General features: G+C 44.1%; 2 protein-coding genes across 2 annotated transcripts; both read right to left on the reverse strand.

The window, feature by feature from the left end:
- Nucleotides 1-6,597: 6,597 nt before the first annotated feature.
- On the reverse strand, nucleotides 6,598-10,388 carry LOC125458490 (chemotaxis regulatory protein ChePep-like). Its single transcript, XM_048543782.1, has 2 exons — nucleotides 10,301-10,388; nucleotides 6,598-7,575 (listed from the first exon to the last, which is right to left on the reverse strand). The coding sequence occupies exon 2, from the start codon at nucleotides 7,564-7,566 to the stop codon at nucleotides 6,628-6,630; it is 939 nt and encodes a 312-aa protein (XP_048399739.1). The 5' UTR covers nucleotides 7,567-7,575; nucleotides 10,301-10,388; the 3' UTR covers nucleotides 6,598-6,627.
- Nucleotides 10,389-20,370: 9,982 nt separating this feature from the next.
- Nucleotides 20,371-58,304, reverse strand: ltc4s (leukotriene C4 synthase). The gene is made up of 5 exons (XM_048543783.2): nucleotides 58,067-58,304; nucleotides 40,726-40,825; nucleotides 37,522-37,592; nucleotides 35,977-36,058; nucleotides 20,371-24,261 (listed from the first exon to the last, which is right to left on the reverse strand). Exons 1-5 carry the CDS (start codon nucleotides 58,122-58,124, stop codon nucleotides 24,123-24,125), a joined length of 450 nt encoding a protein of 149 aa, XP_048399740.1. The 5' UTR covers nucleotides 58,125-58,304; the 3' UTR covers nucleotides 20,371-24,122.
- Nucleotides 58,305-144,179: the final 85,875 nt, after the last annotated feature.

The following is a 144,179-nucleotide window of genomic DNA, read 5'->3' on the forward strand; positions in this document are numbered from 1 at the left end:
GAGGATATGCACTTTGGTAGGAAGCTTAGAGCCAAAGAAGATTTTCTAAATGAGAAAGGCTTCAGAAATCTCAAATAAAAAAGGGGCTTGGGAATCCTGGTTCAGGATTCTCTTAAGGTTAAGATGCAGATTCTGTTGGCAGTTAGGACAGCAAATACAATGTTGGCATTCATTTTGAGAGGGCTAGAGTACAAAATCAGGCATGTACTGCTGAGGTGGAACAAGGTTCTGGGCAGACTGCCTTTGGAATATTGTGAACAGTTTTGGGCCCCATATCTAAGGAAAGAGGTGCTAGTCTTGGAGGCAGCCTTGGAGAATGATTCTGGAGATGAAGGGTTTGTCATATGAGGAGCATTTGAGGACTCTGGTCTGCACTCAATGATGTTTAGAAGGATGAGGGGAATCTCATTGGAATCTACACAGTACTGAGGGTCCTGGAGAGAGTGGATGTGGAGAAGATGTTTCAACTAATAGGAGAGACTAGTACTCAAGGGCAGACCCTCAGAGTAAAGGGATGACCATTTAGAACTGAGATGAGGAGGAATTTCCTCAGACAGAGGGTGAAGAATTTATGGAACTCATTGCCACATAAGGCTGTGGAGTCCAAGTCATTGAGTGTAATTAAGACAGAGAGATATAGTTTTTGATTAGTAAGGGAATCAAGGGTTATAGGGATGAGGTAGGAGAATGGGGTTGAGAAACAAATCAGCCATAATCAAATGGCAGAGCAGACTCGATGGACCGAATGGCTTAATTCTGCTCATAGATCTTATGGTCTTATGTTTTATAGGGCAAGGACAGTGGCTCTAGGTGAATTGCTCTTTAAGCTCATGAGTAAAGACACAATGGGCAAATTGGCCTCCTTCTGTTCTGTAACTGTTAAATGGCTCTATTTCAATATAATTATTAAACCTTTGAGTTCAGAGGAAGGTCATTGAGATGTTTGTGCCTGTAAAGGATCTTTGAAAGAACAATCCAATTAGTCCCATTTGTCGTTGTCTTTCCCCAAAGCCCTGCAATTTTTTCCCTTTTTGAACATTTATCCCATTCCCCATTTAAAAGCTACCATTGAATCTGAATTCATCACCCTTTCCAAAAGCATATTCCAAATTGCAACAACCTACTGCGAGAAAAGAATTGTCCTCATTTGCTTGCTGTTTTTTTGTTTTGAATAATTATTTCCAATCTGTTTCCCCAGTATACTCCCACCCCACTCAATGCAAATGATTTCTCATTATCTATGCTATCTGAAAATTGATGGAAGTGATGAAAGGATAATTCAAAACCTGTATTGGAAACAAGAAGCAGTGATCAGATTTGTCAGAGATAGCAGGAACTGTAGATGCTGGAGAATCTGTGATATCAAGGTGTAGAGCTGGATGAACACAGCAGGCCAAGCAGCATCAGAGGAGCAGGAAAGCTGATGTTTCAGGCCTAGACCTTTCTTCATTTTTCTGAAGAAGGGTCTAGGCCTGAAACATCAGCCTTCCTGCTCCTCTGATGCTGCTTGGCCTGCTGTGTTCACCCAGCTCTACACCTTGTTGATCAGATTTGTCAGACAGGTTCCCAAACAAAAGAGAAGTCGTTTGGAAATGTGCTATGTCCGCAAAACTATATTACCATTATACTGGAGCTATCTTCAAAGATTTAGAAGATCTTCCAGCTGCAACATTCAGAGATTCACAAATGATGCTATAGTCATTGCACAGCCAGAGGAGGCATTACAAGAAATTGTAAACAAAATAAAACTAAGGAGTGATTCTAGCTGATGTTCTTACTGTTCAGATCCCAGTCTGAATCTGGGCTTAATAGAGTTCCTAGACTCTTCTGAGGGGTCATGAGGCCCAAAACGTTAATTCTGACATTTTCTTCACAGATGCTGCCAGTCCTGATAAGCTTATCTAGCAACTTTGTTTTTGTTCGTGTATTAATCGGTCACTGTTTTGCTTTGGTTTTAATGAGATAATCTCTTACTGAGACAGGAGCACACAGAGATGCAGATATTGCTTTAACAATAAAACAGAAATTCATTAAGTAAAATCAAACCAAGAAAAAGTAGAATAAACTAATCTATTTGCTTAAAACCAAATTCAAAAAGATTTAACTACACAGTAAACGTATAAATCACATTAACAGCAAAACTCCTATTCAAGTTTCAAAATACCTAACATCGCTTGCACAGTATCCAATAGCAACCCCAATACAGCATTCATACCAAAATCCCTTTCTCTAATACCTTAATGGGTTTAACGTAACTGTGACTTTAACTCCTAGACTGGAAATATTGATCGCCTCTTCCTGGATCTGTCATTTACTTGAGCTTAAATGCTCTAGCTTCAAGGCACTTCTTCAGGGTTTTATCCCAATATTTCGGGATTGAGACTATGACTAACTTCATAGTACAAGGTAATCTAGTCTGCCTATATTCTCCCCCTCTCAGGAGCGCTGCTCTGTACATGTATCTCCCAGCAAGGACTTGTCCTATTCAAAGTGTCAAAATCTCTCTGTGTGCCCTGGGTGTTTCTGTTAAGCTTAAAAAAGTCCTTAAATCCAGAAATTACTAACAGAAACCCTGAAGCACAGCGGCTCACTCAGCTAAGTTAGAAAATCCTAAGATAGACAGAACTCCATCAGGCTGTGAAGGTAGCCACAAAAGTTGTTTGAAAAGAAATTACCTGGCTACAGAAATACTCAGATGTTAATTATTAACTTCAGATGTACTGAAAAATCCAAATGCTACTAATTCAAAGTTCAAATCACAAACTTAAAAGAAATGATATTAAATAAGCATTGAGTATAGGAGTTGGGGGGTCATGTTGCAGCTGTATAGGACTTCAGTTAGGCCCCTTTTGGAAAACTGCACTAATTGCTGGCCTCCCTGCTATAGGAAAGATGTTGTGAAACTTGAAAGGCTCCAGAAGAGATTTACAAGGACATTGCCAGGGTTGGAGGCTTTGAGCTGCAGAGAGAGGCTGAGTAGCCTGGGGCTATTTTCTCTGGAGCGTCGGAAGTTGAGGAGCGACGTTATAGAGGTTTATAATGTCGTGAGGGGCATGAATAGGGTGAATAACTAAGGTCTTTTTCCAAGGGTGGGGTAGTCCAAAACTAGACGGCATAGGTTTTAAGATGAGAGGGAAAAGACGTAAAAGGGAACTAAGGGGCAGCTTTTTCACCCAGACGTTAGTGCATGCATGGAATGACCTGCTAGAAGAAGTGGTGGAGGCTGGTACAATAACAACATTTTAAAGACATCTGGATGGGTACATGAATAGGAAGGGTGTAGAAGGGTATGGGCTAGATTAATTTAGGATATCTGGTCGGCATGGACGAGTTGGACTAAAGGGTCTGTTTCCATGCTGTATATCTCTATGACTCTATGACTCTACATGTATAAAGCAGGCAATTTATATCACAATTAATTAAGAAGTAATGTGAAAAATACCAGGGAATTGAGATAAGCAGAAACATTCAAGTGAAAACGGAAGGAAATGGACAAACCCTAAAATAACCAAAAAGGTTGATGTTCATTCAACAGTTTATCTCAGAAGATATTAAATGTCTTTGAGATCTCGGGATAGCCAAAATCGTATGTGTCAGTGTGAAGGATCTGTTAATGTCAAAGAATGTGAACCAGAATCTATGTTACGTGCCTCAGAGGTATGGACAACATTCAAAGAGTCTATTGCTAAGGTGAATGCGCTCAAGAAGTGAATATGTACAAGTATCATGAAACTGTAGCTTTAAGAGATGTATTTTGTCCTTTTTTTTATACAAAGAGGTTGAGACAGAGGTAACAAGTAGTCTGTTCCACGCCAATAAAGTGAACAGCTTGTGAGGCCTTGGGTGCTTTTTTAAAAGTTGAAACAATAGAAGAAACAAGAAAGGGTGGGGTCAAGAACCAGGATTTGTTTTAGCTTTCAGCAGTTGCTGGTGTCTTGAAGCGGGAAGTGGGAGCTGTTATCCCTCTCTCTGTTATAGCTAAAAGCTGGACTTCCTTCAGCTGTGAGAATTGCATGTGAGACAAACTATTTTACTGAATTTGCCTTTACCAAGGGTAAGTTGATGGTATGTTTCTACATTGTAACAGTTGCTTTTTAGTGGTTAAATAATCTATTATTCTGTTAAGCTTTCCAACAGAGTTAAGTTAGTCCAATTCTTCCTTTTTCTTCGCTTGCATTTTAACTACTGTGTAAGAATATAGTGCGTTTTGCTTCAAGCCTTGTAGCTGACCAATCATATTGAATCCAGAGCACTTTGCCCCACACGTGCCTTTTAAAATAAGAAAAGTTGAGGTCTAAGCTATCTTCTTAACATATTTTAAGGAGGTTTAGTCTGGTCCATAACACAAGTATGTTTCACATGTTACTTAGGCAGAAAGACTGAGAAAGCAGTCAAGTTGTCTGCAGAAAAGAAGAAATTATTGCAGTCGCATAATTCAGTTGCATCATTCGAGTATATGGTAGTCAGAAACAGCTACAGGGATGGGAAGAGAATCGATGAAAAATGTAGCAGGGAAACAGGATGGCGGATATATTTAAATTCCCCATGCAGATGGTCTAAAGGCCCTCCACTTCTTCCTGTCCTGCAGGCCCGACCAGTCCCCCTCCACGGACATCCTGATGCGCCTAGCCGAACTCGTCCTCACCCTCGACAACTTTTCTTTCGATTCCTCCCACTTCCTACAGACAAAGTGGGTGGCCATGGGTACCCGCATGGGCCCAAGCTATGCCTGCCTCTTTGTAGGTTACGTGGAACAGTCCCTCTTCTATACCTACACTGGCCCTAAACCCCACCTCTTCCTCCGTAACATTGATGACTGCAACGACGCTGCATCATGCTCCCACGAGGAGCTCAAACAGTTCATCCTCTTCACCAACACCTTCCACTCCAACCTCAAGTTCACCTGGACTATCTCTAACATTTCCCTCACCTTCCTGGACCTCTCAGTCTTCATCTCAGGTAACTGCCTAGGAAGCAATATCCATTTCAAGACCACCGACTCCCATAGCTACGTGGAATACACCTCCTCCCACACAACTTCCTGCAAAAATGCCATCCCCTATTCCCAATTCCTTTGCGTTCGCCGCATCTGCTCCCAGGATGAGGCATTCCACTTACACACTTCTCAAGTGTCCTCGCTTTTCAAGGACCACAACTTTCCCCCCGCAGTGGTCGAGAACGCCCTCGACCGTGTCTCCCGCATTTCCTGCAACTCATCACTCACACCCCATCTCCATAATAACCACCAAAAGAGAATCCCCCTCGTCCTCACGTACCGACCCCCCAACCTCCGAATCCAACGCATCATCCTCCAACACTTCCATCATCTGCAATCCGACCCCACCACCAATGACATTTTTCCCTCCCCACCCTTGTCCGCTTTCTGGAGGGACCACTCTCTCCATGACTCCCTTGTCCACTCCACACTCTCCTCCAGCCCCACCACACCTGTCACTTTCCCCTGTAACCACAGGAAGTGCTACACCTGCCCCCCACACCTCCTCCCTCACCCCCATCCCAGGCCCCAAGAAGACTTTACACATCAAGCAGATGTTCACCTGCACATGTGCCAATGTGGTATACTGTATCCGCTGTACCCGTTGTGGTCTCCTCTACATTGGGGAAACCAAGCGGAGGCTTGGAGACCGCTTTGCAGAACACCTCTGTTCGGTTCGCAATAAACAACTGCACCTCCCAGTCGCAAACCATTTCCACTCCCCCTCCCATTCATTAGATGACATGTCCATCCTGGGCCTCCTGCAGTGCCACAATGATGCCACCCGAAGGTTGCAGGAACAGCAACTTATATTCTGCTTGGGAACCCTGCAGCCCAATGGTATCAGTGTGGAGTTCACAAGCTTCAACATCTCCCCTCCCCCTACTGCATCCCAAAACCAGTCCAGTTTGTCCCCGCCTCCCTAACCTGTTTTTCCTCTCACCTATCCCTTCCTCCCACCTCAAACTGCACCCCCATTTCTTGCCTACTAACCTCATCCTGCCCCCTTGGCTTGCCCATTCTCCCCGGACTGACCTATCCCCTCCCTACCTCCCTACCTCCACTCACCTCTACTGGCTCCATCCCCATCTCTTTAACGTGTCTGTCTCCTCTCCACATATCTTCTCCTCTATCATCTTTGATCCGCTTCCCCCTCTCTCCCTATGTATTTCAGAACCCTCTTCCCCTCCCCCATTTCTGAAGAAGGGTCTAGGCCCGAAACGTCAGCTTTTGTGCTCCTAAGATGCTGCCTGGCCTGCTGTGTTCATCCAGCTCTACACTTTGTTATCTCGGATTCTCCAGCATCTGCAGTTCCTATTATCTCTGCTGGATATATTTGACTAGTTGCATTTAACTGATGGGAAATGTTTGAGAGCAGCACAGGAAACTGATAGAGATCCATGTCATGTCAAATCTCTGGGAAGAGGATGACACCATTGAACAAACAAACCTGATCTGTTCAGCTTTGTGATTTTGACATCCTCCAAAAATTGGCCTGCCTAGGGTAAAACCAGAAACAAAAATTCAGTTTTGTCACATTTTTATTCTGTCACCAGCAATTCATCAACATTTAGGGAAGTGCCATCAGCAGATGCTCCACACTGATCATTCATTGCGAAAGGGAGAGATGCTCAGATTTTTGACCCTTTCTTCATGGGGCAAACTCCATCTGTTTGCTTCATGGATTTGGCTTTAGGTTTAGGTTTGCGTCTCGGATAAATCTTGGGTTCTGGTTCCAGTTCCAGCTCCAGTTTGCAAACCTTCGAAGAGGACCTGGTTTTGGGTCCTAACAAGCTCCTGGTTCCTAAATTCTGGTGCATGCTTGCACGTCCTCTCTCTTTTGCTCGAGCTGCACGCTTCATCGGGCATACCTTGGGTTTGTCTTGAGGCCTCCTGGTGTAAATCGCTTCCTCTGAATATTCGCTTTCATCATCAAATGAAAGAGCAGGCAAGGAGTATTTGTTCCTCCATTGAGGTGTCAGCAGCTCTTCACCATATTCATAGTCACTTGACTCCAACTCATAAGCACTCATTGGTTTTGGAAGTTTCTTTGGACACGTTTTCTTCTCCACTTCCTCAAACTCTTCTTCCAACTCCACCTCCTCTTCCTCCTCCTTCTTCTCCTCTTTTTCCTTTTCCTCCATTTCTTCATCCTCCTCTTCGATAAGTAGAAGGCTAGCGGTAGTTTCAGTCAACATGTCCATTACCAATTCCAACTTCAGCTGAAGGATGTTGTTCTGGCCTTGGAGCATTCGGTTCTTTTCCCTGACGTTCCTCAGCAGGTCAGGTTGGCTGGAGGTAAAGAGACCATTACAGGACTGAGCTGTCCATCTTCCTCTCTTAAATGTCAATTTCTGCCCAATGATTTGGAAAGCAGGAGGATCATGTTCCAAACCCATCTCAGCAATCCTCCGGTCATAATCCAATAAGTAAAATGAAGTAACAGGTGCGTGGCGGCGTGGCCGAGATTTCCTGGGCCTAAATTTCGATCTACAAGGTAGCGGATGTTGATCAATGAAGGTCTGAATACTATTAAAGCACTGCTTAATGTTGATGGCTCGCAGTTCCATTCAGTAGCACTAGAAACAATTGTCAAAATGAAACATTTACTCATAAACAGGCAAAATTTTCATAAAAGGCTACAGTTTCTAATCACTGCAAAATTTGCAGACGACACTAAGGTCGGTGGAGTTGTGGATAGTGACGAAGGATGCTGTAGGTTGCAGAGAGACATAGATAAGCTGCAGAGCTGCGCTGAGAGGTGGCAAATGGAGTTTAATGCAGACAAGTGTGAGGTGATGCACTTTGGTAGGAGTAACCGGAAGGCAAAGTACTGGGCTAATGGTAAGGTTCTTGGTAATGTAGATGAGCAGAGAGATCTCGGTGTCCATGTACACAGATCCTTGAAAGTTGCCACCCAGGTTGACAGGGCTGTTAAGAAGTCATACAGCGTTTTAGCTTTTATTAATAGAGGGATCGAGTTCCGGAACCAAGAGGTTATGGTGAAGCTGTACAAAACTCTGGTGCGGCCGCACTTGGAGTATTGCGTACAGTTCTGGTCACCGCATTATAAGAAGGATGTGGAAGCTTTGGAAAGGGTGCAGAGGAGATTTACTAGGATGTTGCCTGGTATGGAGGGAAGGTCTTACGCGGAAAGGCTGAGGGACTTGAGGCTGTTTTCATTAGAGAAAAGAAGGTTGACAGGTGACTTAATTGAAACATATAAAATAATCAGCGGGTTAGATAGGGTGGATAGGGAGAGCCTTTTTCCTAGGATGGTGACGGCGAGCACGAGGAGTCATAGCTTTAAATTGAGGGGTGAAAGATATAGGACAGATGTCAGAGGTAGTTTCTTTACTCAGAGAGTAGTAAGGGAATGGAACGCTTTGCCTGCAACGGTAGTAGATTCGCCAACTTTAGGTACATTTAAGTCATCATTGGACAAGCATATGGACGCACATGGAATAGTGTAGGTTAGATGGGCTTGAGATCGGTATGACAGGTCGGCACAACATCGAGGGCCGAAGGGCCTGTACTGTGCCCTAATGTTCTATGTTCTATGTTCTATACCAATATACACAGGATCACATGGCCAGCCATTTCAGTGCGACCGTTCCACTATAACGTGTACTTCAGCAGGACCAATTTTGTCTTCATTCACACACACATACACAGATGCATACACACTCACTGACACACACGTTTACAAATACACATATATACACTCACAGATATACACACGTGCACAGGTACACACTCAAAAGTTCAACAAACAGCTAGAAAAACACATGGTCACAGATACACACATACCGATATACACTGTCACAGATACATACTTACACACTCACAGATATGCAATATGTATTTGCATGGCCACATTTACACATGCTCTCACACATACACACACACACACACACACACACACGCACGCGCATGCGCTGGGAAAATGGTATTTTCAACAACTAGCTTCCAATGAAAAGCTGACAATTTCACCAGTGAACTATTTGCATTAATTTACATCTATTTGTGTATATTTGCACACCTTAGTATCTAATCTCACCTCATTTGCATGCTCTTTCTCATCCTCCTACCCACCTGATAGAGACTGGACAGTGATAATTCCCGAGGTGAAAGTCTGAGTTGGTGTGTAGTGACCACAGCTCACCACTTGCTCCACTGAGTCCCTACATTCACCCTACATCTCAGGGCCTTGATCACCTACACCCCCTGTCCCTACAGGCTAGTATTGATATTCCTAAGCTCATACAAGAGAACATAGGAACTAGCTCATGAACCTGCTCTATCATTTATTACAATTATGGCTGAGCCCATCTCTGCATCAACTCCACTTTCCTGCCCATTCTCCACAACCCTTCAGCCCATTACTAATTAAAAATCTGTCAATTTCCTTCTTTCATTTACTTGATAACCTGGCATCCACTGCACCCTGGGTATTAAATCCCACAGATTCACTTTGAAAAAAGTGAATTTCTCCTCATGTCAGTTTTAAATCCGCTTCCCCTTATCCTAAAACTATGACCTCTTGTTGTAGGTTGAGGAATGAGGAAAAGTCTGCTGTTTTTCGATTTTCTCGATCCCCTTTAGTATTTTATTGACCTCAATTAGATCTCCTCTCATCCTTCTGAACTCCAGAATATAGACATAAACTGCTCTCACGGCACATCTCTGACCCATTCGTAGTATAAGTTCCCAATTTTCAATGCTGCACTTTGCAGTGCATTGACAATTCCCCTGGTTGCACTGTAGCAAGTACACTCTGGAACCACCATGGCTTCAATGAGGAAACGGAGCTCTCCTATATCTGGTATGACAATGAAGTATGTATTGGGCACAGGCATAAATTGGAGAAATGAAGAGTTAAGTAAATTTACACCCATATACAAACTCACTGATACAAATATCCATACCCACACATACACACACAACTCCCTCTCTCTCACCTAGTCATGTGCACACATTTATTCACATCTTCACTCACACAAACTCACACACATTGATATATATGCATGTACTCACACTCAATATACACATTCAGTCATTCACAAATGCACAACCACACAGACAGGTTCACTCATACACACTTTCATAGATACACCAACACTCGAACAGCCATGTACCTGCAAGCATACAACTGCATAAGCTCAAGCAGTCACTCTCACTCAATTTCTCGTATTCACTTACACATAAACACACACATTTACTTACACACTCACTCACTTGTACATTCACTCACGCAAACACACATATCCACACATTCACACAGAATGGCAATAATCTATCTACCTGGCCTTCTTTTCTGGAACATATGAACAGCTTGTCCCAGTGAGATAAGCGTCTGATGATAGAACATGTCGCACAGGCAACAAAAAGCATAAAGAAATGGTGAAAAGCAAAGTGGAAATTTAAATACAAATTGCATTGCTTCAGATATATTTTACATCATCTTGTGATGTCACAGCTGCCCTGGTATTACAAAGCTGCTTCATGACTACTTCAGCGATGGTGGGGGGAGGGGGTGCAAGAGAGATAGAAAAAGAAAAAGATGAAAGAGAGAATGTGACTGACTGAATCAGAGGGAGTACAAAGTAGGAGAGAAAAATCAAGATAGTCATTTTAAGCAAGAACTTGGAAGGGAGACAGTGTGAACGAAGACTCAAGGGAAAAGTCTTGAGAGACAGAGTTCATGAGAGGTGCGACATAAGAATGAGAATACTGTGAACTCTTCAGCTCTCAGTCCAGAGGAAGAGTCAGAGAGAATATGACTGTGTGTGAGAGAAGAAATGTAAGGGAGAACATTAATAAAGGAAAAAGAGAGAAGATATAAGAATCACGATAACAGAGGGAACACGAGGAGCGATTAAAAGAGCACTGAAAGAAAGGAAAGTGAAGGGAGATGACAGAAAGATGAGTCACACCAAGAGAACTGAGCAGGTGCATTTAACAGAAGCCATGAGAAGTATTCTAAAAATGCCCTCAAAATGGGGATTGAGAAATCAAGCACAACTCCCACCATAGAACAGAACACCAAGTTAAAACTGTTACAGAGATAGTAGCAACTGTGATGCTGGAGAATCTGAGATAACAAAGTGTGAAGCTGGATGAACACAGCAGGCCAAGCAACATCTTAGGAGAACAAAAGGTGACGTTTCGGGTCGGGACCCTTCTTCAGAAAAGGGCCCCGAAGCGAAACATCAAGCTTTCCTGCCCCCCTGATGCTGCTTGGCCTGCTGTGTTCATCCAGCTTCACACTGTGTTACCAAGTTAAAACTGTTACACCCAAACAAGTGAGTGCCTCTCCCTAGAGGGAGCCATCTTCCAGATCAAATGTTAAACCGAGAGTACCCGCCCTTTTTGTGTGAATGTAAACTATTTCATCGCAGTATCTGAAGAAAAGCAGGGATGCTCTCACTGCTTACATGGAGCAATATTCATCCCTGAATTCTTTATCACAGACAGCTGTCAAGTTAGTGTTATTAAGTACATTCAAGGCTGTAATATGAAGATTTTGAATCAGTAAGAGAATCAAGACCCACAGGAAAATGGGAGGAAAATGGAATTGAAGGTTATCGGATAAACAATGACCTCATTGAATGGTGGACCAGGCTCAATGGGCTGAATGACTTTTTTCCACTCCTGCATCTTAGTGTCTTATGAACCAATATCATGAAAATGAAATTACCTGGCCCTTTATCAACATTGCTATTTTTGGGAACTTGCTGTGTTCTAACTGGCTATTATTTCTCCCACATTTCAGTTGTGACTACACTTCAAACTGCATGTCATCAGCTGAAAAGCACTTTGGCACATCCTGAGGCAATGAAAGGCACAACAGAAATGCAAGTCTTTCTTCCAGCCCCATGGGATCAGCAAAGCAAAACACTGGATGAAAAGTAATTGTCAGGAATTTGTTGGGTCAGTGAGTTCATGGTTACAACTCAGAGATTATAAGGCAGGAAACTAAGGCCACATCCCTTTTAATTGGAATTACTAAAGATCTTTTTGTTACTAATGGTGTGGATGTTCTGAAAATAACTGCAACACTCTGCCTGAGCTTTACTTCACGATCTACCCAAGATCATCATAATTAATAACATGAAGTTGTTTAATCTGAAAAGGTGAACTTTTGTAACATCTGTGTCTCTTTTGGTCAGTTAATGATAAAATTAAGGACATATTTTTACAATTCAGGCTGTGCAAGCCACATACTTTCTTAACTTGGAATGATATCACCGTTCCATCACCATTACCGGGCCAAAGTCCTGGAATTCCCCCCGTAACAGCACTCTCTCTTTGTACCACATAACCTGTAACAGTTAAACAGGCAGCTCACCACCACATTTGCTTATTCACTGAAGGGATATGGGTGTTGCTGGCCAAGCCTGCTTTTATTGCCAGCCCTAGTTGCCCAGAGGACAAAATCAACCACATCACTGTGGTCTGGGGTCACATGGAGACCAGATCAGGTAAGGACAGCAGTTTGCTTCCCTAAAAGACATTAGTCCAACCCCATGCCGACCATAATCCTAAACTAAACGAGTGCCACCTGTCTTTGCTTGGCCCATATCCCTCTAAACACTTCTTATTCATGTACCCATCCAAATGTCATTTAAACACTGTAAATGCACCCACATCCATCATTTCCTCAGGAAGGTTAATCCACACATGAACCAGTCCTTGTGTAAAAAAAAAATGCCTAATTGTCTTTTTAAAATCTTTCTCCTCTCATCTAAAAATATGACCCCACCATAAGGTAAAGACACGCACCATTCACTGTTTCTATCAAATGCGTTTATCTTCCCATTGGACAATTGGCAATGGCTGTAACTAAACTAAAAAAAATCTTGGAGACAAAAAGCACTGCAGATGCTGGAAGCCTGGGCCTATAGGTGTGAGGCTGGAAAAGCACAGCAGGTCAGGCAGCATCTGAGGAGTAAGTAAGTCAACGTTTTGGCCTGAAATCCCCATTAGACTCTTAACTCCAGATTATTTGAATTGATTTAAAATTCCATCATCTATCATGGGGGGATCTGAACTAGGGTTCAGGCCCCTGGGCCTCTGGTTGAACAGTCTGGTGATAATACCAAGAGGCCATCACCTCCCCACTTCACAAGGTCTGATCAACTGAATTTAGTAAATCACCTCTGCACTTTCTTCCAAACCTTGTCAGCCTTCCTAACCTACACTGTTAAAAGTAGGTGTTCCTGAAATTGGTCATTTGGGGTAATGGATAGTGTCCAGCCTTTGGGTCAGATGCTCTGAGTTTTAGTTCCACTTCTGGCCATGGACGTTGTCTCATGCTGTGGTAATTGTCCATCTGCAAATCTTTCCTACAGCAGACAGTAAGGGCAGGAGGTCAGTCTGAACAGTGAGATAGTTCCAGTGCAACAGAAAAGATTCAGTGTGCACATTTTGCAGTGAACAAGTGTTATGCTCATTCTGAGGGCCTGCTAAATAGACAAAAGAAACAAGTTGTTTCAGAGATGGAAGGAAATGCGGATGCTGGAGAATCTGAGAAAACAAAGTGTAGAACACAGCAGGCCAAGCAGCATCAGAGGAGCAGGAAAGTTGACGTTTCAGGCCTAGACTTTTGAAGAAGGGTTTCAGCCCAAAACGTCAGCCTTCCTGCTCCTCTGATGCTGCTTGGCCTGCTGCGTTCATCCAGCTCTACACCTTGTTATATCAAAAGAGACAAGTTAACTGGCCATTATCGTAATGCCGCATTGTGGGAGCTTGCTTTGTACAAATCGGTCGTCAAGTTCCCTGCATTATAAAAGTGGCAATAGCCCGAAAAACGCTTTCTGGGGTTCTTGAAAAGTAATTAGAGTGAATCATTATTCACCAAGGATTCTCCTTGACTTGTTGAATACTTCGGGCATTCTCTACTTTCATTTTAGAAAAGTACTTTGTTTGGTTGAAAAGTCCTTTGGGGAATCTGCAAGGCTGGATAAGGTGCTACATAAAGGCAAGATTTTTTATGTAGGCGTGAGACTGGAAAAACACAGCATCCAAGGAGCGGGTAAATGAGTATTTCGGGCCAAAACTTTGACTTGCTTACTCCTCAGATGCTGCCTGACCTGCTGTGCTTTTCCAGCCTCACACCTATAGGCTCAGGCTTCCAGCATCTGCAGCCCTTATTGCCTCCCAGATTTTTTTTAGTTTAGTTTCAGAGTAATTTCCTGAATTAGGTGCAATACTCCATCTCAGGCATGGCTGGCAATTTGACTAAGGCTTATCATAATTTCAGATCTTTTGTCTTTCTTAACTCACCTTTCCACAACTTTCCCTTCAAACAAATGAAAATGCAATAGCAGTCATAGAATAGCTCTCTCAGCATTTGTTGTCATTTATTACTCAGTTATCAATCTTTATTACTCAGAGACGGGAGAGACAAATCTATGATCTGGTAATAGAATTCTTCATTGTCAACAACACCAACAAAGTATATTTATATAGAAACTGAAAGAATTGTGAGTGCTGGAAATCAGAAATAAAAATAGAAATTGCTGGTGTGGCAGCATCTGTGGAGAGAAATCCGAGTTAACTTTTTGGGTCCATTCTGAGGGTCACTGGGTTTCAGATGCATTGCATTGATGAAAATAAACGAAGTCATTCAGTTGCAAAAACAAAAGTTGCTGGAAGCTCAGCAGGTCTGGCAGCATCTGTGAGGAAAAAATCAGAGTTAACGTTTTGGTTACGGTGACCCTTCCTCAGAACTGGTCATTCATGATTTATCATTTATTTGCTCTCTACGCTCAAATGCTTTTTCTTTCTTTATACAAAGACAGCTGTGAGGGTTCTTGTGTGAGGTGCATATTCCCGCAAATAAATGCTAACCATTTCCGTGGCAACAAGTGTGACCTGTTCTGGTGCAAGATGGATCATTTTAATGGATTTCAGTGGAACATCACAGAGAAATTCTTGCTCCAGGAGTAGCTGTGTGAGTTAAATGTTGTCTGTGAAGACAAACATAAGAACACAAGAACTAGGAGCATGAGTAGGCCATCCGGCCCCTCGAGCCTGCCCAGCAATTTGATAAGATTATGGCTGATCTTTTTGAGGCTCAGCTCCACTTACCCACCCACTCACAATAACCCTTAATTCCTTTACAGTTCAAAAATTTATCTAGCCTTGCCTTAAAAACATTCAGCGAGATAGCTTCAACCACTTCACTGGGCAGGGAATTCCGCAAAAGAAGTGAACTGAGTGACTTAATGGCAGAAACATTTCTGGATTTGTTGATTCGTTGGATTCCATTCAAGACTGAGTTCAGCTGTCGTGAGGTCAGTAACCACAGCAATCTGTGCTTTCGCTGGGAAAGTTAGTTTTCCTCCCTGTCAATGCAGCTAAAATTAATGCCTGCCTCAATTTCTTTTTCTTTTCTTGCATCCAGAAATGTTTTTAATCACAGCTGAGCTTTGTTTCTCCCTCAGCATATCACCCGTCATATTTTTCACTTCCACCTCTAAATCACCTGTGCCTGCCTCAACACAACTCTGCTAATGTAGGGAAATAGGAACAGGTTATTTCACCCTTTCCAAGTCTATCCCACCACTCAGTTATATTGTGATGGGGATGCATTTCCATGCTCCTTAATACCATTACCCAAGAAATTTTCAGTCTTAAAAATCTCAGTTGGCCCCTAGCTTTCTTGGGGGTGATTGTTGTAGGTTCCCAACTTTGGTGCTTCCTGAATTAGAGCCAAGGCATTTAGGAAACACAAAAGTCGAAGACTTGCAACAATTATTCCAAGAAAGCCAGGGGTCAGCTAAGCTTTTTAAGATTGAAAATTTGTTGGGTAATGGTATTCAGGAGTATGGAACCATAATACAAATGAATGGCGGAACACGCTTGGAAGTGGTTGTGCTGTGTTATTGTCTGATATGGTCTGAAGGAATGTCCAAGAGGTACTGGAACAAGGAAACAAGTGGTGAATATACCAGTTCCGGTTTAATTGTGTGGACGTTCATTCTGATTCAATCCCATCCCTCTGTCCACACCTTTTCCAGACTTTTGATGCAATTGCACAGCCCATAATGGGCTTTGCATGTTAATTGGTAAGTTAGTTGGAAAACACAGGTGATTTAGTGGTGTAAGTGAAAAATATGATGGGTGATATGTTGAGGGAGAAACAAAGCTCAGCTCTGATTAAAAACATTTCTGGATGCAAGAAAGGAAAAGAAAATTGGTGAAAATTAGTTGTATAAAAATGTGGAATTAGTAATCATTGGGGTGTAAACTTACATACAGCAAAGAAACAGACCCTGCATTCCACCTTGTCCATGCTGACCAGGTTTAACAATGGGTGGACTTTGTTTAAGAAGAGCTGTCATTGTAGAATCCCTACAGTGTGTAAAGAGACTATTTGGCTCATTGGCTCCACACTGATGCAAAAAAGAACATCACACCCAGACTCTCATTTTCCATGGCCAATCCACCTAACCCACACATCCTTAGGTAATGGGAGGAAACAAGGCACCTGGAGTATACCTACACAGACACAGAAAGAACATGCAACTCCTCACAAACAGTTGCTCATGGTGGAAGTGAACCCAGATCCCTGAGTTGGGAGGCAGCAGCGCTAACCACTGAACCATCCTCTAGTGTATAACATTGGTGGTAGAGAATGGTTGAATCAAAATGTAAAGCATTGGGGTATGATTACCCAGCCCTGTTTTCTGAAAATGAGCCTCCTAACCAGTAGAAGACTGAAGTTATGATGTGACACTTTGTTAGCAAAGAGGAAATGTATGAAATTAACACAAAAACTGATATTGCTGGAGACCCTCACCTGTTCTAACATTATTAACCCTGTACTACTTTGAACATCGCAACTGGATCATCTCTCAATCTTCTAAATTAAGAGAATACAAACCAAATGCATGTAATCTATCCTCTTAAGCCTGTAATCTCTGTATTAAATAAATGTGAACTCAGTTAATAAATGGCATCTGTGAGGTGCTGTCTGCCATCAACAGCAGCAGAGATGTACTCCAGCACAATAAACATCTGATGGCGACTGTACCCTCCGCTCAAACCATCAAGCCAGGGGATCAACCCTGATTCAATGAAGCCTGCAGGAGGGCTCCATACATACCTAAAAATAAATTGTTAAAGTTGATGAAGTTACAAAGCACGATTACGTGTAAGACAAGCAGCCCAAGCAGAAAATGCCAGCATGGACATGCTTAGTTTCTGCACTCTCTCTACAGTGTTTAAGAAAGGGTTAATTCAGTTGGCTGGATGGCTGGTTTGCAAAGAATGGAGACGTCAATAGTGTGAGTTCAATTCCTGCATGCCTGAGGTTCCCACGAAGGACTCCCCTCTTGCCTGAGACATGGTGACCCTCAGGTTAAAGCACCACCAGCTAGCTCTGTTCAATGAGTTAGCAGCCTTTTGGTTTGGGAAGACTGTGGTGACTGTACTTTTTATATTGTAAAATCAAATGATTTGAACAAATAGGAACATGAGCAAGCCATTCATCCCTTTGCGCTTGTTACTCCAGTGAGATCATGGCTGTTCTTTGGCCTACCACCATAAAGCTGTCTTTTCCTGATATTCCTTAACACCTTTGCTTAACAAAAATATCTACCTCAATTTAAAATTAACAATTGTTCAAGCATTAACTGTCATTTATGGAAGAAAGTTTCAAACCTATGCCACCTTTTGTGCATTAAAGGGCTTCCTAACAGTTCTCCTGAACCCAATCCTGCCTTTGGTTATGTTGAAGACCTGAATCACTGAGTTCCAATATTACAGAAACCAGTCAGGCCAACTGAGACTTTTCTGACACTTGCCTTTGTTACAGGGACCATATGAACAATTTGAAAAATCCTGGCACCTGAATAGATTTCCATGGAAGTGTTTATCTGGGTTTGCTTTTAATCAGCCTTGCTGTACAATAGTCTTCTAACAAAGAAAACTTGTTAACTTTGGCAACTTTAACTATTTGGAAGTAATTTACTTTCTGCAAAACTATTCTCAGGAGACCACCCCCTGTAATTCGCTCAGCAGATACATCCTGCAAACATTAACATTCTCCACAGAGAGTCCCTGTAAATTCCACAGCAGTGTCAAGGCACCAGAAACAGCAATAGCATTCACAGCCCTGTTAACTCCTTACTAACGTAGGGGGCTTGTGTCAAAATTGAGAGAAATATCCCACAGAAGCAACAGGCTAACATGCTCATACTCACAAAACCAAACTTTACAATGCCCCAGACATCAACAGCGCCATACCTGGGTATATTCTGTCTCGCCAACATAACTGGCCCACCAGAGGTGGATGCACAGTGATACAGACATTGTGCAAGCTGTCTTGGGAATCATCAGCATTGCCCTTATGTATTCTCATGACTTGAGGTCAAACATAGGCAAGGAAATGGATGATAGTATAAGGTAGGGGTGGAGGTTAGATAGACTTAGGTTTGGGGTAAAAGTTCGGCACAACATCGTGGACTGGAGGACCTGTACTGTGCTGTATTGTTCTATGTTCTCTGTTCTATGAAACCTCCTGATGACCAGCTACCATCCTCCTCAGCCAATGACTCAGTTCTGTTCTATGTTCGATGTCACTCTGGAGGATGTACTTAGAGTGCCAAGGATGCAGAATACACTTTGGAAGGGTGACATCAAACACAGTAACCCAGTTTGGAACTGAGCAAGTAAAGGATGTAGCGGCTAGACTGGGCCTGCGGGAGTTAATGATGCGAATGAGAAGAGGGAAAAACATACTTGACACATCCGTGGAAATCTATCTGCTGCAGATGGATCTGTCCATGATAGGATGGTGGGGTATACAAGAATCCCATCTTCTCATGAGAGTGGGCTGTGAATTACAAGAAATTCCCAGTATATGTTCTCGAGGCGAACAGCATGTAGTTGGGAATTCAGCAGGAACTGAGAAGTGATCCTTAGGGAACACCACAGGTAAATGTGTAGGAACAGGAAGAGAACTCATGGCTGAGATTTCCTGGATATGATTAAAATGACAAGGATAAAAACCAACTGGAGAATTCCCCTCCGGTTGGGCAATGATGGAGAGTCAGTGGAGGAGGATGGTGTGGTCAATTATGTTAAAGGCTGCAGACTAGCCAAGAAGGTTGAAGCAAGACTGTTACATCTTTGTGATAATCCTATTAGACAAACTAATGGGACTAAAGGCAGATACAATCCATGGCTCTGATAGCTTGCATCTGAAGATCCCAAAGGGACTAGCTATAGAGGTACCAGGTGCATTGACTCTAATTATCCAAAAATCTGAAGACAAACCTGACAGTTGGATAACTGGAGAAAAGCTGCCATACTAAGGCTGAAATAGATAGATTCTAGATCAGTAGGGAATCAAGAAATATTGGGAATGGACGGGATAGCAGATGCCAGGAGTGTCGGATCAGTCATGATCCTTTTGAATGGCAGAGCAGGATCGAGGAGCTGAATAGCCTACTCCTGATCCAATTTCTTATGGTTTTACACAGGATGCCATTCGTGACTTTGTTAAGAATTGTATCAACATTTTGGCAAGGAAAGCTAGCTGGTATGATTGTTGCTTTCTGAGTTATGGTAATGAGTCAGAGATGACATTGCCATTAACTGCCATGGAGTGCTAATAATGGTCATTCCATGGCTTCTGTGTGCCATAACTTGCCAATCATTGGCTCAAGGTTAGCATCTTATGTTCTGCTGCTTGTCACTGCACTATAGGAAGATGTGATTACACTGGAGGGGTTGCAGACAAGATTGGAGCACTTTAGCAATGAAGAGAGGCTGATAAACTGGGGTTATTTACTTTGGAGCAGCTAAGGTTGGCAGAACAGGGGGTAACCTTACTGAGGTGTATAAGATTATGAAGGATATAGACAGGGTGGGTAGAAAGCAGCCGTTCCCCTTAGTTGGGGAGTCAATGACAAGGGACATTATTTTACAGTGAAAGACAGGAGATTTAAGAGAGGATTTGAGGAATAACTTTTTCACCTAGAGGGTGTTGGGAGTGTGGCTCGTATTGCCTGGAAGGGTATTTGAGGCAGGTAACCTCACAACATTTAAAAAGTGGTTAGATTTGCACTTGAAGAGTCATGACAATCAAGCTATGAGACAAGTCCTGAAAAGTGGCACCAGTGTAGATTTAGGTATAGCTTTGGTGGTGCAGAATTGATGGGCTGAAGGGTTTCTGCACTGTATGATGCTATGTTAAACATGATGTTAAGCTTGCTGTTCTCTGTTACCATGATTTACTCAGGTAACACAATGGAAATCAAGTTGTGCCATTCCCAGAGTCTGCAAAAGTTCAAGGTTTTAAAGGCTCACAAAGATTCTTAAATTGACCTATCTTTGAGACAAAGAAAGCACAGACCAGATTTCTGTACATTTAAAAAAATTACATTTATTACAAGTAATTAAACTCAAACTACAGGTGAACATTATGAATCATCAGTATACAACTCTACTAAGTTGATCTAATCACCTTTATAAACTTCCCCTTACACACACACACACAGGGAAAAATTAACATGGGTTAAGGATGGACAGAGAAACTGGATAAAGAATTCACAAGGTCCTGTTCACAAGGGCTGCTGATATGGTTTGTATGATTCTTGGGCAAGTCAGAATGCTACTTCTCTGTCATCCTTCTCCAAATGCTTACACTGGTTCGTAAAAGGCACTTCTAAAACATCTCTGGCTTATTCATTAAGACCCAGATTACTACAACTGTTGAAGGAAAGATAAACGGGGTTATTTCAAGCTTTTCCTATATAAAACAGAGAAAGCTCCTAAGCTGGGGAAAGCCGAAAGGCTTCCCTATGGCTTTGCATTTTGTACACAGCCCCAAGCTGTTCAGCTACCTGAAAACCAATCACCATTGTCAGCAGGCAGAAGGCCTCTGTCATCGGTAGCTGGTCACCAGTCCACAAACCAATTTCTGTACTTGTTGCCAAGCAAGGCTCCATTTATACAGAACTGCTTGGTTCCATTCAGTCAGTGACAACGGTTGTAGCCTATAACTGTGCACATGGTGTTCACCATGAATATCAAGTTACTGACTTTCAAATCATGTAGCAATCCTGACAAGCTGTTTCGCATTTTAGTTTACAATTAAAAATACAGAAAAATGAAAAGACATGGTATTTATACTGTCCTTGGCTCTGACATGGATTTGTTTTGTAATGGTTATTGGGAATGGAACTGGGGTGGATATTCTCCACTCCCATTACTCACTAATTTAAATTTAGATTCAAGATGGTGCCAGAGAGTGGTGACATTTTGCAAGCTGTCTACAGTAGATCTTATTCTTACATATCAAACTCAAACTTCATTTCTTTTTCTCTCTTAATGCCAAGACTATGACATAACTTGAAGCTCAGTTCGGGCAGAGGGCAATCTGTTGAATTGAGCTGTCGGCTGTACCTCAGTAGGCAATATATTTGCCTCTGAATTAGAAGATTATATGCTCAAGAACCATGCCCGAGATTTGAGCACAAAATCTAGGTAGTCACTGCCAATGCAGACATGATGGAGTGCTACTGTGCCAAATGTGTCATCTCTCAGATAAATCATCAAAGTGAGGTCCTGTCAGCTCTCTCAAGTGAACGGAAAAAATCCCACAGTCATGTTCTCAAAGCAACAGAAAAATCAAACTTCTCCCCTACATTGACTCTTGAACCATTTTTATGTTCCAAATAATCTCACCAAAACATTTCCTCTTCATTCTCACTTTATTGTCTGTTGGACTGGCTGCCCTGTTCCCTATTTTAAACTGCATTTTACATCTAAAGTATCTTGTTGGCTATAAAGCAAATTTGGAAACCTTGAGGACGCGAAAGGTTCTATAGTAATGCAAGTTCTTTCACAGGGATAACGTAATCATGATCTCTTAGTGTAGTGGAAGAGAGAGACCCCTCAGCTGATTTCCCACTATGTCAAGTGAAAATGATTGTTTTGTTCAAATTTACAAACTGGAATCTTTGTGCAACATGTTCCACCTTTATTTATATTTTAATATAACTCATGTTTTAAAAAAGCTAATGCATATACAGGCAGCATTTATCAATTAGAGATAATGAATAGAATCACATTTGAGTGAGTCAATGTTCATCTTCCAGCAACATTCCTCACAGAGAGCTAGAGTCAGATACTAGGAATATTGGTTGCGTCAAAAGAACACAAACAATTTGAAATTAGGAATCTGAAGCTTATTTGCAAAATTTGTGAATTACAGAAAGTTGAAAGAGAAATGATTACACAGAGTAAAAGTACAAGAAAATATTAAATGTGAATCACCAGACTTTGGTCAGAACATTGTTTGGTCAGAACAGTTTAACAGCTGTATGAATGTACAAACCAGTAAAGCAATGCAAATTAAAAAGGCAATCAAAATGCAAACACAATGCTCATGTTCATTTCTGAAGGGACAGAATTGAAAAATGTTAGAACGATGGGCTGACGCATTTGAGTTCCACTGTATAAAATGGATAGAGAAATATTAGAGAAGATTCAAAATAAAACTAACAAAAATAACACGGAAATAAAAGGGTTACAACCATTAGGAAAATTGAACAGGCTGCAGCTCTTTTCTCCACCCTCTCTAAACTTGAGTTCATCCAAAACTCTGCTACCCTCTTCCTGACTCACTTCAAGTCTTATTCTTGCATCAGCTCAATGCTCACTGGCCTATACCAGAATAGCAGCACTCCAACTCTAAAATTGTCTTCCTTGTTTTTGAATCACTCCATAGCCACATGTCTCCCTATTTCTGTCAGTTCCTCCAACCCACAACTGCCAAAATATCTACACTTCTCCAACTCTTGTTCCCCCAATTTAGCTCTCCCATTACCGATGGCTGTACGTTCAACTGCCCAGGCCCCAGGTTTTGGTAAGTGAACACTAAATCACACCATTGTCCTGCCTCTCACTCCTAAGATACTGTTTAAATTAAAATCTCTCTCTTTCTCAAGCCTTTAACAACGTGTCCTATGATCACCAAATGTAACTCAACGTTGAGTTTTGCTTCCCCTGTAAATATTCTACTATATTGCAGTTTCTATACAAATGCAAGTTCTTGTATAGAAAAGAAAAGGCCAAAGGGTGACCTGGTAGAGGTCTTTAGAATTAATTAGGATTTAGTATGTTAAATATGTTTTACTTGTGAGAGAGACCAAAGCTGGTTGCTATTCATACAAGTTAGCTGCCAAAAAGTTAAGAACAATGTATTAAAACAAAAGTTAAGAAGATATCGAATAAAAAGGTCAACAACAGAATCACAGAACTATTATGGTGCAGAAGGCAGCCATTTGACCCATTATGTCTGAACTTACCATCGAAGCAACACCTTAGCATATCAGTACTGACTTGCCAACCAATCAACTCTCTTTATTCTTGGAGTCTAAATTATTGTAATCATCTGAAATGGCATTCTTACACTTGCCTTGATGAGTACAGATGAAAACTGTCCGCATTTGTCTCTCTTTTCAGCAACATGCAAGCAAGCTCTGTACCACCAAGCAGCTGTATATGAGACAGTTGTTAATAAATCCAAATGAGAATGCAGGAGAAATGCCTTTACCTAGAGAGTGCTGAGTGTGTATCTCACTAGCACAGGGAGTAGCCAACATGAATGATATATTTGCAGTGAAAAATACAGAAATACACAGGAGTGAGGAAGAAATACGATATATTGGTCAGGTGAAATGTAACAGGAAAGGAGAAGGCATGTGGAACAAAAAGACCAACATGAGCAGTTGAGTTGCTTCTCTGCTGCAAAGATTTTGCAATTAGAGCCTGTGATTTCAATTGTACAGATTTTAATAGGGATGGTGCACTTCTGAGGAAATTAGCAACTGTATCAGAGTCACAGTTACTTCAATCATCAAAGCACCCTTTGAAGACAAGGCTCCCAGAGATCAGTGACCAAAGGCATTGTTAAAATGCTGCCAAATAGTTAGTCATTAAGACTTAGAGAGACTAACTTCATGACCTCAGCCTCAAAAGTTCAACTGGGACCAAAATAAGATATAAAAAATAAATAAAATATTGTTAGTTTTGCCATCAAATTATGGTTATCATATTTTCTGACTGGCAATGCTCAAGATAGAAGCTGTCGAACAGAAATCTTTCACAATTCGATGTGGCTCCTTGCGGCAGTTATGGGATTATAACCAAGATATTGAGAAGACAACTGATTGAGGACTCCGATTGAAGCCAAGCCTAGCAGAATCCAGAGCATAGTCGCACTGAAGTATAATGGACGCAACCTAGCAGGAAGGAAAGAGGAATTCGTCAGTTAGGCAAAGAAAACAAATAGGAAGTTACTGAAATATAACGTGAAAATAGAATAGAAATGATATTATTTTCATCACTGAAGGCGGCCATTTCGTCCATCATACCTTTACTAGCTCTTTGAAGGAGTTAGTCAATTAGTCTCACTCCTTAAGCACTTTCCTCACAGACTTGTAATTTTTGTCCTTTCAAGTAATTTGTTCCATGCTTTCCTGAAAGATATGATTGATTCCGCCAGCACTACTCTATCAAGTAATGCAATCTAGCCATAACAAAAATGGAAATTGCTGAGAAAACCCAGCAGATCCGGCAGCATCTATGAAGACAAGGCAGAGTTAATGTTTTGGGTCCAGTGACTCTTCAAAACAGATCAGTGGATGCTGATTTCAAGCATCTGCAGTTCTTCATTTCTTTTTCAGTTCACAGGAAAATTAAAATTAAGCCACATTGCTCTGAGTCGGGAATTGAATATAAAGTTTGGGAGTGGTTGGGAGATTCTACCTCTGAAGAATATGAATGAACTGGAAAAGACTTGTACAGCAACATAATAGTTGATATTAAGTTTTTAACTCCAGATTACATTTAAATGATACATAAATCATTATAACCTAAATGATAAGATGATCAATGAGTTTGTGGATGAAAATGGGGGGCTAAGGTGAGAAAGAAGGTGTTAGATTGCAGGAGGATCAATAGCAGATAGAATTTAACCCTGATAAGTGTGAAGTGATGCATTTTGGACGAAGGAAAAAGACAAGGGAATACTCATGAATAGAAGGACACTAGGCAGCTCAAAGGAATTGAGGGATCTTGAGGTGCTTGTCCAGAGATTCCTGAAGGCAGGGCAGGTTAATAGGATAGGTATGAAGGCAAACTTGTTTTTATCAGTTATGGCATAGACTATAAGAGCAGAGAGATCACGTTGGTGCTATACAGAACTTTGGTTAGACCCTGATGGTTGGCTCTGATGAAGGGTCTAGGCCCGAAACGTCAGCTTTTGTGCTCCTGAGATGCTGCTTGGCCTGCTGTGTTCATCCAGCCTCACATTTTATTATCTTGGAATTCTGCTCTGATGAAGGGTCTAGGCCCGAAACGTCAGCTTTTGTACTCCTGAGATGCTGCTTGGCCTGCTGTGTTCATCCAGCCTCACATTTTATTATCTTGGAATTCTCCAGCATCTGCAGTTCCCATTATCTCTGATACTATTTTAACCTCACTGCGAAGCCTCTTCCAGGGATGCCTAACCTGAAGAAGTTACCCTCCTCCCTCCGGACCAACCTCAGGGAATCTCTCCCCTCTGATGAAGGGTCTAGGCCCGAAACGTCAGCTTTTGTGCTCCTGAGATGCTGCTTGGCCTGCTGTGTTCATCCAGCCTCACATTTTATTATCTTGGAATTCTGCTCTGATGAAGGGTCTAGGCCCGAAACGTCAGCTTTTGTGCTCCTGAGATGCTGCTTGGCCTGCTGTGTTCATCCAGCCTCACATTTTATTATCTTGGAATTCTCCAGCATCTGCAGTTCCCATTATCTCTGATACTATTTTAACCTCACTGCGAAGCCTCTTCCAGGGATGCCTAACCTGAAGAAGTTACCCTCCTCCCTCCGGACCAACCTCAGGGAATCTCTCCCCTCTGATGAAGGGTCTAGGCCCGAAACGTCAGCTTTTGTGCTCCTGAGATGCTGCTTGGCCTGCTGTGTTCATCCAGCCTCACATTTTATTATTTTGGTTAGACGACAGCTGGGGCATCCTGCGCAGTTCCGGTCACCACACCACAGAAAGGATGTGGCTGTGCTGGAGGGGGTTCAAAGGAAATCCACTAAGTTGTTGCGCACTTTAGCTGTGAAGAGGGCTGGATAGGCTCAGGTTGCTTCCTTTAAAGCTGAGGAGGTTAGGAGGGGACCTGATGGAGGTGGAAAGATTATGAGGGGCATGGACAAGGTAAATGGAAAGCAGCTGCTCCCATGGGTCAAAAACAAGAGGCATACTTTTACGGTGAAAGGCGGGAGATTTAGAGGGAACTTGACGGAAATCTTTTTCAGCCAGAAATTGGTGGGAATTTGGAATGCACTTGCTGGGAAGGTAATTGAAGCAGGAACCTTGCAGCCTTTCAAAAAGTGGATGAGCACTTGTTATGTCACAGCATTCCAAAGCTACAGGCCTAATACTGGGAAGTGGACTAGTGCAGATTTTTGAATTGAATTTTTGATGGTACAGATTTGATGGGATGATTCTATGAAATTCTTTACAGTCCCACTTAATCTTAAATTCCCTGCTTGCCGCAACATGGTCTTGATTCACAACTCTGGATTACTAAATCTATAGCACAGCCAATAAACTATGGGCTCAATGATGTTCCAGTACCTGAAAAATATGAACATTAGTGAGGAGGTGAGCACATTATTTAGCTATGCAGTGCTGACAAGTTACTCTTGAGTCTTTTCAGAGACAATGATAAAATGAAGTTGGATGAAAAGGAATAAAATATTGGAGTAGAGCAAGTTTATAGCACAGAAAGGGCTACTTGGCCTGATCCCATTTTCCAGGATTTGGTCCACAGCTGAACAGGACTTGAAGTACTGTCTTCACCAGATAAAACCTGGAAGAACTGCAGATGCTGTAAATCAGAGACAGAAATAGAAGGAAGGCCTGAAGGGACTAGGCCCGAGGCATCAGCCTTCCTGCTCCTCTGATGCTGATTGGCCTGCTGTGTTCATCCAGCTCTACACTTGGTTGTCTCAGGTTCTTCAGCATCTGCAGCTCCTGCTATCACAGAAGCAGAAGAATCAATCAACCTGAAACGTTAACCCTGATTTCTCTCCACAGATGCTGCCAGACCTGCTGAGCTTTGCCAGCAATTTCTATTTTTGTACTGCCTTCACTACCTTTTCAGATAGTGAGATCTAGTCCCCTGCAACTCTCTGCGTCAAAATATTTCTTCTCATCTCCAGTCTAATATATTTTCCCAATTATGTTAAACCCATGCCCCCAGTCACTGATCTCTACGCCAAAGTAAAAAGGCCATTCCCATCTACTCTATCCTAGCTCCTTACAATTTCATACAACTCACTTCAAATTTCCCCTCAACCTCCTCTGTTTCTTGTTTGACCCAACAATGAATCTGCACAGCTGCTGCCTTTGCTGTTTAGTTTCAAGTATCTCCGGACATAGGAGTTAGTTCTAAGAAAAATAAACAACCAGTGAATTTCGCAGCTGTGGAAATATCTGTTTGCAGAGATTACAGAAAGGGAGCTTTTAACTGGCTAGTTTTAAAGTGTATTCTTACTTGCTTTTGTAAGTCTGCAATAGTGCAGGGTGGTTTCTTTTTTGTTTATATGTTTTTATTGAGATCTGCTTCTTGATTTTACTTTAAAAATTCAAAACGTGGGAACTAAGCTATCTTGAAGCAGTGTTTTAGTGCAGTAAGGCTGTGCTAGTTTCTGGTTCTGTGGATTGTTAAGGTGCATAGATGGCCTTTAGTAGAGTGATGTGCTCTTCTTATCCAATGTGGGAGATTGGGGAGAGATTCCGTGTTCCTGATGACTCTGTTTGTGGGAAGTGTGCTTGGTTGCGAATCCTATCGGATTGCATGGATCAGTTGGAGTGGCAGTTAGAGGCAATGAGGAATTTACAGGAGCTAGGGGGTGTGATGAATAGCAGCTGTAGGAAGGGAGAAAAACTGCAGATGCAGTCAGGTAGATGATTTACTGCCAGGAAAGGTGGGAGAGGGAGGTAGGTAGTGTAGGAGTCTCCTGTGGCTGTCCCCATCTCAAACGAATGTGCTGTTTTAGAAAATGTAGTGGATGATGGACTCTCGGGAGAATGTAGCACTGATAGCCAGGTTTCTGATATCGAGACTGGCTGCAATCTAATGAGGGGTACATCAGGTTCCAAGCTGTTGATTGTGATAGGGGACTGTCTTGTCAGAGGCACGGACAGATGTTTCTGAGGTCAACAGCAAGACATGAGAATGCTGTAGTGCCTCCCTGGAACCAGAATATCTTGGAAAGTGTGCAGACTATTCTCCAAGGGGAGAGGGACCAGGAGGAGGTTGTGCACTCATTGGAACTACTGACATAGGAAGAGAAAAGGATGAGATTCTGAGGGGAGAATATAGGAAGTTCAACAGGAATTTATAAAGTAGGCCCTCAAGCATAGTAATATCTGGATTACTCTTGATACCACAAGCTAGTGAGGATAGGAATGGGAGGAATAGAGCAGATGAATGCAAGGCTGAGGAGCTGGTGCAGGGGAGAAGGATTCACATTTTTGGATCATTGGAATCACTTCTGGGGTGGAAGTGACCTGTATAAGGAGGACGGTCTGCACCTGAATTGGAAGGGGACTAAGATACTGGCAGGGAGATTTGTTAGAGCTGCTCAGGAGGATTTAAACTAGTAATGGGGGTGGAGTTGGTGGGACCCAGGGAGTTAGTGGGGAAAGAGATCAGTCTGAGACTGGTACAGCTGGGAAAAGGAGTAAGTCAAACAGTCAGGGCAGGCAGGAACAAAGCAGAGAACAAGACAGGACTGATAAATAAACTGCAGTTATTTCAATGCAAGAGGTCTAACAGGTAAGGCAGATTAACTGGTGGGAACATGGAACTGGGATATCATAGAAATTGCAGAGACGTGGCTCAAGGATGGACAGGACTGACAGCTTAACGTTCCAGAGGAATGATAGAGACGGGGACACTAGAGAAAGGGGAGTGGTGTTTTTGATTAGGGATAATATTACAGCCATACTTGGGGAGGGTATTCCTGGGAACATGCCCAGGGAAGTTATTTGGATGGAGCTGAGAAATAAGAAAGTGATTATCATCTGATTGAGATCATATTATAAAAGCACCACCACCAACACCTCCCACCCCCCACCCCAAATTTGTATGAAGATCTCAGTTATGTGTAAGAATAATAGGGTGGTTATGGTAGAGGGTCTTAACTTTCCAAACATAGACTGGGACTGCCAGTGTTAAGGGCTTGAATGGATTTGGTAAGTGTGTGTGAGAAAATTTTCTGATTCAGTTTGTGTATATACCTACTAGAAAAGGTGCAATACGTGACCTACTCTTGGGAAATAAGGCAGGGCAGGTAACAGAAATGTCAGTGGAGGAGCACTTTAGGGCCAGTGACCATAATTGTTTTAGTTTGAAGCTCTAAACTGGAGAAAGGCCAATTTTGATAGTATTAGGCAACAACTTTCAAAAGTTGATTGGGGGAAGATGTTTGCAGATAAAAGGATGGCTGGAAAACGGGAAGCCTTCAAAAATGAGATTATGAACGCCCAGAAACAATGTGTTCCTGTTAGGGTGAAGGGCAAGGCTGGTAAGTGCAAGGAATGATGGATGGTTGAAGAAATTGAGGTTTTGGTTAAGAATAAGAAGGAAGCACATGTCAGGTATAGCCAGCAGAAATCAACTGAATCCCTAGATGAGTATAAAGGCAGTAGGAGTAAACCTAAGACGGAAATCAGGAGGGCAAAAGGGGGGCATGAGGCAGCTTTAACAAATGGGGTTAAAGAGAACCCAACGAGATTCTACAAATTCAAAAGGACAAAAGGGTAATTAGGGAGAGAATGGGGCCTCTTAAAGATCAGCAATGCCACCAAATGTTCACAATAAACAACTGCACCTCCCAGTCGCAAACCATTTCCACTCCCCCTCCCATTCTTCAGATGACATGTCCATCATGGGCCTCCTGCAGTGCCACAATGATGCCACCCGAAGATTGTAGGAACAGCAACTCATATTCCGCTTGGGAACCCTGCAGCCCAATGGTATCAATGTGGACTTCACCAGCTTCAAAATCTCCCCTTCCCTCACCGCATCCCAAAACCAGCCCAGCTCTTCCCCTCCACCCACTGCATCCCAAAACCATTCCAGCCTGTCTCTGCCTCCCTAACCTGTTCTTCCTCTCACCCATCCCTTCCTCCCACCCCAAGCCGCACCTCCATCTCCTACCTACTAACCTCGTCCCACCTCCTTGACCTGTCTGTCTTCCCTGGACTGATCTATCCCCTCCCTACCTCCCCACCTATACTCTCCTCTCCACCTATCTTCTTTTCTCTCCATCTTCGGTCTGCCTCCCCCTCTCTCCCTATTTATTCCAGAACTCTCACCCCATCCCCCTCTCTGATGAAGGGTCCAGGCCCGAAACATCAGCTTTTGTGCTCCTGAGATGCTGCTGGGCCTGCTGTGTTCATCCAGCCTCACATTTTATTATCTAGGACTTATACCTTAATGGTAAGGTCCTGGGGAGTGTTGCTGAACATTGAGACCTTGGAATGCAGGTTCATAGTTCCTTGAAAGTGGAGTCGCAGGTAGATGGGATGGTGAAGGCGGCGTTTGGTATGCTGGCCATTATCGGTCACCACTTCAAGTTTATGAGTTGGGAGGTCATGTTTCATCTGCACAGGACATTACTTCAACCACTATTGGAATGCTGTGTGCAATTCTGGTCTCCCTGCTATCAGAAGGATGTTGTGAAACTTGAAATGGTTCAGAAAAGACTTAAATTTACAAAGGATGTTGCCAGGGCTGGACGGTTTGAGTTATAGAGAGAGGCTGAATAGACTGGGACTATTTTCCCTGGAGTGTCAGAGGCTGAGGGGTGGCCTTATAGAGGCTTATAAAATCATGGGGAGCATGGATTAGGTAAATAGACAAGAACTTTTATCTGGGGTGGCGGGAGTCCAAAACTAGAGGGCATAGGTTTAAGGTGAGAGGGGAAAGATTTAAAAGGGTCCTAAATGGCAACTGATTCACACAGAATATGTGTATGGAATGAGGTGCCAGAGGAAGTGGTGGAGGCTGGTAAAATTACACCATTTAAAAAAATATCTGGGTGGGTATATAAATAGGAAGCACTTAGAGAGATGTGGGCCATTTGCCAGCAAATGGGACTAAATTTGTTTAACATATCTGGTCAGCATGGGGTGAGTTAGACCAAAGGGTCTGTTTCCATGCTGTATATCTGTATGACTCTATTACTAAATTTTAAAACTGACCCTTCCTGATATTAATGCCAATACCTGTCTTTGAGCAATGGGACATCTGTCAAATTAGAGAGCAGCCATTCACAAGAGGGTTCCATGGAGATGTTATATTGGCCTGGGTTTTATACTGGCCAGACAGTCACTATTCCAGTGTAGATAGGAGCTGCACATGGGACTCTGTAGAATTCCCATTGTAGCACACCCCAGAGGGAATTGCCTGGGAAATTGAAGATTCTGCTAAGCTTAGAATACTCCAGCAATGGTTAGCACTACCGCCTCACTGCGCCAGGGAGCCAGATTTGATTCCACCCTCAGTTCACTGCCTGTGTAGAGGTTGTACATTCTCCCCTTGTCTTCATGTTTCCCCTCTGGATGCTCCAGTTTCTTTGCACAGTCCAAAGATGTGCACGCTAGGTGGATTGGCCGTGCTAAATTGCCCGTAGTGTTCAGGGGTGTGTAGATTAAGTGTGTTAGCAATGGGAAATGTAGGGTTACAGGGAAAGGATATGGGGATGGGTCTGGGTGGGATGCTCTTTGGAGCGTCAATGTGGACTTGTTGGGCCTAGTGGCCTGTTCCCACACCGTAGGAATTCTAAGGAAGTATCCAGTTAAATTGGATACTTTGTAGGGTTTTGATGAAAGTAAGCAAATAGTCACTCAGATAAAGTTTGTCTGTTACATTGTCTTACTCCTGACTGATCCCATACTTAGCAGGGACATCTCTACCTATAGCTGTCCCAGATTCCTTAGACTCATGGACACCTTTGTTCTGCTCAACATGTGGCACCTCATCCTCTGCTCCAATTCAGCCCCATCCTTCAGCCGTTCTGGACTCAACATCCCTGGGAGTCAAGCCCCCTTCCACCATTTTCAGACATGCTCCTCCTTCCTCCACTCTGGTACCTAACTTGTCTCCACATGTACCCTAACCCTTCCCAGAAACTGACACCCCAACCTTCCCTGCCACTGGGCCCAAACCCCACCACCAGCACGACGTCCACCCTTCTGGGGCTAGGCCCAAAACATCAGCTTTCCTGCTTGGCCTAGACACCTTGTTATCTCAGATTCTCCAGCATCTGCAGTTCCTACTATGTCCACCCACCCTTCTCCACTGCCACCATACCCAATTCCTTCACCCATCCCAAACCACCCTCAACACTGTGTCGCTAACCAGGTCCCCCTTGTCACCTTGCATCCTGGCACCCTATGCATTGTATGTCTTTCACAATCTACCCCCTTACCCATATTGCACCCTACCTCCTACCTACACCCAATGCATCCTACTCTACTTATCTGGCAACCTGCAGCCAGCATCCTATTTATCTGGCAATCATCCCCCTACTCATTTTAGCACACAACTCTCCAACCATCTCTCCACCTCACAGTAATCTTATGGAGTCACCATTTGATAACTGCAGTGAAAGTGGCTGTGAATCTGGGCATTTACATTCCAGAATATGGCAGATGATTGCTATGATTAAGGGCTGTGGTTTGCCTTGCTATGACACTTCTGTGCAACGAGAGAACTTCAAAATGGAAGTACAGCTCTGTATTTCTGAAAGAGACCTAATTGGAATCTCCTGTCAGAAATGCAAAAGCTCTTTCTTTTCATACAAAAGGGACTGAGTAGCAATCTGCGTAAGACTATCATTAACTGAGCTTCTTTTTCTGCAGATGCTGTAAGAGTCATTCAGTCTTTCAAGTACCTTTAGCTATAATTCAAGAGAGGCATTAGGCAAGATTTCATCATGCTATGCGTAACAGAGGTGAGGAGCTCTCCCACAAAACAGTAGGTGTTAGCTCAATAAATCAGAGATTGGTGAAATTTTGCTGACCAAAGCTAAACAGGTCACAGATCCAGGGCAAGTAACTGGAATTACATGTAGATTAGCCATAATCTTGAGGAGCTGAATGATCTCTTCATGTTTCTGGGTCCCAAACATAGGATGAACTTGAACAACTAGAACTGATCTGGTTGGGGATTGTGGTGTTGTGGAAATGTGAGGTCATCCAAAGCAAGTTATGTCAGGGGTGCAAGGAAGACTTCTCACAGCCTAGCTCCTAAGTCATTACAGTTGGCAATTCTACAGCAAGTAGCTCACCTCCTACGTCTTGTGTCTATCCAACCATCTACAAGACACAAGTTAGGGGTGTGATGGAATACTTGCCACTTGACTAGATCAGCATGGCTCCAAAAACACTCAAAAAGCTTGATACCATCCAGGACAAAGCAACCCATTTGTTTTGGTATCCCATCCACACCATCAACATTGATTCCCTCCACCAATGCACAGTGGTAGCAGTGTGGGCCACCTACAAGATGCACTGTAACAATTCACTACAGAAGCTCCCTCAACAGCATCTTCTAGACTCAACCCATACCATCTAGAAGGACAAGAGTAGCAGACACATGGGAAGATCACCACCATCAAGTTCCCGACCAAGCCACTTACCATCGTAACTTGGAATTACATCATCACACCTTCAATATTGCTGGGTCAAAATCCTGGAACACACTCTCTCTCAGGACTGTCGGTGTACTTACATCCTCAGAATTGCAGTGGCTTAAGAGGGCAGTTCACCTTCTTCACTAGGACTAAATTTATTTAGGATACCGGGCCTGCATGGATGAGTTAAACCAAAAGGTCTGTTTCCACGCTGTAAATCTCTATGACTCTATGATTACCTTCTCAAGGGCAATTAGGAATGGACAACAAATGCTTGTCTAAATATCAATGCCCATGTGCAATTAATGAATGAAAACATTTAGCAACAACCCAGGCTGAGTAGATTTATAAGAGGTTACCAAACACACTTAATTAATCTGAAACAAAAACAAATATTGCGAGAGCAACTCAGCAGGTCTGGCAGCATGTGTGAGAAGTAAACAAAGTTTAATGTTTTGTGCCTGGTGCCTCTTCACCAGAACAGTCACTGGACTCAAAACGTTAAGTCTGCTTTCTTCCCATAGATGCTGCCAGACCTGCTGTGTCTCCAACAATTTCCTTAAAAGGAGGTCCTTACATGGGCCAATGTCCAAGGTTGGCGAAAGAACTGAAAGGAAGGAAGGTTGAACAAACACAGAGAATGCTGTAGAAACTCAGCAGGTCCGACAGCATCTGTAGGGAGGAGAACAGAGTTAACACTGAGTCCCCTAAGGGGACTCTTCCTTTAGAACTGGTTATGGTAGGTTGATAATTATACTATCACAGTGAGTTTGCCCTTTGAGCATCAGGGACATACTGCCAAGATCAAGATACCTTTGGGTCTCACCACCTGGCATCCAAAATACACCATCTCACCCGGTTCCCCACCTTAATTGCTCCCCACCCAAAATGTCTAGGACACACCTGGGTCCAGTTGCCAAAAGGCTTCTTCTGAAAGACAATAAAATGTGAGGCTGGATGAACACAGCAGGCCCAGCAGCATCTCAGGAGCACAAAAGCTGACGTTTCAGGCCTAGACCCTTCATCAGAGAGGGGGGTGGGGTGAGGGTTCTGAAATAAATAGGGAGAGAGGGGGAGGCGGACCGAAGATGGAGAGAAAGGAAGATAGGTGGAGAGGAGAGTATGGGTGGGGAGGTAGGGAGGGGATAGGTCTGTCCAGGGAAGACGGACAGGTCAAGGAGGTGGGATGAGGTTAGTAGGTAGGAGATAGAGGTGCGGCTTGGGGTGGGAGGAAGGGATGAGTGAGAGGAAGAACAGGTTAGGGAGGCAGAGACAGGTTGGACTGGTTTTGGGATGCAGTGGGTGGAGGGGAAGAGCTGGGCTGGTTGTGTGGTGCAGTGGGGGGAGGGGACGAACTGGGCTGGTTTTGGGATGTGGTGGGGGAAGGGGAGATTTGTTTGCTGTCTCAACAGCGCCTCCTCCTGACATCGGGCACTGTTGGGGCTGTGTGAGCTGTCAGCCAATCAAAATGTTCAGCAGTTTTGATTGGCCAGCAGCTCTGATTGGTCAGCAGGTCTGGAGGGCAGTATTCCCACCCGCAACTCATTATGGTCACCAAGAGTACAATATTGGGGCGGGGAGCAGAGATCAATCATGATCCTAGTAAAAGCCAGCAACATGTCTGAGTCAGTGGGAAAATGGTAACGTAATCAGCTTGCTCTTTAAATTTTTAAATCATATAAACTTTCATCACAGAAGTAGGTTATTCAGCCCTTTGAGGCTGACTCTTTGAAACAACAGTTGTAGTTAACCCCTTCATTGTCCTGTCTGCATCCTCAAGTATCTGACTAACACTGTTTTCAGTATAGTTAAAGAGTCAGCTCCCAACATCTTTTCAGATGAATGTCCCAGATCCAAAAATCGTCGAGTGAAAGGACAACTTCTCATCACAGCTAGGGATCTTTTGTCAGTATTTTTAAATCCATTAAATCTGGTCATTAGCCTACTCATCAGAGGGAGAAGTCTCCCTCAATCAAATATTCACATCAACCTGAAATTCTCTGTTTAGGTCACCTCCTAATACTTTACATTCCAAGGAATCCTAACTTTTCAACTTATGTTCATAGCTGCTAACATCAAGCCACCTCCGTCCTCTTGCTCAGGCATCAATGTCTTTCATGAATTATACTGCACAGAATTCATTAATTTCTCACAAAATAGAGTGACATGTTGGTTTCCAGTTGATTTATTGGGCCATTGCCATAGCAAACGCGAACGTAAGTTGCTGTCTGAGTAAGGACAGCTCAGTCTCACCTTTTTAGGGCTGATTCAGAGTATCCTTTGAAGTACTTGTACCTGCTGCATAAATAGAGAACTCCAATGAAAAATGCCAGGGCTGTGTAGAAAGAAACCAAGACGATAGTTACCACACGTACCCACAATTCAAACCATCGCATTTAATGCAGGCACCCACCTTGTATTTGCTAACTAAACCAGGTGAGGTATCCAGGATGATGTGGGCTTTAACATGATTAAATCAACACTTTTGGAAGGATCATCACCTTCCAAACCAACAACTACCATCTGAAAAGGACAATGGCAGCAGATGCACAGGAACACCACTACCTGCAAGTTTCAACACCAAGCTACTCATTATCCTGATTTAGGAAGATATCACTGTTCCTTTGATGTCACTGGGTCAAAACCCTGGAATTCTTGCATGTAGATACAAGTTCAAGGCAGCAGCTCACCAGCACCATCTTCTTAAGGGCATCTAGGGGCAGGCAATAATTCTGTGCTAATCAGTGGTGGCCACATCCCATTAATTAATTTTTAAAAAACTTGGACATAGATTTAAGATAACAAGGAAAAGGCAGTAAAAGAGAATACTTCTACACAGCAAGTTGTTATAATCTGGAATGCACTGTCTGAAAGACTAGTTTAAGAAGATCATTCTAGAGCATAACGTTCAAACAACAGTCAACAATTTGATGTATACTGGAAGAAAACTTAGCAGGGCTCTGAAAATAAAACTAGTGCATGATCAGATTGATTGAAATCCTGATGGAAGAGCCAAAAATCTAGAACTCTCTCCCTAAAAAAGTCATGGATACTGGGGGGATTTTGAAGTTTTCAAGACTGGAATCAATAGACTTTTGTATGTTAAATGGGTCAAGTGATAAAAAAGAAAGACATGCATTTGTATAGAGATAACAAAAGTGTGAAGCTGGATGAACACAGCAGGCCAAGCAGCATCTCAGGAGCACAAAAGCTGACATTTTGGGCTCTGAAGAAGGGTCCAGGCCCAAAATGTCAGCTTTTGTGCTCCTGAGATGCTGCTTGGCCTGCTGTGTTCATCCAGCTTCACACTTTGTTATCTTGGATTCTCCAGCATCTGCAGTTCACATTATCTCTGATCACATTCATTTGTACAGTGCCTTTCAGGATCTCAGGACACGCCAACGCACTTTACAGCCAATGGAGGACTTTCCAAGTGTGGTCACTGTATTAGAGGAAAAGTGCCATCAATTTAGCGAACGTTGAGAAAAGGGAATACAGATCAAACATGATCGTACATGATGCAACAGTCTCAAGGGGCCGAATGGTGTGTTCCTCTGTTGCTAAATAAGTGCAAGATTCATTTGGTGTAACCCTTTCAAATTATCTGCTAAAAATTATTCTTTAGCACTATGCTCTCATTCTGCAATGTTAATTAACTTGTCTGATTTGAATTACTGATCGTTATACATTATGAAAAAGATTGCCTTTGATTTGCCAGATGTGGAGGGAGTAAAATTTTATAAGGAAAGCGGAAGGGGGTAAAAACTAAACCAGATAAGCAAAAGAAGTTTATCTTACTCTGGTTGAAGAACACGCCAGCAATCCACAGTACACTCAGGAACATTGGAAAATATTCTGAGGAATTAAGACTGTAAGAGAAAATGAGAAATAGGATGTAAACACATTGGTAAAAATGCAGAAGGTTTATGAGAAGGATTTGAGGGAAAAGAAACTTCTGCTAAGTAGACAGATTGGGGAAGTTGGGATGGTTTTCCTTAAAAAGATGGCTAAGAGAAGATTTGATTGAATTTTTCAAAATTGTAGCGGTGCTAGATAGGGAGAAACTGTTCCTGCTCATAAAAGGATTGAGATATGAAGACACATGAATAAGGACATATACAAAAGAAGCAAAAACAAAGTTGCTGGAAAAGCTCAGCAGGTCTGGCAGCATCTGAACTACCTGTTGCCTGCCACTTCAATGCACCACCCTGTTCCCTGGCCAACATCCCTGTCTCTGGCTTGCTGCAGTGTTCCAGTGAAGCCCAGCGTAAGCTGGAGGAACAACACCTCATTTTCCACTTGGGGACCCTACAGCCCTCTGGACTCAATATTGAGTTCAATAACATTAGGGCCTAAACTCCATGTCCCAGCCCCCCCACCCCACACACCAGGCCTTGTTACCACGTAGCCTGCCACTACACACGCCCTGTTGTTAGTCACTAACAGTCCCCATTAACAACTACTCACCCTCCCAGCCTGATAGTTTGCAACTCCTTTGTCTGTCCAACTGTCTTTCTCTCTCTTTGGGCTCTATCCTATCATTTACTCCCTACCCCATCCACCTTCCTATTTTCTGCATATAAACTGACGTTTTCTCAGCCACCATCAGTTCTGAGGAAGGATCACTGGACCCGAAATGTTAACTCTGTTTTCTCCTTCACAGATGCTGCCAGACCTGCTGAGCTTTCCCAGCAACTTTATTTTTGTTCATGAGTTATGACATCCACAGTTTTTTTTTGTTTTTACAAAAGAAGCAAATGCAGGTGAACCGTTTGGGTCTGGAATACACTGGTTGGACCTGCTGTTTTGGCAGTTGAGACAATTGAGGGGGCATGAGGTTATTATTTAAATAGAAACAGTATCAGGGTTAACGGGAAAAGGCAGGAGATTGGTACTTGGTCATAATGCTTATTTGGAGAAGCAGTATGGATATGCTTGGCCAAATACATTCTTCTACATAATGACAGCTCTGTGTCTGTGAAGTAATTCAGGTTGCCACGGAAAAGATAGCTGAGAGAGGTTCAGCATTTCTGTGGCTTTGTACTTATTTCCAACACTGATCATACACAATCTACTTGAGTGTGTGTGCTGTTGCAAGAAGTGTGAATGGAATTGTTTGGCTGTGAGAGGAGGACAGACATACTGACTGGCTGACAAACTGTCTGACAGATGGGCTAATTGACAGCCAGGAAAATTTAAATAACTCCAACAACACAGTAGGTCAGTCACATTATAATTCTAAAATTACTTAAGAGTGGGAAAGAAGCTGGAACCCTGTTCTACCTCTAAATCCAATCATGGCTAAGCTGTGTCTCAGATTCCATCTCCCCTTTTAGGTCCCATAACGCATTATACTTCTCTCCAATATAAATCCAGCAATCCTCATTTTGAAATTTTCTCTTGATTTTCCCCCTCACCCCACCCCCAACTCCAGTCCATGATCAGATTGAATAGGTCTTTCAAGAAAGAGTTCTTGATTTCTACTAGACTTTGTGTGAAGAAGTTACCACAGGGACTGCAACAGCTCAAACAGGCAACCCCTCACCACAATGTAAAGGGCAATTAGGAATGAGCAATTCATGCTGACCCAGCCAGTAATACCCACATCCCATCAAACAGTTAACAAAAGTGCAACTGAAAATCATCCCAGGATTTAAAACTTTTTTTTTAAAGTGATTATGTCTGGACAACCCACACAGTCCGATGAAATAAGTTCCCTATCAAATCGTTGTCTAAACATTAAAATTAGATCAACCCTTAGTCTTTTAAGCAACTCAGGATATGTAACTACGTAACTATTCTCATAACGTAACCCTTTTAGCCTCAGCATGGTCCCAGTGAATTGTATTAAACTCCCTTCTTGAAGGGCTGAACATTGTACTTCATGGGGCTCATTTACGTAATGGGCAATACTGCAAATCAAGCAGAATGGACAGTAGATGATCCATTCCATATTGGTAATTTAAGCTGGATTTTTCTTTTATTCGTTCTCAGGATGAGGGCATCGCTGGCTAGGTCAGCATTTATTGCCCATCCCTAATTGCCCAGAGGGCAGTTAAGAGTCCCCCACATTGCTGTGGGTCTGGAGTCACATGTCTGCCAGACCAAGTAAGGATGGCAGTCTCCTTTCCTAAAGGACATTAGTGAACCAGGTGGGTTTTCCCAACGATTGGCATTGGATTTGTGGTCACCATTAGACTCTTCATTTCAGATTTTTATTGAATTCAAATTCCACCATCTATTGTGGCGGGATTCAAACCTGAGTCCCCAGAACATTAGCTGGGTTTCTGGATTAATAATCCAGTAATTGCCTCCCCATTAGCTAAATTGATATTACCCCCTTAAAGATGCATTTCTGTAGACAGGCAAGATGGGGGATCATATTGAGCAATTGCAATCAAAACTAAAATCCTTTGTTGGTGATTCCCACTCATAAAGCTTAGGACTGAATTTGCACTTTGCTATACCACACCGTTGCTATTACATATTGTACTAACGCCAAGTTTCTTACAGAACATTCACAAGACCACAACTTGAATGCTGTGTGCAGTTTTAGTCTCCTTATCTAAGGAAGTAAATACATTTGAGATATTTGAGTGAATGAGTCATTGTCTTCTGAAAACAGGTCAGACAGGATGAGCATTTTTTCACCAGAGTTTAGAAGAGTGAGGGGTGACTTGATCGAAATGGATAAGTTTCTGCACCGTCACTCTTGAGATGAGGAGATTTTTATGTTCCCTACAGTGGGACTGTGGAACACTGCCTCAGGGGGAGGTGGAGGAGGGGTCCTTAAATATTTTAAAGGCAGAAGTAGATAGATACTTGTTAGGGCAGACAAAAAAGAGTTATTGGAGTAGATGGGAATATGGAATTTGAAACCAGATATGATTTTAATGCATGGTGGAACAGGCTCCAGGGACCAAGTTGTCTATTTCTGTTCCTGTTTCAGATGTTTGTAACAGGTCTAAAGGATGAATGAAATATGAAATATAGTTCCCTTACTGTGCTCTGTACACACGCTCAAAATCCTCATTTCCACTGACAGCAGGTGGTGAAATGTGAAATCTTCTCCTTGCATGGATCACCTGAAGCGAAAAGTATGCTGGGAAATGCAGGGAAAGAAAGATAATCAATACATAATCACATCACAAAGGAAAACAAAATTACTTCGGACAGGACATTTTGATCCATTATTCTCAAGGCATGGATCAAGTTAAACTCTTTCCTAACATTTGATGCATTGCTTCATTGTGGAGTTGATTAACTGAAGTTGATTTCCACACTACCTGGCTGTAGGATTCACAATAGTCAATGAAATATTGCAGATCTGTAATCCAATGTTGCAATGTAGGAACCCACATCAATTTCCTCACAACTTGCTCCTACTAACAGCAATGAGAAGAGCCAGACAATGTAAATGGAGGTGTTAGCATAGGATAAATATGGGCCAGAACATGGTGCATCTCTTCTTTGAGTAGTGGTCATGAGATCTGAAAAGGCAGTCAGAGACCCGGTTTAACATTTCCTTGCTGTGTGGGACTATCGCCGTGCTAATTGGGGCAGACTTTGAACAGGTCTAGTCACTTAAGACTGGGCATCCATGAGGTGCTATGGGTCAACAGCTGCAGAATTGTACTCCAGTTCAACCTCATGGCTTAACATATTCCCTACTCATGCTTTCCCATTAAATCAGGGAATCAACCCTGGTTCAATGGAGATTGCAGGACAGCCTGTCAGCAGCAGCACCAGGCATATCTTAAAACAAGGTGTCAACCTGGTGAAGTCACCAAACAGGATGACTTGCACGCCAAACACCATAAGCAGCAAATGATAAACAGAGCTAAGCGATTCCATAACCAACAGATAGGATCTAAGCTCTGCAGTCCTGCCACATCTATAAATATCCCCATCCTTAATGATGGAAGACGTCAACACGAGTGCAAAAGATAAGGCTGAAGCATTCACAGCAATCATCAGCCAGAACTGTCAAGTGGATAATCCATCTTAGCCCACTCCGGCTGTCTCCAGCATCACAGATACCAGTCTTCCCACATATTTATATACATGTTCACAAGTGAAGATCAGTCACTGCCGCAAGAGCAGACCAGGAGAGAACAGGAACTAATATGTGGGATTTAATGGCTAGCAATCTGCAAATAGAGACCCCTAACCTCCCCAAAACTTTTCTTTGATGAATGTGCATCAGTAGAATTGTTAATACTGAGTGACAATAGGCATTGCACTGCATCTACAGAAGACAGCAACTTCTGATATTTGAAATGCCTTCATCCGAACTTTTCCAGGTGAACAATTCCATCCCAACTCTCCCAGAGATTCAGTGACTCCCTGAATCTCCAGACCAAAAGTTCCACGTGAGCACGTCCACCTTCATTGCTCTAAGCCCAAGCATTTCCCAAGGTATTGGCAGCAAAGTGTTTTTGTCCTTCTGTTTCTGCGCTCCTTATTTTTCTTTTTATTCACACACGAGATGTCAGCATCACTGGCTGGTTCAGCATTTATCGCTTATCCCTAACTGCCCTGGAGAAGGGGGAATGAGCTGCCTGTTGAACTGCTGCAGTTCAGGATGGGAGCTGTTATACGTGCAGTGCTTTTAGGGAGGGAGTTCCAGGATTTTGACCCAATGCAGTATATACCTAGAGACTAGTACAATTACCAGCAGTGCCCCGGAGAGGGTGGCATGGTGGTACTATCACTGGCCTAGACAGGGAACATGGGGTTCAAGTTCTACTACTGCAGCCGGTTAGATTTGAAATCAATGGATTAATCTGGAACATAAAACTAGCCCTATTAATTGTGACTATGAAAACCAACATCAGTTGTTGTAAAACACATCTGGTTTATTAATGTCCTTCAGGAAGAAGATCTATCATTGAGGTACTGTCTGACATATGATTCTAAATCCACCAAAGTCAATTAGAGATGGGAAATGAATGCTGACCTTGGCACATTCCATTAAAGATAAAGAAAGAAAGTTCCTAAACCATTTCAGGAAGTAAACAGGCCATAAATCCAGGGAAATCAGGTGGATTCCCTGCCGTCAGTCACACATATCATTAAATGAATTCCATTGTTCATGAAAATAATGAATTCCCAGGTTCAAGTTACTCATGAACTCATTGAGTAAATTGGTATGGATGGAATACATTAGGGTGATGTGAGACAGTCATTAGTGAGGCAGGAAAGCCAACGAGAGGACATGGGACCATGGCTGTTTTAAGAAAGGCTTTAATGACTTGAGTGTGGTTGAGAGATGGGTCAAGCTTTTGAAGAGAGATGTAGGGAGGAGAAGGGGGATGAAAGAGTAGAGGATGGGTGTAGGATGCAAAACAGGAAGAGAGATAGAAAAGCTGAAATTATTTTGTTCAATTCTACATTCTGAAATCATTAATTGGATTTAATTAATCTCATGACTTACTAAGTTTATAAAGGAACAGGGGTACAGTAGGCAGATGATGTGCTGTAATTGTTGGGCCAGAAACTACTCTTTAACTTCACTCTCAAAATGTAGGTAGGATGGAGGAATGGTGTAGGGAGGGCGATTAAACTGGAGACTTTGCCAGTTATGGAGATTTGGTGGGGCACGTAACCCAGGTTGGGAATTGGGGAATGGCTAACTGACTGAAGGATGAACCAAGATCTGGGATGATTCTCAGTTCAAAATCAAGATGGTTGAAGGAGGCACCTGCAAATGAAATAGGGGTGATTGTCAGAAGGCATGCTGACCCTGCTTCCCTTGACCAAGCGTTGGATCCTTGGCCCTCATCTCACCCCTGCACCTCACTGTCAGCCCCACTAAGCAGTGCTCACCATAAATAATTATTCTAATTGGTTTCGATTTCCGATGAGAAACTCAATTATTTCAATTAGTGAAATTGCATCATTGGTTAAACAGAGCCTAAGCATACAATTTTCCAGTCAGAGTTTTATACTAATTTACACTTCACAAAACCACCCCCCCCCCCAAAAATATGGAATACTTGTACCTCAGATACACACAGTTTTTCACCCAATTACTCCTGAGTTCCATTTGATCTCGGGTATCCCAACCAGGCCCTGCTAGATGATAATTTGCATACTGGTGCTATTATGAGAACACAGACTCTCATTTCCCTTCACGCAGGCCTCACTTCCAGGATAATTGAACTTCCTTGTTCAGATTCTGCCAATGGGAAATTGCACAAGTCCTGCACCACATCATCAATCTCCACATGATTTCACATGTCCAGAACTGAACATAAGACTCTCATATTTTCACCTAACCATCTCCTTCCAATCTTCTATAATCTTCAATATTTTTCAAATATGCAAGTATTTGTGTCACACAATTGCTATTTCTTAAACCATAATTACTATTATTCCTACTACCTTTAATTTTGTTAGTCTCCCATAAGTTTTTGATTCTTAATTAATAAGAGAAGAGCTGTATTTAAATAGGTGCCTTTTGTAACCTCAGGGTGTTCCAAAGCAAATGAAGATTTTTAAAAAGGAACATTAATGCGATGTGGGTGTTACAGGCTGACCCAGTCTTTCTTGACCATTCCTGTACAAAACACTAGTGCGGCCTCATTTGGAATATTGCATGCAGTTCTGGTCGCCCCATTACAGGGAGGATGTGGAAGCATTGGAAAAGGTGCAGACGAGATTTACCAGGATGTTGCCTGGTCTGGAGCGCAGGCCCTATGAAGAAAGGCTGAGGGGCTTGGGTCTGTTCTCATTGGAGAGTACGAGGCTAAGAGGAGATTTAATAGAGACATAGAAGATGATCAGAGGATTAGATAGAGTGGACAGTGAGAGTCTTTTTCCGAGGATGATGATGTCAGCTTGTACGAGGGGGCATAGCTACAAATTGAGGCGTGATAGATTTAAGACAGATGCCAGAGGCAGGTTCTTTACTCAGAGAGTGGTAAGGGCGTGGAATGCCCTGCCTGCCAATGTAGTCAACTCAGGCACATTAGAGGAAATTAAACAGTCCTTGGATAAGCATATGAATGATGATGGGATAAGGTAGGGGGAGGGGTTTAGACTAGTTCGCAGGTTGGCACAACATCAAGGGCTGAAGGGCCTGTTCTGCGCTGTATTGTTCTATCTGCACAGAGGACAGGTAAGAGTCAAACACCTTGCTCTGGGTCTGGAATCATATGTAGGCCAGGCCAGGCCAGGCCAGGTAAGGATAACAGGTTTCCTTCCCTGAAGGACATCAGTGAACCAGACTGGTTTTTACAATAATCAACAGTGGTTACATGGTTGCCATTAGTCCAGACATTTGGTTTTATTGAATTCAAATTTTACCACCTGCCTTGATGGGATTCAAGCCTATATCGTCCAACCATTAGAGCAAAGTGTGGAGCTGAATGAACACAGCAGGCCAAGCAGCATCTTAGGAGCACAAGGATGCTGCTTGGCCTGCTGTGTTCATCCAGCTCCACACTTTGTTATCTCAGATTCTCCAGCATCTGCAGTTCCCATTATCTCTCATCTGACCACTACTCTGGGATTCTGACCAAATGTCTTCTAAATATTGTAACTGCACTTAGATCTACCACTGCTTCTGGCAGTTCATCATTGTGATCAACAATGAACAATCTTTGCTATTTCACCATTTGGTATGCTACCTGGTCTTTTAAAAATGAAGATTACAGAACATTACAAAGCATCTCCAATTTGTTTAAATCCTGGCCCTAAGAGGCTCTTAACCTACTTGTGAAAAGAAAATAATCATTGTCACAAAAGGGTTATGAAAATGTCCCTGCCTTGAATTGTCAGCTTGGGTTCTATAGTCAAGGCTGTGGATTATATCTTGAACCAATGGCTTTCAGGCACAGACAGGAGAGTGTTCCCACTGAGACACAACTGACAGCTCAGAAGTGTCCAGGAAGGCAAAAATCTATAAAATATGAAACTGAAACTATAAACTGTGTTTTTGTAATTATATTTATAATCCTGTTGTGAAAGAGTAAATTTCCATTCAAAAGGGTTCTGATCACATTCTTGACATGCCTCAATGATTCACAGTAACTTAATTATTTTTGAAAATGCAGCCAATGTTGCTACATATGACAAACAGCAACAATTCACGTGTTATGAAGAGGAAGTGGGATTAGTTTGTGTGATGATTTCAAATGGAATGTTGCCCAACACATTACTCTGTTGTACATACACCCTGCCAAATTCACCAACGTAACCATAATATCTCTCAAACTAAATGTAGAAACAGCGAACCTAACTAATGTCTCGTCCCACACAGAAGTGCCACCAGTCACAGGAGTAACTGTCGTGTCAGTCCAGATGGTGCCCTAGTTAATTATGGCGATATTCTGGCATGTGGTATTTCAGAACTAGCCACATCCGTAGGCAGGTTATTCTGAAACACTGGAATTCACCCAACAATATGGAAAATTGTCCAGGTATCTGCTGACAGAGTGTAGCATCTAGATCTCTCCTAAAACTGAAACCAGTAGGAGTCAGGGGAAAACTCTCCAAGACACAACAAAAATAAAGTTGCTGGAAAAGCTCTGCAGGTCTGGCAGCATCTGTGGAGGAGAATAGAGAGTAAACGTTTCAGGTCCGGTGATCCTTCCTCAGAACGGAAAACTCTCCAATGGTTGGAATTGTACCCGGCACATAGGAAGATGGCTTAGGCAGCTGGAGGCCAGTGATTTCACCCCCAGAACAACCATGCAAGAGTTCCTCTGTGCAGTGTCCTGCTCTCAACCATCTTCAGCTGCCTTACCAATGACTGCCTCTCCATTACAGATCAAAATGGAGATATTTCTTGTGATTTTAAAACATCCAGCACACTGGATACAGTTCGTGACAAACGGCTGCATCTCCCAGTCACGACCCACTTCAACTCCTGCTCCCACTCCATGGACAACACGTCCATCCTGGGCTTCCTCCAGTGCCACAACGATGCCACCCGAAAGCTGTAGGAACAGCACCTCATGTTCCGCTTGGGAACCCTGCAGCCTCAATATGGGCTTCACAAGCTTTAAAATCTCCCCACCCCTGACCTCATCCCAAGACCAGCCCAGCTTGCCCTGCGTCCTTCACTTCTCTGTCTTTTCTCCCACCTATCCACTCCTCTAACCTCACTGACCAACCCCGACCACTTCCTACCTACCAGCCTCATGTCCGCCTCCTTCACTTGACGGTCTTCCCTCCCACCCACCCACGCCTCCCTCCCAACTGACCAACCCCCATCCCAACTCCCTACGTACACCCACTTTACTGGCTCCATCCCTGCCTCCTTGACCTGTCTGTCTTCTCTCCACCTATTTACTCCTTTATCCACCTTGCGTCATCGCCTCCCTCTCTCTTTATTTATTTCAGAGTCCCCTTCCCCTCCCCCATTTGTGAAGAAAGGTCCAGACCCAAAACATCAGCTTTCCTGCTCCTCTGATGCTGCCTGGTCTGCTGTGTTCATCCAGCTCCACACTGTGTAATCTTACATTGGATGCAAATTGTTCAATCAGTGAAGCAACCCAGGCAGTAAGACCCGGACAATATCCAGGCTTGGGCAGACAACATTTGCCAACTCTCCTTGACATTCAGTGAAATTACCATCACTGAATCCTCCTTATCATCACTAAAACAACAGTAAAATACTGTGGATGCTGGATATCTGAAAGAATTACAGTGAATCCTGGAGAAATTCAGCAAGTCTGGTAGCATCTGTGGAGAGAGAAACAGAGTTAACATTTTATGTCTAATACAATTCTTGTTTGGAACTGAAAGGGTTTAGAAGATTTTTTTATGTTTTTGGCAGAGGTGAACGAGAATCAAGGGAGTAGATGGTATAGCGGCCTTTCGGTCCCCAACGATCACCAGCTTAGGGTTACCACTGACCAGGAACTAAACTTGAACAGTCATATAAATACTGTAGCTACAAGACCAGGTCAGAGTCTGGGAATTCTGCAGTGATTAACATGCAACATTAATGTTTACATTTAAGACCAACTGGTGACATTTTCACCTGAAATAGAAGATTACCACTCAAGACACTTGACCACAAAATCTAGATTGAGACTTCAATGAGGGAATGTTGTATTGTTCCAAGTCTATGTTTTGGATGAAATGTTAAACTGACATCTCACTTGCCTGTTCAACATGATGTCAAAAGGCTCATAGCATATTCGAGAAGGGGAAGGGTTGGTGGGGGGGTGGGGGGGGGCGCAGGGGGGGGGGGGGCAGGGGTGTGAGGGTGGGGGGGTGGATCTGACCAACATGTCAATCAACATCATAAACTGAAACTTAATTATTCATTTCACTGCTGTTTATTTTTTGAGATCTTGCCATGTGCAAATTAGTGTGTGTTTACAATCCCTGAAACTGAAATTCCCTATTCACCAAACAGGCCTGTGTCAGCAATGATCAGTTCCAAATTGTTAACAGTAACTCTAAACAATTCAGCACTCAGGAGTGGCCTGTTTCCTGATGATGTTAACTCAGCCAACTATCTTGGTCTCATTAAACTGGATGGAAATGTACATCCTAACATTCATTATTGTCAGTGATAATATCGTGTTGATGTGGTGTTATTGGACTAAGGAGCTTTGTCAGAGAGAGTCCTCACAAAGGCTATCCAGGCCTGATCCAAGAACTGGATATCGGGAAGGAGGGGACCTACTCAGAGTCATACCCCTCCACACCCTTGCAACTCCTTTCCCCTACTTAACAGTCATCTGGCTCCCCTGAAGGTGGAGCCCTTCTGGGCAGCATTCTCAGTGGCCCTGTCAAGACTGAGTGGATATAGGTCAGCAGTTTTCACCAGTCAGGACTTTCACCCCCCATAGGGACATCCTGTTGGTGGAATGGCCATTTCAGATTGGTTTGTAGTTCAGCTGACCTCGCTGAGCATCATATAACATGCCTCTCACTGGCTCCCCAGCCGGTATGTGAGACTCTCACTACCACCCTGAGTCTCTCACTACATTCAATGTATCCCCCACTGAGCCACAGCCAATGTTTTACAATGCCAACTAGTCCACTGATGGTCCTTTAAGGAAGAAAACATGCTCTCTGCCTATATGTGACTCCAGTCCTGCAAACATACAAATTAAGAGCAAAATTAGGCCATTCTGCCCTTCAAGCCTGCTGTCTTTCCACAAGATCCCGGCTGATTTTTCTCTGTTTCGAATTTCATATTCCCATTTACTCCCAAACAACGTTAGATTCGTTTGTCTAAGAAGAATGTATCTACCTGTGTCTAAAAAATATTCTATGTCCCCGCATCCACTGCCTTCTGAGGCAGTCTCACATGCACGCGCTGGGATTTGGCCGCATTTATCAAAAAGCGGTGCTCAGTGGTTGAAGAAGACATCTCATCACCACCATCTCAAGGCAACCCAGGACTGTGTAAACATCCACATGCTGAGAATGAACAGAAGACTGAATTTCATGAGCATATCGTTGCCATTTTAAGCTAGAGTGAAAGAGTGATTTATGTTGGTATGAAAACAGAGGTTGCTGGAAAAGATCAGCAGGTTTGGCAGCATCTGCGGACGTAAATCAGAGTTGACGTTTTGGGTCAGGTGACCCTTCCTCAGAGCTGATGGTAGTTAGATGATACATCAGGAACACATCTGAACTGACCACAAGATTCCTACGACCACTGGGCATCAGAGTAGCACACAAACCCACATCAACCCTACGACAGCTGCTCACCCAAACCAAAGACCCACTACCCACTACGGACAGGACTAATGTCACATACAAGATTCCCTGCAGAGACTGACAAACACTATATTGGACAAACAGGAAGGAAATTAACAACAAGGGTACACGCACACAACATTAGGGGTGGCTCAGTGGTTAGCACTGCAGCCTCACAGCGCCAGGGATCTGGGTTCGATTCCAGCCTCAGGTAACTGTCTGTGTGGAGTTTGCACATTCTCCCTGTGTCCGTGTGGGTTTCCTCCGGGTGCTCCGGTTTCCTCCCACAGTCCAAAGACGTGCAGGCTGGGTGGATTGGCCATGCTAAATTGCCTGTGTGTTTAGGGGTGTGTGGGTTATAGGGGGACGGGTCTGGGTGGGATGCTTCAAGGGGCGGTGTGGACTTGTTGGGCCGAAGGGCCTGCTTCCAATCTAATCTAGTCAACTGTCTACAAAAAGACATGGCCAATACTCACTCATCTCTATCCACATGGTTAAGGAGAACCACCGATTCAACTGGGACAACACCAAGATCCTGGGACAGAAAAAGCAGAGACAGCACAGGAATTCCTAGAAGCCTGACCCCTCAAAGAAAGCCATCAACAAACACATAGATCTTGATTCCACATTTGCTCCATTGCGAAGGTAAGCCGGAAGTGTGGTAATCAAGCTCAACGGACAGCAGAGTGTAAATAACAGGTGGGAAAACACACCGACGCTTCATCGGAGGCTGTACTGATGATGCTACCCAGCAGGGTAATGAAACATCCGTGGAACAACAAACCAGCTCGGGGAGCCAACCAACCTCAACATCCACAACCCGAGCTACAAATCTCCAAAACCTTAGAAACGTGGGATACTCTTGAAGTAATAACCAGCTAGCAGTAAGCCGTCAAGTCACACATTTAGAGAGAAAAGAAACACACAAGACTGCAAGAAATAGATAGAGGAGTAGGCCTCAAACCTGCTCCACCATTCAATGGGATCATGGCTGATCTGATATTCCACATGTCCACTTTCCTGCCCTTTCCCTTTTAACCCTTGACTGATTGATCAACAATCCCTCTATCTCAGCCTTAAATGCATGCAAGGACTCTGTTCCCTCAGCTCTCTGTGGCAAGGCAATCCATACACACACAAACCTCAGAGAAGAAATTCCTCCTCATCTCAGTCTTGCATTGGTGTTCCCTTGATCTGAGACTACCCTCTGACCCTAGACTCTTCCACAAGGGGAAACATTCACTCAGCACTTACCCTGTCAAGCTCCATTAGAATCCTATATGCTTCAATGAGATCACCTCTCATTCTTGGAGTAGATTCAAATTTTTTTTTTAGCCTTTGCTCATAAGATCATCCCTCAATACCAGGGATCATCCAAACAAACTTGCACTGAACATCCTCCACTGAAATGATATCTTTTCTTAAGTAAGGGAACCAAAACTGCACCAGACGGGATCTCACCAGCATCTCATACAGTTGCATAAGACTTCCCTACCCTTAAACGCCAAACCCCTTGAAATAAGTGCCAACATTCCATTAGCCTTCCTGACTACCTGTGTGCTAACTTTCTAGGTTTCATGTATAGGTATGGCCAAGTACGTGTGTTGCATTTGGCAGCTTTCTGCAATAAACAATGCTCTGTTCTTTCGTTCTCCCTTCCGAAATGAACAACTTCACATTATCCCACATTACACACCATTTGTCAAATTTTGTGTACTTACCTAACCTATTAATATCTCTCTATAAACTGTTTGTACCCCCTTCACAGGGTGCGTTTCTACATACTTTTGGGCTTTCTGCAAATTTGGCGACAGTACATTCGCTTCCTTCTTCCAAGTGATTAATATATATTGGAAACAGACGCAGTCCCAATACTATCAGAGATAATGGGAACTGCAGATGCTGGAGAATTCCAAGATAACAAAATGTGAGGCTGGATGAACACAGCAGGCCAAGCAGCATCTCAGGAGCACAAAAGCTGACGTTTCGGGCCTAGACCCTTCATCAGAGAGCTCTGATGAAGGGTCTAGGCCTGAAACGTCAGCTTTTGTGCTCCTGAGATGCTGCTTGGCCTGCTGTGTTCATCCAGCCTCACATTTTATTATCTTGCAGTCCCAATACTGATCCCTGTGGAACCCCATTGGTCACAAGCTGCCTACTGAAAAAGAACCCCTTGTCCCCAATTGCTGTTGCCTCCCATTAGCCAAGTCGCTATACACACCAAAATGCTACCATTTTTGGTAGGGAACAAGAGGACTAGATGTTCCTGAGCAGACTTACAGGAACTCTAGCGATCAAAAATCTTTGGGAAGCAGCCAAATTGGCCACGCAGATTTCAGGAACAAAGCCAATCCTTGCAAGAAGACACTGCATGTAGAAATTGCATCAGAGGCACTGCGGTTCATGGATATGCTTATGGTTAATTTTTGAACTCTTCATAGTTTGGATAAAAATCTTATCCGTGTTTGACAAACCACAGAGCAGGAGGATTCCATACTAAACAGTCTTGAAAGGATTATTGAAGTGGAAACAGAAATAAAGTGATGAGTGTCATTTCAATATATTGGGTACAGTCACACTGAGCTGATTGGCTCCTTCTGTGCCATAACAAATCTGTGGCATTCTTTATTCAAAAATTTGACAAACATTAGAGTTCACTGGTCGGACTGCTCCTGGTGCTGTGGACTGTGGAGGTAACAAACAAGTTCGACAAAGGAGAATCAGTGGTCCTGATCTTTTTGGAGTTCAAGGCGGCATTTGACAAGGCCTCTAAATAAGGTAAGAGCCCATGGTGTTAGGAGCAGGGTATTGGCACAGATAGATGATTGGCTGACTACCACAAGGCAGAGAGTGGGGAATAAAAGGTAATCTTTTTCAGGATGGCTGCCATTGATTAGTAGAGTTTTGCAGGAGTCAGTTTTGGGGCTACTATTCATGTCATTATTTTTCATTCATTAATGGGACAAGGGTATTGCTGGCGAGGCAGCATTTATTGCCGATCCCTAATTACCCAGAGGGCAGTTCAGAATCAACCACATTGTTGTGGGTCTGGAGTCACTCGTAGGCCAGACCAGGTAAAGATGACAGTTTCTCTCCCTAAAGGACATTAGTGAACCACTTGGATTTTTTTCAACAATGGATTCATGGTCATAATTAGATTCCCAATTCCAGATACTTTTTTATTGAATTCAAATTCCACCATCAGCCATGACGTGATTTGAATGAAGGTCCCCAGAATGTTATCTGGGATAGTATACATTAATGATCTGAGCAAAGGAACAGAGGAAATTGTTGCTAAGTTTGCAGATGACATAAAAATAGGTGGAGGTACAGATAATGTTGAGGAAGCAGGATGCTGCTGAAGGACAGGTGAGGATAATGGGGAAAATAGTGGCAAATGGATTATAATGTGGAAAGGTGTGAGATTATGCACTTTGGAAGGATGAACAGAGGCATTGGCTATTTTTTAAACACAAAGGGACTTAACAGAATCCTGAGTCAAGACTCCTAAGGTCAACAACGCAGGTTTATTTGGTAGTTGGAAAAAAATGCAACATTACCATTCATTTGGAGAGGACTAGAATATAAAAGCAGAGATGTACTGCTGAAGCTATATAAGGTTCTGGTCAGACTGTACTTGAGCAATTTTGAGCCCCATATCCAAGGTAGTGTGTGCTGGAATTGGAGACTTATCACATGACAAGTGGTTGAGGACTCCTGATCTGTACCCAATGGAGTTGAGAAGGATAAGGGGGATCTCATTGAAACTTACAGAATACTGAGAGGTCTGGATAGTGTGGATATGGAGAAGATACTTCCATGAGTAGGAAAGACCAGGACCTGAGGAACAGCCTCAGATTGAAGGGACCGCCCTTGAGAACTGAAATGCAGAGGAATTTCTTCAGCCAAAGTGTGATGAATCTGTGGAATTCATTGCTGCAAAAGGTTTTGGAAGCCAAGTCATTGACTCTATTTAAGGCAGAGATAGGATCCTGACTAGTAAGGGGATCAAGGGTTTTGGGGATAAAGTAGGAGAATAGGGTTGAGAAACAAATCAGCCATGATCGCATGGTGGAGTGGACTTGATGGTACAATTGGACAAATTTTGCTCATAGATCTTATTTTAAGACAAAAAAGAGAAATACATTGCATTGAAATATCTTGTGTCACAACTCAGGATGTCTTAAAGAACTTTACAGCCAATGGAGTATTTTCTAATGTAATCTGTTTTGGTCAATAATGATGATCAAAGCATAAGCATTGCTGCAGCTCTGCATGGGAGAAACTCCCCTCTTCACTTATGAGTACTGCATCTGCATAACAGGGCTGCAGTTAAACATCTTGCACTTTAGATAGTACCTGAGAATTGGGATGTGCCAATCAGGAAATACAGAAGGGTCGAGAGCTATTTTCTTCATAAAAGCAAAGATTTGGGATTGTCTAAGATTACGAAAACATTTGAACTCTCTTTGGGGAGACTTTGAACTAAAACTCATGAAATCAACTCAGGAATTCAGGGGAGACCTCCTTACCCAGAGGGCAAGCCTGTAAGAATCTTTTAGGTTTCAACGTATACTGTTTTAGCCATCTTATGTAGTCCCATTACTCTCAGGAGATGTGCTTCAAAAGTACTCTGGTTCACTACACTTCTCAGAATGCTACCATTTATTGTGTGTTCCTCTGCCTTATTTGCAGTCCCTAAATGCATCACCTTGAATTCCTTCAGGTTGAGTTTCATTTATCAGCTCTCTACCCACCTGACCAGTCCATTGATATCTACCTACTGTTTACAATTTTCTCTCTTTCTCACTGTCAGTTGCACAGTCAATTCTCATACCATTCGCAAACATCTTTATCATATTTCCAAACATTCAGAATTAGCCAAGGCTCAGTGGATAGCAGTTATACCTCTAAGTCAGAAGGTTGGGAATTCAGGCTTTACTCCAAGGACTTAAGCAGATAACCCAGAGGAGCACTCCTTGTAAGAGTATGAGGGAGCACTAGCCTCATAAAACCCCCCACTCTGGAAGCAGGCCACTTGGCCTATTGGGCCCACATCGCACACTCCAAAGGGCATCCCACCCAACCCTTACTGCTTACCCCATCCCCATAACCCTGCATTTCCCATGGCTAACCCACCTAGGCTGCACATCCCCAGACACAATGGGCAATTGAGCAGGGCCAATCCAGCCTGCCCTGCACAAATTTACACTGTGGGTGAAAACCGGAGCATCTGGAGGATATCCATGCAGATACATGGAAAACGTGCAAACTCCGCACAGTCACCCAAGGGTGGAACCGAACCCAGGTCCCTGGCGCTGTGTGAGGCAGCAGTGCTACCCATTGAGCCACCGCACCAGCCTTTTGTTGCAGGTGAGGTTAAACCACAGCCTTGTCTGCCCGCTTCGGGTGGATATAACAGATCCAATAGACGTAGCTCTGAAGAAGAGCAACAGAGTTCATCCCATTGTCCAATGGCTACATTTATTCTTAATCCAAAATTACCAAAAGGAACTGTTTCTTATATTCCTGTTTGTGGGATATCATTGTGTATAAACTGATGGCTATGTTTCCCTGTGTAAAATAGGGAACACATTTCAGAAATACCTCATTGGCAGTAAAACACTTTGGAATATGCCAAGATGGTGGGAGATCCATGTTCTTTCATTATTCAAAGAGTAGCTGGACAAGACTTTCTTTCTCACTTAGGTTCTGGAAGTTAAGGGGTCGTGATCAGAGGTCACCAGCTTATTTAAACAAATATCAGAGAACTTTTCACTCAAAAAAAGTGCATTGTCCAATTGTTTGCTTTTTGGGCAAACCCACATTGAAGTTTAACCATGATTCCTCAAGACTCTGTTGCACATTGATTTATTGGTCACATGTTGAATGCATTTTCTTTGTTGTATTAAATGGACTGACCTTGCAGTGTGCATTAGATTAATTTAATTCCATGAGACCTTACTCAAACTTCATACTTATTCTGACTTTAATTGGCTACAAGCCCATAGTTTAAAGAAAATTGAGATTCTTCTCCAACATTTGTACCTTCTTTAAAACAGTTCTTAAAACCTATTCCTTTATGCATCTCTGCAAATATCTTTGCAACAGAGTTAATCTTCTGCCTAATTTATTATGCTGCTGGTCTAAAGTGCATCCTACAACACATTAGGTCCCATTCACTTCTGTATTCATTGAGTGACATTCACACCTCCTCCGGTCCCGCAATCCTCCAACTCTTGCCCTCTTCTGCAGCTCCGATTTTAATCCCTCCATCATTAGCAACAATGCCATCAATGAACTGTGCCTTGAACTCTGGAATTCCATCCACTAATCCCCAGCCCCTCCAAGAAAACTTCCTCCCCCTTTAAGACTTCTTTAAACTAAACTACTTAGGCCAAAAAATTTGGCCTAAGATTTATGTTTCATAAGATTCCTTTGAAGCACCTTTGGGCATGTTGCTACACTAAAGACACTTAGAGGAGAAAGGTGAGATAGAATCACTGCAATCACAGTAAGAGGTAATTTACAAATGTCCATAGGAGGTTCGAATAGAAGTCTTAAAGGGGGAGAAAGTTTTTTTGGAGGGGCTGGGGATTAGTGGATGGAATTCCAGAGTTCAAGGCACAGTTCATTGATGGCATTGTTCAAATAGCAACCTTACAGTTCAAAATACATGGACAAATAGTTTCAAGAACAGCGTCTTCCCCGCTGATAATGAACTTTTGAATCAACCTCTCAAATTTTAATGTTGATCTTGCTCTCTTTGCATCTTCTTAAAAGCCGTAACATTGTATTCTTCACTCTGTTCTTTTCCTTGTGCACTTTGTGTGGCATGAACTGCCTGTACTGCAGCAAAACAATACTTTTCACTGTAGCCAGGTTAATGTGACAGTAATAAATCAAACCAAATCAAAAAGACAACTTTGCAGTTCAAAATACATGCTAACACAAGCTGTCAGCCGTGATTTCTGTTTGATTTATTTGCCTGCGATTATCCCTGACTTGGAAAACAGGATAAATAAGCAACAAGCTGCAAATGTAAGATAACATTGAAAGAGCACTGCCCTTCTCCTCCTGTACTGTAATGTCAGGCTCCATGACTTGGCACACTGATGAAGGATAAAATACTGAGTGCATTGTTGAACGAAATATATTCACTTCCTCAGTATAATCATAGATGTCTCCAAGCCTTCACGCTAATGAATTACTTTTGAAATGTCATCACTGTTGTAGTGTCAGAAATGACACAACCATTGTGGTAACTGGACACTGGGTGAGAATTGCCCTGACTGAAATAACAGTGAGGAAACTTGTAATGACAGAGTTTCACAGATATCTGCATTTCCAACGACACCACTGATGCCCATGCCTTCTTGCTTTTATTTCATTAGTGTACTTTATTCATAAAACAAAATCTCTATATATACAGTCACAATCACAAATCAGTTCAGAACAATACCATATGACTAAAACAAGCAAAAATGGAGTGTGACTCTATCCAACAAACAAAGGCATCTCTTACTTGTACGAGACTATATTTACATGTACTTGAGGTGCTAAGGATGTTGGTGCCTTCAGTTATCTAGACCCCAGGTTTTGGAATTCCCTCCCTAAAGTTTTTCATGCCTTTACTTTTTTTAAAAATGATGTGGAGATGCTGGGGTTAGACTAGGCTGGACAAGGCCAGAAGTCACACCACGCCAGGTTATAGTCAGCAGGGTTTATTTGAAAACACAAGCTCTCCCAGTGTTGCTCCTTCAGGTCGTCACCTAACAAAGGAGCAGTACTCCAAATGCCTGTGATTTCAAATAAACCTTTTAGATGATAACCTAGTGCCTTGAGACTTCAGACCATTTCCATTTTTAAGACGCCTGTTAAAGTGTATTTGGCCAAAACTTTCACTGTTGCTGGAGCAGGTAGTGGAATTGGCCTCATTTGCGGCATTTAAGCGGCTATTAGATATGCATATGGATGATAGTATAAGGTAGGGGTGGAGGTTATATAGACCTTAGGTTTAAGGTGAAATTTCGGCACACCATTGTGGATCAAACGGTCTGCACTGATCTATGTTTTAATATGTGGCTCAATAATTTTTAGCACCTTGGAACAACCCTATATGTTAAGGGTGTGACATAAATATACTTTTGACCGTTCATCCATGCGACCCTGCAGCACAGGGTCACATATAAGGCAACTTCAGTTTACTCAGCTCTTCCAGTCTGTATTCAAATGGCTGCAGTGCGATTCGAACCCACAACCCTTAGTCCGAGCTTTCCCCACTGAGACCACCGCAGCTCATTTGGTCGCCAGGGAGAAGGACTTCCAAGCCTGTTGTTGGGACAAGCTCACTCTGATCTGTTGAGACTGACCAGGAAAGAAGTGTCAGTCGCTCAGAGCTGGGGAAAAACAAAGTGAGCAGCGCGGAGAGCTGCCACCACCCCACCCCGGCCCCTTCAGCAAGAGGCAGACCAGATCAATCATGACTTTCCCTAGAATATGCACGCACCCCTCCACCGCGAAGGAAACACCAACAGAAACAGCTCCAAGCTATGGTCGCACTGTTAGTTCAGCGCAAGGGAACAGCTGGAACCACGCGAGGGAAACACCTCTTGCACTTGGAAAGCGTGTTAAACCTCCTGCTAGAGAAAGCAAGCGCGACCGACTGTACCTTGCTGTAAGACGCCCAGTATGGTGATCGCAGCCAACGGCGCAAAATCGTCCAACATTGCTGCAGTTTGTCGTCCCAGGGCAAGGTGAGGGGTGGGTGACTCAGTCGGAGGTCAGCAGCGTGCTACCAGGTCCCTACTCATTCACTCTCACTCACACACCATCTCTCCTCCACACTGACATACATATAAAGCACGGGGGAGGAGCTGAGATGAACTGTCAGTTGAATATCTCCCTCCCCGGGATTTTCATCTGAGGCGCCTCCAGCACCTACACTTAATAGCTCTAACCAGACTGGTTGAACAGTTTCGGGCACATGCGGACCAGGCAAAAAAAATTTATTTTCTTTTCAAACGAGGTGGAAATTAACGTGTGCTGGCAGTCCAGAACCTGTCTTCAATTAAGGCGTTTTGTGCATGTTCCCCCTCAATATTGCCCAGCGAAACACTACGTACTGACACACACACTGCCCAGTGAAACACTGTACATACTGACACACACACACTGCCCAGTGAAACACTGTACATACTGACGCACACACAAACTGCCCAGTGAAACACTGTACATACTGACGCACACACAAACTGCCCAGTGAAACACTGTACATACTGACACACACACACTGCCCAGTGAAACACTGTACATACTGACGCACACACAAACTGCCCAGTAAAACACTGTACATACTGAAACAGACACACACACTACCCAGTCAAACACTGTACATACTGACACACAACACCCAGCGAAACACTGTACATACTGACACACACACACTGCCCAGTGAAACACTGTACACACTGACACACACCACCCAGTGAAACACTGTACATACTGACACACAACGCTCAGCAAAAAACTGTACATACTGACAGACAAACACACACACACACTGCCCGGTGAAACACTGCACCTACTGACACACACACACTGCCCAGTGAGACACTGCACATACTGACACACACACACTGCCCAGTGAGACACTGTACATACTGACACACAACGCCCAGCAAAACACTGTACATACTGACACACAACGCCCAGCAAAACACTGTACATACTGACAGACACACACTGCCCAGTGAAATACTGTACATAATGACACACAAACACACACACACTGCCCGCTGAAACACTGTACCTATTGACACACACACTGCCCAGTGAAACACTGCACATACTGACACACACACACAGCCCAGTGAGACACTGTACATACTGACACAGACACACACACTACCCAGTGAAACACCGTACATACTGACACACACTGTCCAGTGAAACACTATACATACTGACACACACACACTGCCCAGTGAAACACTGTATATACTGACGCACACACAAACTGCCCAGTGAAACACTGTACATACTGACACATGCACACACTGCCCGGTGAAACACTGTACATACTGACACGCACACTGCCCAGTGAAACACTGCACATACTGACACACATACTGCCCAGTGAAACACTGTACATACTGGCACACAGAGACACAGTACCCAGTCAAGCAGTGTACATACTGACACACACACTGCCCAGTGAAACACTGTACATACTGACACACAACGCCCATCGAAACACTATACATACTGACACACACACACTGCCCAGTGAAACACTGCAATATACTGACACACACACACACACTGCCCAGTGAAACACTGCACATAGTGACACACACTACCCAGTGAAACACGGTACATACTGACACACACACACTGCCCAGTGAAACACTGTATATACTGATGCACACACAAACTACCCAGTGAAACACTGTACGTACTGACACACACACTGCTCAGTGAAACACTGAACATACTGACGCACGCGCACACACACACACACACACACACACACAGCGCCCAGTGAAATGCTGTATATAACGACACACACACTGCACAGTGAAACACTGTATATAATGACTCACACACACACACTGCCCAGTGAAACACTGTACATAGTGACACATACACACATGGCCCAGTGAAATGCTGTACATAATGACACACACACTGCCCAGTGAAATGCTGTACATACTGACCCACACACTGCCCAGTGAAATGCTGTACATACTGACCCACACACTGCCCAGTGAAACGCTGTACATACTGACACACACACACAACCGAGTGAAACACTGTAGATACTGACACACACACTGCCCAGTGAAATACTGTACATACTGACACACAAACACACACACACTGCCCGGTGAAACACTGTACCTATTGACACACACACTGCCCAGTGAAACACTGCACATACTGACACACACACACAGCCCAGTGAGACACTGTACATACTGACACAGACACACACACTACCCAGTGAAACACCGTACATACTGACACACACTGTCCAGTGAAACACTATACATACTGACACACACACACTGCCCAGTGAAACACTGTATATACTGACGCACACACAAACTGCCCAGTGAAACACTGTACATACTGACACATGCACACACTGCCCGGTGAAACACTGTACATACTGACACGCACACTGCCCAGTGAAACACTGCACATACTGACACACATACTGCCCAGTGAAACACTGTACATACTGGCACACAGAGACACAGTACCCAGTCAAGCAGTGTACATACTGACACACACACTGCCCAGTGAAACACTGTACATACTGACACACAACGCCCATCGAAACACTATACATACTGACACACACACACTGCCCAGTGAAACACTGCAATATACTGACACACACACACACTGCCCAGTGAAACACTGCACATAGTGACACACACTACCCAGTGAAACACGGTACATACTGACACACACACACTGCCCAGTGAAACACTGTATATACTGATGCACACACAAACTACCCAGTGAAACACTGTACGTACTGACACACACACTGCTCAGTGAAACACTGAACATACTGACGCACGCGCACACACACACACACACACACACACACACACACACACAGCGCCCAGTGAAATGCTGTATATAACGACACACACACTGCACAGTGAAACACTGTATATAATGACTCACACACACACACTGCCCAGTGAAACACTGTACATAGTGACACATACACACATGGCCCAGTGAAATGCTGTACATAATGACACACACACTGCCCAGTGAAATGCTGTACATACTGACCCACACACTGCCCAGTGAAATGCTGTACATACTGACCCACACACTGCCCAGTGAAACGCTGTACATACTGACACACACACACAACCGAGTGAAACACTGTAGATACTGACACACACACTGCCCAGTGAAACACTGTACATACTGACACACACACACTGCCCAGTGAAACACTGTACATACTGACACACACACACTGCCCAGTGAAACACTGCAATATACTGACACACACACACACACACACACACTGCCCAGTGAAACACTGCACAAAGGGACACACACTACCCAGTGAAACACGGTACATACTGACACACACACACTGCCCAGTGAAACACTGTACATACTGACACACACACACTACCCAGTGAAACACTGCAATATACTCACACACACACACTGCCCAGTGAAACACTGCACATAGTGACACACACTACCCAGTGAAACACGGTACATACTGACACACACACACTGCCCAGTGAAACACTGTATATACTGAAGCACACACTGCTCAGTGAAATGCTGTACATACTGACACACACACTGCCCAGTGAAACACTGTACATACTGACACACAGAGACACAGTACCCAGTCAAACACTGTACGTACTGACACACACACACTGCCCAGTGAGACATTGTACATACTGACACAGACACACACACACTACCCAGTGAAACACTGTACATACTGACACAAATACACTGGCCAGTGAAACACTGTACATACTGACACAGAATGTCCAGCGAAACACTGTACATACTGACACACTCACACTGCCCGGTGAAACACTGTACCTACTGACATGCACACTGCCCAGTGAAACACTGCACATACTGCCCAGTGAAACACTGTACATACTGACACACACACACTGCTCAGCGAAACACAGAACATACAGACACACACACACTGCCCAGTGAAACACTGTATATACTGACACACACACTGCCCAGTGAAACACCGCACATACTGACACACACACACACTGCCCAGTGAGACACGGTACATACTGACACACACACACACTGCCCAGTGAAATGCTGTACATACTGACACACACACACACACACACACACAGCCCAGTGAAACACTGTACATACTGACACACACACACACACACACACACACACAGCCCAGTGAAACACTGCACATACTGTCACACACACACATAGCCGAGTGAAACACTCTACGTACTGACACACACACTGCCCAGTGAAACACTGTACATACTGACACACACACACACACACACACACTGCCCTGTGAATTACTGTATATACTGACACAGACACTGCCCAGTGAAACACTGTACATACTGACATACAGACACACTGCCCAGTGAAGCAGGGTACATACTGACACACACACACACAGCCCAGTGAAACACTGTACATACTGACACACACATACATAGCCCAATGAAATGCTGTACATACGGACACACACACACACAGCCCAGTGAAACACTGTACATACCGACACACACACACACTGCCCAGTAAAACACTGCACATACTGACACACACACACTGCCCAGTGAGACACTGTACATACTGACACAGACACACACACACTACCCAGTGAAACACTGTACATACTGACACACACACACTGCCCAGTGAAACACTGCAATATACTGACACACACACACACACACACAGCCCAGTGAAACACTGTACATACTGACACACACTGTCCAGTGAAACACTGTACATACTGACGCACACACAAACTGCCCAGTGAAACACTGTACATACTGACACACACACACTGCCCAGTGAAACACTGTACACACTGAAACAGACACACACACTACCCAGTCAAACACTGTACATACTGACACACAACACCCAGCGAAACACTGTACATACTGACACACACACACTGCCCAGTGAAACACTGTACACACTGACACACACCACCCAGTGAAACACCGTACATACTGACACACACACTGCCCTGTGAAACACTGTACACACTGACACACACCACCCAGTGAAACACTGTACATACGGACACACACACTGCCCTGTGAAACACTGCACCTACTGACACACACACACTGCCCAGTGAGACACTGCACATACTGACACACACACACAGCCCAGTGAGACACTGCACATACTGACACACACACACAGCCCAGTGAGACACTGTACATACTGACACACAACGCCCAGCAAAACACTGTACATACTGACAGACACACACTGCCCAGTGAAACACTGTACCTACTGACACACACACTGCCCAGTGAAACACTGCACATACTGACACACACACACAGCCCAGTGAGACACTGTACATACTGACACAGACACACACACTACCCAGTGAAACACCGTACATACTGACACACACTGTCCAGTGAAACACTATACATACTGACACACACACACTGCCCAGTGAAACACTGTATATACTGACGCACACACAAACTGCCCAGTGAAACACTGTACATACTGACACATGCACACACTGCCCGGTGAAACACTGTACCTACTGACACGCCCACTGCCCAGTGAAACACTGTACATACTGGCACACAGAGACACAGTACCCAGTCAAGCAGTGTACATACTGACACACACACTGCCCAGTGAAACACTGTACATATTGACACACAACGCCCATCGAAACACTATACATACTGACACACACACACTGCCCAGTGAAACACTGCAATATACTGACACACACACACAAACACACACACACACACACACACTGCCCAGTGAAACACTGCACATAGTGACACACACTACCCAGTGAAACACGGTACATACTGACACACACACACTGACCAGTGAAACACTGTATATACTGATGCACACACAAACTACCCAGTGAAACACTGTACGTACTGACACACACACTGCTCAGTGAAACACTGAACATACTGACGCGCGCGCGCGCACACACACACACACACACACAGCGCACAGTGAAATGCTGTATATAACGACACACACACTGCACAGTGAAACACTGTATATAATGACTCACACACACACACAGCCCAGTGAAACACTGTACATAGTGACACATACACACATGGCCCAGTGAAATGCTGTACATAATGACACACACACTGCCCAGTGAAATGCTGTACATACTGACCCACACACTGCCCAGTGAAATGCTGTACATACTGACCCACACACTGCCCAGTGAAACACTGTACATACTGACACACACACACAACCGAGTGAAACACCGTAGATACTGACACACACACTGCCCAGTGAAACACTGTACATACTGACACACACACACTGCCCAGTGAAACACTGCAATATACTGACACACACACACACACACACACACACACACACACTGCCCAGTGAAAGACTGCACATAGGGACACACACTACCCAGTGAAACACGGTACATACTGACACACACACACTGCCCAGTGAGACACTGTACATACTGACACACACACACTGCCCAGTGAGACACTGTACATACTGACACACACACACTGCCCAGTGAGACACTGTACATACTGACACAGACACACACACACTACCCAGTGAAACACTGTACATACTGACACACACACACTGCCCAGTGAAACACTGCAATATACTGACACACACACAGCCCAGTGAAACACTGCACATAGTGACACACACTACCCAGTGAAACACTGTACATACTGACACACACTGTCCAGTGAAACACTGTACATACTGACACACACACACTGCCCAGTGAAACACTGTACATACTGATGCACACACAAACTACCCAGTGAAACACTGTACGTACTGACACACACACTGCTCAGTGAAACACTGAACATACTGACGCACACACACACACACAGCGCCCAGTGAAATGCTGTATATAACGACACACACACACTGCACAGTGAAACACTGTATATACTGACTCTCACCGCCCAGTGAAACACTGTACATACTGACACGCACACACACTGCCCAGTGAAACACTGTACATAGTGACACATACACACATGGCCCAGTGAAATGCTGTACATAATGACGCACACAATGCCCAGTGAAATGCTGTACATAATGACACACACACTGCCCAGTGAAATGCTGTACATACTGACCCACACACTGCCCAGTGAAATGCTGTACATACTGACACACACACTGCCCAGTGAAATGCTGTACATACTGACCCACACACTGCCCAGTGAAACACTGAACATACTGACACACACACATACCGCTCAGTGAAACATTGTACATACTGACACACACACTGCCCAGTGAAACACTGTACATACTGACACACATACAGCCCAGTGAAACACTGTACATACTGACGCACACACACAACACCGAGTGAAACACTGTACATACTGACACACACACACACCACCCAGTAAAACACTGTACATACTGACACACACACACACAGCACAGAGAAACATTGTACATACTGACACACACACACTGCCCAGTGAAACACTGCAATATACTGACAAACACACACAAACTGTCCAGTGAAACACTGAACATACTGACACACACACATACCGCTCAGTGAAACATTGTACATACTGACACACACACTGCCCAGTGAAACATTGTACATACTGACACACACACACAACACCGAGTGAAACACTGTACATACTGACACACACACTGTCCAGTGAAGCACTGTACATACTGACACTCAGTACCCGGTGAAACTCTGCACATACTCACACACGCACACACACTGCCGAGAGAAACACGATACATACTGACAGACACTGCCCAGTGAAGCACTGTACATACTGACACACACACTGCTCAGTGAAAAACAGAACATACAGACACACACACACTGCCCTGTGAAACAAACACACACACACTGCCCAGTGAAACACTGCAATATACTGACACACACACACACACTGCCCAGTGAAACACTGCAATATACTGACACACACACACAGCCCAGTGAAACACTGTACATACTGACACACACACACTGCCCAGTGAAACACTGCAATATACTGACAAACACACACAAACTGTCCAGTGAAACACTGAACATACTGACACACACACATACCGCTCAGTGAAACATTGTACATACTGACACACACACTGCCCAGTGAAACACTGTACATACTGACACACATACAGCCCAGTGAAACACTGTACATACTGCGACACACACACACAGCCCAGTGAAACACTGTGCATACTGACACACACACACTGCCCAGTGAAACACTGTACATACTGACACATACACTGCCCAGTGAAACAATATACATACTGAGACGCACACACTTCCCGGTTAAATACCGCAAATACTGACACACACTGCCTGGCGAAACACTGAACATGCTGACACACACTGTCCAGTGAAACACTATACATACTGACACACACACACTGCCGAGTGAAACACGGTACATACTGACACACAAACACACACACTACCCAGTGAAACACTGTACATACTGACAGACACACAGCCCAGTGAAGCACTGTACATACTGACACTCAGTACCCGGTGAAACACTGCACATACTCACACACACACTGCCGAGTGAAACACGGTACATACTGACAGACACTGCCCAGTGAAGCACTGTACATACTGACACTCAGTACCCAGCGAAACACTGCACATACTGACACACACACACACACACACAGCCCAGTGAAACACTGCACATACTGACACACACACTGCCAAGTGAAACACTGCAATATACTGACAAACACACACACACTGCCCAGTGAAACACTGCACATAGTGACACACACTACCCAGTGAAACACTGTACACACTGACACACAGACTGCCCAGTGAAACACTGTACATACTGACACACACACTGCCCAGTGAAATACTGTACATACTGACACACACACTGCCCAGTGAAACACTGTACATACTGACACACACACTGCCCAGCGAAACACTGTACATACTGACACACACACTGCCCAGTGAAACACTGTACATACTGACACACACACTGCCCAGTGAAACACTGTACATACAGACACACACACACACTGCCCAGTGAAACACTGTATCTACAGACACACACACACACTGCCCAGTGAAACACTGTATCTACTGACACACACACACACTGCCCAATGAAACACTGCAATATACTGACAAACACACACACACTGCCCAGTGAAACACTGTACATACTGACACACACACACTGCCCAGTGAAACACTGCAATATACTGACACACACACACACTGCCCAGTGAAACACTGCACATAGTGACACACACTACCCAGTGAAACACGGTACATACTGACACACACACACACACACACTGCCCAGTGAAACACTGTATATACTGATGCACACACAAACTACCCAGTGAAACACTGTACGTACTGACACACACACTGCTCAGTGAAATGCTGTACATACTGACACACACACTGCCCAGTGAAACACTGTACATACTGACACACAGAGACAGTACCCAGTCAAACACTGTACATACTGACACACACACATTGCCCAGTGAGACATTGTACATACTGACACAGACACACACACACTACCCAGTGAAACACTGTACATACTGACACAAATACACTGGCCAGTGAAACACTGTACATACTGACGCGCACACACACTACCCAGTGAAACACTGTACATACTGACACAGAACGTCCAGCGAAACACTGTACATACTGACATACTCACACTGCCCGGTGAAACACTGTACCTACTGACATGCACACTGCCCAGTGAAACACTGCACATACTGACACACATACTGCCCAGTGAAACACTGTACATACTGACACACACACACTGCTCAGCGAAACACAGAACATACAGACACACACACACTGCCCAGTGAAACACTGTATATACTGACACACACACTGCCCAGTGAAACACTGCACATACTGACACACACACACACTGCCCAGTGAGACACGGTACATACTGACACACACACACACACTGCCCAGTGAAACGCTGTACATACTGACACACACACACAGCCCAGTGAAACACTGCACATACTGACACACACACACAGCCCAGTGAAACACTGCACATACTGACACACACACACATAGCCGAGTGAAACACTCTATGTACTGAGACACACACTGCCCAGTGAAACACTGTACATACTGACACACACACACACAGCCCAGTGAAACACTGTACATGCTGACACACACAGACACTGCCCAGTGAAACACTGTACATACTGTCACACACACTGCCCTGTGAATTACTGTATATACTGACACAGACACTGCCCAGTGAAACACTGTACATACTGACATACAGACACACTGCCCAGTGAAGCAGGGTACATACTGACACACACACTGCCCAGTGAAACACTGCACATACTGACACACACACATTGCCCAGTGAGACACTGTACATACTGACACACACACACACACACTACCCAGTGAAACACTGTACATACTGACACACACACACACTGCCCAGTGAAACACTGCAATATACTGACACACACACACACACACACACACACACACACACACACACACACAGCCCAGTGAAACACTGCACATAGTGACACACACTACCCAGTGAAACACTGTACATACTGACACACACATACATAGCCCAATGAAATGCTGTACATACGGACACACACACACACAGCCCAGTGAAACACTGTACATACCGACACACACACACACTGCCCAGTAAAACACGGTACATACTGACACACACACTGCCCAGTGAAACACTGCACATACTGACACACACACACTGCCCAGTGAGACACTGTACATACTGACACAGACACACACACACTACCCAGTGAAACACTGTACATACTGACACACACACACACTGCCCAGTGAAACACTGCAATATACTGACACACACACACACACACACACACAGCCCAGTGAAACACTGCACATAGTGACACACACTACCCAGTGAAACACTGTACATACTGACACACACACACTGCCCAGTGAAACACTGCAATATACTGACAAACACACACAAACTGTCCAGTGAAACACTGTACGTACTGACACACACACTGCTCAGTGAAACACTGAACATACTGATGCACACACACACACACACAGCGCCCAGTGAAATGCTGTATATAACGACACACACACTGCACAGTGAAACACTGTATATACTGACTCTCACCGCCCAGTGAAACACTGTACATACTGACACACACACACACTGCCCAGTGAAACACTGTACATAGTGACACATACACACATGGCCCAGTGAAATGCTGTACATAATGACGCACACACTGCCCAGTGAAATGCTGTACATAATGACACACACACTGCCCAGTGAAATGCTGTACATACTGACCCACACACTGCCCAGTGAAATGCTGTACATACTGACCCACACACTGCCCAGTGAAATGCTGTACATACTGACCCACACACTGCCCAGTGAAATGCTGTACATACTGACCCACACACTGCCCAGTGAAATGCTGTACATACTGACCCACACACTGCCCAGTGAAACACTGTACATACTGACACACACACACACAACACCGAGTGAAACACTGTACATACTGACACACACACTGCCCAGTGAAGCACTGTACATACTGACACTCAGTACCCGGTGAAACTCTGCACATACTCACACACGCACACACACTGCCGAGAGAAACACGATACATACTGACAGACACTGCCCAGTGAAACACAGAACATACAGACACACACACACACTGCCCTGTGAAACACTGTATATACTAACACACACACACTGTCCAGTGAAACACTGCAATATACTGACACACACACACACACTGCCCAGTGAAACACTGCAATATACTGACACACACACACACACTGCCCAGTGAAACACTGCAATATACTGACACACACACACACACAGCCCAGTGAAACACTGTACATACTGACACACACACACTGCCCAGTGAAACACTGCAATATACTGACAAACACACACAAACTGTCCAGTGAAACACTGAACATACTGACACACACACATACCGCTCAGTGAAACATTGTACATACTGACACACACACTGCCCAGTGAAACACTGTACATACTGACACACATACAGCCCAGTGAAACACTGTACATACTGACACACACACACAACACCGAGTGAAACACTGTACATACTGACACACACACACTGCCCAGTGAAACACTGCAATATACTGACACACACACACACACACACACACACACAGCCCAGTGAAACACTGCACATAGGGACACACACTACCCAGTGAAACACGGTACATACTGACACACACACACTGCCCAGTGAAACACTGTACATACTGACACACACACACTGCCCAGTGAGACACTGTACATACTGACACAGACACACACACACTACCCAGTGAAACACTGTACATACTGACACACACACACTGCCCAGTGAAACACTGCAATATACTGACACACACACACACACACACAGAGCCCAGTGAAACACTGCACATAGTGACACACACTACCCAGTGAAACACTGCACATAGTGACACACACTGTCCAGTGAAACACTGTACATACTGACACACACACACTGCCCAGTGAAACACTGTACATACTGATGCACACACAAACTACCCAGTGAAACACTGTACGTACTGACACACACACTGCTCAGTGAAACACTGAACATACTGACGCACACACACACACACAGCGCCCAGTGAAATGCTGTATATAACGACACACACACTGCACAGTGAAACACTGTATATACTGACTCTCACCGCCCAGTGAAACACTGTACATACTGACACACACACACACTGCCCAGTGAAACACTGTACATAGTGACACATACACACATGTCCCAGTGAAATGCTGTACATAATGACGCACACACTGCCCAGTGAAATGCTGTACATAATGACACACACACTGCCCAGTGAAATGCTGTACATACTGACCCACACACTGCCCAGTGAAATGCTGTACATACTGACACACACACTGCCCAGTGAAATGCTGTACATACTGACCCACACACTGCCCAGTGAAACACTGTACATACTAACACACACACACACCGAGTGAAACACTGTACATACTGACACACACACACTGCCCAGTGAAACACTGCAATATACTGACAAACACACACAAACTGTCCAGTGAAACGCTGAACATACTGACACACACACATACCGCTCAGTGAAAGATTGTACATACTGACACACACACTGCCCAGTGAAACACTGTACATACTGACACACACACACAACACCGAGTGAAACACTGTACATACTGACACACACACTGTCCAGTGAAGCACTGTACATACTGACACTCAGTACCCGGTGAAACTCTGCACATACTCACACACGCACACACACTGCCGAGAGTAACACGATACATACTGACAGACACTGCCCAGTGAAGCACTGTACATACTGACACACACACTGCTCAGTGAAAAACAGAACATACAGACACACACACACACTGCCCTGTGAAACAAACACACACACACTGCCCAGTGAAACACTGCAATATACTGACACACACACACACACTGCCCAGTGAAACACTGCAATATACTGACACACACACACACACAGCCCAGTGAAACACTGTACATACTGACACACACACACTGCCCAGTGAAACACTGCAATATACTGACAAACACACACAAACTGTCCAGTGAAACACTGAACATACTGACACACACACATACCGCTCAGTGAAACATTGCACATACTGACACACACACTGCCCAGTGAAACACTGTACATACTGACACACATACAGCCCAGTGAAACACTGTACATACTGACACACACACACTGCCCAGTGAAACACTGCAATATACTGACACACACACACACACACACACACACACACACACACAGCCCAGTGAAACACTGCACATAGGGACACACACTACCCAGTGAAACACGGTACATACTGACACACACACACTGCCCAGTGAAACACTGTACATACTGACACACACACACTGCCCAGTGAAATACTGTACATACTGACACACACACTGCCCAGTGAAACACTGTACATACTGACACACACACTGCCCAGCGAAACACTGTACATACTGACACACACACTGCCCAGTGAAACACTGTACATACTGACACACACACTGCCCAGTGAAACACTGTACATACAGACACACACACACACACTGCCCAGTGAAACACTGTATCTACTGACACACACACACACTGCCCAATGAAACACTGCAATCTACTGACAAACACACACACACTGCCCAGTGAAACACTGTACATACTGACACACACACACTGCCCAGTGAAACACTGCAATATACTGACACACACACACACACACTGCCCAGTGAAACACTGCACATAGTGACACACACTACCCAGTGAAACACGGTACATACTGACACACACACACACTGCCCAGTGAAACACTGTATATACTGATGCACACACAAACTACCCAGTGAAACACTGTACGTACTGACACACACACTGCCCAGTGAAACACTGCACATACTGACACACACACACACTGCCCAGTGAGACACGGTACATACTGACACACACACACACACTGCCCAGTGAAACGCTGTACATACTGACACACACACACTGCCCAGTGAAACACTGCACATACTGACACACACACACATAGCCGAGTGAAACACTCTACGTACTGAGACACACACTGCCCAGTGAAACACTGTACATACTGACACACACACACACAGCCCAGTTAAACACTGTACATGCTGACACACACAGACACTGCCCAGTGAAACACTGTACATACTGTCACACACACTGCCCTGTGAATTACTGTATATACTGACACAGACACTGCCCAGTGAAACACTGTACATACTGACATACAGACACACTGCCCAGTGAAGCAGGGTACATACTGACACACACACTGCCCAGTGAAACACTGCACATACTGACACACACACATTGCCCAGTGAGACACTGTACATACTGACACACACACACACACACTACCCAGTGAAACACTGTACATACTGACACACACACACACTGCCCAGTGAAACACTGCAATATACTGACACACACACACACACACACACACAGCCCAGTGAAACACTGCACATAGTGACACACACTACCCAGTGAAACACTGTACATACTGACACACACATACATAGCCCAATGAAATGCTGTACATACGGACACACACACACACAGCCCAGTGAAACACTGTACATACCGACACACACACACACTGCCCAGTAAAACACGGTACATACTGACACACACACTGCCCAGTGAAATGCTGTACATACTGACCCACACACTGCCCAGTGAAACACTGTACATACTGACACACACACACAACACCGAGTGAAACACTGTACATACTGACACACACACTGCCCAGTGAAGCACTGTACATACTGACACTCAGTACCCGGTGAAACTCTGCACATACTCACACACGCACACACACTGCCGAGAGAAACACGATACATACTGACAGACACTGCCCAGTGAAACACAGAACATACAGACACACACACACACTGCCCTGTGAAACACTGTATATACTAACACACACACACTGTCCAGTGAAACACTGCAATATACTGACACACACACACACACACACACACACACTGCCCAGTGAAACACTGCAATATACTGACACACACACACACACAGCCCAGTGAAACACTGTACATACTGACACACACACACTGCCCAGTGAAACACTGCAATATACTGACAAACACACACAAACTGTCCGGTGAAACACTGAACATACTGACACACACACATACCGCTCAGTGAAACATTGTACATACTGACACACACACACTGCCCAGTGAAACACTGCAATATACTGACACACACACACACACACACACACACACACACACACACACACACAGAGCCCAGTGAAACACTGCACATAGTGACACACACTACCCAGTGAAACACTGTACATACTGACACACACTGCCCAGTGAAACACTGTACATACTGACACACATACAGCCCAGTGAAACACTGTACATACTGACACACACACACACAACACCGAGTGAAAGACTGTACATACTGACACACACACACTGCCCAGTGAAACACTGCAATATACTGACACACACACACAGACACACACCCCAGTGAAACACTGCACATAGGGACACACACGACCCAGTGAAACACGGTACATACTGACACACACACACTGCCCAGTGAAACACTGTACATACTGACACACACACACTGCCCAGTGAGACACTGTACATACTGACACAGACACACACACACTACCCAGTGAAACACTGTACATACTGACACACACACACTGCCCAGTGAAACACTGCAATATACTGACACACACACACACACACACACACACAGCCCAGTGAAACACTGCACATAGTGACACACACTACCCAGTGAAACACTGTACATACTGACACACACTGTCCAGTGAAACACTGTACATACTGACACACACACACTGCCCAGTGAAACACTGTACATACTGATGCACACACAAACTACCCAGTGAAACACTGTACGTACTGACACACACACTGCTCAGTGAAACACTGAACATACTGACGCACACACACACACACACAGCGCCCAGTGAAATGCTGTATATAACGACACACACACTGCACAGTGAAACACTGTATATACTGACTCTCACCGCCCAGTGAAACACTGTACATACTGACACACACACACACTGCCCAGTGAAACACTGTACATAGTGACACATACACACATGTCCCAGTGAAATGCTGTACATAATGACGCACACAATGCCCAGTGAAATGCTGTACATAATGACACACACACTGCCCAGTGAAATGCTGTACATACTGACACACACACTGTCCAGTGAAGCACTGTACATACTGACACTCAGTACCCGGTGAAACTCTGCACATACTCACACACGCACACACACTGCCGAGAGAAACACGATACATACTGACAGACACTGCCCAGTAAAGCACTGTACATACTGACACACACACTGCTCAGTGAAAAACAGAACATACAGACACACACACACACTGCCCTGTGAAACAAACACACACACACTGCCCAGTGAAACACTGCAATATACTGACACACACACACACACACACACACTGCCCAGTGAAACACTGCAATATACTGACACACACACACACACAGCCCAGTGAAACACTGTACATACTGACACACACACACTGCCCAGTGAAACACTGCAATATACTGACAAACACACACAAACTGTCCAGTGAAACACTGAACATACTGACACACACACATACCGCTCAGTGAAACATTGTACATACTGACACACACACTGCCCAGTGAAACACTGTACATACTGACACACATACAGCCCAGTGAAACACTGTACATACTGACACACACACACAACACCGAGTGAAACACTGTACATACTGACACACACACACACCACCCAGTAAAACACTGTACATACTGACACACACACACACAGCACAGAGAAACACTGTACATACTGACACACATAGCCCAGTGAAACACTGTACATACTGACACACACTCAGCCCAGTGAAATGCTGTACATAATGACACACACACTGCCCAGTGAAACACTGTACATACTGCGACACACACACACAGCCCAGTGAAACACTGTACATACTGACACACACACTGCCCAGTGAAACACTGTACATACTGACACATACACTGCCCAGTGAAACAATATACATACTGAGACGCACACACTTCCCGGTTAAATACCGCAAATACTGACACACACTGCCTGGCGAAACACTGAACATGCTGACACACACTGTCCAGTGAAACACTATACATACTGACACACACACACTGCCGAGTGAAACACGGTACATACTGACACACAAACACACACAGTACCCAGTGAAACACTGTACATACTGACACACACACAGCCCAGTGAAGCACTGTACATACTGACACTCAGTACCCGGTGAAACACTGCACATACTCACACACACACACACACAGCCCAGTGAAACACTGCACATACTGACACACACACTGCCAAGTGAAACACTGCAATATACTGACAAACACACACACACTGCCCAGTGAAACACTGCACATAGTGACACACACACTGCCCAGTGAAACACTGTACACACTGACACACACACTGCCCAGTGAAACACTGTACATACTGACACACACACTGCCCAGTGAAACACTGTACATACTGACACACACACACTGCCCAGTGAAACACTGTACATACTGACACACACACACACTGCCCAGCGAAACACTGTACATACTGACACACACACACACTGCCCAATGAAACACTGCAATCTACTGACAAACACACACACACTGCCCAGTGAAACACTGTACATACTGACACACACACACTGCCCAGTGAAACACTGCAATATACTGACACACACACACACTGCCCAGTGAAACACTGCACATAGTGACACACACTACCCAGTGAAACACGGTACATACTGACACACACACACACTGCCCAGTGAAACACTGTATATACTGATGCACACACAAACTACCCAGTGAAACACTGCACGTACTGACACACACACTGCTCAGTGAAATGCTGTACATACTGACACACACACTGCCCAGTGAAACACTGTACATACTGACACAAATACACTGGCCAGTGAAACACTGTACATACTGACGCACACACACACTACCCAGTGAAACACTGTACATACTGACACAGAACGTCCAGCGAAACACTGTACATACTGACATACTCACACTGCCCGGTGAAACACTGTACCTACTGACATGCACACTGCCCAGTGAAACACTGCACATACTGACACACATACTGCCCAGTGAAACACTGTACATACTGACACACACACACTGCTCAGCAAAACACAGAACATACAGACACACACACACACTGCCCAGTGAAACACTGTATATACTGACACACACACTGCCCAGTGAAACACTGCACATACTGACACACACACACACTGCCCAGTGAGACACGGTACATACTGACACACACACACACTGCCCAGTGAAACGCTGTACATACTGACACACACACACAGCCCAGTGAAACACTGTACATACTGACACACACACACAGCCCAGTGAAACACTGCACATACTGACACACACACTGCCCAGTGAAACACTGCACATACTGTCACACACACACATAGCCGAGTGAAACACTCTACGTACTGAGACACACACTGCCCAGTGAAACACTGTACATACTGACACACACACACACAGCCCAGTGAAACACTGTACATGCTGACACACACAGACACTGCCCAGTGAAACACTGTACATACTGACACACACATACATAGCCCAATGAAATGCTGTACATACGGACACACACACACACAGCCCAGTGAAACACTGTACATACCGACACACACACACACTGCCCAGTAAAACACGGTACATACTGACACACACACTGCCCAGTGAAACACTGCACATACTGACACACACACACTGCCACACACACACTGCCCAGTGAGACACTGTACATACTGACACAGACACACACACACTACCCAGTGAAACACTGTACATACTGACACACACAGACACACACTGCCCAGTGAAACACTGCAATATACTGACACACACACACACACACAGCCCAGTGAAACACTGCACATAGTGACACACACTACCCAGTGAAACACTGTACATACTGACACACACTGTCCAGTGAAACACTGTACATACTGACACACACACACAGCCCAGTGAAACACTGTACATACTGATGCACACACAAACTACCCAGTGAAACACTGTACGTACTGACACACACACTGCTCAGTGAAACACTGAACATACTGACGCACACACACACACACACACAGCGCCCAGTGAAATGCTGTGTATAACGACACACACACTGCACAGTGAAACACTGTATATACTGACTCTCACCGCCCAGTGAAACACTGTACATACTGACACACACACACACTGCCCAGTGAAACACTGTACATAGTGACACATACACACATGGCCCAGTGAAATGCTGTACATAATGACGCACACAATGCCCAGTGAAATGCTGTACATAATGACACACACACTGCCCAGTGAAATGCTGTACATACTGACCCACACACTGCCCAGTGAAACACTGTACATACTGACACACACACACAACACCGAGTGAAACACTGTACATACTGACACACACACACTGCCCAGTGAAACACTGCAATATACTGACAAACACACACAAACTGTCCAGTGAAACACTGAACATACTGACACACACACATACCGCTCAGTGAAACATTGTACATACTGACACACACACTGCCCAGTGAAACACTGTACATACTGACACACACACACAACACCGAGTGAAACACTGTACATACTGACACACACACTGTCCAGTGAAGCACTGTACATACTGACACTCAGTACCCGGTGAAACTCTGCACATACTCACACACGCACACACACTGCCGAGAGAAACACGATACATACTGACAGACACTGCCCAGTGAAGCACTGTACATACTGACACACACACTGCTCAGTGAATAACAGAACATACAGACACACACACACACTGCCCTGTGAAACAAACACACACACACTGCCCAGTGAAACACTGCAATATACTGACACACACACACACACTGCCCAGTGAAACACTGCAATATACTGACACACACACACACACACAGCCCAGTGAAACACTGTACATACTGACACACACACACTGCCCAGTGAAACACTGCAATATACTGACAAACACACACAAACTGTCCAGTGAAACACTGAACATACTGACACACACACATACCGCTCAGTGAAACATTGTACATACTGACACACACACTGCCCAGTGAAACACTGTACATACTGACACACACACACAACACCGAGTGAAACACTGTACATACTGACACACACACACACCACCCAGTAAAACACTGTACATACTGACACACACACACACAGCACAGAGAAACACTGTACATATTGACACACATAGCCCAGTGAAACACTGTACATACTGACACACTCAGCCCAGTGAAATGCTGTACATAATGACACACACACTGCCCAGTGAAACACTGTACATACTGCGACACACACACACAGCCCAGTGAAACACTGTACATACTGACACACACACTGCCCAGTGAAACACTGTACATACTGACACATACACTGCCCAGTGAAACAATATACATACTGAGACGCACACACTTCCCGGTTAAATACCGCAAATACTGACACACACTGCCTGGCGAAACACTGAACATGCTGACACACACTGTCCAGTGAAACACTGTACATACTGACACACACACACTGCCGAGTGAAACACGGTACATACTGACACACAAACACACACAGTACCCAGTGAAACACTGTACATACTGACACACACACAGCCCAGTGAAGCACTGTACATACTGACACTCAGTACCCGGTGAAACACTGCACATACTCACACACACACTGCCGAGTGAAACACGGTACATACTGACAGACACTGCCCAGTGAAGCACTGTACATACTGACACTCAGTACCCAGCGAAACACTGCACATACTGACACACACACACACACAGCCCAGTGAAACACTGCACATACTGACACACACACTGCCAAGTGAAACACTGCAATATACTGACAAACACACACACACTGCCCAGTGAAACACTGCACATAGTGACACACACTACCCAGTGAAACACTGTACACACTGACACACACACTGCCCAGTGAAACACTGTACATACTGACACACACACTGCCCAGTGAAACACTGTACATACTGACACACACACACTGCCCAGTGAAACACTGTACATACTGACACACACACACACTGCCCAGTGAAACACTGTATCTACAGACACACACACACACTGCCCAGTGAAACACTGTATCTACTGACACACACACACACTGCCCAATGAAACACTGCAATATACTGACAAACACACACACACTGCCCAGTGAAACACTGTACATACTGACACACACACACTGCCCAGTGAAACACTGCAATATACTGACACACACACACACTGCCCAGTGAAACACTGCACATAGTGACACACACTACCCAGTGAAACACGGTACACACTGACACACACACACACTGCCCAGTGAAACACTGTATATACTGATGCACACACAAACTACCCAGTGAAACACTGCACGTACTGACACACACACTGCTCAGTGAAATGCTGTACATACTGACACACACACTGCCCAGTGAAACACTGTACATACTGACACAAATACACTGGCCAGTGAAACACTGTACATACTGACGCACACACACACTACCCAGTGAAACACTGTACATACTGACACAGAACGTCCAGCGAAACACTGTACATACTGACATACTCACACTGCCCGGTGAAACACTGTACCTACTGACATGCACACAGCCCAGTGAAACACTGCACATACTGACACACATACTGCCCAGTGAAACACTGTACATACTGACACACACACACTGCTCAGCGAAACACAGAACATACAGACACACACACACTGCCCAGTGAAACACTGTATATACTGACACACACACTGCCCAGTGAAACACTGCACATACTGACACACACACACACACACTGCCCAGTGAGACACGGTACATACTGACACACACACACACTGCCCAGTGAAACGCTGTACATACTGACACACACACACAGCCCAGTGAAACACTGTACATACTGACACACACACACAGCCCAGTGAAACACTGCACATACTGACACACACACTGCCCAGTGAAACACTGCACATACTGTCACACACACACATAGCCGAGTGAAACACTCTACGCACTGAGACACACACTGCCCAGTGAAACACTGTACATACTGACACACACACACACAGCCCAGTGAAACACTGTACATGCTGACACACACAGACACTGCCCAGTGAAACACTGTACATACTGTCACACACACTGCCCTGTGAATTACTGTATATACTGACACAGACACTGCCCAGTGAAACACTGTACATACTGACATACAGACACACTGCCCAGTGAAGCAGGGTACATACTGACACACACACACACACAGCCCAGTGAAACACTGTACATACTGACACACACATACATAGCCCAATGAAATGCTGTACATACGGACACACAAACACACAGCCCAGTGAAACACTGTACATGCCGACACACACAGCCCAGTAAAACACGGTACATACTGACACACACACTGCCCAGTGAAACACTGCACATACTGACACACACACACTGCCCAGTGAGACACTGTACATACTGACACAGACACACACACACTACCCAGTGAAACACTGTACATACTGACACACACACACACACACACTGCCCAGTGAAACACTGCACATAGTGACACACACTACCCAGTGAAACACTGTACATACTGACACACACATACATAGCCCAATGAAATGCTGTACATACGGACACACACACACACAGCCCAGTGAAACACTGTACATACCGACACACACACACACTGCCCAGTAAAACACGGTACATACTGACACACACACTGCCCAGTGAAACACTGCACATACTGACACACACACACTGCCCAGTGAGACACTGTACATACTGACACAGACACACACACACTACCCAGTGAAACACTGTACATACTGACACACACACACACACACACTGCCCAGTGAAACACTGCAATATACTGACACACACACACACACACACACACACACACACACACACACACACACACACAGCCCAGTGAAACACTGCACACAGTGACACACACTACCCAGTGAAACACGGTACATACTGACACACACACACTGCCCAGTGAGACACTGTACATACTGACACAGACACACACACACTACCCAGTGAAACACTGTACATACTGACACACACACACACAGCCCAGTGAAACACTGCAATATACTCACACACACACACACACACACAGCCCAGGGAAACACTGCACATAGTGACACACACTACCCAGTGAAACACTGTACATACTGACACACACTGTCCAGTGAAACACTGTACATACTGACACACACACACTGCCCAGTGAAACACTGTACATACTGATGCACACACAAACTACCCAGTGAAACACTGTACGTACTGACACACACACTGCTCAGTGAAACACTGAACATACTGACGCACACACACACACACAGCGCCCAGTGAAATGCTGTATATAACGACACACACACTGCACAGTGAAACACTGTATATACTGACTCTCACCGCCCAGTGAAACACTGTACATACTGACACACACACACACTGCCCAGTGAAACACTGTACATAGTGACACATACACACATGGCCCAGTGAAATGCTGTACATAATGACGCACACACTGCCCAGTGAAATGCTGTACATAATGACACACACACTGCCCAGTGAAATGCTGTACATAATGACACACACACTGCCCAGTGAAATGCTGTACATACTGACCCACACACTGCCCAGTGAAATGCTGTACATACTGACCCACACACTGCCCAGAGAAATGCTGTACATACTGACCCACACACTGCCCAGTGAAACACTGTACATACTGACACACACACACAACACCGAGTGAAACACTGTACATACTGACACACACACTGCCCAGTGAAGCACTGTACATACTGACACTCAGTACCCGGTGAAACTCTGCACATACTCACACACGCACACACACTGCCGAGAGAAACACGATACATACTGACAGACACTGCCCAGTGAAACACAGAACATACAGACACACACACACACTGCCCTGTGAAACACTGTATATACTAACACACACACACACTGTCCAGTGAAACACTGCAATATACTGACACACACACACTGCCCAGTGAAACACTGCAATATACTGACACACACACACACACACTGCCCAGTGAAACACTGCAATATACTGACACACACACACACACAGCCCAGTGAAACACTGTACATACTGACACACACACACTGCCCAGTGAAACACTGCAATATACTGACAAACACACACAAACTGTCCAGTGAAACACTGTACATACTGACACACACACACTGCCCAGTGAAACACTGCAATATACTGACAAACACACACAAACTGCCCAGTGAAACACTGTACATACTGACACACACACACAACACCGAGTGAAACACTGTACATACTGACACACACACACACAGCACAGAGAAACACTGTACATACTGACACACATAGCCCAGTGAAACACTGTACATACTGACACACACACACTGCTCAGTGAAACACAGAACATACAGACACACACACCGCCCAGTGAAACACTGAACATACTGACACACACACATACCGCTCAGTGAAACATTGTACATACTGACACACACACTGCCCAGTGAAACACTGTACATACTGACACACATACAGCCCAGTGAAACACTGTACATACTGACACACACACACAACACCCAGTAAAACACTGTACATACTGACACACACACACACAGCACAGAGAAACACTGTACATACTGACACACATAGCCCAGTGAAACACTGTACATACTGACACACACTCAGCCCAGTGAAATGCTGTACATAATGACACACACACTGCCCAGTGAAACACTGTACATACTGCGACACACACACACAGCCCAGTGAAACACTGTACATACTGACACACACACTGCCCAGTGAAACACTGTACATACTGACACATACACTGCCCAGTGAAACAATATACATACTGAGACGCACACACTTCCCGGTTAAATACCGCAAATACTGACACACACTGCCTGGCGAAACACTGAACATGCTGACACACACTGTCCAGTGAAACACTATACATACTGACACACACACACTGCCGAGTGAAACACGGTACATACTGACACACAAACACACACAGTACCCAGTGAAACACTGTACATACTGACACACACACAGCCCAGTGAAGCACTGTACATACTGACACTCAGTACCCGGTGAAACACTGCACATACTCACACACACACTGCCGAGTGAAACACGGTACATACTGACAGACACTGCCCAGTGAAGCACTGTACATACTGACACTCAGTACCCAGCGAAACACTGCACATACTGACACACACACACACACACACACAGCCCAGTGAAACACTGCACATACTGACACACACACTGCCAAGTGAAACACTGCAATATACTGACAAACACACACACACTGCCCAGTGAAACACTGCACACAGTGACACACACTACCCAGTGAAACACTGTACACACTGACACACACACTGCCCAGTGAAACACTGTACATACTGACACACACACTGCCCAGTGAAACACTGTACACACTGACACACACACTGCCCAGTGAAACACTGTACATACTGACACACACACTGCCCAGTGAAACACTGTACATACAGACACACACACTGCCCAGTGAAACACTGTACATACATACAGACACACACACACACTGCCCAGTGAAACACTGTATCTACAGACACACACACACACTGCCCAGTGAAACACTGTATCTACTGACACACACACAGCCCAATGAAACACTGCAATATACTGACAAACACACACACACTGCCCAGTGAAACACTGCACATAGTGACACACACTACCCAGTGAAACACTGTACATACTGACACACACACTGCCCAGTGAAACATTGTACATACTGACACACACACTGCCCAGTGAAACAATATACATACTGAGACGCACACACTTCCCGGTTAAATACCGCAAATACTGACACACACTGCCCGGCGAAACACTGAACATGCTGGCACACACTGCCCAGTGAAACACTGTACATACTGACACACACACACTGCCCAGTGAAACATTGTACATACTGACACACACACTGCCCAGTGAAACACTGTACATACTGACACACACACTGCCCAGTGAAACACTGTACATACTGACACACACACTGCGCAGTGAAACATTGTACATACTGACACACACACTGCCCAGTGAAACACTGTACATACTGACACACACACACTGCCCAGTGAAACACTGTACATACTGACACACACACACACAGCCCAGTGAAACACTGTACATACTGACACACACACACAGCCCAGTGAAACACTGCACATACTGACACACACACTGCCCAGTGAAACACTGCACATACTGTCACACACACACATAGCCGAGTGAAACACTCTACGTACTGACACACACACTGCCCAGTGAAACATTGTACATACTGACACACACTACCCAGTGAAACACTGCACATACTGACACACACACACATACAGACACACACACACATACACTGCCCAGTGAAACACTGTACATACTGACACACATAGCCCAGTGAAACACTGTACATACTGACACACACTCAGCCCAGTGAAATGCTGTACATAATGACACACACACTGCCCAGTGAAACACTGTACATACTGCGACACACACACACAGCCCAGTGAAACACTGTGCATACTGACACACACACTGCCCAGTGAAACACTGTACATACTGACACATACACTGCCCAGTGAAACAATATACATACTGAGACGCACACACTTCCCGGTTAAATACCGCAAATACTGACACACACTGCCTGGCGAAACACTGAACATGCTGACACACACTGTCCAGTGAAACACTATACATACTGACACACACACACTGCCGAGTGAAACACGGTACATACTGACACACAAACACACACAGTACCCAGTGAAACACTGTACATACTGACACACACACTGCCCAGTGAAACACTGCACATAGTGACACACACTACCCAGTGAAACACTGTACACACTGACACACACACTGCCCAGTGAAACATTGTACATACTGACACACACACTGCCCAGTGAAACACTGTACATACTGACACACACACTGCGCAGTGAAACATTGTACATACTGACACACACACTGCCCAGTGAAACACTGTACATACTGACACACACACACTGCCCAGAGAAACACTGTACATACTGACACACACACACAGCCCAGTGAAACACTGCACATACTGACACACACACTGCCCAGTGAAACACTGCACATACTGTCACACACACACATAGCCGAGTGAAACACTCTACATACTGACACACACACTGCCCAGTGAAACACTGTACATACTGACACACACACACACAGCCCAGTGAAACACTGTACATACTGACACACACACACAGCCCAGTGAAACACTGCACATACTGACACACACACTGCCCAGTGAAACACTGCACATACTGTCACACACACACATAGCCGAGTGAAACACTCTACGTACTGACACACACACTGCCCAGTGAAACATTGTACATACTGACACACACTACCCAGTGAAACACTGCACATACTGACACACACACACATACAGACACACACACACATACACTGCCCAGTGAAACACTGTACATACTGACACACACACACTGCTCAGTGAAACACAGAACATACAGTCACACACACACACACTTCCCAGTGAAACACTGCACATACTGATACACACACAGAGCGCCCAGTGAAATGCTGTATATAATAACACACACACTGTATATACTGACTCACACACACACACACACAACCCAGTAAAACACTGTACATACTGACACGCACTGTCCAGTGAAACACTGTACATACTGACACACACTGTCCAGTGAAACACTGTACATACTGACACACACACATACCGCTCAGTGAAACATTGTACATACTGACACACACACAGACACACAGAGCGTCCAGTGAAATGCTGTATATAATGACACACACACTGCCCAGTGAAACACTGTATATACCGACACACACACAACCCAGTAAAACACTGTACATACTGACACACACACACTGCCCAGTGAAACACTGTACATACTGCGACACACACACACAGCCCAGTGAAACACTGTACATACTGACACACACACTGCCCAGTGAAACACTGTACATACTGACACACACACTGCCCAGTGAAACACTGTACATACTGACACACACATTGCCCAGTGAAACAATATACATACTGAGACGCACACACTTCCCGGTTAAATACCGCAAATACTGACACACACTGCCTGGCGAAACACTGAACATGCTGACACACACTGTCCAGTGAAACACTATACATACTGACACACACACACTGCGGAGAGAAACATGGTACATACTGACACACAAACACACACAGTACCCAGTGAAACACTGTACATACTGACACACACACAGCTCAGTGAAGCACTGTACATACTGACACTCAGTACCCGGTGAAACACTGCACATACTGACACACACACACAGCCCAGTGAAACACTGCACATACTGACACACACCCTGCCAAGTGAAACACTGCAATATACTGACAAACACACACACACAGCACAGAGAAACACTGTACATACTGACACACATAGCCCAGTGAAACACTGTACATACTGACACTCAGCCCAGTGAAATGCAGTACATAATGACACACACACTGCCCAGTGAAACACTGTATCTACTGACACACACACACACTGCCCAATGAAACACTGCAATATACTGACAAACACACACACGCTGCCCAGTGAAACACTGCACATAGTGACACACACTACCCAGTGAAACACTGTACATACTGACACACACACATACTGCCCAGGGAAACATTGTACACACTGACACACACAGCCCAGTAAAACACTGTACATACTGACACACACACACAGCCCAGTAAAACACTGTACATTCTGACACACACACACTGCCCAGTGAAACGCTGCACATACTGACCCACACACTGCCCAGTGAAACACTGTACATGCTGACACACAGAGACACAGTACCCAGTCAAACACTGTACATACTGACACACACACACATCCCAGTGAAACACTGTACATACTGACACACACTCACTGCTCACTGAAACACAGAACATACAGACACACACACCGCCCAGTGAAACACTGTACATACTGACACACACACACTGCCGAGTGAAACACGGTACATACTGACACACACTGCCCAGTGAAACACTGTACATACTGACACACACACACTGCCCAGTGAAACGCTGTACATACTGACACACACTGCCCAGTGAAATCCTGTACATACTGACCCACACACTGCCCAGTGAAACACTGTACATACTGACACACAGAGACACAGTACCCAGTCAAACACATTACATACTGACACACACACACACACAGCCCAGTGAAACACTGCACATACTGACACACACAGCCCAGTGAGACACTGTACATACTGACACAGACACACTGCCCAGTGAAACACTGTACATACTGACACAGAACCCCCAGTGAAACACTGTACATACTGACACACTCACACTGCCCGGTGAAACACTGTACCTACTGACATGCACACTGCCCAGTGAAACACTGCACATACTGACACACATACTGCCCAGTGAAACACTGTACATACTGACACACACACACTGCCCAGTGAAACGCTGTACATACTGACACACACTGCCCAGTGAAATCCTGTACATACTGACCCACACACTGCCCAGTGAAACACTGTACATACTGACACACAGAGACACAGTACCCAGTCAAACACATTACATACTGACACACACACACACACAGCCCAGTGAAACACTGCACATACTGACACACACAGCCCAGTGAGACACTGTACATACTGACACAGACACACTGCCCAGTGAAACACTGTACATACTGACACAGAACCCCCAGTGAAACACTGTACATACTGACACACTCACACTGCCCGGTGAAACACTGTACCTACTGACATGCACACTGCCCAGTGAAACACTGCACATACTGACACACATACTGCCCAGTAAAACACTGTACATACTGACACACACACACTGCTCAGCGAAACACAGAACATACAGACACACACACACTGCCCAGTGAAACACTGTATATACTGACACACACACTGCCCAGTGAAACACTGTACATACTGACACACACACACTGCCCAGTGAGACACTGTACATACTGACACAGACACAGACACACTACCCAGTGAAACACTGTACATACTGACGCACACACAAACTGCCCAGTGAAACACTGTATATACTGACACACACACATACCGCTCAGTGAAACATTGTACATACTGACACACACACTGCCCAGTGAAACACTGTACATACTGACACACACACACAACACCGAGTGAAACACTGTACATACTGACACACACACACACACACCACCCAGTAAAACACTGTACATACTGACACACACACACAGCACAGAGAAACACTGTACATACTGACACACATAGCCCAGTGAAACACTGTACATACTGACACACACTCAGCCCAGTGAAATGCTGTACATAATGACACACACACTGCCCAGTGAAACACTGTACATACTGCGACACACACACACAGCCCAGTGAAACACTGTACATACTGACACACACACACTACCCAGTGAAACACTGTACATACTGACACACACATTGCCCAGTGAAACAATATACATACTGAGACGCACACACTTCCCGGTTAAATACCGCAAATACTGACACACACTGCCTGGCGAAACACTGAACATGCTGACACACACTGTCCAGTAAAACACTGTACATACTGACACACACACACAACCCAGTAAAACACTGTACATACTGACACACACACACTACCCAGTGAAACACTGTACATACTGACACACATAGCCCAGTGAAACACTGTACATACTGACACACACTCAGCCCAGTGAAATGCTGTACATAATGACACACACACTGCCCAGTGAAACACTGTACATACTGCGACACACACACACAGCCCAGTGAAACACTGTACATACTGACACACACACTGCCCAGTGAAACACTGTACATACTGACACACACATTGCCCAGTGAAACAATATACATACTGAGACGCACACACTTCCCGGTTAAATACCGCAAATACTGACACACACTGCCTGGCGAAACACTGAACATGCTGACACACACTGTCCAGTGAAACACTATACATACTGACACACACACACTGCCGAGTGAAACATGGTACATACTGACACACAAACACACACACTACCCAGTGAAACACTGTACATACTGACACACACACAGCCCAGTGAAGCACTGTACATACTGACACTCAGTACCCGGTGAAACACTGCACATACTCACACACACACACTGCCGAGTGAAACACGGTACATACCGACAGACACTGCCCAGTGAAGCACTGTACATACTGACACTCAGTACCCAGCGAAACACTGCACATACTGACACACACACACACACACAGCCCAGTGAAACACTGCACATACTGACACACACCCTGCCAAGTGAAACACTGCAATATACTGACAAACACACACACACTGCCCAGTGAAACACTGCACATACTGACACACACCCTGCCAAGTGAAACACTGCAATATACTGACAAACACACACACACAGCACAGAGAAACACTGTACATACTGACACACATAGCCCAGTGAAACACTGTACATACTGACACACACTCAGCCCAGTGAAATGCTGTACATAATGACACACACACTGCCCAGTGAAACACTGTACATACTGCGACACACACACACTGCCCAGTGAAACACTGTATCTACTGACACACACACACACTGCCCAATGAAACACTGCAATATACTGACAAACACACCCACGCTGCCCAGTGAAACACTGCACATAGTGACACACACTACCCAGTGAAACACTGTACATACTGACACACACACATACTGCCCAGTGAAACATTGTACATACTGACACACACACTGCCCAGTGAAACAATATACATACTGAGACGCACACACTTCCCAGTTAAATACCGCAAATACTGACACACACTGCCCGGCGAAACACTGAACATGCTGGCACACACTGCCCAGTGAAACACTGTACATACTGACACACACACTGCCCAGTGAAACATTGTACATACTGACACACACTACCCAGTGAAACACTGCACATACTGACACACACACACATACAGACACACACACACACACACTGCCCAGTGAAACACTGTATCTACTGACACACACACACACTGCCCAATGAAACACTGCAATATACTGACAAACACACCCACGCTGCCCAGTGAAACACTGCACATAGTGACACACACTACCCAGTGAAACACTGTACATACTGACACACACACATACTGCCCAGTGAAACATTGTACATACTGACACACACACTGCCCAGTGAAACAATATACATACTGAGACGCACACACTTCCCAGTTAAATACCGCAAATACTGACACACACTGCCCGGCGAAACACTGTACATACTGACACACACACTGCCCAGTGAAACATTGTACATACTGACACACACTACCCAGTGAAACACTGCACATACTGACACACACACACATACAGACACACACACACACACACACTGCCCAGTGAAACACTGTACATACTGACACACACACACTGCTCAGTGAAACACAGAGCATAGTCACACACATAGCCCAGTGAAACACTGTACATACTGACACACACTCAGCCCAGTGAAATGCTGTACATAATGACACACACACTGCCCAGTGAAACACTGTACATACTGCGACACACACACACAGCCCAGTGAAACACTGTACATACTGACACACACACACTGCCCAGTGAAACACTGTACATACTGACACACACATTGCCCAGTGAAACAATATACATACTGAGACGCACACACTTCCCGGTTAAATACCGCAAATACTGACACACACTGCCTGGCGAAACACTGAACATGCTGACACACACTGTCCAGTGAAACACTGTACATACTGACACACACACACAACCCAGTAAAACACTGTACATACTGACACACACACACTACCCAGTGAAACACTGTACATACTGACACACATAGCCCAGTGAAACACTGTACATACTGACACACACTCAGCCCAGTGAAATGCTGTACATAATGACACACACACTGCCCAGTGAAACACTGTACATACTGCGACACACACACACAGCCCAGTGAAACACTGTACATACTGACACACACACTGCCCAGTGAAACAATATACATACTGAGACGCACACACTTCCCGGTTAAATACCGCAAATACTGACACACACTGCCTGGCGAAACACTGAACATGCTGACACACACTGTCCAGTGAAACACTATACATACTGACACACACACACTGCCGAGTGAAACATGGTACATACTGACACACAAACACACACACTACCCAGTGAAACACTGTACATACTGACACACACACAGCCCAGTGAAGCACTGTACATACTGACACTCAGTACCCGGTGAAACACTGCACATACTCACACACACACACTGCCGAGTGAAACACGGTACATACCGACAGACACTGCCCAGTGAAGCACTGTACATACTGACACTCAGTACCCAGCGAAACACTGCACATACTGACACACACACACACACACACACACAGCCCAGTGAAACACTGCACATACTGACACACACCCTGCCAAGTGAAACACTGCAATATACTGACAAACACACACACACAGCACAGAGAAACACTGTACATACTGACACACATAGCCCAGTGAAACACTGTACATACTGACACACACTCAGCCCAGTGAAATGCTGTACATAATGACACACACACTGCCCAGTGAAACACTGTACATACTGCGACACACACACACTGCCCAGTGAAACACTGTATCTACTGACACACACACACTGCCCAATGAAACACTGCAATATACTGACAAACACACCCACGCTGCCCAGTGAAACACTGCACATAGTGACACACACTACCCAGTGAAACACTGTACATACTGACACACACACATACTGCCCAGTGAAACATTGTACATACTGACACACACACTGCCCAGTGAAACAATATACATACTGAGACGCACACACTTCCCAGTTAAATACCGCAAATACTGACACACACTGCCCGGCGAAACACTGAACATGCTGGCACACACTGCCCAGTGAAACACTGTACATACTGACACACACACTGCCCAGTGAAACATTGTACATACTGACACACACTACCCAGTGAAACACTGCACATACTGACACACACACACATACAGACACACACACACACACACTGCCCAGTGAAACACTGTACATACTGACACACACACACTGCTCAGTGAAACACAGAGCATAGTCACACACACACTGCCCAGTGAAACCCTGCAATATACTGACAAACACACACACATTGCCCAGTGAAACACTGTACATACTGACACACACACACACAGAGCACCCAGTGAAATGCTGTATATAATGTGACACACACTGCCCAGTGACACACTGTATATACTGACTCACACACACAACCCAGTAAAACACTGTACATACTGACACACACTGTCCAGTGAAACACTGTACATACTGACACACACACACATCCCAGTGAAACACTGTACGTACTGACGCACACACAAACCGCTCAGTGAAACATTGTACATACTGACACACACACACACAGACAGACACACACAGAGCGCCCAGTGAAATGCTGCATATAATGACACACACACTGCCTAGTGAAACACTGTATTTACTGACACACACATACTGTCCAGTAAAACACTGTACATACCGACACACACACACACTGCCCAGACCGATACACAGTACCCAGTGACACACTGTACGTACTGACACAGACACACACATTGCCCAGTCAAACAGGGTACATACTGACGCACACACACTGCCCAGTGAAACACTGTACATACTGACACACACACAATGCCCAGTGAAACAGGGTACATACTGACACACACACACACAGAGCCCAGTGAAACACTGTACACACTGACACACACACACACAGCCCAGTAAAACACTGTACATACTGACACACACACACAGCCCAGTGAAACACTGTACATACTGACACACACACACATAGCCCAATGAAACGCTGTACATACTGACACACACACACAGCCCAGTGAAACACTGTAGATACCGACACACATACTGCCCAGTGAAACACTGTACATACTGACACACACACTGCCCAGTGAAACACTGTACATACCGATACACAGTACCCAGTGACACACTGTACGTACTGACACAGACTCACACATTGCCCAGTGAAACAGGGTACATACTGACTCACACACACTGCCCAGTAAAACACTGTACATACTGACACACAGACACACAGCACAGTGATACACTGCACATGCTGACACACACACACACAGCCCAGTGAAACGCTGTACATGTTGACACTCTGCCCAGTGAAACACTGTACATACTGACACACAGACACACTGCCCAGTGAAACATGGTACATACTGACACACACACACAGCCCAGTGAAACACTGTACATAATGACACACACACAGCCCAGTGAAACACTGTACATACTGACACACACACAGCACAGTGAAACACTGCACATACTGACACACACACACAGCCCAGTGAAACGCTGTACATACTGACACATACACACAGCACAGTGAAACGCTGTACATACTGACACATACACACAGCACAGTGAAACGCTGTACATACTGACACATACACACAGCACAGTGAAACGCTGTACATACTGACACACACACACAGCCCAGTGAAACACTGTACATGTTGACACTCTGCCCAGTGAAACACTGTACATACTGACACAAACACAGCACAGTGAAACGCTGACATACTGACACACATACACTGCCCAGTGAAACACTGTACATTCTGACACACGCACACTGCCGAGTGACACACTGTACATTCTGACACACGCACACTGCCGAGTGAAACACTGCACATACTGACATACACACATACTACCCAGTGAAACACTGTAAATACTGACACACAGAACCCAGTGAAACAGTGTACATACTGACACACACACACACATTGCCAGTGAAACACAGTACATACTGACACACACACTGCCCAGTGAAACACTGTACATACTCACACACACAGCGCAGTGAAACACTGTACATACTGACACGCACACAGCACAGTGAAACACTGTACATACTGACACGCACACAGCACAGTGAAACACTGTACATACTGACACGCACACAGCACAGGGAAACACTGCACATACTGACACGCACACAGCACAGTGAAACACTGCACATACTGACACGCACACAGCACAGTGAAACACTGCACATACTGACACACACACACACACAAACACACAGCCCAATGAAACGCTGTACATACTGACACACACACTGCCCAGTGAAACAATATACATAATGACACACACACACACACACACACTGCCCAGTGAAACACTGTACATACTGACACACACACAGCACAGTGAAACGCTGACATACTGACACACACACACTGCCCAGTGAAACACTGTACATTCTGACACATGCACACTGCCGAGTGAAACACTGTACATACTGACACACACACACACACAGCACAGTGAATCACTGTACATACTGACACACACACACACACACAGCACAGTGAATCACTGTACAATCTGGCACACACACACACTGCCCAGTGAATCACTGTACATACTGGCACACACACACACACACACTGCCCAGTGAATCACTGTACAATCTGGCACACACACACAGAACCCAGTGAAACACTGTACATACTGACACACACACACACACACAGCACAGTGAATCACTGTACAATCTGGCACACACACACACTGCCCAGTGAATCACTGTACATACTGGCACACACACACACACACACACTGCCCAGTGAAACACGGTACATACTGACACACACACAGTCCAGTGAAACGCTGTACATACTGACACACACACAGCCCAGTGAAATGCTGTACATACTGACACACACACACACGCTGCCCAGTGAAACACTGTGCATACTGACACACACACACACACACACACACACTGCCCAGTGAAACACTGTACATACTGACACACACACACACACACACACACACACACACACAGCCCAGTGAAACACGGTACATACTGACACACACACAGTCCAGTGAAACGCTGTACATACTGACACACACACAGCCCAGTGAAATGCTGTACATACTGACACACACACACACGCTGCCCAGTGAAACACTGTACATACTGACACACACACACACACACAGCCCAGTGAAACACTGCACATACTGACACACACACTGCCCAGTGAAACACTGCACATACTGTCACACACACACATAGCCGAGTGAAACACTCTACGTACTGACACACACACTGCCCAGTGAAACACTGTACATACTGACACACACACACAGCCCAGTGAAACGCTGCACATACTGACACACACACACAGCCCAGTGAAACGCTGCACATACTGACACACACACACAGCCCAGTGAAACACTGTACATGTTGACACTCTGCCCAGTGAAACACTGTACATACTGACACACAGACAGACTGCCCAGTGAAACACGGTACATACTGACACACACACACACACTGCCCAGTGAAACACTGTACATAATGACACACACACAGCCCAGTGAAACACTGTACATACAGACACACACACACAGCACAGTGAAACGCTGACATACTGACACACACACACTGCCCAGTGAAACACTGTACAATCTGACACACGCACACTGCCGAGTGAAACACTGCACATACAGACGCACACACACACACTGCCCAGTGAATCACTGTACATACTGGCACACACACACACACTGCCCAGTGAATCACTGTAGATACTGGCGCGCGCACACACACTGCCCAGTGAATCACTGTACATACTGGCACACACACACACAGTGCCCAGTGAATCACTGTACATACTGGCGCACACACACACACTGCCCAGTGAAACACTGTACATACTGACACACACACACAGATAGAGCCCAGTGAAATACTGTACATACTGACACACACACTGCCAAGTGAAACACTGTACATACTGACACACACACACATAGCCCAATGAAACGCTGTACATACGGACACACACACACACACGGCCCAGTGAAACACTGTACATACCGACACACACACACTGCCCAGTGAAACACGGTACATACTGACACACACACTGCCCAGTGAAACACTGTACATACTGACACACACACTGCCCAGTGAAACACTGTACATACCGATACACAGTACCCAGTGACACACTGTACGTACTGACACAGACACACACATTGCCCAGTGAAACAGGGTACATACTGACACACACACACACACACAGCCCAGTGAAACACTGTACATACTGACGCACAGCACAGTGAAACACTGCACATACTGACACACAGCACAGTGAAGCACTGCACATACTGACACACACAGCACAGTAAAACACTGCACATACTGACACACACACACACACACAGCCCAGTGAAACGCTGTACATACTGACACACACACACAGCCCAGTGAAACACTGTACATGTTGACACTCTGCCCAGTGAAACACTGTACATACTGACCCACACACAGCACAGTGAAAAGCTGACATACTGACACACACACACTGCCCAGTGAAACACTGTACATTCTGACACACGCACACTGCCGAGTGAAACACTGCACATACTGACATACACACATACTACCTAGTGAAACACTGTAAATACTGACACACAGAACCCAGTGAAACAGTGTACATACTGACACACACACACACACACACACACATACACACACTGCCCAGTGAAACACTGTACATACTGACACACACACACACATAGCCCAATGAAACGCTGTACATACGGACACACACACACACAGCCCAGTGAAACACGGTACATACTGACACACACACTGCCCAGTGAAACACTGTACATACTGATACACAGTACCCAGTGACACACTGTATGTACTGACACAGACACACACATTGCCCAGTGAAACAGGGTACATACTGACACACACACACACAGCCCAGTGAAACACTGTACATACTGACACACACAGCCCAGTGAAACACTGTACATACTGACACACACACAGCACAGTGAAACACTGCACATACTGACACACACACACAGCCCAGTGAAACGCTGTACATACTGACACACACACACAGCCCAGTGAAACACTGTACATACTGACACGCACACAGCACAATGAAACACTGCACATACTGACACACAGACACACTGCCCAGTGAAACACGGTACATACTGACACACACACACACAGCCCAGTGAAACACTGTACATACTGACACACACACACAGCCCAGTGAAACACTGTACATACTGACACACACACACAGCCCAGTGAAACACTGTACATACTGACACACACACACACTGCCCAGTGAAACACTGTACATAATGACACACACACAGCCCAGTGAAACACTGTACATACTGACACACACAGCACAGTGAAACACTGCACATACTGACACACACACACACAGCCCAATGAAACGCTGTACATACTGACACACACAGCCCAGTGAAACACTGTACATACTGACACACACACAGCACAGTGAAACACTGCACATACTGACACACACACACACACAGCCCAGTGAAACGCTGTACATACTGACACACATACAGAGCCCAGTGAAACACTGTACATACTGACACACAGACACACTGCCCAGTGAAACACGGTACATACTGACACACACACACACACACACAGCCCAGTGAAACACTGTACATACTGACACACACACACAGCCCAGTGAAACACTGTACATACTGACACACACACACACACACACACACTGCCCAGTGAAACACTGTACATAATGACACACACACAGCCCAGTGAAACACTGTACATACTGACACACACACAGCACAGTGAAACACTGCACATACTGACACACACACAGCACAGTGAAACACTGCACATACTGACACACACACACACAGCCCAATGAAACGCTGTACATACTGACGCACACACACTGCCCAGTGAAACACTGTACATACTGACACACAGACACACTGCCCAGTGAAACATGGTACATACTGACACACACACACAGCCCAGTGAAACACTGTACATACTGACACACACACACACACACTGCCCAGTCAAACACTGTACATACTGACACACACACAGCCCAGTGAAACACTGCACATACTGACACACACATACACAGCCCAGTGAAACGCTGTACATACTGACACACGCACACAGCCCAGTGAAACACTGTACATAATGACACACACACACAGCCCAGTGAAACACTGTACATAATGACACACACACAGCCCAATGAAACGCTGTACGTACTGACACACACACACTGCCCAGTGAAACACTGTACATAATGACACACACACAGCCCAGTGAAACACTGTACATACTGACACACACACAGCACAGTGAAACACTGCACATACTGACACACACACACACAGCCCAATGAAACGCTGTACATACTGACACACACAGCCCAGTGAAACACTGTACATACTGACACACACACAGCACAGTGAAACACTGCACATACTGACACACACACACACACAGCCCAGTGAAACGCTGTACATACTGACACACATACAGAGCCCAGTGAAACACTGTACATACTGACACACAGACACACTGCCCAGTGAAACACGGTACATACTGACACACACACACACACACACAGCCCAGTGAAACACTGTACATACTGACACACACACACAGCCCAGTGAAACACTGTACATACTGACACACACACACACACACACACACACACACACACTGCCCAGTGAAACACTGTACATAATGACACACACACAGCCCAGTGAAACACTGTACATACTGACACACACACAGCACAGTGAAACACTGCACATACTGACACACACACAGCACAGTGAAACACTGCACATACTGACACACACACACACAGCCCAATGAAACGCTGTACATACTGACGCACACACACTGCCCAGTGAAACACTGTACATACTGACACACAGACACACTGCCCAGTGAAACATGGTACATACTGACACACACACACAGCCCAGTGAAACACTGTACATACTGACACACACACACACACACTGCCCAGTCAAACACTGTACATACTGACACACACACAGCCCAGTGAAACACTGCACATACTGACACACACATACACAGCCCAGTGAAACGCTGTACATACTGACACACGCACACAGCCCAGTGAAACACTGTACATAATGACACACACACACAGCCCAGTGAAACACTGTACATAATGACACACACACAGCCCAATGAAACGCTGTACGTACTGACACACACACACAGCCCAGTGAAACACTGTACATACTCACACACACACACGGCCCAGTGAAACACTGTATATGTTGACACTCTGCCCAGTGAAACACTGTACATAATGACACACACACACACACACTGCCCAGTGAAACACTGTACATACTGACACACACACTGCCCAGTGCAACACTGTACATTCTGACACACGCACACTGCCCAGTGAAACACTGTACATTCTGACACACGCACACTGCCGAGTGAAACACTGCACATACAGACACACACACACAGTGCCCAGTGAATCACTGTACATACTGGCACACACACACACTGCCCAGTGAATCACTGTACATACTGGCGCACACACACACACTGCCCAGTGAATCACTGTACATACTGGCGCGCACACACACACTGCCCAGTGAATCACTGTACATACTGGCGTGCGTGCACACACACACACACACACACACACACACACACACACACACACACTGCCCAGTGAATCACGGTACATACTGGCACACACACACACAGATAGAGCCCAGTGAAATACTGTACATACTGACACACACTGCCAAGTGAAACACTGTACATACTGACACACACACACTGCCCAGAGAAACACTGTACATACTGACATACACACATACTACCCAGTGAAACACTGTAAATACTGACACACAGAACCCAGTCAAACAGTGTACATACTGACACACACACACACACACACACACACACACACACACACACACACAGCCCAGTGAAACACGGTACATACTGACACACACACAGCCCAGTGAAACGCTGTACATACTGACACACACACACACAGCCCAGTGAAACACGGTACATACTGACACACACAGAGCCCAGTGAAACACTGTACATACTGACACACACACACACAGCCCAGTGAAACACTGTACATACTGACACACACACAGCCCAGTGAAACACTGCACATACTGACACACACACACACATAGCCGAGTGAAACACTGTACATACTGACGCACACACACACAGCCCAGTGAAACACTGTACATACTGACACACACACACACAGCCCAGTGAAACACTGTACATACTGACACACACAGCCCAGTGAAACACTGTACATACTGACACACACACAGCACAGTGAAACACTGCACATACTGACACACACACACACACACACACACACACACACACACACACACACACACACACACACAGCCCAGTGAAACGCTGTACATACTGACACACACACACAGCCCAGTGAAACACTGTACATACTGACATGCACACAGCACAGTGAAACACTGCACATACTGACACACACACACACAGCCCAGTGAAACGCTGTACATACTGACACACAGACACACTGCCCAGTGAAACATGGTACATACTGACACACACACACACAGCCCAGTGAAACACTGTACATACTGACACACACACACAGCCCAGTGAAACACTGTACATACTGACACACACACACACACACAGCCCAGTGAAACACTGTACATAATGACACGCACACAGCCCAGTGAAACACTGTACATACTGACACACACACAGCACAGTGAAACACTGCACATACTGACACACACACACACACAACCCAGTGAAACGCTGTACATACTGACACACACACACAGCCCAGTGAAACACTGTACATACTGACACGCACACAGCACAGTGAAACACTGCACATACTGACACACACACACAGCCCAATGAAACGCTGTACATACTGACGCACACACACTGCCCAGTGAAACACTGTACATACTGACACACACACACACACACACTGCCCAGTGAAACACTGTACATACTGACACACACACACTGCCCAGTGAAACACTGTACATACTGACACACACACAGCACAGTGAAACACTGCACATACTGACACACACATACACAGCCCAGTGAAACGCTGTACATACTGACACACACACACAGCCCAGTGAAACACTGTACATAATGACACACACACACAGCCCAGTGAAACACTGTACATAATGACATACACACAGCCCAATGAAACGCTGTACGTACTGACACACACACACAGCCCAGTGAAACACTGTACATACTCACACACACACACGGCCCAGTGAAACACTGTATATGTTGACACTCTGCCCAGTGAAACACTGTACATAATGACACACACACACACACACACACTGCCCAGTGAAACACTGTACATACTGACACACACACAGCACAGTGAAACGCTGACATACTGACACACACACACAGCCCAGTGAAACACTGTACATAATGACACACACACAGCCCAATGAAACGCTGTACGTACTGACACACACACACAGCCCAGTGAAACACTGTACATTCTGACACACACACTGCCCAGTGAAACACTGTACATTCTGACACACGCACACTGCCGAGTGAAACACTGCACATACAGACACACACACACACTGCCCAGTGAATCACTGTACATACTGGCACACACACACACTGCCCAGTGAATCACTGTACATACTGGCGCACACACACACTGCCCAGTGAATCACTGTACATACTGGCGCGCACACACACACTGCCCAGTGAATCACTGTACATACTGGCGCGCGCACACACACACACTGCCCAGTGAATCACGGTACATACTGGCACACACACACACAGATAGAGCCCAGTGAAATACTGTACATACTGACACACACACACTGCCCAGAGAAACACTGTACATACTGACATACACACATACTACCCAGTGAAACACTGTAAATACTGACACACAGAACCCAGTCAAACAGTGTACATACTGACACACACACACACACACACACACACACACACACACACATACACACACACACACACACAGCCCAGTGAAACACGGTACATACTGACACACACACAGCCCAGTGAAACGCTGTACATACTGACACACACACACACAGCCCAGTGAAACACGGTACATACTGACACACACAGAGCCCAGTGAAACACTGGACATACTGACACACACACACACAGCCCAGTGAAACACTGTACATACTGACACACACAGCCCAGTGAAACACTGCACATACTGACACACACACACACACAGCCCAGTGAAACACTGTACATACTGACGCACACACACACAGCCCAGTGAAACACTGTACATACTGACACACACAGCCCAGTGAAACACTGTACATACTGACACACACAGCCCAGTGAAACACTGTACATACTGACACACACACAGCACAGTGAAACACTGCACATACTGACACACACACACACACACACACACACACAGCCCAGTGAAACGCTGTACATACTGACACACACACACAGCCCAGTGAAACACTGTACATACTGACACGCACACAGCACAGTGAAACACTGCACATACTGACACACACACACACACAGCCCAGTGAAACGCTGTACATACTGACACACAGACACACTGCCCAGTGAAACACGGTACATACTGACACACACACACAGCCCAGTGAAACACTGTACATACTGACACACACACACACACACACACACACACACTGCCCAGTGAAACACTGTACATAATGACACGCACACAGCCCAGTGAAACACTGTACATACTGACACACACACAGCACAGTGAAACACTGCACATACTGACACACACACACACACACAACCCAGTGAAACGCTGTACATACTGACACACACACACAGCCCAGTGAAACACTGTACATACTGACACGCACACAGCACAGTGAAACACTGCACATACTGACACACACACACAGCCCAATGAAACGCTGTACATACTGACGCACACACACTGCCCAGTGAAACACTGTACGTACTGACACACACACACTGCCCAGTGAAACACTGTACATACTGACACACACACACTGCCCAGTGAAACACTGTACATACTGACACACACATACACAGCCCAGTGAAACGCTGTACATACTGACACACACACACAGCCCAGTGAAACACTGTACATAATGACATACACACAGCCCAATGAAACGCTGTACGTACTGACACACACACACACAGCCCAGTGAAACACTGTACATACTCACACACACACACACGGCCCAGTGAAACACTGTATATGTTGACACTCTGCCCAGTGAAACACTGTACATAATGACACACACACACACACACACACACACACACACACACACACACACACACACACACACTGCCCAGTGAAACACTGTACATACTGACACACACACAGCACAGTGAAACGCTGACATACTGACACACACACACTGCCCAGTGAAACACTGTACATTCTGACACACGCACACTGCCGAGTGAAACACTGCACATACAGACACACACACACACTGCCCAGTGAATCACTGTACATACTGGCACACACACACACTGCCCAGTGAATCACTGTACATACTGGCGCACACACACACTGCCCAGTGAATCACTGTACATACTGGCGCACACACACACACTGCCCAGTGAATCACTGTACATACTGGCGCGCGCGCACACACACACACACACTGCCCAGTGAATCACGGTACATACTGGCACACACACACACACACACACACACAGATAGAGCCCAGTGAAATACTGTACATACTGACACACACTGCCAAGTGAAACACTGTACATACTGACACACACACACTGCCCAGAGAAACACTGTACATACTGACATACACACATACTACCCAGTGAAACACTGTAAATACTGACACACAGAACCCAGTCAAACAGTGTACATACTGACACACACACACACACACACACACAGCCCAGTGAAACACGGTACATACTGACACACACACAGCCCAGTGAAACGCTGTACATACTGACACACACACACACAGCCCAGTGAAACACGGTACATACTGACACACACAGAGCCCAGTGAAACACTGTACATACTGACACACACACACACAGCCCAGTGAAACACTGTACATACTGACACACACAGCCCAGTGAAACACTGCACATACTGACACACACACACACACATAGCCGAGTGAAACACTGTACATACTGACGCGCACACACACACAGCCCAGTGAAACACTGTACATACTGACACACACACACACAGCCCAGTGAAACACTGTACATACTGACACACACACAGCACAGTGAAACACTGCACATACTGACACACACACACACACACACACACAGCCCAGTGAAACGCTGTACATACTGACACACACACAGCACAGTGAAACACTGCACATACTGACACACACACACACACAGCCCAGTGAAACGCTGTACATACTGACACACAGACACACTGCCCAGTGAAACACGGTACATACTGACACACACACACACAGCCCAGTGAAACACTGTACATACTGACACACACACACACAGCCCAGTGAAACACTGTACATACTGACACACACACACACACAGCCCAGTGAAACACTGTACATACTGACACACACACACACACACTGCCCAGTGAAACACTGTACATACTGACACACACACACACACACACACACACACACACACTGCCCAGTGAAATACTGTACATAATGACACACACACAGCCCAGTGAAACACTGTACATACTGACACACACACAGCACAGTGAAACACTGCACATACTGACACACACACACACACAACCCAGTGAAACGCTGTACATACTGACACACACACACAGCCCAGTGAAACACTGTACATACTGACACGCACACAGCACAGTGAAACACTGCACATACTGACACACACACACAGCCCAATGAAACGCTGTACATACTGACGCACACACACTGCCCAGTGAAACACTGTACATACTGACACACACACACACAGCCCAGTGAAACACTGTACATACTGACACACACACACACACTGCCCAGTGAAACACTGTACATACTGACACACACACACACACACTGCCCAGTGAAACACTGTACATACTGACACACACACACACACTGCCCAGTGAAACACTGTACATACTGACACACACACAGCCCAGTGAAACACTGTACATACTGACACACACACAGCCCAATGAAACGCTGTACGTACTGACACACACACACAGCCCAGTGAAACACTGTACATACTCACACACACACACGGCCCAGTGAAACACTGTATATGTTGACACTCTGCCCAGTGAAACACTGTACATAATGACACACACACACACACTGCCCAGTGAAACACTGTACATACTGACACACACACAGCACAGTGAAACGCTGACATACTGACACACACACACTGCCCAGTGAAACACTGTACATTCTGACACACGCACACTGCCGAGTGAAACACTGCACATACAGACACACACACACACTGCCCAGTGAATCACTGTACATATTGGCACACACACACACTGCCCAGTGAATCACTGTACATACTGGCGCACACACACACTGCCCAGTGAATCACTGTACATACTGGCGCACACACACACACTGCCCAGTGAATCACTGTACATACTGGCGCGCGCGCACACACACACTGCCCAGTGAATCACGGTACATACTGGCACACACACACACAGATAGAGCCCAGTGAAATACTGTACATACTGACACACACTGCCAAGTGAAACACTGTACATACTGACACACACACACTGCCCAGAGAAACACTGTACATACTGACATACACACATACTACCCAGTGAAACACTGTAAATACTGACACACAGAACCCAGTCAAACAGTGTACATACTGACACACACACACACACACACACACACACACACATACACACACTGCCCAGTGAAACACTGTACATACTGACACACACACACACATAGCCCAATGAAACGCTGTACATACTGACACACACACACACAGCCCAGTGAAACACGGTACATACTGACACACACAGAGCCCAGTGAAACACTGTACATACTGACACACACACACACAGCCCAGTGAAACACTACAATGTACTCACACACACACACACACTGCCCAGTGAAACACTGCACATACTGTCACACACACACACATAGCCGAGTGAAACACTGTACATACTGACACACAGACACTGCCCAGTGAAACACTGTACATACTGACACACACACACACAGCCCAGTGAAACACTACAATGTACTCACACACACACACTGCCCAGTGAAACACTGCACATACTGTCACACACACACATAGCCGAGTGAAACACTGTACATAACTGACACACAGACACTGCCCAGTGAAACACTGTACATACTGTCACACACACTGCCCTGTGAATTACTGTATATACTGACACACACACTGACCAGTGAAACACTATACATACTCACACACACACACTACCCAGTGAAATACTGTCACACACACTGCCCAGTAGAACACTGTACATACTGACCCACACACACACTGCCCAGTGAAACACTGTACATACTGACACACACTGCCCAGTTAAACACCGCAAATACTGACACACACTGCCCAGCGTACCACCGCAATTACTGACACACACAGTGCGGCGAACCACCGCAAATATTGACACACACTGTGTGGCCAAACACCGCAAATGCTGACAGACACTGTGCAGTGAAACACTGCAAAAACTGACACAGACTGCCCAGTGAAGCACTCTAAGTACTGACACGGTGCTTATTGAGTTCAAAAACCAACTAATTCTCATGGACTCCCTATGCTTTCTGATACACAACTTGAGAACTACTGTAAATACTCACACATTTGCCATGAAGCCAACCTGTAAAAATGACTCATTCCCCAGGGATGCCTCATATATATTGATACAATTCTAGGAGGATGTTTCCATTCATGACAGAATCTATGACCAGATGACATACTCTCAGAATTAAGTGGCACCATTTTAAGCCTGAGATAAGGAGAAATTTGTTTTCTCAGCAGCTAGTGAGTCTTTGGAACTCCTTGCCTCAGACAGCTTTGCTGGTGGAGTCCCTGTGTATATTTAAGGCAGAGAAAGTGTCTTGATCCCTAACCGTATCAAGGGTAATGGAAATGCATAAGAAAGTGGACATGGGAAGTGTCAGATCAGCCATAATCCTGTTAGATAATGGGGCAGGTTCAAGGGGTTGAATGGCCTACCCCAGTTCCTATTTCTTATGGTCCAAATTCCTGGGACCCCCTGTAACTATGGTCACACTCCTCAGGACCCCTGTAAATACTAACATACTCTGCAGTTACCTCCGGTAAATACTCGCCAGGCCCCCTATGAATACAGACACACTCCCCAAGGTCCCCCTCTGTATACTGTACTGACACACTCCCCAGGGATTTCTGTAAATTCTGTCACGCTACCCTGGGCCTTTGTAAGTACCGATATACTCCGAGTTCCCCTGTAAATACCAACTTCCCCTGTAAATACCAACATCCCCCTTATAAATATTGATATACTACCAGGGGATACACTGTAAATGCTGACACATTCCTCAGGACTTCCCGTAAACACTGACAAGCACTGAGAGATCCCGATAACTATTGACACACTTCCTTGGGATCCATTGAACCCACAATAAAATCAGAAATCATCTTATTTGATAAGCAGCATGCTTGAGACGCTGAAAAACCTACTCTTACTCCCAGTTCTTACAGCCAAATATGCAACTTCTATAGAATCCCTACATAGTGGAAACAGGCCCTTCAGCCCAACAAGTCCACACTGGCCCTCAGAACAGACTCATTCCCCAACACTCCTATCCATGGGCATTATGGGCAATTTAGCATGGCCAATCCATCTAACCTGCACATCTTTGGACTGTGGGAGAAAACTGGAGCACCCGGAGGAAACCCACACAGACAGATACCCAAGTGGGAATCAAACTCAGGCCCCTGGCGCTGAGAGGCAGCAGTGTTAACCACGGAGCCACCGTGCCGCCACAAAGTTCCAGGTCTAATGGAAGGCTATTGGCTTAAAAACTTCAATTTTTTCCGCTTCCTCTACAAATGCCACTAGACCTCTGAGGATCTGCTGCCGGTTTCACTAGAGATTACTGTAATACATCTTCCACGCACGTGGAAGATGTAAGAAGTAGTCTTAAAGAGACAAGCCAGGATTGCATCACCATTATACTCCAGACTTTGCACTAGCAAAGGCACGCAATATACTACGACAACAGAAATTACTGGAGAAATTCAGCATCTATGGAGAGAAAGCAGAGTTAACATTTTGGATCCAGTGACCATTCTTTAGAACCCAGGGTATCTGAGTTGTTGTGGCTTGCATTTCTTCAAGCCTGAATAGAAAATCAAAACTTTCTCGTTAAAACATTGAACAAACCAGGGAACGAAGTGAGGCTTGATGGGAGGCAGCTTTGTGATAGTGTGAAGCAGGTGCTACTGGAGAGAGAGGTCAAGAATGAACATGTGGCAACACATGGCACTGAATTTGAACCCTAGGATTCAATGAGAATAGCTGTCTGAGGAGCACTGAACATCTTGGAGATACCTGTGATCCTGGGTAGCTTAAAACAGGAGAAATGAAACATCAGTCGGAATCCACATGAAGTGAGAGTGTGAACCAGAGACAGTGACTGAGAACGTGACGTGGCTGCGTAAACAAGTTTTTGGAAAATACCTTGACAAAGGATTGACAATGAAAGTAATGATGGTGACCAGGAAAAAAAAATTAGAATGGAAATCCTGTTGGAGAGAGGAGCAGAACTTCTTTAAGGTGGGCATACTCGGAAGAGATGTGGCAATGAGTTAAACACTAAAAAAGGAAAACAGGAACTGTGGATGCTGGAAATTTGATACAAAAACAGAAATTGCTGAAGAAACTCAACAGGTCTGGCAGCATCTGTGGAGAGAAAACAGCGTGAAAGTTTCAGGTCCCGTGTGCCCCCTTCAGAACTGAAATAATATACACTTTATTTACCAGATAATGTGTGAGAGGTTCTTGTGGTTCATTCACGAGCCATTAGCCCTGAGTTCAAGTCCCACTCCAGAACTTGATGACAAAGAAGTGTGTTAATAATTTGACCTAGGAAGTGGGGTAATATTGGGCTTGGAACTCTCCAGAACTGCAAAGTTTCTCCAGCATTATTATTTTATTTGAGTTGTATTTCAGATCTCCAGCATCTGGAGTATTTTCCTTTTATTTGACAGAATAAATATTGGAGCACCTCACATCATTGAAACATAGAAACTTAAAGCAGGAGTAGGCCATTCAGCCCTTCGAGCTTGGTCCACCATTCAATATGATCATGATTCATCCTTTATTTCGATGCCATATTCCGACTTTCACCCCATATCCCTTAATGCCTTTAAAATGTAAAACTTTATCTATTTCTTCCCTGAATATATTCAGTGCCTTGATCTCAACAGCTTTCTGAGGTTGAGAATTGGATTTTCTCCTCTTTGAATGAAGAAATGTTTCTCCATTTCAGTCCTAAATGGTCTAGCCCATACCCTGAGACTGTCTCTCCTGGTTCCAGACTCCCCAACCAGGGAAAAATATTCCCCTTGTATTTCATCTGTTAGAGTTAAATACCTTTCAATCATATCCCCTCTCTTCCTTCCAAACTCTAGTGACTATAGATCCAGTTGAACCAATCTGTCCTCATAGGACCTATGTACCATATCTGGCATCAGTGTACTGAACATTCACAGCACTTCTTCTATAACAAATATATCCCTTCTTAGATAAGGAGACCATAACTGCATGCAATACTCCTGGTGTGGTCTCACCAAGAACATGTATAACTGCAGTAAGATGCCCCTTCTTCTGAACTCAAGGCTTCTTGCAATAAATACCAAGTTGCCATCTGCTTTTCTAATTGCTTGCTGCATCTGCCTGTCTACTCTCATTTACTGGTGTGCAGATCCCTTTGTACATCAACATTTTCCAAAATATTACTATTTAAATAATACTCTTCCCTTTTGTTTTTACATCAAACTGTATACCTTCACATTTAGTCACACTGAACTAGAGCTGTCGAGTGTTTTCCTACTGGCTCAAACTGTTTAAATCTCCTTGCATCCTCCTTACAACTCACAATTCCACCCAGTTTTTTGTTTTCAGCAAAATTGGAAATGTTGCACTTGGTTCCCTCATCTTTTTATACATAGTCATGTTGCATTTGGTCCCTTCATCAATTTATAGCTTGGGCATAAGCACTGATCTATCCCTATTGTTTGCGATCTGTCCGCCAATTCTTGATTAATGTCAATATATTATTCCCTATCCCATGTGCTTTAACATTCCCCAATAGCCTCTTATAAGAAAACATATCAAAACTTTCTGGATGTGAGTTTGCTCGCTGAGCTGGAAGGTTAGTTTTCAGACGTTTCGTCACCATTCTAGGTAACATCATCAGTGAGTCTCCGGTGAAGCGCTGGTGTCATGTCCCACTTTCTATTTATCTGTTTAGGTTTCCTTGGGTTGGTGATGTCATTTCCTGTTCTTTTTCTCAGAGGATGGTAGATTGGCTCTGAATCAATGTGTTTGTTGATGGAGTTCTGGTCGGAATGCCATGCTTCTAGGAATTCTCGTGCGTGTCTCTGTTTGGTTTGTCCTCGGATGGATGTGTTGTCCCAATCAAAGTGGTGTCCTTCCTCATCTGTATGTAAGAATACTAGTGACAGTGGGTCATGTCGTTTTGTGGCTAGTTGATGTTCATGTATCCTTGCAAGAACTGTGACAAACACGATATTGGACAAACAGGCAGAAAGCTAGCCACCAGGAAACCAGGACACAAAGGACACCACTTTGATTGGGACAACACATCCATCCTAGGACAAGCCAAACAGAGACATGCACGAGAATTCCTAGAAGCATGACATTCCAACCGGAACTCCATCAACAGACACATTGATTTGGAGCCAATCTACCATCCCCTGAGAAAAAGAACAGGAAATGACATCACCAACCCAAGGAAACCTAAACAGATAAATAGAAAGCAGGACATAACACCAGCGCTTCACCGGAGGCTCACTGATGATGTTACCTAGAATGGTGACGAAACGTCTGAAAACTAACCTTCCAGCTCAGCGAGCAAACTCACATCCAGAAACTCAACCTGAGCTACAAATCTTCTCAAAACTCACTAACACATCAAAAGTCTACTGAAAATCCAAATATACCACATCTCCTGGTTCTCCCTTATCCATTCTACTAGTTATATCCTCAAAAAACTTCAGTACATTTATTAAGCATAACTTGTCATATATAAACCCATGCTTTGGCTCTGTCCATTCCCTTAATGCTTTCCAAATGTTCTGTTATCACATGTTTTATAATTTTCCCAATATGGTGTGAGGCGAACTAGTCTGTAATCGTATCTTTTTTTCTCTTCATTTTTAAATAATGGGGGTACATCTGCCACCCTCCAATCTGTTGGAACTACTCCTGAGTCTATAAAACTTTGGAAATCATCGCCAATGCATCCAAAATTTCTAGGACCAATTCATTTAGAACTCTACAGTATAGATTATCAGGCCCTGGTGATTGGTCAGCATTTAACCCCATAAATTTTCCCAGCAATATGTTCTTACTTAATACTGATTTCCTTCAATGCTACCCTGTCACTAGATTGTTAGTTGCCTAACATTTCTCGAAGATAACTTGTCACTCCTCTCATGAAGGGAGAACCAGAAGTATGTGTTCAATTCTTCTACTATTTCTTCGTGCTGCATTATAATTTCCCTACTTGCTGACTGTAAGAGACTTATATTTCCTGTACTAATCTTTGTTCCTTGACATATTTTTAGAATACAGAAGTTTTCATGGTCAGTTTCCACAAAATTTTAGCTCAGTTCCTGAATTTTTATTCTCACACTCTATTTTCCCCATCTTGATAAAGCTTTTTGTCCTCTTTTAATGAATTCTAAAATTCTCCCAATCCTGAAGTTTACTACTGTTCCTGGCAACATGCCTCCTCTTTGGATCTAATGCTTATTTTTGCAAGCAGAGATTGAGTCTCAAAATCTCCCCACTCCTGGCCACATCCCATGACCAACCCTCCCTCCCTCCCTCCCATCCCCGCCTCCTTGATGTGTCTGTCTTCTCTTCTGCCTACCTGTTCCCCCTCGTCCTCACACACCACCCCACCAACCTCCGAATCCAACGCATCATCCTCCGACACTTCTGCCATCTGCAATCCGACCCCACTACCAATGACATTTTTCCATCCCCACCCTTGTCTGCTTTCTGGAGGGACCACTCTCTCTGTGGCTCCCTTGTCCATTCCACACTCCCCTCCGATCCCACCACACCCGGCACTTTACCCTGCAACCACAGGAAATGCTACACTTGCCCCCATACCTCCTCCCTCAGCCCCATCCCAGGCTCCAAGAAGACTTTACACATCAAGCAGATGTTCACCTGCACATCTGCCAACGTGGTATACGACATCCGCTGTACCCGTTGTGGTCACCTCTACATTGGGGAAACCAAGCAGAGGCTTGGGGACTGCTTTGCAGAACACCTACGTGCAGTTTGCAATAAACAACTGCACTTCCCAGTCGTGAAGCATTTCAACTCCCCCTCCCATTCCTCAGACAACATGTCCATCCTGGGGCTCCTGCAGTGCCACAATGATGCCACCCGAAGGTTGCAGGAACAGCAACTCATATTGCGCTTGGGAACCCAGCAGCCCAATGGTATCAATGTGGATTTCACAAGCTTCCAAACCTCCCCTCCCCCTACTGCAACCCAATACCAGCCCAGCTCGTCCCCGCCTCCCTAAGCTGTTTTTCCTCTCACCTATCCCCTCATCCCATCTCAAGCCGCACCCTCATTTCCTACCTACTAACCTCACCCCCCCGACCCTTGATCTGTCCGTCATCCCCGGGCTGACCTATCCCCTCCCTACCTCCCCACCTCCAGTCACCTCTACTGGCTCCATCCCCACCCCTTTAACTTGTCTGTCTCCACTCCACCTATCTTCTCCTCTATCCATCTTCGATCCGCCTCCCCCTCTCTCCCGATTTATTTCAGAACCATCTCCCCTCCCCCTTTTCTGATGAAGGGCCCAGGCCCGAAACGTCAGCTTTTGTGCTCCTAAGATGCTGCTTGGCCTGCTGTGTTCATCCAGCTCCACACTTTGTTATCAATGATGAATATTGAACAGGAAAACTAAGTCCCACTCACTTTTGAAATAGCGACATTGGAGCCTTTTCTGTGAAGAACATCAGACAATGTGGCAATTCCTGAGTACAGCACAATAGACACCCTGCATTTTGCATTGCACTTAAGTTACTGCAGTGAGACTTGAACTCCCATTATTCAAATTTAGAAGTCATGCAGCCACAACGTGCACGTAACCTGTACGAGAAACATTAGTTACGGGTGGAAATTAAATGACTGCGTAATATATTGAACAGGATAAAATGCATATAGACAATGGAAGGTAATAACTCTGCTGGGCTGAAAGATCACCTTGTATTTCAAGCTTTTGCAAACTGTTATCACTTAAGTCAGATGATATCAGAAAAACTGCTTTACTGAGGCACTCAGTTTGGTTAACCATGTTTTACTTGCAAAACATCCTGTTGTAGATTTCCTTTCCTTCTAAAGCCTCTATATCAGAAAGTTCAATCTAAGTACAGTGCATAAAAACATGTTTGACTTAGCCTAATCTGAAACAGCACCATAACACTAAATTAGAAGATTAATATGCATTATTCATGTCTTTAAAAGCTGGCCAGTTAGAAGAATTCAGGCACGTGACTAAATTTATGAGATGTATTTTTTTTTCTTTATTCTTTCTTAGGATATTGGTATCTCTGGCAAGGCCAATATTTCTTGCCCATCCTTAAATGCCCTTGGACTGAATTTCTTAAAGAGGGAAACAAGGAGTCTCACACGTTTCTGTGGCTCTGGAGTCACCAGGTGGCCTGGCTAGGTAAGAATGGCAGTCGATAGAGCGTGGAGCTGGAGGAACACAGTAGGGCAGGCAGCATCAGAGGAGCAGGAGAATTAACATTTCAGGCTTAGACCCTTCATTGTGAACAACTCAATAGCCTAATCTTGCTTCATCACAAAGGGGCAGGCCTAAAAAGTCAACTCTCCTACTCCACTAATGCTGCCTGACCTGTTGTGTTCCTCCAGCTCCACATGCTATCAGTCCGACTTCAGCATCTGCAGTTCTGGCCATCTCTAGGTAAGAATGGCAGATTTCCTTCCCTACTGGATAACAGTGAGCCAAATAAGTTCATGACAACTCTGTAGTTTCATGGTCACCATGACAGAGATCAGCTGTTTTCAATTCCAGAATATGGAACAAGCACTATTGATGTCTCACCCGAGTAGTCAGTTCAATGAAATACGAAAATGTTGGCTTCAACGTCTTTATCTTTCGAGCTAAAGGAAAAGCAATCGACTGCTATGATGAGCTGTGATTCAGTTGGCAGCACTCTTGTTTCTGAGTTGGTATTGCAGTTCAAGGCTTACTCCAGTACATGAACTCCAAAGTCTTGTAGTAATGATGGAGTGCTGCGTAAGTGGACATCAATATGAATCATATTCCCAAAAATGGTCAGTTCTGAAGGATCACTGAACCTGAAAAGTTGACTGCTTTCTCTCCACATGTGCAATTTCTGTTTTTGTTTCAGATTCCCAGTGCCCACAGTTCTTAGTTTTGTTTTAGTGTTTTTACATAGAAACATAGAAGATAGGAGCAGAAGAAGGGCGCTAGTTATGAAGAGAGGTTGAGTAGGTTAGGATTATTTACATTAGAAAGACGGAGGTTGAGGGGGTCCTGATTGAGGTCTACAAAATCAGGAGAGGTATAGACAGGGTGGATAGTGAGAAGATTTCCCCCCTCCGCCCAGAGTGGGGTCTCAATTACTATTTCAAGGTGAGAGGGGGAAAAGTTCTTTACGCAGAGGGTGGTGGGTGCCAGTAGAGGTGGTAGAGGCAGGGCACGATAGTGTCATTTAAGATGGACCTAGACAAATACATGAATGGGCAGGGTTCGAAGGATACAGATCCTTGGAAAATAGGTGACAGGTTTAGATGGAGGATCTGGATTGGCGCAGGCTTGGAGGGCTGAAAGACCAGTTCCTGTGCTATAATTTTATTTGTTTTTGGAGGCCATTCAGCCCTTTGGGCCTGTTCCGACATTCTTCATGATCATGGCTAATTATCCAACTCAATAGTCTAATCCTGCTTTCTTCCCATAACCTTTGATCCAATTCACCCCAAGTGCTATATCTAGCTGCCTCTTGAATACATTCGATATTCTGGCATCGGCTTCTTCCTGTGGTAATGAATTCCATAGGCTCACCACTCTTTGGGTGAAGAAATGTCTCCTCATCTCTGTCCTAAATTGTCTACCTCAAATCCTCGTTGTGACCCCTGGTTCTGGTCACATCACCACCAGAGACATCCTTCCTGCCCTGTCTACCCTGTCAAGTCCTGTTAGAATTTTATAAGTTTCTCTGAGATCCCCCTCATTTATCTGAACTCCAGTGAAAACAATCCCAACCTAATCAATCTCTCTTCATACATCAGACCCGTCATCCCCGGAATCAGCCTGGTAAACCTTCGCTGCACTCCCTTGAGAGCAAGAGTATCCTTCGTCAGAAAAGGAGACCAAAACTTCATACAATATTCCAGGTGTGGTCTCACCAAGGCTCTGTACAACTGCAACAACACATCCCTGCTCCCGTACTCAAAACATCCCACAATGAACCTCTGGGCCTTTGCTCTTCGTGATCTTTATAAGTGACTTGGATGAGGAAGTAAAAGGGTGGGTTAGCAAGTTTATTGATGACACGAAGGTTGGAAGAGTTGTGGATAGTGTGGAGGGCTGTTGTAGGTTGCAATGGGACATTGACAGGATGCAGAGCTGGGCAAAGAAGTGGCACTTGGAATTCAACTCAGACAAGTGTGAAGTGATTCATTTTGATAGGTCAAATTTGAAAGCAGAATACAGGGTTAATGGCAGGATTCTTGGCAGTGTGAAGGATAAGGGGATCTTGGGGTCCAAGTCCATAGATCCCACAAAGTTGCGACCGAAGTTGGTAGGATTGTAAAGCAGGCGAATGGTGTCTTGGCTTTCATTGGCAGGGGAATTGAGTTTAATAGCTGTGAGGTTATGCAGCAGCTCTATAAAACACTGGTTAGACCACACTTTTTGAATATTGTGCTCTGTTCTGGTCACCTCATTACAGGAAAGAAGTTGGTGCTGAGGAGATTTACCAGGATACTGCCTGGACTGGAGGGCAGGTCTGAGGAGGAAAGGTTGAGGGAGCTAGGGTTTTTCCCCATTGAAACACAGAAGGACAAGACGTGACTTGATAGACATCTACAAGATGATGAGAGGCATAGATAGAGTGGATAGTCAGAGGCTTATTCCCCCACAGTGGAAATGACTATCACGAGGGGGCATAATTTTAAGGTTATTGGAGGAAGGTATAGGGGAGATGTCGGACGTAGGCTCTTTACACAGAGTGGGTGTGTGGAATGCACTGCCAGCAGTGGTAGTGAAGTCAGATAATTTAGAGACTTTTAAGCAACTCTTGGATATGGATATGGAGGACAGTGCAATGTAGGGTATGCAGGGTAGATTGCTCTTAGTAGGTTAACAGATCGGCACCACATCGTGGACTGAAGACACTGTGCCATGCTGTTCCATGTTCACCAATATACCATTTCCCTTATTTACCACCGGCTGTACCTGCATGCTTACCTTCAGCGACCGGTGCACAAGGATGCCAAGGTCCTGCTGCACACTCCCCTTTCCCAACTTATCCTGGTAAATCTCCTCAGCACCAACTTCTTTCCTGTAATGAGGTGACCAGAACAGAGCACAATATTCAAAAAGTATGGTCTAACCAGCGTTTTATAGAGCTGCTACATAACCTCACAGCTGTTAAACTCAATTCCCCTGCCAATGAAGGCCAACACACCGTTCGCCTGCTTTACAATCCTTACATTCAAGGAGTAATCAGCCTTGTTTTTGCTTTAAAAGTGAATAACCTCACATTTATCCAAATTATACTGCATCTGCCACTCATCCAACCTGTCGAGATCATACCGAAGGATCTCTGCATCCTCGTCACAGTTCACCCTCCCATCCAACTTGGCATCATTTGAAAACTTGGAGATGTTGCATTTTGTTCCCTCATCCAAATCATTAATTGTGAATGGCTGGAGTCCCAGCACCGATCCGTGACACCCCACTAGTTATTGCCTGCCAATTTGAAAAGGAACCATGAATTCCGATGCTTTGTTTCCTCTCTGCCAACCAGTTTCCTATACATCTTGAAACGCTTCGCTCAGTCCCATGCACTTTAATCTTGGACATTAATCTCTGAATGTCCAATTGACAATCTTCATAGAATTCTAACAAATTTGTCAAGCATGATTTCCCCTTCATAAATCCATGCTGACTCTGTTTGATCCTGTGACTGCTTTTGCTCTTGTTCCATGAATAACAAAGTAAGGCATTTATATCATGTCTGATTATTTTTGATTGTTTTTTCCATTTTTTTGTGAAATTTTGGTGTTGCTGGCAAGGTGAGCATTTGCCCACCCATGGTTTCCTTTAAGCTGCACCACTTCACAGTTACACATGGCCTAGACCAGATACAGATGGCAGATTTCCTTTTAACATAGAACATAACAGCACAGTACAGGCCCTTTGGCCCTCGATGCTGCGCCGACCTGTCATACTGATCTCAAGTTCATCTAACCTACACTATTCCATGGACGTCCATATGCTTATCCAATGACGACTTAAACGTACCTAAAGTTGGCGAATCTACTACTGTTGCAGGCAAAGCGTTCCATTCTCTTACTACTCTCCGAGTAAAGAAGCTACCTCTGACATCTGTCCTATATCTTTCACCCCTCAATTTAAAGCTATGCCCCCTCATGCTTGCCATCACCATCCTAGGAAAAAGGCTCTCCCTATTCACCCTATCTAACCCTCTGATTATTTTATATGTTTCAATTAAGTCACCTCTCAACCTTCTTCTCTCTAATGAAAACAGCCTCAAGTCCCTCAGCCTTTCCTTGTAGGACCTTCCCTCCATACCAGGCAACATCCTAGTAAATCTCCTCTGCACCCTTTCCAAAGCTTCCACATCCTTCTTATAATGTGATGACCAGAACTGTACGCAATACTCCAAGCGCGGCCGCAGGTTTTGTACAGCTGCAGCGTAACTTCTTGGAACTCGATCCCTCTATTAATAAAATCTAAAACACTGTATGCCTTCTTAACAGCCTGGTGGCAACTTTCGAGGATCTGCGTACATGGACACCGAGATCTCTCTGCTCATCTAAGACATTTGTGAACCAGACGAGCATTTTCAGATAATTGCTGATAATTTGATGGTCACCATGACTGAGACTAGCTTTTAATTCCATACTTATGAATGGACAATAAATTCTATCAGCTGCAATGGTGGGAAGCCCGCGGGGATTCAATTCCACGTCCCAAAAACATTAGCCTGGACCTCTGGATTACTGGTCCAGTGACATTCTGACTGTGACACCACCTCCTCAACTCTTAAGGCACTGAACAAAATTCATACCTTTTAAAACATGCCCAGTACATAACAAAACAGCCAATTTCACAACATCTCTCAAATAAGCTGGCTAACATTTGAACAGTGACCCTACTGCAGATTTAACTTCAGTCTGCGAAGTAGATCAGGGCGTCTTGAACTTGTGTAAAACAAAAAGCAGTATAAATGTATAAGTCTTCTTTATTACTGTGTTACACTTTGATCACACATTTAGAGAAACAAGTCCTACGACAGCAAAGTCATTTCACATTTAGTTTTGCTTTGACATGGATCTACTTCGCTTTACATGCCACTTCATAACTGCTTACACAAATGTACTAGGCCACTTTGGAAAGAATTAGGTCAGTGTCATAGTTTGGGCTAGAGTCATGGACAGTAGACCAAACCACATATTAGACGTATTAGCAAATTTCCTTGGATGGGGAAAGCTATAGAGAAATTGGGATTTTGGAACATGTATAAACTTTCATAGTATCAGAGAACAGTAGAGAAACAGAAAATTATTAGAAACTCTCACTATGTAGGGAAGGAACAACTTAAATATAACCATTAGTTCACCAACTAATACTGCTATGAACTTTGTAGACCTTCCATAAATCCTTGGCAATCTTGCTTTGCAAAGCCCTCCGGGGAAGATTGATCATAATATGAAAGAATTCTTCATTTAAGATGGAAAGTGATGTTGATTTTGAGACTGGGGTCCTGAATCTGAATAAAAGGAAACTAAGATGGTATAAGGTCTGAGCTGCTATGTCTTATTGAGGAATGTATTTAAAGGAACTATGCTGATTAAGCAATTACAAATATTTAAAGACCGCATGGAGGAACTTCAACAATTGTTCACTCCTGACTGGCACAAAAATAAAACAGGAAAAGTAGATCGATAATGGCTGACAAGTGAAATCAGGGTCGGTAGTAGTCCAAGAAAGGGGCATACAAATGGGAAAAAATAGCCTAAGGATTGGGGGCAGTTTAGATTTCAAAGGAGGACAAAAGGATTGATTAACGGGGGAAGGTACAGTATAATGTAACTGTGAGTAATGTACAAACATTTTGAGGAGAGACTGGACAAGCTTGATGTCGGAGCAAATTACTGCAGGTGCTGGAATCTGGATGTTGCCTGGCCCACTGTGATCTCCAGCATTTTTTTGTTTTCAGTTTGGACAAACTTGAGTTGTTTTCATTTAAATGAAGAATGAGGGGTGACTTGAAAGAAGTTTTGATAAAATTGTGAGGGGCATGGATAGTTGGAGTTTTTCTCCCAGGGTAGAAATGTCAATTACTCAAGGACATAGTTTAAGGTACAAGTTAGGGGCGGGGGGTGGGGATGCATGCGAAAATAAGTTTAAAGGAGATGAGAGAGGCAGGTTTTTTAATACACAGTGTGGTAAGTGGCTGGAATGCACTGCCAGATGTGGTGGTGGAGACAGATACAGTAACATTGTTTAAGAGGCATCATGACAGGTAAATGAATAGGCAGGGAAGAGGAATATGGACCACATAGAGGCAAAAAGTTTATAGTTTAGAAAGACGTTGGCACATCCTCGGTGAGCCAAAAAGCCTGTTCGTGTGCAGTGCTGTTCTTTGTAAAGTATGTAGTCAGCTTAAACAAATTGAAAGCTGGTTGGCAGATGGGAAACAGAGGAATAAATGGGTCTTTTTCCAAATGCAGGAAATGCATAGCAAGGGTACCAAGGGGACCAGTGCTAAGACCCCCACCATTCACAATATAAATGCATTATTTAGATACGGGAACAAAAAGTAATATCTCCAAGCTTGCAGATGACCTAAAACAGGGTGGGAATGTGAATAGTGAGAAGGATGCAGAGAGGTTTCAGTAAGACTTGGACAAGAGAGTGAATAATTCCATGGCAAATGAGGCATAATGTGATTAAGTTTGAGATTATCCACTTCAGCAGCAAAAGCAGGAAGGCAGATCATTATCTGAATGGTGATAGATTGGGAAAGGATGAGGTGTAACTTGTACAGTGTGGCTGAAGGCAGCAAATGTTGGGCTTCATAAGCAAGAGGATTCATGTACAGGAGCAGGGTTGTCTTTCTGCAATTGTACAGGGTCTCGGTGAGACCACACCTGGAGTACTGTGTGTAGTTTCCTTATGAGGAAGGATGTTCTGGCAACAGAGCGTGTGCAACAAAGGTTTACTTGACCAATTCCTGATGTGGTTTAACTGACTTATGAAGGCCGACCAAATTATTTAGGACTCTAATCACCAGTGTTTAGAAGAATAAGGGGAGAATCTCAGATGTCCCAAAACCTCTAACATGACCAGACAAGTTAAATTCAAGAGACACATTCCCGATTGCTGGGGAGGGCAGATGTCACAAATAAAAGATACGAGGTGTCTCATTTAGGATTGAGATCTGAAATTTCTTCACCCACAGACTACTGAGTTGGATGATCAACCAGAACCATACTGAATGGTACAGCAGACCCAAGGGCCAAATTGCCTACCATTGGCCCTATTTTCTATATTTCTAATAAATTAAGCTACATAGTTTATTTTTTAAAAAATTCTTTCATTGTATGAATGGTTGTTGTCCGTCCCTAAATGCATGGAAGGCTGTTTCTAAAATAACTCCAGAGTCTGGTATCCCTTCCCCAAGTCTCTCTTTATTTACACATTAACACCCCTTGGCTTTAGTACCAGAGTGTCAGTATCGCTGACACTCGCCTTTCTAAATATCAGGCAGGGCTCCTTGATTAGACCAGATTGTGGAGATGCCACCTCTGGACAGGAGTGGACGAAGTCAGAAGTCAGAGATTATAGTTGAACAGGCTTATTAGAAATCTCAAGCTTTCGGGACCATTGCTCCATCATCAGGTGAAGTGACCAGATTAACAGCTCAAAGAACTTGTATTCTGTGATATCTAGCTGGCTGACCTCATTACAAACACACTGGTTTTAGCTAAGAATCTGGAGTCAAGCACAGGCCAAACTGGGTTATAATTTGCAGATTTCCTTCCCTAAAATGCATTACGGAATGAACTGAGTTTTTCCTGATAATCAATAACAGTTGTCATGATCACCATTACGGAGACTAAGTTCAAAACTGAATCTTTTGGTGGAATTTAAATTCTATCAGGTGGAAATTTGAACTCCTATTGCCCCCACCTCCGGGCCTTTGGATCACTTATACAACAGTATTTTCACTTTGCCCTTGACTCCCCTGGTTAATCAATCCCTTGCACTTAGTTGGTCCCTTGACATTGACCTACAAAATAGAACACACAAAGCTATACTTTGGGAGGTGCAATCTAAGTAAAAGGGGAGTCTTTCAAAAAAATTGTTGGTTTCTTGCCCAGTTGGATGCATTTGAAATTTGATTCAAACAAACGCTGGAAGTTGGGAGAACCTTATGGTTTTGATCAAGAACCAGGAACATGAGAATGCACGTGTGAAGAAGCGAGACAGAGGCAGAAAATATTCCTGCTTCAAGTAGCAGGAAAAAAAAAGTCAGAAAATACACCAAGTCGCAATTTGGAAGCACCAAAAATAAAACCTAAAAACTGAAAAAAAGATATTGAACGCAGAGATAGGGAAATTGATTGAGGAGTGTGTTGCAATCAAGATTTATGCTGTCCAAGTAGCTAATTCGATCATGTTGATCATAAGGCCGTGGAGGGAATACGTGTGGTATGAGAAGAGGGGGAGTTGAGCAGGCTGCTGCTGGAAGAGGCTCTGGAAGCTGAATGCTAATGAAAATTAAAACAACAATAGAAACAAACATACAGGGACCCTGATCTAATAAGGGTGTTTAAGGTGTCATGCACTGACTTGAAGGTGACGTGAGAAAGTGACGAAGGAATGTTTTGGTGTAAAACACTATAGAAGCAGCAGCTTGCTCAGGCACCGGAGCAATGCACTGTCTCAAAACAGCTAAGTTAAAATGTCAGAGCTGCAAACATGGTCTACAGGCATGTGGATCAGAATTGGAACATTGAAACCAGCAGTGAGGGGGGCAGTTCTAGTGACTGTGGCTACATGCAAGTCTAATACTTGATTGAGTGCAGTCAGCATCATCCATTGTGAAGATGTCATCTAGATTTGGTCAGGCAGAAGGAGCAGAGAGTCGGAGACAGGACGTAGTATGCTGATAACGGTCTCTGTAGAAATTTGGGTCATGTTCATATAATCTGTAAATAGCTGTAGTCATGCAATAAACTTCCTATTGTTTACTCAACCAGACTCTCTGCTAGGTAGACCAGAAATGCGGCTATTCTCATCCACATCAAATTTGAAGGAACGCACACATTATGGAGAGTAAAGGTGTATTGAGCAGTGATGTGGTGACAAGAAAATAAAACACGGGGTTGCTAGTCAGGCGCAGTTCTGAGCAGCAGGAGCAGGCCAGTAGGCCACTTCCAATATCACAGCCTGCAAACTGGAGGAGCAGCACCTCATTCCACCGCAGGAGCCTACAGCCCAATGACCTAAACGTGGATTTTATCAATTTCAAAATCTCCCCACCCGTGACCGACCCTCCCTCTCATCCCCATCTCCTTGACCTGACACAATCTTTTCATCTTCTCTCCCACCTCTCTGCTCCTCTCACCTCACTAACCAATCCCCACTGATCTTCCCCAGACCCACCCCTCCTCTCTATGTTTATTTCTGAGCTCCCTTCCACCTCCTGAGTTCTGAAGAAGGGTCCCAAACTGAAACATCAACTTTCCCATTCCTCTCTTGCTGCCTGACCTGTGATCCTCCAGCTCCAGCAATCTGTGTTATCTCTGACTCCAGCATCTGCAGTTCTTGCTATCTCTGAGCAGGCCAGAAGAGGACTTTGCCTTCCAGGCGTTTAGCCTAAGGCTTACAATCTCATATGCTTCTGAGAACTCACTGATGAAGGCTTGGAGCTTGGCCTCTGTGTGCGCGATCGCACAAACATTGTCTGCATACTGCAGTTCAACAGCAGTTGGGATGGTTTTTGTTCTGGGCTGTATTCAACCCAAGTGAAGTAGTGGCCCATTCTGTAAGTTAGCTTTACAGATATGAGGTGGAGTGTGGCAGCAAGGAAGAATGCAGCTCTAGTTCAACTGTAAAAGATGACCAAAAACTCAATTTCATCTGCAAAGCAATGGATAACCCTCTGCCATAGCAGAAGTATGAGAGAAATGCCATGGCAACAGAATACACATCCTCAAAAGGAAAAAAAAATGTAATCACATTTTGGAAGCTGTGGCATCAGAAATAATATTGCCATGAAGATTTAATTTCAGAGATGGGTCAAATAGAAAACAAAATTGAACACACTGGAGGCAACGATTCTTGAGGTGTTGAACAGCTTCTGAACTGGACATGAAGACAGCAGCTGAACAAGTAAATGCAATTCCGTACATAAAATATATACAATTATGGTAAAGCAGTGGCATATTACTTCACACCAAGGGATACATGAGACATCAAAATGATGTCGGTCCATTATTTCAACCCCAGGACAAACAGAATTTTTGAAAGGACAAGATTCAGTAAACAAATCAATGCAGCATCCAAGTGAATCCATAGATTATTTCACCAATGATCTCCACGGGCTAGTTGAGAAATAGATGTGACAAGTTAACAGACAATTTCTAATAGTCCCTGATGAGTAATTGAGTGATTAAGTCTGTGGCTTAGTTTAGCTAAAACAGTAAAACACATGACTTTTGAAACAAAGTCTTTACAGCAAATCAACTGAACTTTGTGTTGAGCTGTGAATCCCATTACAGAAAAGCTGTCAGAAAGAATTGCAACATTGCATACATGTAGTATGTGGAGGCCTTACTAAACTCTCTAAAAGGCATGGTGCACATACTTCCTCATCCTTACCAAAATAAAGTTTTTTAACTATTTATAAGAGCAAGTGAGCCCATTCATCTCTGTAAGCATAGGAAGATCGCTGATATGTCCAGATCTGCTGATTTTGGCTTCTGGAAGTGCCATTGTTAACTACAGTCACCCCCAACACCCCTGGCCTGGGATACTGTCTGTTATTCCTGTTTGTGTTGTCAAGTTTTTTTTCTCTCATGGACTGCAGTTGCTGTTCCAGAATTCACTTTTCCTGACACTATAACAGAGTTTTGTTCCAGATTATCCACTGATTTTGTTCCCAACAGAGTTTTGAATTGTTCAGATCTTCTTGGCATTTATTGTTGTCTTCCTTAAGAGATTCCAACTTATATTCTGGCTTTACATCTTGGATTGTTCATATTCTATCAATGCTTTAACCTTCTGTTGGTCCAATATATTTTTCTCTTTCATAACCCAACCTAATAACTATTTAGCTGCTATAACTTTCCTCTTGAGTTTACTTTCTTTGAATCCTGAACTTTTTACACTTGCAGTTTATGGTAGAATTCAAAACAGCAGAAGAGCCTGGAAAACCTCATGGAAAATTTTGCTGGACTCAGTAAGATATTAGTGGAAGCCAAACAAAATCCAGAATCTCCTCGGGGATAAAACTTTTTATTAATTCTGTGAGTAGCAAAGTTGTAACTATGTTGTTTTCTATCCCCCCCCCCACCTCCCCCCCACAACTAATATCAAAACCGAAGAGAATTTTGAGTCTAAGTCGCAATAAATTTCGAGAAGTACAAGTGAAGAGGCAGCAACTGAGTGATTTACACCACTCAAGGGGTTGTACAGTAATAGAAGATAGAATCATCTGCAACTGAATTGATTCTGACTGCCACACACGACAGTGAATAAATAGCGCCTCTAAATTATTCAAGCCTGACCTTACGGGCTGAAGTGACAGAAGGTTTAAAAAAAAGCAAGATGTCCCCTCACATTTCCAACGAGGAATCCTCATCAAGCAAGAAAGAATCTCCACATAACACAGTTGAGGAAGTCAGTCCTCTGGTTTCACCGGTAATGCAAACCCTGAGAGAGGAGAAAGCCCAAAATACTCAAGGTCAGCACAAATCGATTGACAGCCAAGTTTCACTGAGACAAATTGCAGACGTGGTGCATACAACTCAATGGAAGCTTTTGCTAATGAGATAATAGTGTTGAAAGGTCCAAGATATTGCAAAGAAAACCACTGCTTTCTATAGAAGGAATCATATCAACAGGAAAAAAGACATACATCAAGTCTTCCATAAAAGAAATAGAGGTTAAAGACTTTCATTCAAGAAAAATTCAGATTTCAGATAACCTAACCATCATACTTTCAAGTCTGAAGAGAACACACTCTTGAGAATACTGAAACTTCTGGACTTCTGAATTTGTAAGGTCTATGACTACCCCAAGTCTTTAATGCAAGTAGATACGCAAATACATAGTAATAGAAAAATGAGGGAAAAACACTTGGAGGCTGACATTGTATATGGGTCTGAAAGGATTAATCCTTTAATCTTGCAGTAAGCACCTATCAGTATGATATCACCACTAAGGCTAGGTCAGAATCCCTCTCAAACAACGTAAATGGCGCTTTAAGGATCTTGACTAGCGTCTGTATGTCTCAAGTTTCATAGCCACACAGAAGAGTTGGAAGAATGACTGACTTATACACCAGTATTCTGGTAGTATTACGAATGTCCAGTCATCAGAAACTCTCATCCTTGGGCATCCAAAGATTGTGCTCACTGGATGTGGTGTTGGATCTCCACATTGATGTCAGCCTTAGATTAGAGGTGGCTCCCCAAGTAGGGGAAATGTCCCACATTTGGGAGGATTTCTCCATTGATCTTATTGGAAGGATAGACTGAAATGTGCCTAGGTATGGGTTGGTAAAGGATTTGAGTCTTTTTGAGCTTGGGGATGCAACCAGTTCTTCAGTATGCTTCTGTGAAGGTATTCAGCAAGGCTTGAGGATTCTCTTCCAAAAGATCAGAATGACGTTATCATCTCAACTGAAGTTCCACAAGCCAGGTCAGAGTTGATTTCTTCTTGATTTTCAACCAGTTGAGGTCAAAAAGCTTCCTGTCCGCCCGATAAAAGGAGGGGAATCTGAAGCCTTTCTACTGTTCTACAAAGATGTTATTATTTTCAATGTGACTGCTAATATCTTTTTAAAACTAAATTAGAATGGATCTCCAAGTGCAAGTGTGTTGAACTAATGATATTGATCTGATCTGAAGCAAATCAAATATTGTAGTTTATTCACACTCTCAATGGTGAAAAGCTGACATTTATTACAGCCACTTGTTCCAAATTGTGTGCAAGTCCCTATATCAGGCATTTAGACTGCAAAATTTGAAGAATTTTTGAATTTCTGACCTAAGGAATTAATGGTTTGAGGTGAATCCTGAAGTTTAACCAACCACTAGGTTCTGGAAAGATGGCAAGGAACAAAGAACATTAAATTGATTTATTGCTATTTGTTTGATGATGATCTGAAGATACTTTTTAATTACTTTGCACAATACACTTTGTCAGTGTATATTTGTTCATGGAATATGGTCATCAGTGGCTAGGCCAGCATTGGTTTTCACCCTTCACTGTCCTCGAAAAGGTGCCATGTTGTCTTCAACTGCTGCAGTCCATGTGGGTGGGTGGGTCAGTTATATACACCCACAGTGCTGTTAGGAAGGGCGTTCCTACATGTTTTGACCCTCAAACACTGAAATAACACCAATAGAGTTCCAAAGAAGGATGGTGCGTAATCTGGAGGGAAAATTCTAGGCAGAGCTGTTCCCATGTGTTTACTGCCCTTGTCCTTCTGGATCATACCTGCTGTGGAATGGAAGATGCTGTCAAAGCAGTCTCAGTTTTGTAGTGCAACTTGACTGTCGCCAATATGCATAGTTAATGCTTAAGGTGGATGGGATACCTATCCAGCATGCTTATTTGTGCTGGATAGTGTTGATCTTCCTGAGTGTTGTTGAAGATGCACTCATCCAGACAAATGGAGGAACATTCTATCTCACTCCTGACATGCCTTTATTGATGAGTCAGGAGATGCATTACTCACTTCAGGTCAGCCACTGACCTTCTCTTGTAGCCACAGAATTTATGCAGCCAATTCAGTTGTTTCGTTGCATCCTATTGATGCTCCTAATGATTCAAATCTGTCCGTGGATTGCCACTTTACTGCATCTGAGAGGCTCAAGTGTTCTGTTAATCCTGACACTGATGCTGCAAGGAGTTCTCAACAAGAAGAGGGAGCAAATGCTTGTGGATATGGGTGCCAATCAGGCAGGCTGACCTGTCCTGGATACTGTCAAGATTCAAGTGTTGTTCTGAAGAAACTGAAAACTACTCTCTCTTTGATTCCAGCTGATGTTACTACTAGACAAGTCAGATCCCAGCACAAAACCTGGCTTAATAGATAACATGGAGATAGTAGGAACTGCCGATGCTGGAGTCTGAAATAATAAGGTGTAGAGCTGGAAGAACTCAGTAGGCCAGGCAGCAGAAGAGCAGGAAAGCTGACGTTTCAGGCCTGGAACATTTTCTGAATAAGGGTCCAGACCCAGAATGTCAATTTTCCTGGTTCGTTCATCCTGCTCCACACCTTCTAATCTTATTAATAGATCATATATTTTCTTTTGTTTCATTAGTTAACATGGTGGTTCTTGGCTGAAAATCAGCACAAAGGTTGCAGGTTTCCTTCAACAACAGGGCAGAAAGTCATTAGACAAAAGTAGCAATTTTTAAAAAAGGTATTAAAATAAAGATGACACTTCGCAAGATCTAAAATACATATCAAAACCATGACTCACCTCGTTTCCTGAAGCCATCCATTATGGTGACAAGTCCAGAGAACTTACAACTCACATTGCACTCTTCAGGGTTTGACCGAACTGGCTCCTGAAAGTTTCATTCGCACAGGACTGTGGAGAATACTCAATGAATCCTTTCCAAGATTGCCAACAGGAACTCTTCCACAAATCTAAAAGCCTAAACATACTCCATTTTAATAAGATGAAAATTTCAAATCGAATTCTCCCAGCTTAGAGGTTTCACAAACTAAATTGTTCTACCACGATAACTTTTATTTCCCGAAACGTCCTGGATCCTCTCTTAAGGGGGAAAAGCCAAATTTGCTTCTTTACTCACCTCTAGAGCTTTCCTCTGAATTCAACCTTTCTTTTTAAAAAAACTTACTCATCCTGGATTCCTCTGAACGATAAAAAAGCATGGCTAATGATCTCACCTGCTACCCTACCTGTTGTAAACACCATAGTATAAAGTTTATTTTCAGTAACGCCACAGGGATCTTCAGTCATCTGCTTTCTGACACAATGACTTAGGTCACCATTCTGTAAGAAGTCTCTGATCTTGTTCACTTTTAAAGAAAGTCATTCATAAAAGTAGGACAATATTTTGAAATTCACAATGCTAACGCACACGCACACCTTTCATCACACTATTTAAAGTTTCCTCATAGCTAACATTCTCCACTCCTGGCAACTTGTAAATTTCTTCTGCAAATGCTCCAAAGTGATCAACATCCTTCCTTTGTGATGACCAGAGTTGCCTGTAATACTCTTAACTGTGGCTTAACACAAGTTTTATTCATTTCTGACATCACTTCCCTTGTCTTATACTCTTGGCCTCAGCCAGTAAAAAGAGGCATTCCTTATGCCTTCTTCACAACCTTATATACTAGATTGCACAATCTTGCTGTGAGAAACTCATTTGCCATAAGTCCTACTTTAGAAAAGTGTCCACACTTCAGAAAGTATTCCAAAAGGTGTCAAGTGCTTTGAGTAGATCAGTAGTCACTGAAAATGCCACAGAAGTGCAAATCTTGCTTTTTCAAGTTGAGTTTTTATTTTACATTGTCAATGAAATTGGAATATTATGTTGAAAAATCAAGAGGAATTTACCCCATTGTATCCAAAAGATGGATAATGGTAAAATGAGATCTGTGGAAATTGGTATATGGCACACTTTAATTTCCAATACAATGCACTATGGGTTCTTTGGTCTATTATGTTTCATAGTAAGTAAACTGTTTATGCAAGCAAATAAATTCAAATTGTTAGGATGTTAATAAGATTAAGGACTGGCCATAGTGACAGGAGAAAAATCTGCCACAAGACAGGTTCACATTTATTCATTTTAAGGGTGTTGGATGGACTGTTGGTATTTAAAATTGACATGGCGCTGGCACTACATGAGATACATCCAAGGGGTATTGAAGGAAGTGACAGTAGAAATTGCAGAGGTATTGACCATAATTTCTGTTTTCCTTCGACTCGGGAGGTGCCAGAAGACTGCAGGAATTGCAAACATTATGTCCTTGTTCAAAAAGTTTCGAAGGGTAGCCCAGAAGTTGGTTCAAATTCAGTGGTGGGGAAGCTTCTATAAACAATAAGTTGGCACATTTAGTAGCCGTATGGGGAGCAGGAAAAAAGCACCAATTAGGAAGAGCCAGAATTGACTTTGAAAGAAATCATGTTTAGCTGATTTACTAAAGTTTTTCTAAAGAGATAACAAAAAGGGTTAGAGTAATGCTGTTGATATGGTAAACTTGTACTTCTCGAGGTGTTTGGTACAGTGTTATTAAACAGGTGAGAAAAGTTACAGCTTATGGAATAGGTGGGATAGTAGCAACATGGATACAAAATTGGACAAGTGATAGCTACTGATAACTGGTCTTTTTCCAATATTTCAGGCTGGAGGAAGGTTTAAAGTGGAATTCACCACGGTTTGGTAGTGGATCCTTGCTTTTCCTGGTATGTGTTAATGATCTAGATGTTGGTTTGAAGAGGAGAATTTCAAAGTTTAATGATGATACAAAACTTGGATATGTTGCAAAATGAAAGAATAACAGTGTAGCACTGCAAAAGGTCGTAAAGATAGCCCAACTATTGACCAGTTGTTCAAATTCAGCGGAGGGAAAGTTCCTAGAAACAATTAGTCAGGATAGATTTGGTGGCCCTATTGGGGGTGGAGGGGTGGGGAAGTGTCGATTAGAGCGCAGATCTGAAAAAGGGCTGTGGATTAACCTCACTATCACCTACTTTCTTGGTTCTGGTTTCTGTTCTTTTTTTGGTTCTGTTAAACATACGTTTGAGATTTTACAAAACTTGATTGCAATGCCCACTTTCCAAAATTAGCATGCTATTGCATTAAATCAGATTAACACAAATTAGCCTCGCTTGTTTGCAGGTTTGCAGTTTTTAATAATATCAGATTAGTCTCTACCCACAAAGGAGGGATAGCAAGAATCTTAAATGATAACTTATCTTCAATCATGTGCATGCAGAAGGTCTGCTTCAATGAAGTGTGGTTATAGCTGATAGTGCCTTGACATGATAGATTTACTTCTTTTGAATGTTTAAAATGATGACAAAGCATTTTGGATTCCCAAGCGCCATTTGAACATTTAAAAAAAACCATTTAATGCTTTAAGTTCACTGATTATGCATATGTACACTACATATCTAAGTGATCCCAAAAATCAACGGATGAAATTAAAGTTTGAATAAACGATGCTGGACAATAAAACAAAGTAGGGCAGGGGGTTCCACAATACAGTTTTTTGCTTCTGTCTTTACAAAAGAAATGAACTTTGTAGTGAACGAAACCTTTGAAGAGCAGGTGTGCATGCTGGAATGGATAGAGATAGAGGAAGCTGATGTGCTGAAAATTTTGTCAAACATTAAGATTGACAAGTCGCCAGGCCTGGACCAGATTTGTCCTCGGCTGCTTTGAGAAACGAGAAGTGCAATTGCTTTGCCACTTGCGAAGATCTTTGCATCCTCGCTCTCCACTGGAGTCGTACCTGAGGGCTGGAGAGAGGCAAATGTAATTCCTCTCTTCAAGAAAGGAAATAGGGAAATCCCCGGCAATTACAGACCAGTAAGTCTCACGTCTGTCGTCTGCAAGGTGTTAGAAAGGATTCTGAGGGATAGGATTTATGACCATCTGGAAGAGCATGGCTTGATTAAATGCAGTCAACAAGGCTTTGAGAGGGGCAGGTCATGCCTCACAAACCTTATCGAGTTCTTTGAAGATGTGACTAGAAAAGTTGATGAGGGTCGAGCTGTGAATGTGGTGTATATGGACTTCAGCAAGGCATTTGATAAGGTTCCCCATGGTAGGCTCATTCAGAAGGTCAGGAGGAATGGGATACAGGGGAACTTAGCTGTCTGGATACAGAATTGGCTGGCCAACAGAAGACAGTGAGTGGTAGTCGAAAGAAAATATTCTGCCTGGAAGTCACTGGTGAGTGGTGTTCCACAGGGCTCTGTCCTTGGGCCTCTACTGTTGGTAATTTTTATTAATGACTTGGATGAGGGGATTGTTTGCAGACGACACGAAGGTTGGAGGTGTTGTTGACAGTATAGAGGGCTGTTGTAGGCTGCAGCGGGACATTGACAGGATGCAGAAATGGGCTGAGGGGTGGCAGATGGAGTTCAACCTGGATAAATGCGAGGTGATGCATTTTGGAAGGTCGAATTTGAAAGCTGAGTACAGGATTAAAGATAGGATTCTTGGCAGTGTGGAGGAACAGAGGGATCTTGGTGTGCAGATACATAGATCCCTTAAAATGGCCACCCAAGTGGACAGGGTTGTTAAGAAAGCATATGGTGTTTTGGCTTTCATTAGCAGGGGGATTGAGTTTAAGAGTCGTGAGATCTTGTTGCAGCTCTATAAAACTTTGGTTAGACCGGACTTGGAATACTGCGTCCAGGTCTGGTTGCCCTATTATAGGAAAGATGTGGATGCTTTGGAGAGGGTTCAGAGGAGGTTTACCAGGATGCTGCCTGGACTGGAGGGCTTATCTTATGAAGAGAGGTTGACTGAGCTCGGACTTTTTTCATTGGAGAAAAGGAGGAGGAGAGGGGACCTAATTGAGGTATACAAGATAATGAGAGGCATAGATAGAGTTGATAGCCAGAGACTATTTTCCTGGGCAGAAAAGGCTAACACGAGGGGTCATAGTTTTAAGCTGGTTGGAGGAAAGTATAGAGGGGATGTCAGAGGCGGGTTCTTTACACAGAGAGTTGAGAGAGCATGGAATGCGTTGCCAGCAGCAGTTGTGGAAGCAAGGTCATTGGGGTCATTTAAGAGACTGCTGGACATGCATATGGTCACAGAAATTTGAGGGTGCATACATGAGGATCAATGGTCGGCACAACATCGTGGGCTGAAGGGCCTGTTCTGTGCTGTACTGTTCTATGTTCTAATACAGAACATTGTGCAAATGACAAAGTATTTACAACATCTTCAGCCAGAAGTGTCAAGTGGAGGAACCTTCTTGGCCTCCTCCCAAGGGACCCAGCATTACAAATACCAGCCCTCAAACAATTTGATTCCACATTATACAAAACAAAGCTGAAACCAGTGAATACAGCAACACATCATCCTGACTTGAAAGCTCCTTACAGTCACCAGATGCAAACCCTTAAAATGCTCTCCCCAACAGCAATTTTAACGTACTTAAACTGCAGAAATTACTTTAAGGGCAATTAGTGATGGTCAGGAAATGCTAAACTTGCCAGCAATGTCCACAATCCCTGAATGAAAAGTTTAGCATAAGAAATATTGGTTTGACTTTGGCCACATTAAACAATTTAAAACAGCTGAGATTCAAACTGACTGAACAAAGCATAGAGTGACTCCTTTTCATTAGGAAGTCAATCCACTTTTCCAGTGTAACACCATATCTCCAGGGCTCCAGTGAAAGGAAAGATCTACACTGTGCCTTTCATAATCTCAGAATTTCCCAAAGTACTTTACAGTCAATAACTACTTTTGCAGTATTGGAGGAAATGCAGCAACCAAATTACACAAGCCCCCACAGGCATTTCGGTGAAGCGTCATTGACCAAAAACGTTAACTCAGTTCTGGTTGCTGTATTATGGGGAGGATAATGTTAAGCCGGGGAGAGTTCAGAAAAGATTTACTGGGATGCTGCTGGGAATAGAAGTGGAGTTATGGGGAGAGGCCAAATAGGATGGCACATCGTTCACTGGAGCATAGGAAGTTGAGGGGTGACCTTAGAGGTTTTTAAAAAAGGGGTAGAGATCAGGTGAATGGCAGGTGTCTTTTTGCTAGGGTGGGGAATTTCAAGAGTGGGGGCATATTTTTAAGGTGAGAGGAGAAAGGTTTAAAAAGGACATGAGAGACAACATTTTTTTAAGACCAAGTGGTTTGTGTGTGTAATGATCCTAGTGGTTCACAATTTCGATCAATGATTTGCATATGGGGATTAACTGTGCTCTTTCCAAGATTACAGATCCCACAAAACTATGTGGGAGTACACGTTGCAAGGTGGTTGCTAAAGATGCTGCAATCAAATTTTGAGATGCTGAGTGGACAGAAATTTGGAAAATGGAAGGCAAGGTGGAGAAATGAGAGAAACCACCTTGGTAGGAAAAACAGAAATACAAAATATTTTTTAAATAGAAAGAATCCAGGAAATGTTGAACTTCAAAGGGTCCAGAGTGTCCTTGCTAACAAGTCAGTGCAAGTTAACATACAGATGTAGCAAACAATCACAAAGACACCTAGTATGTTAGCCTTTATTAGAAGAGATTTAAGTATAGGAACAAAGTTGTCTTACTACAACTGGAGAGCTTTTGGGAGACTACTCAGAACAGCATGTACAATTTTGGTCTTGTTACCCAGGGCAAGATACACTTGCCATAAAAAAGGTTCATCAAGCTAATTCCTGGGATGGAAGAAATGACCTTTGAGGAAAGATCAAGTAAACTGAGCTGATATTGTCCAGAGCTTGGAACAATGGGAAAGGTAATCTCATTCAAACAAACAACATTCTTAGAGGGCTCAACTGGGCAGATACAGGACAAATGTTGTCCTTGGCCAGGAGGATCTAGAGCAAGGGCACACAATAGCAGAATAAAGGGCAGAACACGTAAGACTGAGATGAGGAAGAATTTCATCACTCAGTGTGACGAATATTTGGATTGCTAGATCTCAAAGATTGTGTAGGTTCAGTCATTGAGTTTGTTCAAGACAAGATTTCTAGGTATTAAAAACATCAAGGGATATAGTGACAGGAAACTGTGTTGAAATAAAAGATCATGCACAATTAAATTGAAAGGCACAGTAGATTCAAAGGCTGAATGACTTACTTCTGCTTTCAGTTCTTATGGTCTTGAGGTAGACTTGGGGTCTACCTCTTCGCTCTACCCATAGTACTTTGCCATGGTCCAAATACATTCAGATGTGTTTCTGAGCTAAGAACTTAGGGAAAAGGGAAAAGAGTGGCAATCTGTTTTAGTCATATCATATCGCATCTCATTAAGGTAGCCTACTTGAAGTCAAGCCCCATTATTCCTGCAGGCATCACAAAAGTTACAGATGTTTTTAAAAGCGCACAAAATGCCCCAATTTACCTGCCTTATAGACCTAGATTAACAGAAAGCACGGACCAGGTTACTGTACTTACGTAGACCCAAGATAAATACAGGCAGGAAAAAAAATGGTGTTTTGGATGGAGGGGAAAACCCGGAAAGCAGTTCAATGGTCCCTGTCCACAGTGGCACAGCAGTTTGCTTAGACAATCCTTTTGACTGGTCAAGGCTTGTTTATTGATCTCTTGCTTTAGGTGTTTTTCCATTTACAGGAGGCATAAAGCAACTGGCGAGGGAAAGTAAATTGGCTTTCTTTAAGTTTAGGTGTTTTACAGCATAGATAAAGATGGAACACCTTCCTTTCTGTAGGACAAAAGACACCTGGCTATCTTGTCCACACCCACAGCTGTGCAGCTACCCGGAAACCAAATCCAACAGTTATTGGAAGGCGGAATGCCTTCATCATTGGTGTGTCAACACTCCACAGACCATATCAGCCACTTGTTGCCATTGAATCTCATTTTGTATCCATTCCCTGGTGTATTTCATCTGCAACTATATCTCGACAATTGGTTGAACAAATACACTGGTAGCATGCTTCCAAAGAAAATGCAGAAATCCCTTCCACAATCCTTAGTTTTAAAAATAGCCCTTTTCCTATTTCTATTCAGTCAAAAATACAGAAACGTTTAAAGATACAGTTTTTTACATGCTGGTCGAGGTATTGGCACACCACTGGGAGACAGCTCCTGTCCTTATTCAAAATAATGGCCATGGGACCTTTATATGCCCATCTGGGAGGGCAGACAGGGTACCAGATTTACCTATACTCCAAATTACCTACATGAGGTGAACAAGACAATCAGCTACAGGGCCAAGAATTGTGAAGAACATCTAGTAGTATCTTGCTGCAAACATGAAACAGTCACTTCTAAAAAGTCACACCAGACTTGAAAGTTAACTTTTTCTCTTCACAGCTGCTGCTAGGCCTGCTGAGTTCCTCTACCACTGTTTTATTTTGGATCTCTAGCATCCACAGCACTTCTTTTATAGGACCAAGTAATTTCTTCAAGATCAAAAAGCTGTCCTTCAACTAACATATTCCCTTGCTGAAATGCATAAAGCATTTATCTGGACTTAACTATAAAATTTGAAACTCATCTCCCATTGCCACAAACATTTTTAAAAAATCTTTCTAAAGAAGGGTCTAGACCTGAAACGACAGCTTTTCTGTTCCTCTGATGCTGCATGGTCTGCAGTGTTCCTCCAGCTCTACACCTTGTTATCTCAGATTCTCCAGCATCGGCAGTTCCTGCTATCCTTCATTTAAAAAGAAAAAGTACTATGGAAATAAGGAGAAAAGTGCATCATTCTATAAATAAGGCATCAAAGAAATAGACCGGAGATATCCCAATCCCCTACTTGAAGATCATAAACAATACGCAAATAGTTGCGATTTTGAGGAACTTAATGTGACAACTGATGATATTAATAGAAAATGCGCAGCACAGTGGTACTTTCAGACATTTTCATCAAACTATTCAGGTGTTGTGACACCTCTGGAGCAGGCAGAACTTTACTGGCCCAGAAACAGCAACAATACCACTGCACAGAGCCAATGCAGTTAACCTTTAAATTTTTGCTTGGTAAATTAAGGAGATGTGTATTTTGCAATCTGTTGTAATTATTTGTTATGTACTGAAATGATCAAATTGCAATCCCTTCATCATTTTACACCTTACTTATCTGGACTATGAATTATTAGTATTTTTTGTATCATCCAATGCCATGATCTTTCAATAAGCCAATCCCCCAACTGATATTGATTTTAAGCAAGGAAAGGAGAGTCATGTTCCATTGCAAACTGGATCACAACTGGTAGACTGTGGGACACAATTTAACCCACGTCTGCATTTTAACTTACTGCAAATTTCTTCCCCCATAATGCTACACACAGTTTCTCATTAAATGATGATCCAATGCCCCCTTGAATGTCTCGACTGAACCTCCCTCCACCACAATTCCAGGCAGTGCGATCCATGCCCCAGTTACTCTATGTAAAATGTTGAATTTTCTAATTCCCTAATTCTCTAATTCCCTTTTAGAAGAGGGAATATCTTGTCCCTATCCACACTGTCTAGATCACTCATTATTTTGAAAACTTCTACCTCATCACCTCTTCGCTGCTGCCTTCTCTAAGGAAAACAGTCCCAATTTCCCCAATCTTTGCTCATAATTGAAGAGTCTCGTTCCTGGAACCTGTAACCCTCTCTTGCAGTCTCCAACTCATTTGGATCATTTCCATAATGTGGCACCCAGAAACGTACATTGTAGTCCAGCTGAGATTTAACTAGTGAATTATATAATTTCATCAATGATCACCCTGCTGTTCCACTCTATGCAACTATTTACTTGGCTCCTGCACACTCTGTGGTTTTTAAAAAAAGAATACTATTCTGGTACAAAACAGGGAGACAAAGTGTACCACCTCGCGCTTCTCCACTTTGAACTTTGTCTACCATGTATCCATCCACTACAACTTTTCAATGTTTTTTGGGAGTTGTAAACCAAAACAATGTAGAATTCTCCCAAGTTTTGACTCCATCACACCAAGATTTAGATCATTGATAATGTTAACATTAGGAACATTAATCGGCCCAATACTGACCCCAGGGGAACTTTAATACAAACCTTCTTGCAGCCTGAAAAATAATTATTCACAATTATTATCTCGTTCCTATCCCTGGGGAGGAGGAGTGCAGATAATGAAGGAGGAATCAGGGCCAGGCTCTGGTTTGATATTATGCATGAGAGGATAATCTCCAAATGGAACCAAGATACAAATCAGAATATTTTCACAATATTAATAAGTCTATAAACTAAGTAGCAGCAGCAAAATGATTTCAGGGATGTTAAAATGCCCACAGGTATAAAGGGAGTTAATCAAGAAGGTCCAATGGCCCTGCAATAGAAAGGTGAAGTAGTTGAGATGATACAGGGACAAAAGCAGAAATTGCTGGTAAAGCTCAGCAAGTCTGGCAGCATCTGTGAAGAAAGATCAGAGTTAGAGTTAATGTTTTGGGTCTTACCAAACCTTACCTGACCTGAAATGTTAACTCTTTTCTATCTTCACAGATGCTGCCATACCTGCTCAGCTTTTCCAGCAACTTCTGTTTTCATTCCTGATTTATAACATCCACAGTTCTTTTGGATTTTAAGTTATTAGAGATTTGCCTTGCATTGAGCTTCGAACATTGAGAGATGAGCACTCAATTTTCACTGGCACAGAGGGCATCTGTGCCATCACAAATGCCACAGGGAATCAGGAATCACAAGGCTGTGAATCTAGGCTAATTTCTGCAGGGACAGGGTTGCAAGTGGGCTTAAAATCATGTGAAGATGGCTTGTTGTCAGTGAAGATGATTTTTACAAGTGGTGCATTAACCCTTTAACTATCCAAAAATTGTCAAGACTTGTCAGTAAGTATCAACTTGTTAAGAACAGTCAACTATTCTCTGTACGTGCAGGTACCACTGACCAAAAACAGAAAAAAGACAAATACTGCAGCTACAAGAGCAGATTGCAGAGAGGCTGGAAATTCTGTGGCAAGTAACACACCACTTGAATCTGGAATTTAAATCTAGTCTTCGTAACAGTGACATTGAAATTATCAATCGCTATTTTTTTAAAAATGCATTCATTATTGTCCTTTAGGTTTTGAAATCTGTCCCCCTTACCTAGTCTGGTCTACATGTAACTTCAGACCCACAGTAATATGGTGAGTCTTAAATGCCCTACAACAGGCCATAATCAGGGATGGACACCCAGTGCTGGGCCTTGCCCACAATATCCACATCCCATATGAATAAAGAAAAATCTCACACTGATGAGAAACAGCTTTAGCACATTAGAGGACATCAGACAAAACATATGAGATCTATGGATATTAACAGAAATGTAAAGTGCAGTAGACCTTTTAATTATGCACTGTGATGGTTGATAGTAGGATCTCCTCATCCTCCAGAGGCAGTTAGCAACAGGCAGAAGATATTGGTTTTAGCAGTGACATCCATACCAAAGAACAATTTAAAAGTAAGCCTTAACCACTCATCTATCACACAATGATATGGGAGAAACAAATATATATTTGGTGACAATTTACCAAAGTCTTTTGGAGAAGTCTACTTACCACCCTGCAGATAATTGAGTAAACTCCAGCTAACTATAGTTACCCTCAAGTCCTAACTACTTCCTCTATACTTTTTTCTCTTTTCCCCCTTTGGTACTATGCCCTGAAATATGGTGGCAACCATGGGCTTGTGTTTATTGCATGGTATGACAGTAATTTGCTGTCATCTTCACCAGATAACAGACTAGGAGTCTTCCTATTTTTGCTACTGGCAAATGTTAGAAGGTTTTACTCAACCAACTCCTGATATGGGGCTTGACTTCTAACTCAGAGGCAGAGACATTACCAGTACATCACCAGACCTTCCACCATCCAATGTTCACCTATCTCATGAACCTGTCAAGTTACAGAAAGTTAGGTAGAAGCATTCATGCAAAGCAGGTCAAAAATGGCACGTCATAAACTAATTGGATTTGAGGTAAATGCAAATTTTAAACTGTCATGAGATATATATTTCCTGTAGTGTCTAAGATAGTGAAAGTAGTTTGGTATAAATTTCCATTTAGATGATTAGAGTCTCACAGGTAGACAATTAGTACATTGTCTTGATTTTGATGCAAATTTTGGTAATTGCCTTCTTTATAGATAGATAGGCAAATTCAAGTTTTCTATTGGAAGCAGCTAAATTGGTATCCACTCTAGGCAAACACACAAATTCTTACAAATGCAGAATGACAGGCAGGCCCTGAAAGTTACTCCAGTCATAACATGTCAATTTCATGACTACATTCTTTCTATCACTGCTCGCCACCACAGCCATGGAATATCTCATGGGAGAGACAAAAACTTCAAAGTCTTCTCGTTCCTCTCCATGGGTTTGTAAGAAAGGAAATTGCTGGACTGTGGAGAAAGGGGTGGGGGAATGGAATCAAATCACTTTCAACAGTTGGCACAAACAAAATGAATCAAATTTTCTTCCGTTTTGTGCTATATCATGACTTGTCTTAGATGCTCCCCTTGTGGCCTCCTCTACATTGGGGAAACCAAGCAGAAGCTTGGGAACTGCTTTGCAGAACACTTATGCTTGGTTTGCACGAAACAACTACACCTCCCAGTCGCGAAGCATTTCAACTCCCCCCTCCCATTCCTCAGACGACATGTCCATCCTGGGCCTCCTGCAGTGCCACAACGATGCCATCCTAAGATTGCAGGAACAGCACCTCATATTCCGCTTGGGAGCCCTGCAGCCCCATGGTATCAATGTGGACTTCACAAGCTTCAAAATCTCCCCTCCCACTACCACATCCCAAAGCCAGCCCAGCTTGTCCCCACTTTTCTAACCTGTCCTTAGTCCCACCTATCCCCTCCTTCCACTTCAAGCCACACCCCCATCTCCTACCTACAAGCCTCCTGCCCCCTTGACCTGACCTATCCCCTCCCTAACTCACCATCTACACTCACCTTTACTGGGTCCATCCCCGCCGCTTTGACCTGTCTCCTCACCACCTATCTTCTCCTCTATCCATCTTCTATCTGCCTCCCCCTCTCTCGCTATTTATTTCAGAACCTCCTTCCCCTCCCCCATTCCTGAAAAAGGGTCTAGACCTGAAAGGTCAGCTTTCCTGCTCCTCTGATGCCACTTGGCCTGCTGTGTTCATCCAGCTCTACACTTTGTTATCTCAGATTCTCCAGCATCTGCAGTTCCTACTATCTCGTCTTAGATGAAGTGTCATTTCTGCAGGTGCAAACGCACTCCTGAAGAAGTAGCAGTAGGTGAGTTGCACAATAATCGTGAGTGAAATACTGAAAGATTTGCTTTGTATAGCACTAAGAACATCCCATGCAAAGGATCACTAAACTGAATCATGGCATGAGGGGATTAGCCTAAAACAAGAGATTGCATAGGATATATTCCCTCAAATTTGGAAGGATGAAAGGTGATATTGCTGAAGCAATTCTTAAGGGCCTTTACAGGGTTACATGCAAAGGAGTTTGCCTTTTCTGTGGAGTCTAGAACCATGGATCATACTAAATAAAAGTTCTGAGGAAAGGCCACCGGACCCGAAACGTTAACTCTGTTTTTTCCTTCACAGATGCTGCCAGACCTGCTGAGTTTTTCCAGCAACGTTTTTTGTTCCTGATTTACAGCATCCGTAGTTTTTTTTGATTTTTATTTACCATGGATCATATATTCATATCAGGGGATTGGCTATTTAGAATGCAATGAGGAAAAATTTGGAGTTGTGAAGATTTGGAATCGCACAGTTGAGTGAGCTGTAAACAGTCTGTGTTCAAGAGGGAGCATTAGATTTCTAAATACTAAGAAAATCAAAGGGTATGGAAAAGGCAAAATTTGATATAAATCAATTGTTATTAAATCGTACAGTACATTTGAATGGATGAATGGTCTTGTCCTACACGTTTGTGTTGTTTTAAGGGGAGGTATTTCTTACTCTTTGAAAGAACACCTTCCTCTTCAGAATGGACTCATAATAATTAAGACAAAATGGACAGCAAATGCCTTAGCAACATTTCAAGATTTTTGATTTTTTTTTGCTTGGCAAAGATCATGATATGAATTACATAAATACATTAAATGTGGCTTTCATACTATTGATCCTTGCCTCAGTGTAGTCAGGTCGGTGGTTCAATTCCCATACAAGACTTTTACACAAAATCTTGGTTGACAGTCGTTTGGTACTAACAGTGCTCCCCTATCAGAGCTCATTAAGTGTGAAGTATAAAGAAGGTTCTCCTAGCGTTACTGCATCATGTTCTGAAAATGATCAAGTGACGAAACACCTCAAAGTACTGGTGTACGGCTCAGAAGAGAACTTGAAAGCAAGCCAGTTTTCCAAATGCACCTCCTGCCCCTGCAGCAGCAGTAATATAACCCGTTTTTGTGATACTGATCCAATAGGGTTGATTTGCCTCTGTACTTGTGTGGTGGCTCAAAATAACTTTTTCAACATTTCACCAGCTAACCTGAAACACTACAGATTGAGACACTGGACTTTTTTTTGTACGTTGAACATTATACCTTTAGCTTGAAGTATTGGTTTTAATGCAATACTATTTTTTTTGAGGGGGGGAAGGTAGGGGCTGAGAAAGAGATCAAGAGAAACACGTTTGTGTTGATGAAAGGTGAGCGCTTAAAGTTGAGGAGAAACACTGAACAGAACTCATATGAAATCTTAGAAAGTTTACAGGATGGTTGGTGTGAAAAATTAAACACTATACTATATCATATTTTCAAGCTTACAAAATCTCCTTGTTAAGGTATGCTAGGAGAAAGACCTGTGACATTTCCAAGCTGGGAGTAGCACATGGGATAATGCAGACAGCTTTATTCTTTAATATAGCTCATGTAGCACTACCATGAAGTGAAATTTGAGTCTGCTTTCTTTCAGATGTAATGTTAAACAAAGACCTGACTGCATTTAGAAGTAGCTGTAAAAAGTACAACAGTCACTACTCTATAGTGCCAGAAGTTATCCAAAATCAAGATCACAAAATAAATTACCTGGTATCAATATCCTGTTTGACAGCTTGTAACACAAACTGGCTGCAACTTCAGCTATACGACAAGCCTTACACTTCAAAATACTTTGCTGGTTATAATGTGCTTTGCGCCGTCCACAACCTTGGATTATCCTAAAGAAATGCGAGCCTTCATTTATCAAAACCTTTTAATGCTGTAGTTTCCATTCCTGCAAATTTTTATCTGGATCTCAAGTCTGGCTCATGATCAGCATCTTATGCATCTGTTATTGGGCCCGAAACATTAACTCCCAATTTCTCTCCACAGATGCTGCCAGACCTGAGCTTTCCAGCAATTTCTTTTGGTTTCTGATTTAAGGCAGCATCCACAATTCTTTCAGATTTTATTATGTAATATTCTTTGCCCTCATCACTTGCTCCTCACTCATTTGAGTTTCTTATATTTTCTGATTCTTCTCAGAGCATAAAATAATTCAGTCCTTGTTCCCAT

This window comes from Stegostoma tigrinum, chromosome 13 (genome assembly GCF_030684315.1).
Source record: "Stegostoma tigrinum isolate sSteTig4 chromosome 13, sSteTig4.hap1, whole genome shotgun sequence".
NCBI classification, from domain to species: domain Eukaryota; kingdom Metazoa; phylum Chordata; class Chondrichthyes; order Orectolobiformes; family Stegostomatidae; genus Stegostoma; species Stegostoma tigrinum.

Coding starts and splice junctions, on each gene's coding strand:
- ltc4s (XM_048543783.2), bottom strand. CDS start 58,124: ATGTTGGACGATTTTGCGCCGTTGGCTGCGATCACCATACTGGGCGTC. Junction 40,826..58,066: donor ACTGGGCGTCTTACAGCAAG/GTACAGTCGGTC, acceptor TGCATTTCCCAG/CATACTTTTCGCTTCAGGTG. Junction 36,059..37,521: donor TGGCGTGTTCTTCAACCAGA/GTAAGATAAACT, acceptor CTTTCTACACAG/CCCTGGCATTTTTCATTGGA.
- LOC125458490 (XM_048543782.1), bottom strand. CDS start 7,566: ATGGAACTGCGAGCCATCAACATTAAGCAGTGCTTTAATAGTATTCAG.